Consider the following 136693-nt stretch of genomic DNA (forward strand, 5'->3'; position numbering starts at 1 on the left):
CACGCCCAGCTAATTTTTTGTATGTTTAGTAGAGATGGGGTTTCACCATGTTGGCCAGGCTGGTCTCAAACTCCTGGCCTCAAGTGATCCACCCGCCTCAGCCTCCCAAAGTGCTGGGATTACAGGCATGAGCCACTGCTCCCGGCCCTCCTTCACTATTTCATAGCTAACAGATATGTTCTTACTGTACATCTTAGTAACCTCAGTATATGATTCTTTTCTTTCCTTATTAAGAACTTTCACCTTTTCCTGTAAAGACAGCACTTTATGGCTTCTTTTTGGCATCCAAATTGCCAGCCTCATTGCTCTTCTCCATTGGGACCATTACTGAGTGAAATAAGGGTTATATGAACATGAGCACTGCGCTATGGGCAGTTGTTCTTGTCATCAAGACAGCTAGTAAGCAACTAACAAGCCAGCAGCGCAGGCAGTGTGGAGATGCTGGGCATGTCCAGGATGTGATAGAGAGGGACATTGGAAGGTTTAATCACGCCACTCAGAATGGCACACAGTCTAAAACTTATGAATTGTTCATTTCTAGAATTTTCCATGTAATATTTTTAGACCCCTGTTGATCTCAGGTAACTGAAACCTCAGAAAGTGAAACTGTGGTTAAGGGAGTCTACTATGATAATGACACAATTCTTTAGACTTAACTCTATGTTTTAAAGGTTTGTGTTAACCTCTCCCTTATTTCCTCTGTCCCCAGGCTTTCTCTTCCTTGGGTTAATATTTTTATTTTTTTATTTTTTTTAATTTTTTGAGACAGAGTCTCGCTCTGTTGCCCAGGCTGGAGTGCAGTGGCGTGATCTCGGCTCACTGCAAGCTCCGCCTCCTGGGTTCACGCCATTCTCCTGCCTCAACCTCCCGAGTAGCTGGGACTACAGGCGCCCACCACCACACCCGGCTAATTTTTTGAATTTTTTTTTTTTTTTTAGTTGAGATGGGGTTTCACCGTGTTGGCCGGGATGGTCTCGATCTCCTGACTTCGTGATCCACCCGCCTTGGCCTCCCAAAGTGCTGAGATTACAGGCGTGAGCCACTGCGCCTGGCCAAGATTTTTGTTTTTTTAGAATATACCCTTGAGTAATTCTTTCAGAAAGGAAGATAGCAATAAAATTTCAGAACTATTGCATGTTCGAATGTTTCCTTTCGCTCTCAAACTAGAATGCTGGGTTTGGAACGGCAGATTCCACAACGTTTCCTCTCACAACTTTGCAGGAGAGACCCGTGGTCTCCTGTCACCCGATGCTGCTGCTATGAAGGGTGACATGGGTCTAGTTCCTCTTCCTCCATGGAGACCCTCTCTGCTCGCCCTCATTCTCATTTCTGCTTTGGCCCTCAGGCTCTTGCTCTCTTGCTCTCTCTGGAAGCATCAGAGCTCTCGCTTTGTTTTTGGTTAATAGGAAACAGCCGCACTGTGTCTATTGTGGGCCTGTTTGCATTTGGTCTGTGCAGCACCTGGAAGGTTCGTTGACTCTGAAGACCGACATCCTTCTGAGGCTCTGGGATGTCTAACCACCTTCTTTCTTCCTTCTTGGCAGCTCCATACTTTGGAGATGTCCACTCCCCGGGCTGGGGGACCCGAAGCTCCCCCAGATCTCCTACCTTTCCCCTCTCATTTCCTTCACTTTGCCCTTTAAGTTGAGTTCCTCGAGCAGCGCCTGCCTGATCTTCCTGCTTACTAATTTGCTCCTCAGCTGTCTCTTTCTGCTTTTCAGCCTGTCTATTTTAAATTTCCATGATCTCTAATTAGTTCTTTTATATAAAAGCCCATTCTTGCTTCATGAATAGATAACCTCTCTTATCTCTCTAAGGATAGTAATTATACTTATTTTCAAAAGGCTTCTTCTGTTGACTCAATCTATGCTGCTTCTCTGGGCATCGGAGTTTCTGTTTCTGAGATGATGTCTCTCTTTTGTGAGGTTGTTTCTCCTACACGCTTGGTCCTGCAGGCAGTGTGCCTATGTCTGTCTGCACCTAAGAGTCCCTGTTCATCTGCCACTGCTGTGTCTGCTCCTGTGCCTCTGATGGAAGATGGGGAGGAATATGCAACCAACTGAGCGGCAGGGAGTCACTCTCTTGGGTTGGGAGTTCCTATCTTTCATTGAGGTCAGTAGCTCTCTGGCCACTGCCCTGCTACGGTGACTACTCTGCTCGGCCTAAGGGCTCAGAGGCTCCCTGTTGCCCACCATTTCGGGGAGGAGCAGATGTTCAAGTTGCTGGTCCCAATGCAGCAACTCAACTCATCACCCTGACTGTCGTCCACCCACCCTGGCCATGACTGTGGAGCTGCAGGCTACCTCTGCTGCCATCTTAGAACACCTTCTGGGGTGTGGTTTCCTCCAATGTTGTTTCTTTGCATCTTTCTGTGATTTGTACGTAAGTCTGATCCACTAAAAAGACTTTTAGTTGATCTTCTTTTTTTACAATCAATCTTTTTATAATTTTTTTCTTTTAAAATATTTTTCTGAAACTGTGGGATTTTGATGGGGGTTGGGGATATACTTAGTTTGCCATTTGACTGAAGGCCAAGAATATCATTGAACACACTCTGAAGGGCATGTTCACCTGGATGCCCAAGGGAACCTTCTTCAGGACAGATGAGGCACTGGCAGGTCTTCTGGATGGAGCACCCACCACCAAGAGGTACATTCTTTCATTTGAATGATGCTTTTGGGTTGAGACTAAAACTTGGATCTGCTTGACATTCTGAGACCACACAACAGAAGATAATCAGGATGCTTGATATGGTTTGGCTCTGTGGCCCCACCCAAATCTCATCTCAAATTGTAATCCCCACAATCCCCGTGTGTCAAGGGTGGGACTTGGTAGGAGGTGACTGGATCATGGGGGCAGTTACACCATACTGTTCTTGTGATAGTGAGCGAGTTCTCATAAGATCTTATGGTTTTATAAAGGGCTCTTCCCCCTTCACTTGTTCACTCTCTCACACCTGCCAACATGTAAGACATGCCTTTGCTTTAGTCTCGCCGTCCACCATGATTGTAAGTTTCCTGAGCCCTCTCCAGCCATGTGGAACTGTGAATCAATTAAACCGCTTTCCTTTATAAATTACCCAGTCTCAGATATGTCTTTATAGCAGTATGAGAACAGACTAATACAATGCTTAAGCCACAAACATAATGGAAAACTCCCAGGCCTTTCTCTGAGCTGGGGATATGACATCCTCTCTCTGACTGGAGCCTCCAGTTCACCTGGAGCTCCCCTTTTACCCTCAAGATGCTGGCCTTGTAGCTCCTATCTGTACAAATGTGGGAAAGGCTGGTTGATATTTTGGTTAGGCTGGGCATGGTGGCTCACACCTGTCATCCCAGTGCTTTGGGAGGCTGAGGTGGGAGGATTGCTCGAAGCCTGGAGTTTGAGATCAGCCTGAGCAACATAGTGAGACCCTATCTCTACAAAAAAAAATTTGGAAAATTAGCCAGCCACAGTGGCTCACACCTGTCATCCCAGCTACTTGGGAGGCTGAGGCAGGAGGATTGCTTGAGCCTAGGAGGTCGAGGCTGGAGTGAGCTTTGATCACACCATTGTACTCCAGTCCAGACAATGGAGAAAGACTTTGTTTCAATCCATCAACCAGTCAATAGACTCCCTCCTATTCCATATTGACATACTGTTAATGGCAACAGATGATTTCTGCCAAAGGGGTGACAACATCAACCAGACTAGACAAAGAGATTGGCACTAAGAATTCCACAAGAGGAGGACCTGGAATGGACCAAGAATTCTCAGCAATGACCACACAGTGACTGTATTAGTCTGTTCTCCCACTGATATAAAGAATTACCTGGAACTGGGTAGTTTATAAAGAATAGAGGTTTAATTGACTCACAGTTCCACAGGTTGTACAAGAGGAATGGCTGAGGAGGCCTCAGGAAACTTACAATCATGGTGGAAGGTGAAGGGGAAGCAGGAACATCTTCATGTGAAACAGGAGAGACAGAGTGAAGGAAGTTAGTGCTACACACTTTTAAACAACCAGATCTCATGAGAACTCACTCACTATCACGAGAACAGCAAGGGGGAAATCCACCCCCATGATCCAATCACCTCCCACCAGGTCCCTCCCCTAACAGTGAGGATTATAATTCAACATGAGATTTGGGTGGGGGCACAGAGCCAAACCATATAATTCCACCCCTGGCCCCTCCAAAGTCTCATGTCTTTCTCACATTTCAAAACCAATCATGCCTTCCTAACAGCCCTCCAAAGTCTTAACTCATTCCAGCATTAACTTAAAGTTCAAGTCCAAAGTCTCATCTGAGACAAGTCAAGTCCCTCTGCCTATGAGCCTGTAAAATAAAAAACAAGCTAGCTACTTCCATGATACAATGGGGGTATAGGCATTGGGTAAATGCTCCCATTCCAAAAGGGAGAAATTGACCAAAACAAAGGGGCTATAGGCTCCATGCAAGTCCAAAACCCAGCATGGCAGTCATTAAATCTTAAGACTCCAAAATAATCTCCTTTGACTCCAGGTCTCATATCCATGCAACACTGATGCAAGGGGCGCACTCCCAAGGCTTTGGAATATTTCAATCAATCAATCAGTCAATAGACTCCCTCCTATCCCATATTGATGTACTGTTAATGGCAACTGATGATTTCTGCCAAAGGGGTGACAACATCAACCAGACTAGACAAAGAGATTGGCACTAGGAATTCCACAAGAGGTGACCATTTACAAGAACCTGGAATGGACCTCCATCCCTGTGATTCTGCAGGGCAAAGCCCCCGCAGCTACTTTCACAGGATGGCATTGAGTGCCTGCAGCTTTTCCAGGTGCATGGTGCAGGCTGTCAGTGGATCTACCATTCTGGGGTCTGGAGGATGATGGCCCCCTTCTCACAGCTCCAGTAGGCAGTGCCCCAGTGGTGACTCTGTGTTGGGGCTCCAAACCCACAATTCCCCTCTGCACTGCCCTAGTAGAGGGTCTCCATGAGGGCTCTGCTTTTGCAGCAGACTTCTGCCTGGACATCCAGATATTTCCATACATCCTCTGAAATCTAGGCAAAGATTCCTAAGCCTCAACTCCTGCCTTCTTTGCACCCATAGGCCCAACACCACATGGAAGCCACCAAGGCTTGGGGCTTGCACCCTCTGAAGCAATGGCCAAGTTGTACCTCAGTCCCTTTTAGACACAGCTGGAACTGGAGCAGCAAGGATGCAGGGCACCATGTCCAGAGGCTGCACAGAGCAGCAGGGTCCTGGGCCTGGCCCACTAAATTATGTTTCCCTCCTAGGCTTCCAGGCCTGTGATGGAAGGGGCTGCCTCAAAGGTTTCTGTAATGCCCTGGAGGCATTTTCCCCATAGTCTTGGCTATTAACATTTGCCTCCTCTTTACTTACGCAAATTTCTGCAACTTTGAATTCTTCCCCAGAAAATGGGTTTTTCTTTTCTACCACATGGTTAGGCTGCAAATTTCCCAAACTTTTATGCTGTGCTTCCCTTTTAAATATAAGTTCCAATTTCAGACCATCTCTTTGTGAACACATATGAGTATATGCTGTTAGAAGCAGCCAGGTTATGTCTTGGACGCTTTGCTGCTTAGAGATTTCTTCCACCAGATACACTAAATCATCTCTCTCAAGTTTAAAGTTCAACAGATCTCTAGAGCAGGGGCACAATGCCACCAGTCTCTTTGCTAAAGCATAGTGAGAGTGACCTTTACTCTAGTTCCCAATAAGTTCCTCATCTCCATCTGAGACCTCATCAGCCCGGCCATCTCTGTCCACATCACTATCAGTATTTTGGTCAAAACCATTCAACAAGTCTCTAGGAAGTTCCAAATCTTCCCTCATTTTCCTGCCTTCTTCTGAGCCCTCCAAGCTGTTCCAACCTCTTGCCCATTACCCAGTTCCAAAGTAACTTCCACGTTTTTAGATATCTTTATGGCAATGCCCCACTTCTTTGGTACCAATTTTTTGTATTAATTCATTCTCACACTGCTATAAAGAACTACCTGATACTGGGTAATGTATAAAGAAAAGAGGTTTAATTGACTCATAGTTCTGTAGGCTGTAAAGAAAGCATGGTTGAGAAGGCCTCAGGAAGATTACAATCTTGGCAGAAGGTAAAGGGGAGGCAAGCATATCTTCACACAGCAGCAGGAGAGAGAGAGGAGGGAAGTGCTATATGGTTTTAAACAACCAGATGTTATGAGAACTCACTCATTATCATGAGGACAGTGTATTAGTCTGTTCTCACGCTGCTAATAAAGACATACCTGAGACTGGGTAGTTTATTAAAAAAAAAAAAGAGGTTTAATGGATTCACAGTTCCACTTGGCTGGGGAGGCCTCACAATCATGGCAGAAGGCAAAGGAGAAGCAAAGTCACATCTTACATGGTGGCAGGCAAGACAGCATGTGCAGCGGAATTCCCTTTTATAAAACCGTCAGATCTCGTGAGACCTATTCATCATCATGAGAACAGCATAGGAAAGACCTGCCCCCATGATTCAATTACCTTCCACCAGTCCCTCCTCCAACATTGAGAATTACAATTCAACATAAGATTTGGGCAGGAACACAGAGCCAAACCATTTCAGTGGCCTTGGCCAACCCACCATGCCGAGACACTTCAAACCCAGACCTGTTCTCCTGGGACCAAACAGGCCTTTGGCAACCCCAGCACTTCCAAGACATCCTGTTGCTCCAGATATTGACCAGTGCCACCCAGAAAGATATCCTCATCAGCACTGTAGCTCATGCTACCTCCTCACCTCCTACGTAACACAGACAATCTCTGTCCTGGTCATTTTAATTCGCCCTTTCCCCAGGGCCTTATGGGGCCAAGTCTCTCCATAACTTGATCAGCAGAGGGGAAATTGGATCAGGGTGTGCAGATCGTTGCCCGCTTCTTACTTTGTGAATGTCAGAGGCCCCCGGGCACAGAGACCTGCTCGTTTCCAAAGTCTCATCTTTGAAAAGCAGATGGCAAGGCTTAGGCTTGATTGAATTTGTGTTTATGTATGTGATGCATTTGATTGTAGCTGGAGGGAGGCTGCCTGGTCCAATAGCTAATTTGGCCCATCAACAGGGTTTAAACCTACTTACCTGTTAGAAACTATTTGTTCCATGGAGGCAGTTGTGCCTTTGGTTGGTGGCATAACAGCCAGCGTCTGAGTGTCCTCCTTGACCAAAGCCTTTTGAACCTGTGGGTTGATTTCAATTAGGGAGCCCAAAGTCCTTGGCTCCACAGCTCCTGCTCTAGGGACTGATGCTAAAGAACCGTGGGTACAAGTGCATGAGGGTTGGCAGACAAGAGCAAGAGTTGCACCATTGTCACTCATAGTTTAAGAAACAAACAACCCACATATTTATCAATAGGGAGCTGGCTAAATCAATCGGAGACCATGCATACAGTGGGATACTTGAGAGCTGTCAAAGGGGGAGGCAGCACTGAGCATGTATACTCGGTATATATCCAATGTGCACGTGGAAAACACCAGTGGTAGGATAGTGTGTACAGCAGGCCATTTAACAAACAGTGATGGCTCCTCAAAAATTAAAAGTAGAATTATCACAGGATGCATCAATGCCATTTCTGGGTACACACTCAAAGGAATTCACAAGGATTCAAAGAGGTATTTGCACACCCAGCAGCATGATTCACAACAGCTAAAAGATGGAAGCAACCCAACTGTCCATCTACTGATGATGGATACATCCAGTGTGAGCATTCACACAATGGACTCTTCTCCAGCATTAAAAGGCAAGGAAGCTCTGACACATGTTACAACCTGGATTAACCTTGAGGATAGTATGCTCACTGAAATAGACCAGACATAAAGGATATATCCTGTATGGCTCTATGTCTATGTGGTCTTAGAGTCATCAAAATCATGGAGACAGAAAGTAGAATGGTAGGTGCCCAGGGCTGGGGAAGGGGGAATAGGGAGCTGTTGTTTCATGGGCACAGAACTTCAGTTTTGCAAGATGAAGCGTTCTGAAGACAGATGGTGGTGATTGTTGCACGGTAATAGGAATATGCACCGAAAGCCATTGAACTGCACACTTACAGTGGTTAAGGCGGGACATTTTACATGATGTGACAAATCAATAATAAACAATTTTTAAAATTTCAGAGAATGAAAAGCTGTTCTGACAGACGACATATTGAGCTGTTAATGGTAGTCATATTTGAGGGAGCGATTCTGCCACCGCGTTTTTCAGGCATGTCTGGATGTTTATAATGATAGAGCTCGCCACCATGGAGGGAGCCCTTACTAAGCACAGATGGTCCCGCCTCTGCCTGCACTGACTCGGGGAGCCCCCAGCCTGAGGAAATGGGAGTGTAGTTCTGTCACTGTCCCCATAAGCTGATGAAACAAGGTACAGAGTTTGAGGAACATGCACTTGCCTCTTTCTGCCTTTGTCTTGGTTACTTCTCTGGGATAAGGACCATGTCCCTCCCAGTGAAACTCACCTAAATGTCAAGGGACAGCACTTCTGAGCCTCAGCCTCCACATTGCTTGCCCCCAGGCAGGACCTCAGATGCCCCCTTGGCCCTGGGCACTGAGGCCGATGGAAGCCCTGCTGAGCCTGGGAGGCTCTGCCCTTCAGCACCTCTGGGATCAGGTTTCCAAGAACACCTGGCCCCGAAATGGGCATGGGGGGTGGGATGAGGGCTGACTGACCACTCAGACCTTGGGGCCCAAGTCCCCTGTTCTCAGCAAAAGCCCAGGGAGTCAGGGCAGGTCCGGGGGTCCTGGGCTGGGTGGCGCCGGTCTCAGCCGAATAGGGCCTGTCTGTGTCCCGTGGGGTGTGGCAGCCCCGAGCTCCAGTGCCTGGTGGTGAAGTGGCCCATGAGCCCTGAGTGGGGGTCTGAGGGCTGGTCACTGGCATTGTAGCCTTTGCCAGGCAGCTCACTCGACCCCTGCCCGCCCACTCCGAGGCTGCCATAGCCCCCATCTTGAGAGTCAGCAGAGCCTGCATGGAACTGCCCGGGAGGCCCAGGCCAGCCTTCCTCTCCAGACTCCATGGACGCCAGATGCCATGCTCTTCTAGGCCTACCACTCTGCAGCCACCACCCATGAACACGGAGCCCTGACCAGTGCCACTTGTCTCTAGGCCTCGGCATCCTAAGTTGTGAAATGGTGACAGTCAGGGCCTCCGTGTGACTTGGAAGGGTTGGGTGCCCTCACTCACGAGAACGCCCAGTGCCTGCATCCTTGTCTAGGGAAGAGGCAGGTGGGCTGCAGACATGGCTCCTATGAGCCTGTGAGCTCAGAGGGTATCTCAGGACTCGGGAGCCCAGACCACAGCCTGGTGACAGCTGTCCCACACAGGGCTCCCACTGCACATGGCATGGTTAAAAGGCATCAACCCTCAATCCTCACCACAGCCCCCATCTCCTGGGCCTGCCCAAGGCAACTGGTACCCCACAACTTCCTGCATCTCTGCCCCCCTCCCACCCTGGAGTGGGCTTGGCTGTGGGAAAGGGCTTGGCCCACCAGCTGGCAGCCCCCATGCTGGGCTCCGATACCCCAGGAGCATCCTTCTCCCAGTGAGGGATGGAGGTGGGAAGGTGAGGGCCCCGGCTTCTTCACCCTTGATGTGACAGTTTTGGGGTGCATTCCACAGTCTGTCCAGGGTCCCCTTGGGACTGAGTCCCTACTGCCCATGGCGGAAACTGATTATGAAAGTATGGTTCATGAGTGTTCCCACTCTCCTGTCCACCCGTCTCCACACACTCTGAGCTCCCCTTCCACACAGCCTGCTCACACCCAGACCCTTGCCTCAGCGTCTGCTTTTGGGGGAACCAAACCCATAACATGACAAAAAGAAGGGAACACAGTCTCCGACTGCACTTGGGGGTCCCACCAGAGCGTGACAGTGCCAGCAGACACTGGGAGAGGAGGGCGCTTGTCCTGTGCTTGTATTTCCTGCGGCCACTGTAACAAATGAGCAAAAACTCTGAGGCTTAAAACAACACGATTTTTTTACAGGTCTGGAGGTTAGAAGCTCTCAAATCAAGGTGACTGCAGGGCTGTCTCCTTCTGAGCGCTCTGGGAGGGGAATCTGTTCCCGCCTTTTCCAGCTACCAGAGGCCTCCACATCCCTTGGCTCATGATCCCTGCTCCATCTTGGAAGCAGCCTTCTCTCCTTGGACCCCATCGATGCATCTCCTCCCTCTCGTAGAACCTTTGTGGTGACATGGGGTCCACCCAGCCAATCCAAGAGCACCTCCCACCTCCGGGTCCTTAATCTAATCACACTGAAAGTCCCTTCCCCAGGTAGCCTACCCGACTCGCAGGGATCTGGGCGTGGCCATTGGGGGACATCCCTCTGTCTGTCACACCACATGCCGGAAGCTCAGAGAGATTCCAGGGAGGGAGGCGGATTCTCACATTCTCCTGGAGCCTCCTGGGCCAGAGCCCTGCCTGTTGGACCCTGTGATGTCAGTGGGAGCAGCAGCCCCCGAGATGGATGCGGGTGAGGGCAGCCCGGGGCTGCCTCGCTAGCCCTCACTGCATCGGCCCATTCTGGGTCAACAGTAGGTCAACCTGGTGGATCTCTGAGGTGACCGAGCTTACTGACAGATGAGCCACAGCCTCAGGAGCCAGCGGGGGGCAAGACCAGCAGCCCTGAGTGCTGGTGCAGGCCACGCAGGGCCCAGCCTCTGCAGCCAGAAGTCAGTGCCAGTGACGGTCCTGGGCAAGACGGCCATTTAATAGATGAGGAAAGAAGGCTCAGGGCCGTGGGGGACTCTCCAGGTGGGTCACATGGCCAGCAAGTTTCAGGGCCTCTCTGTCCATCCAGCGCCCACAGCTATGCTGTGGCTTGGGTGTGGTCTGGAGCTACTGCCTCAGGACCCACCACCATCCTGGCAGTGTGGCCCCTTCAGAAAAGCTGAAAATGCAAAAATCAGGCACATGCACCTCCCCCATGAGCTGCTCAAGAGAGAGGAGCAGTCACGCATCCTTATGGAGAAAAGGAGAAGCAGGACCCAGAAAGGGTTTCCCTGCAAGATTCCTCAGGGCCCAGCAGGCCTCAGCCCCAAGATTGAGGCCAACTTATTGGAGGGGTGTGTGTGTGCGCGCGTGTGTGTGTGTGTGTGTGTAAAACTGAGTATGTGAGCATGAGCCCAGAGCTGGGGGTGCAGGCCATGCAGGTGTGAGGGTCCACCTCCCCGTCTCGCTGACCCCTGTGTACAGAGGAGAGATGGAGGTGGGGGAGGCTGTGTCTTGCCCAGGCCAGCTGCCTGCCAGTGACAGTGGAGGACTTGCTCACAGTGGGGCTGCTTGGGGTCACACAGGAGTGGCCTGGCAGGCCTGGCAGCCCCAGCCCTGGAGCCAGCCATGGACTCCTGGGTTCTGCTTCCCTGGGAGCTTCCAGGGGAGTGTCACTGGGGCTCACGATACCGACCCCTTCTGGGATCAGTGGCCTTTGCTTTTGGCACAGGGCTTCAGGGCCAGACGGTGCCTCTGGTCCAGTAGCTGAGGAAAGCTTTTGGTGGTGCTCTGGGCACCTCTGTGACCTGCCCTGGGCCCAGCCCTCATGCTGATCCTACTGTAGCCACCCTACTTGGTGTCCCAGGCCCTGGACACCTCAGGCCATGGGATGTCCCGTGCATTCAAACTCTCACGGCCACCTACACTTATGAGCAGGTGCAGGGGCATGGTGCCACCGCTGCCTCCTCAGGCAGGATATGCTTTTTGTTTGTTTGTTTTGAGGCAGGGTTGTTCTCTGTCATTCAGGCTGGAGTGCAGTGGTGCAGTCATGGCTCACTGCAGCCTCGAACTCCCGGGCTCAAGCGATCCTCCCACCTCAGCCTCCCGAGTAGCTGGGACTACAGTCTTGCACCACCATCCCTGGCTAATTTGTTTTTATTTTTATTTTAGTAGGGACTGGGTCATGCTATGTTTCCCAGGCTGATCTCGAACTCCTGGGTTCAAGCAATCCTCCCGTCTCTGCCTCCTAAAGTCCTGGGATTATAGAGGTATGAGTCACTGTGCCCAGCCCAGAATGTGCCTCTTAACTTTCATACCACAGCCCCTATGCTCAGGACGAGGAGGGATGTAGGCCAGCTGCCCCAAGTTCCCCAAGGGGACTGTGCCACCCTGAAGTGGGCTCCGTGGTGGGCGGAGTCACTGTCTCCCAGCAGCTCCCAATCCATCCCATCACAAGTCGGGTCTAGGCACTGCCATCAGTTTGATAGTTGAATTTTTCCTGCCAAGAGGAGGTCCCTAAAAGCCTGAGGCACAGGCGAAGGACAGTGCTGTCCTGTGGCCAGGCCCCGTTGTCGCTGGGGAGTGGCCTGGCCTGTTCACTCACACAGCTCCGGTCTGCACCACAGTCGCTCCACTCGGGGTTGTCACTGCCCGAGGTTAGGACGTCAGCAGAAGCCAGCCTCATGTGGCAGAGGCGATGGGGAATTACAGCCTGCAAAGGCTGATGGCATCAGAGAGATGCAGGAAAGCAAAGGGCTTATTAAAAAGCTGAAATCGGTTCTAAACGAGGTCAGCCGTCGATGTGCCTTGGTGGGAAGCCAGGCGCTGAGCAGCAGGAATGGGGCTTATTTCCTGACACCGTGGCCGTGACACCCTGCACCTCCCCAGCCTACCCCACCCCCACCCCCACTCCCACCCCCATCCCCATCCCCAACCCCACCCCCACCTCTGGAGGGCAACTTGCACCCAGACACTGGAGCAGAGGCAGCAGGGGTGGGAGCAGGGAGGAAAGCCCCCGGCGGGGCACCACAGGGAGGCATGTGGCCGAGAGAGCACCTGGCAGGCAGGTGTCGCCTCTGAGGAGGGTGAGGGCAGGAGAAGAGCTAACCGCTGCTTCCTTACCCTGGGGTCAGATTGCTCCTTTTTAAAATCCATTAATGCAAGGAAAGGCGCAGCCACGGGGCCATCCGATTGGATCCGCTCTCTCCCGCCCGGCCCCAGTCTCTGCAGATTTTCTCTGTGGTTACATTTTTCATCCGAGCGTCCCTTCCTCCTGACTACAGTGGAATTTTTCTGACCTTGGCTGCCAAGGTGTACAGCCCCCTCCAGCTCAGGGCACCCTCTTTGGGGTGCTTGCCCCAGGCACTGGCCCACCCTGTGAGCTCAGGCGCGTTGTCTCGCCTCTGCGAGGCTGCCTCTCCTGTATCTGAGACAGGGATGATCGCACACCCAGCCACCCAAGGCTGGCCAGGATGGAGCGAGGCAGAGCAGGGGAAGCCCTGGTGCGGCCTGACTTGTGTCTCCTGTCCCTCCCTAGGACTTAGTCATCATTATTTTGGAATCAGCTGAATCATTTCTGTCAAATGAGAGAGGAAAGCCAGTTTTGAGTTGGATAAAGAAAATGTCTTTTGATTCCTGTTAAAAATAAACATGTGTGCATAACACTGCTGAGTACGAGACCGCACCTGCCGTCCCTCCTTAGAGCTCCCAGCAGCTGTGGGTCTTTGGCATATCCAGGAGAGGAGCGAGGCCGGGAGGTGTGTTGAGCCGTCCGAGGGCTGGCAGCAGCAGGGGCTCTTCACTGCCTCTCACTCCACAGAACCACTGGGTTGAAGGAAGCTGGAGGGATCAATTGTCCTTGTCATCCAGCTTCCTCTGTCTGTAGATGGGGAGGAGGCGCTGGGTTGGAAAGTGCTTCTCTGAGGACGCCAGCTGCGCATCAGGAGGGCAGAGCAGGATGTGACCCCAGACCTCTGACCCCGCATTCAGGAGGGCGGAGCAGGATGTGACCCCAGAGCTCTGACCCCACATTCAGGAGGGCGGAGCAGGATGTGACCCCAGAGCTCTGACCCCGGAGGAGCAGGAGGGGTGCCTGGGGCCTCAATACCCCAGAGGGGAAAGAGGTGCCCGCCTTCCCACAACGCAGGCCCCAGCTGGTGCTCGTTTAGCCTGTTGTCTAGCTGGAGCCACCTGGGTGGCCACCAGGCTGCTGGGAGGGCTCGCCCCTGAGCTGGGTGTGCTGTGGAGCCCGTGACCCCCACCTCTGCCTCTGCTGGCTTTTGTTATCCCGTGCTGGGAACACCGGTGCCTGCCCACTCTGGAGGCTCTTCATATCACCGGCTCGCTGTGGCCGCTCCCCAATCCCGAGAGTGAATGTCCAGGATGCAGCAGTCACCTGCTTACGTGGCACAGGTGAGGAGGTTTTGGAAATAATCTGAGGCATGAAGGTGAGGTGCTCTCAGGCAACGGAGGTGGCATGTCCTAATGGGAAAGCCAGGCCTTCGGAGGCTGAGACCTTTCCCAAGGCTCAGCAGAGAACTCCCAAGAGTGTCTTTCCCCTGGCCTGGGAGTCAATTTCACACCAATGCCACACTCTTGCAGAGGTGCTTATGCACTTGGTCCTCACCTGCCTGGGCTGTGGGTGGCGGTGAATGGTGCCCCTCTGGGTGCAGTAAGTGGGGAGGGGCTCATGGCTTGAGCTTGGCTTTGCAGGATGGCCTGGCCACTGTGGGGCAGAGAGCACCGCCTGCCAGGGCCAGGAGAAGGCTGGCACTTTCTCCAAATTTCATGTTCATGCAAAGACACAGTCATTCCTTTCTGCAGCACAGAGCTCAGAGCTGAAGCAGCCTCCAGACCTGCCGTCATGGGTATTTGAGGACTTAAATGTCGCTGTCAGCCTATAACATTAATGTGCCCCTAAGGCTAGATTCTGGGTTTCTCCAGAGAGACGAGAAACAAGAGGAGGAAAGAGGAAGGAAGGGAGGGAGGAGGCTAGGGAGGAGGGATAGCTTCTAGTCCAGCTGGAGAGATCTGTCAACCCAGCCTGGGGGGTGGAGCTGGAGGGATCAAGCAGAATGTCCTGGAGGCAGCTGCCCTCAGTCTACTTGTGGGAGAGGACAGGAGGGAGAGGTGCCGTGGTGAGACTGACCCTTGGGCCCATGGGTGGATGACGGCAAAGGTCCTGTGGCAGGTGTGGGAGAAGCAGGGCTGCGGCCAGCTGCCCTGAGAGGCTTCAAATTCAGGCCAGATCTGCTCTGGGCAAGAGGAAGCTGTGGGTTTGGGAGCTTCAGAGACAGGGGAGCAGGCCTGTCACTCACCCTCTTTTCCTTAAAGGCTGTCACCCCCAGCAGTGCACCCTGCAGCCTGCCTATCCCCTGTGCAGCTCCAGCTCCGTCTGTCCCCAGCAATGCGCCCCACGCCCATGTCCCCCACTCCCTATGATGCTCTCGCGCCTTCTGGAGCAGCAGTGGTACCAGCTGGAGACTGTGGGAAAATTGAGAGGAGACAAAAGTGGGAACAGCAGGCCATGGAGAGAGTGTCTAAACACAGGGACTATTTGGAGATTGTCTTATTTTTGGTTTGAAATGGGCCCACCTGCTAGTATTGTACAAACGGCTCTGCTCGCTGGGCCAGGCCTGCAGTGGCTATGGGCCTATCCTTCACTGGTCAGCCTGGAGCAGCTCCTCGGACCTCAGTCTGCTCATCCGTGGGTGGAGGTGGCGCAGACCCCATCCCACTGGGGACTGGGCCAGACAGCCTGTGAGGCAGTCAGCCGGTGCCTGGCCAGAGGGCGTCTGAAAGGCCTCTTGGCTGCAGGGGGCATCTGCTTTTGGGACAGCTCTTCAGAGCCATCTCAGAAGGGACAGCATCCGCCTGTCTGCTTCAACTCCCACTGATGACGTCCATGTGTCATTAGTGCCAATTAGAGGAGGGCAGCAGGCAGAGTGCTTGGCCTGGGGCGCAAGCTCGTGGGAGGGACAATTGAATTCCCCACCAGACAAATGTGATTACCCGTGCTGCCTGGACCCACCCCATTCAGGACCGGGACATAAATGGCCAGGTGGGACCAGAGAGCTCACCCCAGCCATGCCTGCCCTCAGTCGCTGGGCCAGCCTGCCCGGCCCCAGCGTGCGGGAGGCAGCGTTCATGTACAGCACAGCAGTGGCCGTCTTCCTGGTCATCCTGGTGGCCGCACTGCAGGGTTCGGCTCCCCGTGAGAGCCCCCTCCCGTATCACATCCCCCTGGACCCCGAGGGGTCCCTGGAGCTCTCATGGAATGTCAGCTACACCCAGGAGGCCATCCACTTCCAGCTCCTGGTGCGGAGGCTCAAGGCTGGGGTCCTGTTTGGGATGTCCGACCGTGGCGAGCTTGAGAATGCGGACCTCGTGGTGCTCTGGACCGATGGGGACACTGCCTATTTTGCGGTGAGTCTCTCCTCCCTGCCATCTCTCCAAACCCTTCCCGACCCGGCACCCTATCTGGCCGTCTTTCTACACTCACCCTCCTTAACCCAGAAAGTTTTTCTGTCACCTCTCAGTGTTTAAGTTGACTCTGCTCTGAGCCAAGTCTGCACCCCGAGCTTGGGCATCATGGGAATCTCAGTTTGAGGACAAAATAGGAAAGACATGCTTTCCGTGGTCCTTGACTGCCCACCCCAAATCACGGGACCCAGTAATCCCAAGGAATGGAACTATACACAGAGGACGCACACACCACACAGACTCATGCCGCTCCACACCATACGTGCGTGATCACAGACCCCACGATCCTCGGCCCTGTAAACAATGCCCAGTACCACGTCCCCAGAGCACACATGCCCACTGATGTGGGTCAGGTGGTGGCGCATGGCCAGGCACAGCATGAGGCCTGTGCACCCATGGGATCCAGCCTGACCTACTGTGCTTGTACCCATAGACCGACTGAGCAGGTGTAGACACCCTGCCCCCACCCACAGGTGTCGAACAAGCCCCACAGGGTTCAGCCAAAACTGTTAGGATGGGCTCTTGACTCCTTTCCGTCCAAATTTCCCTCCACTCTTGTTTCACAGGGTGGAGAAAGGGGAAAAGTTTCCCTTCAAACTGGAGAGGACTTTAGGCCCTTCCACAAGCTGCAGGGGGTCCCCGAAGTGGGCGAGCCCACAGCCTACAATGGGTCCTGCTCCCGCCTTCCTTCTAATATGGGACTGGCCACCAGGGCTTCTTTGTGGATGAAACCCAACTCTCTCCACAGAAACACACAAAGGAGTGACAAAAAGTTTTATTTCCAAAGTCAGGAGGTGCCCGCTTTATCTGGGAGTGCAGAGCTGGAGCAGGGGAGCTGTGTCTGTGCGGAGTGGCCGGCTCCAGCTCTGCGCCTTGGTCTCACCATGGGATGGTGGGGCAGACAGTCCCTCTCTGCCTTTTTGGGTGTTGTGAATTCATGAGCGCAGATGGTGGCTGCTGTTTCTGGAGCTGAGCTTGCACCCTCCAATTCCCAAGACTCAGCCAGGAGGCGCTTGCCTGTGTCACTAGTGAGGCTTAGGGCCACCCAGGTAGGATGGGTGGAGCTGCCTGGGAAGGGCCCTGCTCTGACCCATGAGGCTGCACAGATTCCTGTGCACAAAGACACTCTGGCTCAGGTTCCAGCCAAGAAAGACCTGGGACAGCCCTGATTCTGGGCCGTCAGCCGTCTGGAGGAGCAGCTGAACCCCATTGCTGACAGTTTGGAGTTCTTTGCAAGCCTCTGCCATGACGCACCCTGAATGCAGGAGCGTTTGCTCCTCTCTGGGGCGGTGTCCCCCCTGCCTGCATTTCCTGGCTGCTAGGAAAGCCAGAGGAAACCAGGTGACTTTGCCTTTCCATGCACTGGCAAGGTTAATTTGTACAACAAATTCCTACGAAAACAAATGTCAGCCTTGTTATTCCTCCCTAAGCAATATGTTCAACTAATATCTTCTTGATTTCCAGCTGAAATATCACAGGCGAACTTTCTGCCTCTGTTTAAAATGAGTCTCTCGGCAAACCAGCGGTGTCCCCAGCAGGGTTGCATTGCGTGGCTTTTTTCTCTAGGGAAAGTTTTGCAGTATCTTTTGCAGATTTCTTTTTTCTCAAGGAAATGAAGAAAAGATGTTTTACCCGTGAATGTAAGATTAAAAAGAAACACAACCCAAAGTCCTTAAGGCCAAGGGCCCGAGGCTTTCTTGGGGTTTCCATGGGAAAGGCCAGGCAGGGCAGGGAAGCAGCTTCGTTTGGACAATTCTGGTGGGCTCTGGGTGGCTGGGGTGGTCTCTAGTTGCCTGGTTCCTGGCTCTAGGGTGATTTAGGGTTGGGGCAACATTGTCCTGGGGTGTGAGAGTCAGGTGGAGGAGGCGGCTAGGGATATGGGCTTGGGGTGTGTCGGAAGGTTAGGAATATGATTCTCACACACGCGTGAATGTTGGAGGGCAGGACAGGTGTAAACAACTCTGACCATCTGTTTGAGCCTTCAATCAATTAATAGATGTCAAATAGACAAATGTGGAATCCAAGAAGGGCCCTTCTTGAGTACGAAGGGCAGCCTGCTTGTCGGGGAAGGCTCCTCGCTGTCTCTCAGTGGGTCCCCCTGGTGGTCTTCTTCCCTGTGACTTGGCCTGGGGCCACCGTGTCCCTGCCCCTTAGGGCCCAGGGCAAGGGGAGCAGCCAGAGGCGAGGAGGGCAGAGGTCACCGATCCAGATCCCAGGAAGCATCCTGGGAGAATGCAGCAGGTCCAATACCTCCCTGGGCCTCAGTTTACCTTCTCCAAGCAGGGCTGGGACTAAGGTGAGGGGAACAATGCCTAGGCTGCAGGGTTTAAAGTGGTGCTTCAGGCTGGGTGTAGTGGCTCATGCCTGTAATTCCAGCACTTTGGGAGGGCAAGGCAGGAGGATCGCTTGAGGCCAGGAGTTCAGGACCAGCCTAGGCAACATAGCGAGACCCTATCTCAAAAAAAAAAAAAAAAATCCAAAATTACATGTATTTATAGAGTAATAAAGTGGTGCTTGTTCTCAGGGTTGTGCCAGTGCAGAGTGGGCACCTGCTATCAATCACCACCTTAGATGTGGCACCCTGGTTTCTCTCTCCCTTTCTGTTCACGTCCCGCCCTGTTCCCAGCTCTTCCCTTTCTGAGGCTCTGCAACTCTCCTGCCTGCATGAATGTGGGCAGCACTGGTCTGAGGCATTGTTCCCAGTCCTGATGAGGACTTGGGAGCCTCAGGCATCTTCTTAAGAAGCTCAGTGTCCAGCCCCCCAGGCCTGGGAATCCCCATGGCTAACAGAACCTGTGACCTGCTGGCAAGTGAGAGCCCTGGTTCCTGGCTGCAGAGGAGGAACCGACTCCACTGTCGGGGCTCAACTCCACTGCCTCCAGGCAGAAATGGACATAGAAGGTGTGAGTGAAACCCCAACCCCAGGCAGAACCCTCAGATCCACAGGGACTGAGGCCCGGCATCCCCAGCTCAGCCGGCGATGAATGCGGAGCTCTGCCGGGGAATGCCCTCTTCCCTTGTGGATTGGCCCAGCTTGGCTCCTTCATGCCTGGAGCCCAGTGCTTGTCTCTGCAGGACGCCTGGAGTGACCAGAAGGGGCAGATCCACCTGGATTCCCAGCAGGACTACCAGCTGCTGCAGGTGCAGAGGACCCCAGAAGGCCTGACCCTGCTTTTCAAGAGGCCCTTTGGCACCTGTGACCCCAAGGATTACCTCATTGAGGTAAGGGGTGGCCGCGAGCACCCAGGAGGGCGTGGCTGCGTGTACCATGCTGCCATCCTGTGCCAATGTCATGGTACCTTTCCTGTCCCTGATAAGTCTGGGGCCCGGGCCTGGCCAGCTATGACAGAGAGAAAGCCAAGGAGGATGGCCAGAGGCAGTGGTGGGGCCAAGGCACTTAGGATGGTCTAGCTCTGCTATCGCCCCTGAGCTCTCAAAGAAGCAGCTCTTTGCCGACACGTAGCTGACATGGTTTCTAGATTCGGGACTTGTGCTGAAGCCTCTCCCATTGGACTAGACCTTGCTCCTGGATGTCTCTCTCCTCCTGGTCCTATTAACCATCAGGTGGGATTCTGGAACCCAGGTGGCCTGGCTTTCCATCCCGGCCCTGTCGCCAGCTCGCTGTGAGGCTCGGGACAGCTCCCCTCCTCCTCTGAACCTCACTTTGCCCATCTGTAAAATGGGGATGGGAACTAGATGATCTGTACGGCCTGACCAACTCTGTCTGGGAGTTCATGGGAGCCATAAAACATTGCAAAACCCATAGGCTTCTTATGTTGCTCTAAGAGCCCCCCAACCTCTTAGGGAAAGCAACCCACCTTGTCCTTGAAGACAAAACCCTTTTAACTCCAGCACACCTGACACCTTTTGTCTTGGGCAAATAATCCTTTGGTGTGGCAGTGACCTGGGCTGGCAGTTAGTGCCAGGTCTTAATCATGGGCGCAGCTGAGTGACCACACGGGAGGCCAGTGCCATCGAAAGATTGATTGCATTTCTTGAGAGAAGGGGCACCTGTGCCTTGCAGGGCCACCTGCGGAACCCTGGGTTTGGTCAGAAGGCAGATGCAGGAACTAGGGGAGAGCTTTCTTGGGGTTTCCATGGGAAAGGCCAGGCAGGGCAGGGAAGTTGCTTCATTTGGACAATTCTGGTGGGTTCTGGGTGGCTGGGGTGGTCTCTAGTTGCCTGGTTCCTGGCCCTAGGGTGATTTAGGGCTGGGGCAATATTGGCCTGGGATGTGAGAGTCAGGTGGAGGAGATGGCTAGGGATATGGGCTTGGGATGGGTTGGAGGGTTGGGAATATGATTCTCACACACGCGTGAATGTTGGAGGGCAGGGCAGGTGTAAACAACTCTGGCCATCTGTTTGAGCCTGCAATCCATTAATAGATGGCAAATAGACAAATACAGAATCTAAGAAAACAGAACAGCTGGCTGATTGTCAGATGAGGAAACTGAGGCCCAGAGGCAGGGAGTGGATGTACCCAGGGGTTCGGGGTGTGCTGGGGCAGACCTGGTGCCAGAAGAGGTGTTCTTCCAGGAGGTTGTTGAGCCCTTACCCTGCTTCCCAGTGGACAAGGCAAGGGTGAGCAGAGAACCCTCCGGAAGCACCTCACAGGGGAGGCCAATGCCTGTGTGTGCTCAGCCCAGAGACTCCAGGCCAGGTATAGGGGCCTCTGCCTGGAGCTCTGGGCGTCCTCTGCACAGGGCGGCCCACCGGCTTTCCACAAACTCAAAGAGCAAATTAGCCACCCACATGGGTCTGCACTGTGGAGTGCCCAGAAAGCTACGAAAGGCACTTTCCACACCCGATCCCCGTTTCCATTCATGACAGCATGTGAGGAAGCCAGCCCCATATCTTGCCTCCTGAGTCTGCCTGTGGCCTCCAGCACCATGTAGATCCACGGAGCTTTCTGTGGCTGCTTGGTCCTCTCCTGCCAAGCTGGTGGTGACTACATAATATAGCGTGGCTCCACAGCTCAGTGTGACCATCAGCAAGCCCCAGGTGGTTCCTTCCCTTCATAGAGGGTACTGAATCCTCAGGCTGGGCTGCTGAACTGACCAATGATCCCCCACACCCAGTCCCCAGTGACCTTGGGGTTGGTGGAGGGAACAAATGTTCTGGCCACACAGGCTCACGGCGGGCTCAGTAGTCACTGGTTGAATGGATGTTAAGTGAACGTAGGTAGAATGTGTTTAGAAGAGAAAAGTATTTGATGGCTGGTGCAAACAGGGGATCCTGGGGGTCGTCAGCCCAGGATTTGGCCCCAGCCAGGGCCATGCAAGCCTCAAGGGTCCCTTATTCACAGAGATGAGAGTGAGGTGTGTCACCTGGTAGTTGTGGGTGGGCAGGGATGTGGCATCCCCTCAGAAGCCCAACTCTGGGGGCTCTGAGTGGGTGACCAACTGAGCCCCGTCTCGGCTGCAGGACGGCACTGTCCACTTGGTCTACGGGATCCTGGAGGAGCCGTTCCGGTCACTGGAGGCCATCAACGGCTCAGGCCTGCAGACGGGGCTGCAGAGGGTGCAGCTCCTGAAGCCCAATATCCCCGAACCGGAGTTGCCCCCAGACACGTACACCATGGAGGTCCAAGCTCCCAATATCCAGATCCCCAGCCAGGAGACCACATACTGGTGCTACATTAAGGAGCTTCCAAAGGGCTTTTCTCGGCACCACATTATCAAGGTACGTGTGGGTCCAGGGCCGAGGTCCTCGCCCAGCCTTGCCTTCCTCCCGGGCCTGGGATATCACTGACCCTGGAGAGCTGTCCACAGTCCTGGTTGGACCAGGTGTCCTCTTATCACCGGAACCTCAGGCACCTGCCTGAAGTCCCGCAGGAGCAGCGAGTGGTCTTGGCTTCCCCATCACTCTGCTCACTCCCCCACCCTCAAAGGGCCTCTGAGCTCCCACTTCCCCGCCTGGACCAAAGCGACCAACATCTTGACTTCTGCATCTTTCCTTGGGACTGGAACTGCTGTCTGTCTGCCAGGCCACCTCCCCCTTCATGAAAAAGCAGCTCAAGTTAGAACTCACTTGCTCTCGAACACCCGCCCGGGGAAGAGAGAATAGCAAAGGCGATAGCTGTCGAGTGTCCACTATGCGCTGGCCCTGGGGGAGGGGTGAGGTGATCCCTCCTTCATCACAAGAGCCCCTAGTTTCCAGCAGAGGAAGTGTGGCCCAGGGAGGTTGAGTGTCCGGGGTCACACAGCAGGAAGGGGCACGGCCTTGAAGGTGCGCTCTGGGCCCGGGCTCTAACCTCAGGGCTGCCCTGCCTCCCACTGGAGCTGCAGGAGCTGGCCCAGCCATGGCCCCATATGCATGAGGACGGCTGCGTCCCACTGGAGCTGCAGGAGCTGGCCCGGCCATGGCCCCATATGCATGAGGACGGCTGCGTCCTGTCCCTGCCTTGGCAGGAAATGGCCTGTACGAACCTCATTTCCTTCACTCTGGAGCTGTCTACGGGATTTCTTTCTGGGCTGGTGGCTCCAACCTCAAGGCTGTGAACCCCAGAAGTGCCCCTGAAATTGTCTGGATCATCCCTCCCATTTTACAGATGGGCATTCGGAAGCCCACGGAGGAGGGCTGCTGGGGAGGGGAGGGTGGGCGGCCGGTTCCCAGGCTCAGGGGGCTGCCTCCTCACAGTACGAGCCCATCGTCACCGAGGGCAACGAGGCCCTCGTGCACCACATGGAAGTCTTCCAGTGCGCCCCCGAGATGGACAACGTCCCCCACTTCAGCGGGCCCTGCGACTCCAAGATGAAACCCGACCGCCTCAACTACTGCCGCCACGTGCTGGCCGCCTGGGCCCTGGGCGCCAAGGTGCGTGCCCTGCGACCCCAACATGGTGTCTCCTGCCTGGGCCCCGGGCGTCCCCACACCTCTGTTTCCCCAGCTTCACCGTCTCAGAGGCTCCAAGAAGGGGCTCCTAAGGGGGCTCACGAGGCCACCAGAAGGGCCAGGCCTGAGGTGGCCCCCTCGCCTCTGTGATGTCTGAAATGCCACCTTTTTTAAATTTTCCACAGAAACGCAAGTGCCCCAGGACCTTATGCCCTCAGTGGGTCCTGATTCTGTTTCCCAACTGGAGTCAGGGTTTTGTGCACAGAGTGGTCCCAGGGCTGGCTGGTGGTGGGGTCAGTGTTGAGGCCTCCACAGGCTGAGACGATGGGGGTCTCCCCAGCTCTTAAACCCGTCTAGAGAAGGGGTTTTGGGGGAAGGCTCAGCCCTAGGCACCAGCTCCTCTCCCCAGCTCCCTGACCCGAGTCTCACAGGATGTTCCTGGGGCATTTAATGAGCTGCCTGTCAGGAGGAAGCGTCGCTCTAATCCTGCTGTGCCCCTCCACCACCCCTGAAGCTCAGGCCCCAACAGTTGACTGGGTTTGCCCCTGTCCAGACCTGGGACCCTCTCAGGACACACCCATCTGTCTGACACCTTGCCCCACACAGGCATTTTACTACCCAGAGGAAGCCGGCCTTGCCTTCGGGGGCCCTGGGTCCTCCAGATATCTCCGCCTGGAAGTTCACTACCACAACCCGCTGGTGATAGAAGGTAGGGGGCTCTGCTGCCATCCTCCCCTCAGAAGCCCTAGGGCTCAGCTGTGTTGAGCCAGTGAGAAAATCCCACCCTTCGTCTGCCCAGCATGGCGCCCCTGCTGTACAGCTCCTCTTGGCATGAGGCCCTTGCGTCTGCCTCATCCACTGTCCATCTTCCACGGCTGTGGTGGGCTCCCAGGGACAGGACCTCAAGGGGCTCACTGCTCACAGCTTCGCCAGGGCCCGGCAGTGGCCCCACACCTCCCTCCTCGTCCCTTTAATACTGGCTGCCATTGGCGCAGCACTGTGCATCCCAGGGGAAAGGACAAGGAGAATTTTCATAAGGGAAGCTGCCAGATGCCAAGTTCCAAATACAGGGAGGGGTGTGTGCATAAACAGGGAGGTGGTAAAGCAGGGCATATTCCAGGACACAGGAGCTCCGGCCAGGCAGGAGTGCAGGTACGGGAAGGGGAGCTGGGGGCAGCTGCTGTTGGATCACCCATACCTGAGGGTGGAGTGAGCAGGGTCAGCTCTTAGCATGGCAAGGCCAGGTGACGCTGTCTCAGAAGCTGAAAAAAGTACTTCCCTCTCTGTTGCACCAGCATCTTCCACCATATATAGACACACATACGCACACACATGCACACATGGACACACACACGTACACATACGCACGCAGAAGCACACACATGCACACACTTTTTCTCTCTCTCTGAATGGTGCTTCTTATTTTCATTTGTGCAACACGCAGAAGTGGCCTAAGAGATAGGTGCTAGGCTGTGCCTCACCACCTTGGGGACGCTGGGTGGATGACCTCACCCGCTGCCTGTTCTCCCACCTCCCACAGCTATTGTGAAGCTGGGAAAGGCTCACGCACAGAACTTGCTGTGGGCACGGGGCTGTGCTCAGCTAACAGTCGCCTGTGGGTTTTTTTTTCCTGGCTGCATAAGTAATACCTTCCGCCACTGTTGGAGTTATCTCCACACGCACAGAGAAGGGTATAAGTCAGCTTGGGCCTTAGCATGATACAGGATTTATTGCTCATTTAAACCCTGAAAGCAAATGGATTTTTGAAAACTCCTTAAGCATCAGGGAAGTCTGTCTCTTCATGATTATCTGGTTGTATTTATGGATCCTTTGCCAAATATAAGGACGCTCCTGTCACTTCACCCATCTTGAGATGGGCTGCTTTTCTATAAATATCAAAATCCCACAATTATTTCATGATTTAATCCCCATCTGAATTTTAACCAATTGCAACACCCTTTTTATTATTATCCTCTGATGTAATCAGCCTGGAGATACAGGAGCCGTTTGAGTTTGGATGGTGTAGGGGTGTCGAGGGAAGAAGGCAGAGGCAAGAGGAACTGTTTTGGCCTCATCTTAAAGGCAACAAGCTGGGAGATGGTTGGGCCCCCTGAAAGTGTCCTGCACCCCAGTCCACAGCCCTGGGTTTGAACCTCAGCTTGGCCACTTCCCAGCCCTGTGGAGTCTTCAGTTCAGGCTCCATCCTCGGTTTCTTCATCTTTAAAATAGCGCTGATGATTCTCCCCGTGCAAAACTCCCGTGAAAGGGATAGGTCATGCTTAGAGCATTTTTAGCACCCAGGGAAGATGTTAGTATCTGTACCACCCTCTTAGTTTGTTTGATCAGAAAGGGCAATGCATGCACACTGGTGAGAAGATGGAGAACAGAAAAGCATGAAGAAGTTGAAACCACCCCCCAGCTCCCGGCTCCTGGTTTCGAAGTGAGCACTGGTCACCTGGCTGTGTGTCTGTCCTGACTGCTTTTCTGGCCCATTAATTTTTTTCTTGTGACTAGGATTTTATATCTTTTTGTTGTTGTTGTTTGTTTGTTTGTTTGTTTACTTAATCTTCATCAGAAGCCTCTTCCCTGTGAATTAAAACCCCTTGTCAATTTCACACTCCTTGCCGCCTGACATCCCTTTCCTATACATAACCCAGGGGGCAGAGCCTCCTGCTGCACAGCCCCTCCAGACCACCCCGCCATGTCCACCATGCATCCGGGGGCATGGGGCCAGGCCTTTAGATCCTCCCCCAACCATGAGCCCAGCCCGTACTCAGAGCCTGGCTGCTGACTCCTGGAGTTTCAGGAACGGTGGGGCTACCTGGATGATGCCTGGTTGTGAGGATGTTCCAGTGGGTGCTAGCATCCCTGAACCTGTTTTTTTGTTTTTTGTTTTGAGACGAAATCTCACTCTGTCACCCAGGCTGGAGTGCAATGGCGCGATCTCGGCTTACTGCAACCTCCGCCTCCCAGGTTCAAACGATTCTCCTGCCTCAGCCTCCCGAGTAGCTGGGATTATAGGCGCGTGCCGCCACACCTGGCTAATTTTTGTATTTTTAGTAGAGACAGGGTTTCGCCATGTTGGTCAGGCTGGTCTCGAACTCCCAACCTCAGGTGACCACCCACCTCGGCCTCCCAAAGTGCTGGGATTACAGGCGTGAGCCACCGTGCCCGGCCCCCTGGACCTCTGATCATCAGTTTCATGTGACCGCTGGGAGGCTGGCCCAGGGAGCTTCAGGGACTCTCCAATTAGCAAACGGCAAGGAGAACCAACAAGTGTGGCCACACTATAATCAGGAGACACAGTCTCTGTGATTGGAAGAAGCACCATGTTATTCCTTTGGAAGAGGCCCTTGACAGTGGGCTGAGGCTCACAAAGGGACAGCTAGTCATCTGAGAGCACACAGCACGCTGTTGACCAAGCGGGACCTGGGGCTGTGCATGAACAGGGGCTAGACCTGCAACGCTGGCCCTCCTCCTGGGGGTGCCACATTCTCACTCAAATTGTTCCTGAGATGTCAGCTTGGCAGGTGGATTCCTTGGGTCTGCAGGACATAAATCAAAGTAGTAAAAGTGGGGGCTGCTGGGAGGATGTGCTCCTTGAATGCTTCTTGTTAACCTCAACACAGAGATACACTCACACTTACCCAGCGTTGACGCAGGGCCAGGGCTCTTCTGTGCCATCGGCAGATGGGAGTTCCATGCCCTCTTCTTTGCCCAGACCACACCCTGCAGGTTGTCACCGTCCTGGAGGCTGATTTCCAGCTTAGGTTCCTTTGAACGTGGAAGAACATCAAAGCACTTATGAAACAATCTGAGCACAGAACCCAAGTTGTTTATGAGTTTCTGTCTATCAGCAGCATCTCACTCGCACCTGATTCCATGGAGGCTTTAAGTGGCTCACCTTGATCACATCTTTCCATAGCATTCAACTAGTTTTCATAGAAACAGCAGCTCTTTCTTCCCAGTGAGTGTAGCCTGTTTGCGTTAATTGATCTTGCGAGCTGCCTGGCATCCACAGGTGTGGAAACAAAGACAGCCAGCTCTTGGTCTGCCTAGCAGGTGGGAGCAGATGGGGGGTAACCAGCCCTGCCTCCTGGCTGAAGGTGGCTGGGGTCATAGGGATAATCTGTCGGCAGGGGGAAGTGAGAGGGCCTCCACTCACCGCTCACCTCCATCCATCCCACCTTCTCCCAGGACGAAAAGACTCCTCAGGCATCCGCTTGTACTACACAGCCAAGCTGCGGCGCTTCAACGCGGGGATCATGGAGCTGGGACTGGTGTACACACCAGTGATGGCCATTCCACCACGGGAGACCGCCTTTGACCTCACTGGCTACTGCACGGACAAGTGCACCCAGCTGGTGAGTGGGGCTGGGCCCGACACTGCACCCTCCCTCCTCCCACGTCCCCCAGTGGAGGCCTGGCAGGTGGTGGCCCACGAAGGGTAGCAGGCACAGCTTTGGTTTCCCCTGACCCTGAATCCCCCTGCGGTCCTCCCTCTTTTCTGTATGCAAGGGAGCCCTGCTGCCGAGAGGCCATTTGTGTGTGTATGCACCTCCCTCTCCAGCAATAACCATGGCTCCCAGTAGTCCACACCCACGTGCCAGGCTTCCACACGCTGCATTTTAAAATATGCTTTCATTATGTAAGCAACACACACATGCACTTGCCACTGAAAAGCGCAGGCACTGCAGCTAAAGAGAATGCTCCCCTCATCCGCTGCCGCCTCCCCTGAGATGTCCACTTGTTGGCTCTTTGTGTCCTTCCAGACCTTTTTCCTGTGTGTTTCAGGAAGCCCTTGCAGGTGTTAGAAACCTTTTGTGTTTTTTAAAAAGTCGTATTGAATAGTTTACAAATTTTTCAACAAATGGGACGCATTTTTCTGGTGATTTGCCTTTTTATTGCTGCATAGTATTCCACAGGATGGGGTTTTCACCATGCACCTGACCAGGGCAGGACTAGGTGAGGAAATGAAGTGCCGGGTACAGGATCTCAGGGAGCACCCGTCCTCAGGGCTGTGCACGCTGGGTGGAGGCACAGGTTGGCACTTAGACTGGAGCCAACAGCAGGTCCTGTCCTTGGCTTCTGGTGAGTTCAGGGAGTGACTACTAAAATCTCCTCCTTTGCTTCTCCTATCTTGGTCCAAGCCTGTGCTGAACTGTCTCCCTATCAATCAGTGTCTAGGCTGTTCTCAACTTTTCACCAATAGAAAGAAGCTTCCGGAAAATCCTTGTCTATGTAGGAAACCGTTTTCTCATGTAGATTTCTAGGCGTGAAATTGCTGCTCAGAGATGTGAGCATTCCCTTGAGTAAATCTTGCAAAATGCCCCTCAGAAAGCCCATCTGCTGCTTCCTCCCACACACAGGACGAGAGGGTGCCCGGTTTTACTGACCCATTGGATTATTAATATTGTAAATATTTTCTGTCATTTGGGAGGAAGACATGTCAGTGTTGTTTAACTTGAATTTTCTATTTGTGGACTTGAGGATCTTTTCCTCTGCCTCTTGGCCATTTGTTCCTGTTTTCTGTTCATTCCTGTGCTCGATTTTGCCAGTAGGTGGTTTGTTTTTCTTACTGTTGGTTTCTAGGAGTTCTTCTTATATGATGGATGTTATTTCATAGTTTGTGTATATGTTACAAACATTTCCTCCTATGCGGTAGCTTTACTTCTCACAATGACCTGCAAAGTAAGTGTTGACGTACCCATTTCACAGATGGGGAGACTGAGGCTTGCTGGGATCACACTGCCAGCAGTCATACAGAGTGAAGATTCAAATACCAGTCTGTCTGACTTTGAAAGCTGTGGCCGTGACAGCAGATTTCATTGTAATGAGGTTTATAGTGGATTTTCCTTCCTAGTAAACGGGTCGATTGGGATTTGTTCTTCATGTGGGTGAGCCCCCAGAGCGTCCCAGTCTTCCAAGCAAAGGTTCCTCAAGGATGAAGGGAGACAGAGCTCTCGGCCGGCACGGCACCCATTGTCTCCGGCAGGAAATCAGCTCCTTTTGTCCCAGACGGGGGTGGACACTCTCTCCCACTTCCCTAGAGCTCCCACTGGTGAAGCGTGGGCCCATGTAAAAGGCACCTTGGCCAGGGCTCATGGGGAGGAGCGGCTTCCGGCCAGGCAGCACTCACTGCCCCTTGCAGGGCCTTGGGGCCTTTGATCCCACTGACTGCTGACCATGAGAATGCCTCTCTCCAGCCTCAGGAATGCAGACCCGCCTCCCCTTGCAAGAGTCCTCCACTACCTTAAGTAACAGAATGAGAATGTTCAGTCTTGTCTCTCCTTTAGCAGATAAAAGAGGGGCACAAATTCTGCAGCCAAAATCCGGCCTAGTCTAGCTATCTCAGTGAAATAGACAGGCCAAGACAAGAGTGCTGCTATGGACCAGAGTGCCCAGAAGAGTGTAGTCCTCCCTCCACCTGGCCAACACCCGGCATCTCTGGGCCAGGGTCGGCCTCTGGGGGCCAAAGGGTCATTGGGACCCTTTGGGCTCCCAGGCCTGGCCCACGATGGCCCCTCAAGCCATTGCAAGGGACACAAAGCTATAGGCGACGGCAAGGTCAAGGGTGGCTGCTGCTTGGGAGCGAAAGGGAAGGAGCGAAAGTGAGTCCTAAAAAGCTCAGCCATCTGGGACCTTCAGGGATGGGGCTGTTGGGACCTCGAGCTCTGGGACCTGCTGACCACATGAACAAACTGGGCAGAGCCTGGCAGCGGGTGGGCAAAAGAACAACTGACTCACAAAGAAAATGCTCGATTTCAGGAAACACGTGTTCTTTTCTTTTCTTTTTTTTCTTTCTTTCTTTCATTCCTTCCTTTTTCTTTCTTTCTTTCTCTCTCTCTTTTTTCTTTCTTTCCTTTGTTTCCTTCCTTCCTTCTCTTTTCTATCTTTCTTCCTTCCTTCCTTTCTTTTTTTTTTTTTGACGGAGTTTCCCTCCTGTTGCCCAGGCTGGAGTGCAATGGCACAATCTTGGCTCACTGCAACCTCTGCCTTCCGGGTTCAAGTGATTCTCCTGTCTCAGCCTCCTGAGTAGCTGGGATTACAGGCACATGCCACCATGCCCGGCCAATTTTTGTATTTTTAGTAGAGGTGGCGTTTTACCATGTTGGCCAGACTATTCTCAAACTCCTTAACTCAAATAATCCATGTGCCTCAGCCTCCCAAAGTGCTGGGATTACAAGCATGAGCCACCATGCCCAGCCATGGAAATGCATTTTCTATCTAAGAAAACTTAGCATTAGGTTAGAGAAAACTTTCGTTTTCTGGAAGATTCTCTCATGCCCCAGTGATGGCATAAGACCTCTTGATGTGAGGGCTGCCATCTTTCCTGCGAGGCCAGCCTGCAGCCTCAGAGTATCCAGCTGAAGCACCCCACGGTCACAGCCATCTTGGTCCTGGATGACCACCTTCCAATTGTAGCTACAGCTCCCAGCTGTAGCATGGGGTAATGCTGAGCACAGGGAAAACGCAGCCTTGGCTGCTTTGAAGCTGAAAGGAAGCCACACTGCAGGGCAGCTGAAGGGCCTGCTCGGCGCAGCACGTAGGGCACCTGCCAAGTACCACCTTCTGCCACTTGCTTTTCCCTGGACGGCAAGCCCTTGAGCACAGAGACCACGCGCTGCTCAGCTTGGTGGCTTTGCCACACCCTGTCCACGGGGGGCTCGCCTTAAAGGCCTGTTGACTGAGTGAAGATGAACCTGTCAGGCTTCAGGGGCTCAGGAGAGGATGAAGGACTCGGAAAGAAAGTCGCTCCTGAGCGGGACTGGGGGCTGCTTCTTTGGGAGCCGGGGGCTGTTGCGGCCACCTTGCTCTTCCCCGTGAGGTTTCTGATGTTGGCTCTAACCTGGCCGGGGAGAAAGACCTGGAAAATGCAAGTGTTCCAGGGAAGCAAACTGCCCAGGGTGGCTGCTCCTTACCGGGTCCTGGCCATGGACGGAAGGGTCCCCTCGGGGGTCAAGCCCTGACACTGCAGCCCCCCGATCCCACAGGCACTGCCTCCCTCCGGGATTCACATCTTCGCCTCTCAGCTCCACACACACCTGACCGGGAGAAAGGTGGTCACAGTGCTAGTCCGGGACGGCCGGGAGTGGGAGATCGTGAACCAGGACAATCACTACAGCCCTCACTTCCAGGTAGGAACCTGTGCCCCACCCCTGCCCCGCCCCCACACCCGGCCACCACACGACCTGCTGGGCCTACTGTCTCCTGACACCATAGGGATGGCTCCAGGCTGGCTTCTTTCTCCTGGGCCAGCCCCACCCGCCCCCACGATGTGGCCTGTGCTCCCCGCTTGGGTGTCTGGTGTCTGATCGTAGGGAGGGCCTCTGGCACGTGGCAGATGGTGGTGGGATTCGGGAGACCCAGGCAGCCCTCTGGTCACGTCAATCTTGGTCTTGGATAACCACCTTCTGGTTTGAATCTACGCTGGCCAGAAGCCACACTTAGCCGGCCCTGGCTTCCACTGTAGAGGCTGCGGCAAAATGGACACCCCCAGAGGTCAGGGAGGCCTGAGGGAGGACACCGTGGCCGGGGGTCCGGTCTGCAGCTCTCTGAGGTCTCCTCTCCCCCCACCCCTTGGCTCTGCCTGCCCCAGGAGATCCGCATGTTGAAGAAGGTCGTGTCAGTCCATCCGGTGAGTGCCCAGCAGGGAGGCTGTCCCGTTCACTGCCACCAGCAGGAAGGCTGTCCCACTCACTGCCACCAGCAGGGAGGCTGTCCCGCTCACTGCCACCAGCAGGGAGGCTCTCCCGCTCACTGCCACCAGCAGGGAGGCTGTCCCGCTCACTGCCACCAGCAGGGAGGCTGTCCCGCTCAATGCCACCAGCAGGGAGGCTGTCCCGCTCACTGCCACCAGCAGGGAGGCTGTCCCGCTCACTGCCACCAGCAGGGAGGCTGTCCCGCTCACTGCCACCAGCAGGGAGGCTGTCCCGCTCACTGCCACCAGCAGGGAGGCTGTCCCGCTCACTGCCACCAGCAGGGAGGCTGTCCCGCTCACTGCCACCAGCAGGGAGGCTGTCCCGCTCACTGCCACCAGCAGGGAGGCTGTCCCGTTCACTGCCACCAGCAGGGAGGCTGTCCCGCTCACTGCCACCAGCTGGGGTGGCTGAGAGGGTTGGGGGGTGCCACCAGAAGGAGAGGGACACCCAAAGTGATGGGGGGAGGGAGAGTCATCCAGGGCAGGGGGAGGGTGCCTGTGGGTGGCTCTGGGCTGGGCTGCCTCATGGAGAGACTCATTTGGGAGTTCATGGAGAGACGTCGGAAAGGGGGGAGCAGACAGGACACTCCCAGGCAACACGTGTCCTCAGCCTGATGGGCCGACCACAAACCCGAGAGTGTTTGGGGGAGATGAGGGCACTAAGGCAAGCAGTAGAGCCCTGATCCCACAGAAGGCCAAGCCCAGGCCTCGGTGGGGACTTGCCCAAGTCCCTTGAGATGTGTCATGACCCACCAGCCTGCACCCCCACTGGCCCGGGCCCTGGCCCTGTTGTGACCCACTGGGTCACAGGAGCTGATGGTTTACAGCTTCCCCGGGGACACTCAGCCTGTGACCTTCGCACATGAATCTGCTGGGCTCCTTGTAGTGGACGACAGGGACTGTACCCCAGAGGTGCCGTGGCATGCACAGTGGCGTGGTCCCATGGGGGCGGGGCCTTGAGCACCTGCCAACGCCAGGCAGCAGGTGCTGATGGTCACGTTGGCTTTTCCTCAGGGAGATGTGCTCATCACGTCCTGCACGTACAACACGGAAGACCGGGAGCTGGCCACAGTGGTAAGTCACCCCCACTTCCCCCTGCACCTGCCCAGGGCGAGTGTTCAGCCTGAGCCATCTGAGGAAGGAGGACAGGTCTTGACTCCTCACTTAGGGCACGGGCTCATCCCCGCAATAAGCCAGTCATTCTCAGCTCCCCGAACCCGCAGTGGCAGCATCACCAGGGATCTTGGGATAAATGCAACCTCCTGGGTGCCACCCCAGGCCCACTGAGTCAGAGACATGGGCGGTGGCATCGGGCAATCCATGTTTTAACAAGCTCCCAGCGGATGTTGACCCCTGCTCAAGGTTGAGAAGCACTCACACCTGGAAGCTTCTCAGCACCCGGGGCTGGTGTGGGGAGAAGCTGTAGGACAAGAGGTTGACCTTTGTCCCGTGGAGCTCAAGATGCACCAGGGAGACAGGCCTGGAGCACCTGCTGCTAACAACACACAAAATTACAAAATAAAAATTTAAAAACCAGGTTGAGGAGCCAGAGGTACAGGGACCTGGGAGGGCCTCGTCAGAAATGTGGCCGTCACATGGAGCCCAGGGGAGAGGGCGGAGGTGAAGGCAGGCTCTGCGCAGGAGCTGCGCGCGGGAAGGCCCAGAGGACCAAGAACATTCTCAGGATGGAAAGGAGAGGAGGAGAGGGTGGAGACATGGGTGGGGGTCAGGCAGGGTGAGCGTCAGCCGAGGATGCGTTCTGGCTGCACTGCAGAGTTCAAGGAGCATCTGCACTGGAGAGATCCATCTTCAAGGCTGGGTATGCAGGCAGCACCAGGACACGGGCAGCCACGTGATTCATCACGCAGCAGGGCTGCTTCCGGGAGCCAAAGGGGATGCTGTTCACAATTACCTGGGTCCCAGGCACAAGCCAGGGCTGTCCTGGCAAATGGGCCACCTTGCCAGTGCATCTGTGCCAGCTGCTTCGGTAACCATGGTGGTCTCCAATAACTATCCTGTGAATTGTGTGGCTCAAGGGGAGCAGACCTGGGTTACAGCTACCCCGACACCCCTCAGCGCCAGGAACTCAGTTCCATGTTACAGCCCTATTCTTTGTGTTTTAATCCAGTGTGGATTCACCTGATGTTTACTGAGCCCAGACTGCCATTGTTTTTTTTTTTTTTTTTTTGTCGAGACGGAGTCTCGCTCTGTCACCCAGGTTGGAGTGCAGTGGCGCGATCTCAGCTTGCTGCAACCTCCACCTCCCTGCAACCTTCATCTCCCGAGTTCAAGCGATTCTCCTGCCTCAGCCTCTTGAATAGCTGGGACTACAGGCACCCGCCACCACGCCTGGCTAATTTTTGTATTTTTAGTAGAGATGGATTTTCATCATGTTGGCCAGCTGGTCTCGAACTCCTCATGTAATCCCTCATGCTGGGATTACAGGCATGAGCCATAGCACCCAGACAGTGTTTGTATTTTCACAGGTGAGCCATAAAGGCTCAGAGAGGGCAGGCATTTGACCAAAGTCACACAACTGATAGACGGCTGAGCTGGGATTTGACCCAGGGCCTTGTGCCTCAAAGCTCTTACCACACCCTTCCTGTCCCCCTTGGATTTCAGGTGACAAGTGTCCTAGGTCCCTGATCACACACTCAGGGTGGGGGGCAGGACAGCTTTGTCAGTCCTCTATTCTCTCTAGAGGAGGTGCTCAGTATATCACAGCAGTGGCTGATGTCGGGTGCTTGCCACAGCTCAGCACTGCTCTAATAAACTCATCCTAACCATACCAAGCCTTGCTGAGACCTCTCAGCAGATCCCACCAGAAGACACAGTGAGGTCCAGCCACTCAGGCCACACAGCGAACAGGAGGCAGGGCTGGTATGGGTGAAGGTGCCAACCCCGACTTTGCCGCCTCTCGGCTAAGCACCTGTGCAGTGACTGAGTGAGCTCACACACACAGGGCTCTGCAGGTGGAACACCCCAGGCAGGGCCCCAGCATCGGCCCCATTCTGCAGGCGCAGCCCCGGGGCCAGGGATGGGAGGGTCTTGCCGGGCATCCAGCGAGGAGACTGCATATTCCCTGCCCAACCTGGCTTCACGGCGGCGGAACTGACGCCACGTCCCAGGGCGTTCAGGGCTGCCAGGCCTGGTAAGCACCACTGACAGCTCAGATGCCCATTCTTCAGGTTGAGGCCCTCAGTGCCAGTGTCCCGGCAGGCAGTTCTGCGGCTTCCCCGGCCCATGCCCTCCTCTTGGCAGTGGCTACATCACAGCACCAGGTGGGATCAAAGGGGAGGACAGCTCCCCAGGTGGACCTGAGCTTCTCACGCTCTGACAAGCCCTTGCCTGCTGATCCAAGACACAGCGGCCTTTGAAATTCGATTTCCTTCCCCAGGTGAAAGAGGAGAACAGATCCTACACAGGGTCAGACTCAGTTCCCTTTTGATGTCTGTGGCGGCGGAGGGTGGGGAGGGACAGGAACTCACACAGGAGGGCTATCGTCCCGATCTGATGCAGGCGGGATGGATGAGAAAAGCTGGGAAAGGAGGAATCTGGCCCAGAGAACAATGCTGGCAAAAACCCGTCCTGGCCAACAGGTGCCAGGCTTGGTCTCAGGGCAGAACTGCCCCATGCTCTTTGTCTGCACGGAAGGAGGGGCGGCAGCTGGTGTAAGTGCCACACTGAGCTTTGCCCAGTCCCTTTGTTCTGCCATAAAGATCGCCTTTCTTCCCCACCAGCCAGATGAAATCCCCAGGCCCACAGCAGCTTCACAAACAGCGGGGAGCCTGGAGGGGCAAGGGTGGCCAGGGCGTCATGTCCCAGCCCCTGACCTGCTGGGGTCTGAGCTGCTGCCGGGGGAGCTTTGCTCTCTCCAGCCCCAGCTCCTCCAAGCTGCTGCTGTTCTTCCTCCTGTGGCTGAGGCTCCACGGTCACCAGCTCCAAGAGCAGCAACCCAGCGAGGGGCTTAAAGCTGGCAGTGGGGACTCAGAGGGCGCCTGCCCTGCCCCGCTCATGCGATGGCAGGCCGTAGGGTTGCCGTGAGAGGCTGGAGGTTGTCGCGGCCTCTAGTCATGGTCCTGTGTTCTAGAGTCCCTGCTCCCGTCAAAGCCACGTTCGAGAAATGACTGGTGGGCGCGGCGGGGCTGCAGTGGAAAGGGCCTCCCTTTCAGTCCTTGGCTCTAGGCTCTCACTGGAGGTCACAGGGACAGCTTCCAGACAATGGCTGGGAGGCTGGGTCCACTCAGGCTGTGCTACCAATGCTGTGGCCACCACGGGGCATCCCCTTGCCCGCTCTGAGACTCAGTTTCTGAATCCATAAAATGGGCACAATAACACCCCATCCGCTTCTCCCGTTTCATTTTTCTTCACAGCATCATCAGTACCTGATAGGAATTTCCTGGTTGACTCACTCACTGCCTGTCTTTCCTGCCAACGGTGGCAATTCCGTCAGGGCAGGGACTTAGTTGCCCAGAGCATGCCTGGCACGGTGCAGTGAACAGACGAGTGGACGCAGTGAACACGTGGGTGCGGCGAAAGCTGCTGGACGGCAGCATCTGCATGGCACGGCCCAGGGCTGATGGCTCTTCTCCAACTTGCAGGGGGGCTTTGGGATCCTGGAGGAGATGTGTGTCAACTACGTGCACTACTACCCCCAGACGCAGCTGGAGCTCTGCAAGAGCGCTGTGGACGCCGGCTTCCTGCAGAGGTACTTCCACCTCATCAACAGGTGAGGACTCCCTGCACAAGCTCCCTGCCCCCAGGGAACCCCGACACAGAACCTCGGGCCTGTTAGGCGGCTGGGCAGATTGGAGGAGTCCAGGCTAAGTTCTAGGCGCAGAGACCTGTGGCGGCGTCACTCACCCCTCCCCTCACTCATTTCCTGCTGAGTCTGGATTTGGCTTGAGAGCCTCCTCAACCCAGCCCAGAGCAGCCATTACCCACCCGCCAAGGTGACAGGAGAGGTGAAGCCGTTGCTGGTGAAGGCAGCATCTGGGGTGGCCTGGCGGAGGCAGCGGGGCTGGGGAGGAGGTGGCAGGAGGGTCGCCCCAGGGACAGGACTTGAGCTGCAGGGAGGTGTTGCTGGTGCCCACTGAGCTCCCTGCCCATCGGCTGCTCCCCAGCCTGGCTGTTCCTTGTCCCCACCAGGTTCAACAATGAGGACGTCTGCACCTGCCCTCAGGCGTCCGTGTCTCAGCAGTTCACCTCCGTTCCCTGGAACTCCTTCAACCGCGACGTACTGAAGGCCCTGTACAGCTTCGCGCCCATCTCCATGCACTGCAACAAGTCCTCAGCCGTCCGTTTCCAGGTACGCTGCCATGGGCCTGCGCGGGGCATGCAGTTGGGCAGGCCTCATGGGGGGCCCCAGTGCGGGGTGACGGGCCTGCACTCCAAACTGCCGGCAAAAGCACTCACACAAGACAATTAGAGCAAGTGCCAGGTGGTGACACACGGGCCTAGACAGACAGACAGCCAGCAGAGAGAGGAGAGAAAGAGAGAGAGAGAAAGAGAAAGAGAGAGAGCACCAATAACGAGGCAAGGAAGGGAGGGCAGGCACCCTCTCCGGGTGACACCTCCACACTGTACCGAATGCCAAATGCCGGTGGTGTCAGCAGGGCGCACTAACCTGCCCCTTGCACCTAAAAATAAAGCGCCGGGGGAGGGGAAGGTGAGAAATGAACCAGTCTGAAGCTGTGAGCTGGTTTTTTCCTCCTTATCTGAGACCCACTGGTATTCAAAGGCATCTAATTTATCCTGAGCCCAGAGGGTTGCGGTCAGGAGCCCAGGGCCTATGCAGAGTTAGTCGCATAAGGTGCCGCAGCCTGGAGATCCAGGAAGATCCTTCCCAGAAGCATTTGGGAGCCGGATTAACTGCTAAGTCAAACATCCTCAGCACCAAGGGAAGGAAGGGCTAATACTGGCTTGCTGAGAATAGTGTGGGGTGGACGTCTGATGGGGTTGAAAACTTGGCATTTGGTGTAGCCTTGAGGGGAAGAGATAGCTAAAAAATATCAGAGCCTGCAGCCAGGGGCTCTGGTTGCTACATTAGGGTGAATGATTAAATTGAGTGGGGACAGAGGCAGGGAGAGGCCTGGATGACTCCCAGGTTCCTGACTAGGTGAATGGGAAGCCAGAGGAGGGGGCATTTACTGAGGTGAGGACCCCCAAAAAGCAACTTGGGGGAGAAGAGTGAGTTCAGTTTGAGACAAACTGAGTTTGAGGGCAAGAACCCAAGAAGTGGCTGGGAAGTGGCTGGGGAAGCAGCCACCCATCTTGCCCCTCCAGCCTCAGTTTACCTCCTGCTCCCTTCCTTGCAGGGTGAATGGAACCTGCAGCCCCTGCCCAAGGTCATCTCCACACTGGAAGAGCCCACTCCACAGTGCCCCACCAGCCAGGGCCAAAGCCCTGCCGGCCCCACCATTGTCAGCATTGGTGGGGGCAAAGGCTGAGGGGGGACCTACCCCTCCCCCTCCTCCATGCTGTCCCTGTGGGCTCACACCGGCACTGTGCACTCTACTCTGTGACGATCCCCATGGAACAGCCCTGCACGCCCAGGATGAAGGGGCCAGACCACGTCCCTGCCTGAGACCACGGTCCAGTCCAGCTTTCTTCCCCCAGGCTCCCCTGCATGGCTGAGAGGGTGTGGGTGCCCTGTTGACCTACCCTGGACCGAGTGGACCACGACCTCGTCCATTTAAACCCGGCTGACTCAGCGCAGGGACAGCCTGCACAGTGGTCCAGGGTCCAGCCCTCCGCCAGCCCTGTTCCGCCTCACTGGGTGTGGCCAGGCTCCTGGGACAGGCGCCATGCTGGGCCGGGGCGTGGAATCACCGGGAACGCCCCCGCCCCTGCCCCGCTGCTCCCGGTGTGCGGCGGGTGCAGGTGCCGCTTAAACATTTCCCTGCTGAGTGGCTCGTGTTTCACAGTGGGCGGCTTCCCTGCGACGGAGGCAGGACCAGGCATTTAGCTAGTTAGAGACTCGCCTCGGAAATTGCTCCATTCCTGAGTAAACAGATATTTTCGCCCACCTAAAGGGAAGCCCTGACAACAACTATCACCAAAAGACGAGGCGGCAAAGATCCAGCGGGGCTTCTGGGCGCCGGTTCCACGGGGGGTGGAATTATTAGCACCAGCTTGCTTCTCTGGCGGTGGGGCCAGCGCAGAACAGGCCGGGGTGGAGTCAGGGCTGTGCTTTCCGCGTGGTTCTGTCACTCAGTGGAGTGTGCCTTGGGCGGGCCATTTCACATCCCTGACCCTCACTTTTCTCATCTGTGAAAACGGGGCTGATGCCGTGCGGGCTAATGAGCCAATAAAGCTCACACTTGGGCTGGCACCCACTGGAGGTAGGTATGTTTGCACTCCGGGCCGTCGCTCCAGGAGAGAGAAGCTTGCTCCGAGCCTCCTCCCTGTGCCAGGCGTGGTATCAAGTGCTTCCCCCTGAGCGTCCTGAAGCTGCCTCAGCTGGCCTGGGTGGGTCTCCCCTTCCTGCCCTCTGAGCTGCCTCTCAGGGACAAGTTCAGGTCTTTGATGGTTTCTGGAGAGAGTAACAGATGCGCCTGTGTTCAGCCAGTTCAGCAAAACGCTGCCCAGCCTCCTGGGGAGAGAGGGAGATGGATGGGCCTCGGAGTCCCCCTGCATCAGCTAAGCGGCTGCTTCTTCTGCAAGGCACTTCATCACAGAAGGGAACTCACGAGCCCAGGAGCTCTGCCTCACGTTGTATAAATCACAGCTTCTTGTGGCCCATAAGTCACAGGGCGCTAGCACTGTGAAATGCCAGGCCCCAGCCTGGAGAGCCGCTCCGGCCCTCTGTCATCTTTACAGCCTGGGTGACAGTAGACATGGAGCAGCCCCAAGAAGCCTCTTCCCACGATCATACCCAATTGCCAGCCCAGAGAAGGGTCCCAGGGTCCTGCTCAAACACCTGGGGGGCACTTGTAGCTGCCGATCTCGAGCAGGGAAACTGAGACTCCCAGATAAGTACCTCACCTGGGGCCCAAGAGCAGCAGTGATTGGGAATCCCAGCCAGCGCTGGAACCTGCCACAGCGACAACCCCACCCCCACCTCACCCCCCACTCACTCTCTTGCTCTCAGGCTGGTTATTCTCTTCCTCTTGCAGAGACAGCAGCCGTGTCCCCCCGACCCCGCTGCAGCAGCACCCGCACCTGCCACACCCAGATAAGCGTAACCCCGTGGTCACTGAGAGCTGCCACTTGCCCCACACTGAGGCTATGCACAGCCGTAGCAATCTTGTGAAGCCATGTAGTTTCTGTTTTCATTGATGGAGGAGGAAACTGAGGCTCAGAGACTTAAAGTTAGGTGCCAAGGTCACCCAGAGTAAGCCGGGGAGCTCAAAGTGTCCCCAGGTCTGACTCCAGTGTCTGAACGCTCAACCTCTGTTTGCTTACTTAAGAATTTCCCCAGGACCCTTGTGGGGGATTTTATCTAAAATAAGTTCCTTATTTGGAGGCTTAGGGGAAGTGCTTTATTACCTGAAAATGACCTACGTGCCCCAAGCCAAAGGGACTCTGGGCTCGCCCACCTTCTGAATGATTGAGGTGTGAGTCCAGCAGCCCAGGTTGCTATTCCTGCCCTTGCTGTGTGACCCTGAGTTAGTTACTTTCCCTCCCTGGGCTTGGGTCTCCCTATCTGCCCACTGAGGAGAGGGTTCCCCAGCCTCCCAGGGGGCAGGGACTGCTAGGGTGGCACAACCCACCATCTGTGAGGTGCTAAGAGCCCTAGGGTAAGGAATGCTCATGCCCATCGGTGTTGAGAGAGGTGGGGCGGCCCCAGACCCCAGGCTCCAGCCAGCATAGGGGTGCCTGCCCGAGTGGGTCCCAGAGCACGCCAGGGCTGTGCTGTCTGGTGGCCACTAGCCTCATGTGGCTACTTATGATTAATTAATTTTAAATTAATTAAAATGATACAAGGTTGGGTGCTGTGGCTCACGCCTGTAATCCCAGCACTTTGGGAGGCTGAGATGGGAGGATCACTTGAGCCTGGGAGTTCAAGACCAGCCTGGGCAACATAGTGAAACCCTGTCTCTACAAAAAATACAATAATTAGGGCTGGGCGCTGTGGCTCACGCCTGTAATCCCAGCATTTTGGGAGACTGAGGCGGGCAGATCACCTGAGGTCAGTAGTTCGAGACCAGCCTGGCCAATATGGTGAAACCCCGTCTCTACTAAAAATACAAAAATTAGCCAGGCTGTGGTGTTGCGCGTTTGTAATCCTAGCTATTTGGGTGGCTGAGGTAGGAGAATCGCTTGAACCTGGGAGGTGGAGGTTGTAGTGAGCTGAGATCACACCACTGCACTCCAGCCTAGGCAACAGAGTAAAACCCTGTCTCAAAAAAAAAAAAAATACAAAATGGAACCTTCTGTGTCCCATTCACAACCCCAACTTTTCATATGGCCCAAGGCTGTTTCACTGCACAGTGCTGTATAGAGCTCTGCCGGTGACAATGTAGGCACTTTCTTTTTTTTTTTTTTTGAGACAGAGTTTCCCTCTTGTTGCCCAGGCTGGAGTGCAATGGCATAATCTCGGCTCACCACAACCTCCGCCTCCTGGGTTCAAGCGATTACTCCCACCTCACCCTCCCAAGTGTCTGGGATTACAGGCGTGTGCCACCACGCCCAGCTAAGTTTGTGTTTTTAGTAGAGACGAGGTTTCATCACATTGGTCAGGCTGGTCTCAAACTCCCAACCTCAGGTGATCCGCCCCCCTCGGCCTCCCAAAGTGCTGGGATCACAGGCGTGAGCCACTGCGCCCAGGCAATGTAGGGACTTTCAAAACAGTTTGCTCGGAATTCCTGAGAGGAAGTACTCAGCCACAGTGAGCGTCATGGTATCAATATTTCCAGAAAAAAATTAAAAATGGCTATGAAACGGTGTTTTTAGAGTCGAGGTCTGGAAGACCTGGCTCAGGGTCCGGGGAGGTGGGTCTTGTGATGTGGTCCCTCGGCGGCGCGCTTGGGAGCCATGGCGGGGCCGGGACCTCTTGCAGCCCAGGGATAGAGCCCGCAGGTGGTGAGCTCAGGAGGTGAGTTGTGGAGGCTGCGCTCACATCAATGCCCAGTGCCCTCCCCGAGGGGCCGGTTTCTCTCTCTGCAGGGGCAGGGGAAGCACACAGGGGACAGGGAGGGGGGCCGGGTTCTCTCCTTGGGACAGGGAGCGCGGCCAGGTTCTCTCTCCTCGGGACAGGGTGGTGCCGTTGCGTGCGTTCCCCAGCTGCAGCCACGAGAAACAATTTGGAGCGGAACCCGGGCTCTGACCTCCCCTCATCCTCAGCCTTCCCCCAAGGATGGGCCGTGAGATGAATGTGGTCACCGGCCCAATCCAGGGGTCTGTGGCCAAACCGCAGACCCGGAGGAAGCAGGCCAGGCCATCTGGGGAGCCAGCTCCCCTCCTCTCCTCCTCTGGCTCCCACAAAGCTGTCTCATCCAGGAGCCAGGCCCGCCTGTGACCAAGGGGAGGCTGCAGGTGTTCCTTCAGCCTGAAGCGTGTGAAAGCCAAAGGCCCCCACCCTGCTCTCCAGCCGCAGGCCCCTCCCCAGACTCAGGGGGCCAAACCCGCTTTTCACAGCCATCTGTAACCCAAACGTCTGCCCATAGCTTTGTTCGAGCTCAGTCCACAGTGGGCCGTGTGGCCTGGGAGCATCCAATGGCAGCTGGGGCCTGCCAGGACTGTTGCCCCCAGATTGGCGTTTGCTGTGTGTGTGGCTCTGTGGGGCCCCGGCTCCACGATACCCCCAAGCATCTGCCACCCGCTCTTCCCAGATTGCAGGGCATGCCTGGCAAGACTCTGCAGTGCCACTCTGACGGGCCTGATCTGAACCTGGGCTCGGGGGGACAAGGGAGGGGACTGAGCACGTGGGATGGACAGAGAGAGACACCTCTCCCAGGCAGGAGAGGCAGAGCTGCTTCAGACACACAGGCAGTTATCGGGGGGAAGAGAAGGCAGGCAGAGGAGCCACCCCATCTCAAGGCAGCGTGCAGGGCAGAGCCTAAGACAGGGTCCTCCTGCAAGGGCCAGACAAGGAGGAGGACATGGGCAGGAACTGCATCCAAATCAACAGCAAAGACAAAGGTCACCTAGAAAGGGTACTCCACCAGACTCTTACCCAGCAGCACGCCCCTCCTGCCTGGGCCTTGAGCCCTTGAGGGGCTCAAGGGAAAACTGAGGCAGGAGCTGGCATTTCTGTGTGGGTTAGGAGGGCACCAATCTGAGGCCCTGCCCGCTCCCTGCTTCGGCTCCTCTGTTCCCGGGCTGCCGACTCTCAGGAGGCTTTGCCACCTGAAGAACAGGGAGGTCGAGCAAGGTAAGAAGAGCTTTCCAGCTCCCGTGCCAACCTGAGATCCGAGAGGCACCATCCTGAAGAATGGCCTTGGTCCCAGGCCTCCATGTGTGTTGTGGCAGACAGTGCCAGTCGATCGCTGATGGCAGACAGTGCCAGTCGATCACCGCTCTTTCCTGACCCAGACACAGCCTCATGCTCTTCAGCCAAGTGCCCCAGGGAAGCCCACCACCGATCAGTCAAGCTTGGAGTAAAAGATGAAACCTATTTACTTCCCTGTTTTCACGTGGGGCTTATCAAGTATTTACTAAGCACCTTCTAGAAGCTTAGAGAGGGCTACAAGCCATGGTCCCTGAGCCCAAGACACTTACAGGCTTGCTTTCTGGGAGGACTGGGGTGGAATAGAGACTGCCTTCTGGTCAGTGACCACAGGATGGGCCATCTTGGTCTCTGTCCGTATCTGGTTTGGGGGTTTTCGCAGGACTAGGCCTAGACTAAGGACAGGGAGGGCACAAGTTCTGGCTGGGTCCAGGGTCCTGGGACCCAGGGCCATTTGGGACCTGTGAGAATGGATGGACAGCACAGGATGGGGCATGGGGTCTGAGCCCTCAGTAGATTCCCTTCACCCTCTTGTTGTTGGGGTCGAAGGGTGACTTCAGGTGAGCCCGGGCACCGTAGGTCACCCCCATTCTCTCCAGGGCATAGTCCCCGCTCTTCACAAAGTCCAGCGAGACCTAGGAGCAGAGGTGGGGATGAGGATCACTCTTTGTTGGTAGGTACAGGGCTCACGCCTGCCTGCTTCTCTGGAGGAAGGGGTCTTGGTCTTGCTGCCTGCCCTGTGGGCAAACTCATCCCTGTGCCAGGGACTCCTTTCTGAACCCAGGCATTGCCCCAGAGCAGGTGCAGTTCGTGTCCATGTGACCTTGAGTTGGACACGGGCATCTGGGGTCCGGCAAAGCCAAGATCTGGCAGCCAATACGACTTCCACAGGACAACACACCTCCCACCCCAGCGATTCCAGATGCCTAGGAAACAGCAGAAACACGGCGGCTTCCCCGGACCCAGGCAAGCACAGCGGCCGGAGCAGCACCGAGGCTGGCGGCCAATCCGGCTCGAATCCCTCGGGGCAGGGGCGGCTGGAACAGCCTTCTAGACAGCTTAGCCTCTGTGTGCTCCCCATCCCACATCCTGGCTCGGCCTCCCCAGCAAGCCGCCGGGAGCCAGTCAGCTCCAGGTGCAGGTGCTCTTAGGCAGGAGGAGGGCGTCACCTCCAGCCTGGCACAGCTGGTGATGCCGGGCACTTTTGCCGCAGCTGCTATGAGGAGGGCAGGCTGGGCCACTCAGGGAAGCTGTTCTTCCTTTACAGCAATTAAACCCAAGGCCAGGGCCACAGGAGGGAGCCTCGGGCTCTGCTCTGGGAGTCAGAGGGCTCCTTCTTGTTCCTAGCAGCTCAGGACTGGATAAAAAAAATAAAAAACAAACCAAGCTTTTTCTGTGACAGGAGCTTTAGAAGTGGTGCTCCTGAGCCATGTGTGTACCTGCAGGGCTGAGAGCTCTGAGCTGCCCCCCGCAGGCAGGCAGCATGGAGAGTTGGTGGCCTTCAGATGTCCACAGGCAGGCACAACTCAAAGCGGGCATCTGGCCTTGCTAACAAATACCTACGAGGCAGAAACTCCTTCCCCATCTCGGAGCCTTTCCCATCAATGAGCAGGTTTCCCTATCTTAGGAAGAAACCTCCGTTACCCCACTTGGGTGCTAGAAAATGTTTAACAACCAGCTCTAGGGTGAGGCGGGTGTGACTGTAGCATTTGCCCATTTCCATGGTGTAAATGCTCTGGACGGCCCCGATGGAGGGGGCAGGAGACGTGCACTGGCAGCTCTGGGTGCATCGACTGGTTCCCCGGCTGCCTGTCTGGATGCCGTTTAACCTCGGCTTCCCTGGTCACGTTGGTTATGGACCCATTCCTGACTCCGGAGAAAGGCGAGCATTACTGTTGTTTGAAGAAATGGCAATGGAGCCTCCACTCCCCAGCTCACCCTGGCATGGAGCCCATAAACTCCGGTTTAGCTGGGCCCCAGGGCTGTGGCCCCCAGAACCGTGGCCCCAGGGCCGTGTCAGGAGGCCCTGCCCACCGTGGGAGCCATGCCATCACAATCCCTGCGTATGAACACCCCACTCTGGGCAGTGGCCTATACGACGGCCCTGCATGGTGGGTGAGTGTCCACATTTTATAAATGAGGAAACCGAGGCTCCAAGAGAGGATCCTTATCCAAGGTCACAAAGCAAGTAAAAGGCAGATCCCAAAGGCTAGTGGCATCAAGTGTGTCCTGAGCCTCCCAGCTCCACCGCTGGACTCAGCCCCATGGGCTGCCACTTCCCCACAGCTCCATAGGACCATGGCCTTGCCCGAGGCCTGGCAGTGTCCCCTCCCCCTTGGGCCTGCGAGCCAGGCCTGCGCATGTTCTGCAGCTCTTGCTAAGGCTGCTCCGTCTCCAGCCTACCCCTCCTCGTGGCTTCTCCCAAGTGCTCCCTCCCTCCCCGATTCCCTCTACGTGTCCATCAGGGGCTCAGGCTGGAAAGCTCTGGAGCCAGGCCAGCACCTCCTGGCCTCACTTAGGGCTTGGGCCAAATATCAGATCGGCTCCCATGGAGAGACGTGACCCTCCTCACTGGCACCTCTACTTGCGGCGCCAGAAAGATGGGAAAAGGAGGTGGAGGTAGAGACCACCCCTTCCCCTTCTGGGGAGGCTGCCCACCCCCTGCCCCCCCACCCCTGGCCACCCAGAGCTGTCCTGGGACTTGCTCCTGGGGGCAGTGCCTGCTCTTTCCAGCCTGCTCCTGCCTCCTGCAGCCAGGGGTCAGGATCACCTGGAGGCTGTGGGGTTGCCTGGGGTCAGGGGTGTCAGGGGTGAGGAAAGAGAGGAAGATAGGAACATAGATCTCTGAGTCTGAGTCTCTGGTCGGTCACCCTGGGGGCCACCCCTGTACCCCAGGTAAAGGGTGGGCTGTGGGTGGCTTGAGGTTTGAGTCTCTGGTGTCAGGAGCTGGAAGGTATCAGCCTGGCTGGCTGGCACTTCCTTCTAACCAAAAAAAGTCTGGAACCACCAAAGTCAGATTCTTCCAGAAAGAAAACAGAGAGCAGCTTTGGCTCTGTCCAGGCACAGCTGGGGAGTCCTCTACCTGCTGAAGGCTCTTCCTCCCCCTTCTCCTTCCCCCTCCTCCCTCCTCCCTCTCCCTCCTCCTTCTCCTCTCCCCTTTTTCCTTCCCCCTTCTCCTCCTCCTTCCTTCCTCCCCCTCTTCCCTCCTCCCTCTTTCTTCCTCCCCTCCCTCTTCCCTCCTTTCTCTTCCCTCCTCCTCCTCTGGACTCCACCTGTGCCTCCTCCCTATGCCCGGCACACTCAGGGTGCAGTGCAGGGTGCTAGTTTGGAGCTGGGGATGGATCGGCATTTGCCTTAGCAGGGCCAGAGAAGGAGACTCACCGGCCCACCGCTGGGGTCATGGATGTAACCGTAGGCGATGGTCTTGTCGATGGCGAACCCAAAGTCGGCCCTTCGGACATGGCCCACCACTTGGCCGTTCCTCCAGATGGCCTCCAGGCCAAACATGGGTACTTTGCTAGAAGAAGCAGTAGAGAAAGCTGGGGCCCCAGAAACCACAGGGTGGGGATGCGTCCACAGTGGCCTGGAGGAGAATGGGGGGCTGCATGGTGCCCACCCAACCGTGGCTGCACACAGAGAGAGCTGGCCTACTAGGACTTCGCTGGTCCCCAGAGCCAGCCCAGCACCTGGCCTGGACACCAGGGCTCAGGCTTCGAGTGAGTAAAAGGGATGAACAGAAAACATCAAAACCAGGAGTGGACTTTGCTGTTTCCAGAAGCGAGCCTCGTATATTTGGGAGAGCCCCTGCTTCTGATTTCCTTCCATTGTTGTTCAACTCTGGTTCTTATTTTTTTGGTGCAGTGGCTCAATCTAGACTCACTGCAACCTCCACCTCCCAGATTCGAATGATTCTCCTGCCTCAGCCTCCGGAGTAGCTGGGATTACAGGCACCCACCACCATGCCTGGCTAATTTTTGTATTTTTAATAGAGACAGGGTTTCATCATGTTGGCCAGGCTGGTCTCGAACTCCTGACCTCAAGTGTTCTGCCCACCTCAGCCTCCCAAAGTGCTGGGATTACAGACTTGAGCCATCGTGCCCGGCCAGGTTCATTTTTTTTATAGCACAATACATACTTTATTCAAAGGACTTTACTACATGTAACACATGGATGCTCACTGTAAACGTTTTAAAAATTAAAAGCAGGAAGACAAAGAAAAAAAGTAAGCTAAAATCAAAGAAAGGCCAGCACCCAGGGCTAACTGGTAACACTTTGTTGCCAGTCTGCAGACTTCTCCCTGTGCGATGGGTTATCCTGGCTGCAGCTGTGCAAAGGGGTCCCTGAATGGAAGGGCTGGGGTGATGTTGACGGCGCCTCCTGCATCCTCAGCCTGGAGTCACTGTTTGGGTCCCACCTATCAATCAGATTAGGATGATGCTGGAAGGAGGTTTTGTAAACATCTTTGGTTTCGCCCTAATTTTCATTCTGCACATGAGGACACTGAGGCCCCAACTGCCCGGAGTCCCAGAGCAGTGTGGCAGGGCCGTTCTCTGTGACTCCACTGCCAGCATCTTCTCTGCATCTGTCCTGGAACTGCAACAGTCCAGAGCCGCGGCGCAGGGCAGCTACTATGCAGCCTCACAGAAAACCCCTGAGCAGAGCACACTGGGTCACAGGGGCCGTCCGAGGCCCTCCTAAACCCAGACATCAGGCTGCAGGTACTTCATGGAGGGCCAGAAGGTCAGGGTCAGGCAAGCAGGAAGCACCCATGGATGCTGACCTGTCTGCAAGGGCCCCCTCTCCAGGAGCTGAGCTGATCTCGGGAGCTGGACAGGCTGCCACACGAGAGGCAGAGCCTGACAGGCACCCAGGGAGAAGCCACAGGATGACGACAACATGGCTCCGCTCACCGTCCCTCACCCTCCCTCTCCCTCCCTCTCCCTCACCCTCCCTCTCCCTCCCTCTCCCTCACCCTCCCTCTCCCCTCACCCTCCCTCTCCCTCCCTCTCCCTCTCCCTCCCTCTCCCTTCACTCTCCCTCTCCCTCTCCCTCACCCTCCCTCTCCCTCACCCTCCCTCTCCCCCCCCCTCACCCTCCCTCTCCCTCACCCTCCCTCTCCCCTCACCCTCCCTCTCCCTCCCTCTCCCCTCACCCTCCCTCTCCCTCCCTCTCCCCTCACCCTCCCTCTCCCCTTACCTTCCCTCTCCCTCCCTCTCCCTCCCCCTCCCTCTCCCCTCACCCTCCCTCTCCCCTCACCTTCCCTCTCCCTCCCTCTCCCTCACCCTCCCTCTCCCCTCACCCTCCCTCTCCCCTCACCCTCCCTCTCCCCTTACCTTCCCTCTCCCTCCCTCTCCCTCACCCTCCCTCTCCCTCACCCTCCCTCTCCCTCTCCCTCCCTCTCCCCCACCCTCCCTCTCCCTCCCTCTTCCTCACCCTCCCTCTCCCTCTCCCTCCTTCTCCCTTACCCTCATCCTCCCTCACCCTCCCTCTCCCTCTCCCTCCCTCTCCCTCACCCTCCCTCTCCCTCACCCTCCCTCTCCCTCCCTCTTCCTCACCCTCCCTCTCCCTCACCCTCCCTCTCCCTCACCCTCCCTCTCCCTCCCTCTTCCTCACCCTCCCTCTCCCTCCCTCTCCCTCACCCTCCCTCTCCCTCACCCTCCCTCTCCCTCTCCCTCCCTCTCCCCCACCCTCCCTCTCCCTCCCTCTTCCTCACCCTCCCTCTCCCTCTCCCTCCTTCTCCCTTACCCTCATCCTCCCTCACCCTCCCTCTCCCTCTCCCTCCCTCTCCCTCACCCTCCCTCTCCCTCACCCTCCCTCTCCCTCCCTCTTCCTCACCCTCCCTCTCCCTCACCCTCCCTCTCCCTCCCTCTTCCTCACCCTCCCTCTCCCTCACCCTCCCTCTCCCTCTCCCTCCCTCTCCCTCTCCCTCCCTCTCCCTCTCCCTCCCTCTCCCTCTCCCTCCTTCTCCCTCACCCTCATCCTCCCTCACCCTCCCTCTCCCTCTCCCTCCCTCTCCCTCTCCCTCCCTCTCCCTCTCCCTCCTTCTCCCTCACCCTCATCCTCCCTCACCCTCCCTCTCCCCTCACCCTCCCTCACCCTCCCTCTCCCTCCCTCTTCCTCACCCTCCCTCTCCCTCCTTCTCCCTTACCCTCATCCTCCCTCACCCTCCCTCTCCCTCACCCTCCCTCTCCCTCACACTCCCTCTCCCTCTCCCTCCCTCTCCCTCACCCTCCCTCTCCCTCCCTCTCCCTCACCCTCCCTCTCCCTCCCTCTTCCTCACCCTCCCTCTCCCTCACCCTCCCTCTCCCTCTCCCTCCCTCTCCCTCCCTCTCCCTCTCCCTCCCTCTCCCTCACCCTCATCCTCCCTCACCCTCCCTCTCCCTCACCCTCCCTCTCCCTCACCCTCCCTCTCCCTCCCTCTCCCTCACCCTCCCTCTCCCTCACCCTCCCTCTCCCTCCCTCTTCCTCACCCTCCCTCTTCCTCACCCTCCCTCTCCCTCTCCCTCCCTCTTCCTCACCCTCCCTCTCCCTCACCCTCCTTCTCCCTTACCCTCATCCTCCCTCACCCTCCCTCTCTCCTCATCCTCTCTCTCCCTCATCCTCTCTCTCCCTCATCCTCTCTCTCCCTCATCCTCTCTCTCCCTCATCCTCCCTCTCCCTCATCCTCCCTCACCCTCCCTCTCTCCCTCATCCTCTCTCTCCCTCATCCTCCCTCTCCCTCATCCTCCCTCACCCTCCCTCTCTCCCTCACCCTCCCTCTCTCCTCATCCTCTCTCTCCCTCATCCTCTCTCTCCCTCACCCTCCCTCTCTCCCTCACCCTCCCTCTCTCCTCATCCTCTCTCTCCCTCATCCTCTCTCTCCCTCATCCTCTCTCTCCCTCATCCTCCCTCTCCCTCACCCTCCCTCTCCCTCACCCTCCCTCACCCTCCCTCTCCCTCATCCTCCCTCTCCCTCCCCTCCTCACTCTGACACTCCTTTTGAAGGCTCCAGAGATCTGGGAGAAGTGGCAGTGTTTGCAGCTGGCTGTCAGCTCCATGTCCACAGAGCCCAAAGCCGCCCACTTCCCCGGATACCTGTGCTTCGGACCCCCGTAAGTGGGTATGATGGCCCCAGCCGAGCCCCTCTCCCGCTATCACAGGGCTGCGGGGAGACTGAACCAGAACAGGATGGGCGGTCGTGTTGCAGTGACTGGGAGGTCAGGCTCCCTGGGTTCACGCTCCCAAGGCCCTCGGCCTAGACCCGCCGCAGAGGGGTGGCCTGGGCTTGGCTGCACCTTTCTCTTTTGAGACCTGCATTGGAAGAGCGTGGAGCTTTCCCTACCTCCCCACGGGCCCTGCTGGCCTGGGAGGGGCCCCAGGTGCGCAACCTTACACTGGCCTGGTTTGAATCCCAGCACGTTGGGATCCTCACGCCTGTAATCCCAGCACTTTGGGAGGCCGAGGCAGGCAGATCACGAGGTCAGGAGAGTTCAAGACCAGCCTGGCCAACATGGTGAAACCCCATCTCTACTAAAAGCACAAAAATTAGCTGGGTGTGGTGGTGCACCCCTGTAATCCCAGCTACTTGGGAGGCTGAGGCAGGAGAATCACTTGAACCTGGGAGGTGGAGGTTGCAGTGAGCCAAGATCACACCACCGCACTCCAGCCTGGGCAACAGTGTGAGACTCTGTCTCAAAAAAAAAAAAAAAAAAAAAAAAAGAGCAAACTCTCTGCCTTTCTGCCTTTAACAGCATGTGACCTGGCCAGATGGCCTCTCTCTTTGGCCTGAATTTCCTTATCTGCAGTGGGCTGTTGGGTGCGTTCTGGAAGAGCATGGCTGGCACATGGGAAGTGCTGGTACCAGGGGCTTTGACTGGGGGACCGAGAAGGGCCTGCCTGCCCTGGCTGTAGGCAGTTGCTTCCGGGTGGGCGTGGGACAGCGGGATACTCACTCCTCCACAGTGAAGCACACCAGGCGCCGGCGGAGGCCTGCGGCCCGCTGCTGCTCCAGGGCCTCCCTCCCTAGGAAGGGCACCGGCGACTTGAGCTTGCAGGTGAAGGCCAGGCCTGCCTCCAGGGGGCTGTCATCTGGACGCAGGTCTGCATGCCAGTGCCGGTAGCCTGAAGGGAAACCACGGGGTCGGTGCCACCCTGAGGGGGATAAGCCCTTCAGGAGATGCATGAGGATGCTGCCTAAACCCACCCCCTCCAGCCCCTAGCCACACTCTCAGAGCTGCTTAGTCACCTGGGCAGGAGGCAGGGGCATCCCCAACTCCAGAAGGTTCCCTCGGGCGACCCCCCCGCCTCAGCAGACTGCCCATCAGCACTGCAGCCCTCTGCACCCTCAGGTGGGGGCATCAAGGAGGGGCTCGTGAAGGGGGAGCTTCCCAATGCCCAAGCTGGGTGCCCGACACCCAGGGGAGCTGCCCGACACCCAAGCTGGGTGCCCAACACCCTGGGGAACCGCCCAAAGCCCGCTCTGAGCCTCCATCCTTGCCCTGGACAGGGTCTGGGCTTCTTACAGAGGCCGTAGCACCTGCTCCCCGGCTCCATTCTTCATAGCTCTCAGAGAAACCAAGGCCCTCAATTCCAACCCAGCCTGGGCCTGCCCCCCAGGTGTCAGGCAGCACCTCAGCTCTCTGAGTTCGGGTGTGTGTAGGTGTCGCAGATCCCAACACTGTCCCTGGGGCCCTGCACGAAGACCCTGGGCAGCAAGAGGGTTTGGGGAAATGGTGGATGTCAGGCGCTGGGGTATGGGGGAGGAAATCATGGTGTAGAAAGAAGGAAGCCGGATGACAACACAGGGAAGGTAAACAGCTTCTCGGCCTCCAGGTGTCTCGAGCGTCACTCCCCCCGACTCCGCCTGCCCCTGCCCCGTGCTGTCCAGACCCTGCACTCACCTTTCTCAATGCTTAGGGAGTCGATGGCGCGGTACCCTGCGTTGACAAGGCCGTGCTTGGCACCCGCGGCCATCACAGCCCGGTACACAGGCACGCAGGACGCCTTTGGAACGTGTAGCTCCCAGCCCAGCTCCCCCACGAAGGACAGCCGCATGGCCCGGACCTGGGGGACAAGGTCATGGCTTAGATGTGGCCATGTAAGATGGCTGAGGTCCAGGCCCAGGCCACCACTTCCTGGTGGACAGCTCCTACCGTCACCAGGATTATCAGCTGGCCCTGGGTCCCAGCCAGACTGTCACCAAGAAATGGGATCCTCCAAGGAGAGCTGCTCCCTCCAGCTGCTCTGGAAATCTTTGAGGAGAAGTAGGGGGTCACCTTTGGGAAGGGGAGATGGCAGGTTTGCTGTCTGCAGACCTCAGATCTTCTACAGGACTGGGTTAGTTTCCCATCTGTCATAACAAATGACCACAACTGGTGGCTTAAAACAATAGCAGTAAACTCTCTCTCAGTTCTGGAGGCTCAAAATCCAAAATCACCGTGTGGGTGAGCCGAGCTCCCTCTGCAGGCTCCGGAGACGACGTGTCCACTCTCGAGGGAGCCTCCTCCCGAGCACCTCCAGGCGCCCCTTGGCTTGTGGCTGCATCACTGTGATTTCTGCCTCAGCCCTCACAGCCTCCCCTCTGTGTCTCTGTCTTCTAAGGACACTTGTCACTGGATTTAGGACCTTCCCTAGCCCTAGATAATAACATCTGGAGATCCTGACCTTAATTACACCTGCAAAGATCCTATTTCCAAACAAGGCCCCATTCACAGGTTCTGGTGAGTTAGGATGTAGACATATGTTTTGGGGGTCACGATTCAGTCCACAGCAGTGACGTGGGGCAAGCTTCTCACCCTTCCCTGTCTGTAAGATGGGGTTGGGAGCCCAGCTTTATCTGTTTCAGAAGCTCTGAGACACGTCTGCGAGGAGCAGGGGGAAGGCAGCAGCCCGGCTCAGGGGACACCACCCTGGCTGCACCCGGTGGGGATAGAGGCATCGGGGAAGGGGACAGCCAGGTGTCAAGCCTGTTGTCCGAGGAGCCCATCACCCACCATTCTGGTCAGCCCCGGCCCGGCGCCGGGCTCTGAAGACAGCCATAGCCTCTGCCCTTCAGGACTCAGCTCGGCCGTGAGCACAACCACGTTCTGGGTGAGGAAGGGGCCGGAAAGCAAAGCCCCTGCCTGGGACGCCAGACCAGGCTGGCAGGCAGAGCAGGAGATTGCCATCGCAGACGGGCCTTCCAGGTGAGGGTGCAAAGGCCCAGCGGATGTGGTGGGAGGCAGGAGAGAAAGGCCTGTGGGGCTGTGGATACCTGACTGTGAAAGACACGGTGGCCCCAAGCCCTGCAGAAGTGACAGTACCGATTATGAGGTGTTCGTGAGCTAAGCTTCATCTCGTCCCTCCACGGCCCTTGCAATGGTGGGAACACTGTCAATAATGTCTGCAGGCTGAGGCGGACACAGAGGCTCCCAGAGGCACTGAGTCTAGGCACACCCAGCTCCACTGAGGACAGCTGGTGTCTTTGGGAGGGTGTGTCCCGCACACCTGCACATCAGGCTAGCACTCGGCTGCGTGGAGGCCACAGGCAGCGTCGGGGGCTCCTTGCGCAGGAGGCGTGATTTTCCTCACACACGTGGTTCGGGTGCGTGGCACGTCCACATCCAGTAACTGTAGTCTGCATCCTCACCTTCAGGCAAACCCTTGAACCCACTGACTCCCATGGGAAGGCCTGAGTGCTCAGCCCTGGGACCACAGAGCTCACAAAAGGAATGGGGAGAGCTAGGCTGATTGCAGGATCTCAGACAGCGGAGGAGCTGATTCCACCGCTGCTCTGAACGGAAAGGCCCTCCCTGTACAGCTCCCGCTGGGATACGCCTGTGGGAGGGAGGGCAGAGGCCGCTCTCCCAACCACAGGAGCAGCTCCTTATAAACCTGACACTTTAATCACATGGCTGCCGAGGGGCTGGATTCTAAAAGCTTTGGAAATAGCGCAAATTTGCTCTAAGTTGCCATTTGCCCAGGCCCCCTAAAAAACTCAAAATTGACACAGAAAATATACTGTTGACATTTCCCTGCTTCCCTGGTGCGAGCCGTAGGCCCCTGACAAAGATTGCCTTGTCAACGGGGTTCTAATTTTAGGTAGCCTATGGAGGAGCTCGGGGCTCAAAGCCAATCTCATTTTGAAACAGGAAAAATAATTTTTAAAGTGCACCTATCCACGGCCCTCCAATTGTGGATCCCTGTTCAGACAAAGACCCATCACCCAGCTCAGTGAGAGGGTTGGAGTTCACGGGTGGAAGGGAGGGAGCGGTCCCATCCTTCCTGGCTCCAGCAGCTCAGCGAGGATGGGGTCAGCTGGGTCTGGGTCTCCATTGTACCCTGTGCACAGCCTGGCCCAAGAAACAGTCCCTGAATGAAGGAGCAAAACGGGGGCCACATCTGCTTCCCGCCAAAGGGAGGGAGTCTGGGGAAATCCAGGGGCCTCTCTAAGTTCACCAAATCACTGGTTGTTGAGGCATCTTGCATTTTTCTCTACCAAAGCAGTGGAGTGGGATCAGTCCCCAGTTCTTCCAAGTGGCGACCCACAAGAAAAGGGACAGGCCGAGTGAGGACATCCAGAACAAACACGGGCTCCCAGTCAGCCGGGCTTGGGTGGGAACAGCATCTCCCAGCGCCCATGGGGGTCGGCCCACTCAGCCTCAGTGCCCTCCTCTGACCCATTGGCCAGGGATGGGTGCGTGTGCACCAAGCACGTGGTCCCGGCATGAGGTCCTTGGCCACCCTGGCTCAGGTGGGCTCTGAAAGCCCCAGATTGCAAGACGGGACTCCTGGCTGTGGATGGGTTCACAGAATTGTGGAAGATCAGCAGGAAGGGCCTTATGTCAGGTTTTGTTTAAACCCTTTCCATGTCCTGAAAATTCCACGCCAAAAAAAACTGCTGAAACTATTAAATGAAGTCAGCAAAGTTGCAGGAAGCGAAGTCAAATGAACCGTCATGTATGTGTTCACATGATCTCGACAAGGGTGCTGAGGCCACTCACGGGGAAAGAGTCTCCAACAAGTGGTGCTGGGAGGATCTGATAGCCACATGCAGAAGCGAGAAGCTGGTCGCGTACCTTACATCTTGTCCAAAAATTAACTAGACATGGAACAAAGACACAAGGGTAAGATCTGTAGCTGTACGACCTCTGGAAGAAAGCATGGGGAGTTGGAAATGGCAAGGGTTTCCTGGAGAGGACACCAAAAGCACAGGTCACAAAAGCAAAAGTCAGATGGAAGGACATTCATCACAAGCACATTTGTGCATGGAAGGACGCTAATTAAGAGTGAAAAGGCAACCCACGGGAGGGGAGAGAACATTTGCAAGTCTTACATATGATAAGGGCCTCCTACCCAGACAGAATAAAGAACTCCTACAACTTAACAATAAAAAGTCAAATACCACCATTAAAAACGGGCAAAGGGGCCGGGTGTGGTGGCTTATGCCTGTAATCCCAGCACTTTGGGAGACCAAGGTGGGAGGACCGTCTGAGGTCAGGAGTTCGAGACCATCCTGGCCAACATAGTGAAACCCTGTTTCCATTAAAAATATTTTTTAAAAAAATCAGTTGGGCATGGTGGTGCATGCCTGTAGTCCCAGCTACTTGGGAGGCTGAGGTGGGAGAATCACTTGAATCCAGGAGGTGGAGGCTGCAGTGAGCTGGGAATGTGCCACTGCACTCCAGCCTGGGCAACAGAGTGAGACTCCATCTAAAAAAAAAAAAAAGAAAAAAAAAATGGGCAAAGGACTTGAATCGACAATTCTCAAAAGCAAATGCAAATGGCCAATAGGCCCAGGAAAAGATGCTCCACATCACTACCCATCAGAGGCACGCAAACCCAAGTCACAGTGAGTTATCACTTTGTGCCCATGAGGATGACAATTATAAAAATAAGAAAAAGAAAGTAACGAGTGTTGGTGAGGATGTGGAGAAACTGGAACCCTTGTGTATTGTTGGTGGAAATGGAAAATGATGCAAGCACTGTGGAAAACAGGGTGGCAGTTCTTTAAAACATTAAAAATACAACTTCCATGTGATCCAGCAACCCCACTTCTGGGTATACACCCAAAGGAATTGAAAGGAGGGATTCGAAGAGGTATTTGCACACTCATATTCACAGGGTTATTCACAATCGCCAAGAGGTAGACGCAACCCAAGTGTCCATCGGCAGAGGATGAACAAGCGGGGCATAGTGGCTCACACCTGTAATCCCAGTACTTGGGGAGGCCAAGGCAGGAGGACTGCTTGAGCCCAGGAGTCTGAGACCAGCCTGGGCAACATAGGGAGGCCTTGTCTCTACAAAAAAATTTTAGAGTTAGCTGGGCTTGGTGGCATGTGCCTGTAATCCCAGCTACTTGGAAGGCTGAAGGGGGAGGATCACTTGAGCCCAGGAGGTTGAGGCAGTGAGCTGAGATCGCACCGCTGCACTCCAGCCTGGGTGACAGAGTAAGACTCTGTCTGAAATAAAATAAAATAAAATTTTAAAAAACCACACCAAAAACAGATGATGAACAGACAAAAAGTGTTCTATCCACACGAAGGAATGTTATTCAGCCTTAAAAAGGAAGGAACTTCGGATGCATAACACAACACAGACCAACACATTATAAACACATCACACTAAGTGAAGGCAGCCAGTCACAGAAGGACAAGTCCTGTCTGATTCCACTCATATGAGATCCCTGGAGTCACCAAATTCGTAGATATCAAGAGCAGAATGGAAGGCACAGGGGCTGGGGAGAGGGGAAGGGAGTTGCCTCAATGGGGACAGAGCTTCAGTTTCACAAAATGACATTCTGGAGGTTTGTTTCCCAACAATGTGAACGTACTTAACACTACCGAACTGTACACTTAAACTAACACACCAGCCAACAAACCAACTCCCTTTCTTCATGGGAAACTGAGGCTAGGAACTAAGTGACCGGCACTTTCTCGACATCCTGGGCCACAGGGACACAGGAGCCAGGGGAGATGGGAATTCGGGGAATGTGAGGGAATGGCCCCGGGCCGGACAGGAAGCTGCAGCCTGTGTCCAACAGAAGGTCAAGGAAACAGCAGAGAGACTGGGGGAAAGGCGGTACTTAAAAAGAGAACAGCAGAGAATGTTCCAGAAGTGAAGATGGTCGTTCATGAGCTGTCAGACTGCAGAAAGCACAGTGGGTACCAAACAGGATAAATACCAGTGAATCCCTGCATGGTGGAAATCACAGAAAGAGGCCGGGCGCGGTGGCTCACGCCTGCAATCCCAGCACTTTGAGAGGCCGAGTCGGGCGGATCACTTGAGGCCAGGAGTTTGAGACCAGCCTGGCCAACACGGCGAAACCCCATCTCTACTAAAAATACAAAAATTAGCTGGCTGTGGTGATGGGCACCTGTAGTCCCAGCTACTTGGGAGGCTGAGGCAGAAGAACTGGTTGAACCTGAGAGGCGGAGGCTGTAGTGAGCCAAGGTCGCCCCGCTGCACTCCAGCCTGGGCAACAGAGTGAGACTCCATCTCAAATAAATAAGACAGAGAGAGAGGCCTGAAACCCTGAAACCACCCCTTGGCGTGGCTCTAGTAGATGCTAATCTACTGTAGAAGAATATCTTCGAAGCACAGAGCTTCGAACATAACTGTCAGCCTGGAAACCCACATCCTGCAGGGGTGGGAGGAGTGAGGTGAATCGACAATGTTCTCAGACCCAGACAGAGCTTATTAAGCACGATTCTTGTTGAAAGAATCTGTAGGGGATGCACCTTCAAGCCTGGGCCTCTGACCTCACCTGGGTGCAGCTTGAGGGTCGGACCAGAGCAGATACCTGGCCAGGTGGGGGGTTGAGCTGGGAGGGAGGAAGACCAACGTGAGGGGAACTCTGCCTCCTTTTTAGGAAAAGATGCTTTGAAATCAAACCCATGAAGGGTGGGGCTACAGGGGACCTCTCCACCCATGGAACTAATCAGTCCCCTGGAGTGACATGTCTGTTATTATCAGATGTAGCTCTGCAAATAAAGGGTTGGGGCAGGGGTCCTTTGTGACAGCGTGGACCCTGCTGGGAGCTAAGTCCCCTTCCTGCTTGGCCCTGGCTGGGGGCAAGGGCTCAGGACCCACAGGGCTGTCTGTTGCCCATCTTCCCAGTGGCCAGGCGCTGTTCCCAGCCAGTCGGCCTGGACAGGAGGGGAATGATTCCTGAAGCCAGCAGAGCCACCTGCCATTGGTGGCCTTTGCTGGGGCTCAGACTCCTGGACTGTAGGTTGTGATGAGAGAGGATCCCTCTGTGGAGACAGATCATGTGGGGTGGGGCTGAGGCCCGCCGAGTCCCCCACACTTAGGCAAGCGTCACTACTATGACCATGGCTATCTCCCTCCAAATTGGCCTGAGGACCCTCTCTTTTTGGAAGGTTCTGGAGGTCAGACCCTTCCAGGCCCTGGAGGGAGTTCTGTGGGATGCCATTGGGATGTCCCCAAGGATGAGAGGACCCCCGCCCTGCCTGTCCCATTCCATTCAGGCCACTTGGGTGGCAAGTGTCGGTCAGTGGGCAGGTGCAGGAAGCCGCCCTCCCTGGGCCACACAGCACTGGTACCCATTCCCACCAGCCTCCACCACAGTGGCCAGCAGGCTCGAGGCTCATCTGCTGCAAGGGTTCTAGGATTCAGACCATGATCCCCCAAGCAGGGCACCTGGCATGAGGACTCGGGACTAAAGGAGACCAGAAGGCCTCTGGTGCAGCCCAAGTCTGTCTGACCTCCTCCTCCCCTCCTGTCTCCTGCCCTCTTTCTCCCCCGCAGCAAGTCACAGAAGCCAGAATTCCTCTTTCCCCAGGTGGGTCATGGACAGCAGAGGCCCTCTCCCCCAAAGCCAGCCATGAGACCTAGAAATACAATTCAAGCCTTCCCCACTTTTCTGGGGAGGAGCTGGTCATAAAGATGTTCTCCGCCCACCTTGTCTGACTGTGGGTCATAAGACCCTTGCTCCAGGGGTCCTGCCCCATGCCTGGGAGTGAGAAGCACTGCATGGAGAGGCCAAGGGGGAGCTGCACAGCTGGCCTTGCCGGCCTCCCTGCAGTCCATCCCCACAGGCATCCCCTGCCGTCTGACACATGCCCAAACAGCTCCCCATTCTTCACCGACCTTAAGCATAGGAACCGTCTTCCCTGGGTCTCTGGGTCCCCCTTTCTGATGGCTCCCATGTCACATGAAGCTTTGATTAAATATATCTGGTGTGCTTTTCTCTTGTGAACCTGTCTTTTGTTACAGGGCTGTCTCCCGTGCCCCTGATAATGGGTGAGGGGAGGGGTCACACCTTTTCTTTCCTTACAAGCGCAAGATGAGAACCTGGAACCAATTGCCCCTGAAGTCTCCAAGGCCCCCAGCTCAAGGCCCTCTGCACCCAGTTCTGCATGAGGTCACTTGCCCCAGACAGAAGCAGCAAACCCAGGGCAGATCGAAGCTTCCCACCACCCACTCCACAAACACCCTCGCTCCAACTTCCCCTTGGGGCCCAGGCACTTCACACTATCACGGCAGCAGCTTGACCCGTGACAGGGAACACGGTGCCCCAGCCTGCAGCCACCAGTCTCTCTGCGCTGCCTCAGGGAACCTGCCCGAGATATCGGGTATCTGTCTCAGGCCTCAGCAAATCTGCACGGGTTCTGTAAAGCGAGTGTTCAGGCAGTGGCTGGAACTCAGTTGGTCTCTGACTGGCATGTCATGGTTATCTAACGTGTGTGGGTGCAGGACTGCTCCATCCTGAACTAATCAAATCCTAACAGTGCCGCGACTAGGACTTCTTGCTGTCAGGAAAAGACATTCAATTTCCTTTTGAGCTGAAATTAATTTTCAGAGAAAATCACTTTATCGCCGTGCCCCCACGGAGTGCTCCCAGCCCAGCATACTGCTTCGCAGCAGGGCCTGTCCTCGGCAGGGGCTCTCGGAACACCGTGTCTGGCCGAGCGGAGCTCTGGGAGACACGCCGGGAGAGCACTGACCCACGGGGAATCTTGCTGGCCTCGAGGCAGATATTTGGGGAGCAAGAACAGCTGGTCTGCTGGCTGCTGAACGGACAATAACTTCTCCCCACCCTGCTTCCTCCTCTAGCAGTGCAGGGATCATGGCAGCCAGGGTCAGATCCCAGCCTCTCAGAGAAGAATCACTGTACAACAGCAGCAGTGCTCAGCTGGGAACCGTGCCCAATTCGTCCGGTGGTGAGGAGGGTCTTTGGGCAGCGGGCAGCGCCCGCTCTCACACCCGGGGCCCGGGTCTGCAGCTCTGGCCCTTGTCCTCATCGGCCCTTGCATCTGCTTTCAACCCAGAGGTTCCGCTGAGTGCGCAGGCATGCGCATTCGTCTCCTCCATCTGCTTGGCTGGAACCCAACTGATCGCCTATAAATACCTGGCTCAGGCCCACACTCCAGCCCAGCGTTTCTTCACATTGACGGATATGTCATCAACACATTTTTAAGCCAGCACAAGATATTATTTAGGAGAATATGAAATTCTCCCTGGATTCAGAGAATCCAGAGTGTCTGGACAGACTTATGGAAAGGCCCGGAAAGAATTTTAGACATTGTGCTAGACTTCGTGCTACAGGTGCGGACACTGAGGCCCAGAGAGGCGTCCCGCAGAAGGACGGGGCAGGATGGGAAGCCAGGCTTCTGGCCTGAGCTCCAATGAGCCTTGGGTAACATGGACGCTTTGGTCCCGAACCCCCCAGTGTCTGTGGCTGACTCAACTCCCATCTCCCACCTGCCTGTGAGGCCCCCCTACAGGGGGAGCTGGCCGTGGCCAGTGGCTGTATCCCCACCTGTCTTGCTGGCCAAGAAATGGGGAGGGCACTGTGTCCCAGGCTGGGCCCACCTGGGAGCGTGTGGCCCTGGCCACTTTGAGGGACAGCCTCCCAGGTCAGCAAAAACTGTAACATTGACACTAAGGGCCCAGAACCTCTGCTCTCCTGGCCCACACCTCCCCAGGGCCCTCAAGAGAAGGCAGAGGTCACTGAGGACAGGATCCCTGGCCGCTCTGTCCTCCACACACTCCTCAAGTCCCCGGCTTCATCTCATGGGATCTGGACCCACCGGCCACCCAGCAACTTCAAGCCCCTGAGGGCCACAGTCGTCCTCCAGACACACGCCGACCTGGCCGCCAGGCCCACACTGGCCGCTCCAGACACACGCCGACCTGGCCGCCAGGCCCACACTGGCCGCTCCAGACACACGCAGACCTGGCCGCCAGGCCCACACTGGCCACTCCAGAGAGTCTCTGGGAGGACAAGGAGGGAGAGGGATCAGAAGCCAGTGGAGCTGCACTCAGTGCTGGGCATCGGGGTCTCTAGGTGAAGATGGTTAGCCCCAGCTCACCCCCAGCCTGTCCCCGATGGACCCCATGGACTCCAAGAACATGAGCATGGGAATGACCCCACAGAGCCGGCCACTCAGCCCAGGTGACAGTAAATCTGTGTGCGCTAAGGTCGTCTGTCTTCCTAAGGAGTGTAGCCCTGGGGCACTGGCTGTCGGCAGGGACGAGCTCCTGGCTGGGGCTGTGGGGGGATGGAAGCCTGCCCTCAGCACCGGGGACATCTGCCGCCCTGGTCCTGCCATGGGGGCTGGGAGGTGTCGGGATGGGGCCCACAGGGATGGGGAGAATGCTGGTGAGTAGTGGGCGGAGCAGGGGCAGCTGATGTGGGCTCCCGGCTCGTCCACAGGCCCCTGGGGTCAGTCCCAGGGCAGAGCCCCCCAACATGGGCCACACTTTGTTCCCAGCCGAGAAGTCGAGACACTCGGGGCCTTGCCCCACCCTGTCTGTTTCTTGCCAACATTCAGTTCTCTGTGGCCATCTTTGTGGGACTCTCGGTTCCATGAGAACCCGTTGGCCTGGGGTCACCACTCACCCTGCCTAGGACCTCTCTCCAGTACAGGCTGGGCTGTGGCTGCAGCTCCCTTCCTGGGCCCCAACCTCACTCGGGGTCTGAGCCCATTGAGGGCAGGAGGCACATCTTCCATCCTGGGACCCCAGTCCAGCACCCAGCAGGCTCCCAGGCAGCACGTCCAGAGTTCACTCCAGAGTCTCTCGAGCGCTGGTGAGGGAGAGGACGAGAAGCACAGTACTGGGAACGGATCCTTAAGTTTAGTAAAACACTAGTGCTTGACTGAGAGTCCCAAGTGGCCCAACGCGAGCTGACGGTGCTGGGAGGTACGCCATGGATAACTGCCACGGCCGGTGCGCAGCGTGTTTCCCAGCAGCTGGGCCTCCTTATGTGTGCAGCACCTCCCCACCGCCTGTTTCCTGTGTCCCCACGATCGCTCACGCCAGCTGACGCTCATGTCCCACCTCCCCTGTGTTTCCCCTCCCTCCCATCCCACAGGCAGGGACCCCAGCCTAGAAAGCACTGTGCTTCTCTCCCACTCCACCTGAGACCTAGGATAGCACTGGGTAAGCGAGGGGTGCAGCAATACCGAGGACAGAGAAGAACACACCACAGAGTGACCCGGGACCATGAACCGCACACACCTCCGACCTGGTGGGCCCAGCTCTACCCTCTCTCAGACCAATAGTCAGCATCTATTGGGAGGATGGTGTTCAAGGGAAGTTCCTCCTGGGGCCACTTCCAAAGCAAAGAGGTGGACCCGGTGTGAAATGCATGCCCAGGGCACTGGAGATGCAGCTGAGGGCGTTCCAAGTGGTTCTCGGGGATCGTTCAAAGGAACAGGAGAATAGTCACAACATTCGGAGAATAAAGCAGTGTGTACAGACTGCATGGGATACCCTGATTACGTTTTAAAATCCACAGATAGTCACAGATGACGGAAAGAAGATGGCGGGCAACACACTCAACTGTCAACCTTGGTTTCTCTGGGGATGGGATTAGAGGGGTTTTCGCTAACTCGTTGGCAGGCTATGAATGTCCCCAACAGTCCTCTGAGATGCCGCTGACCACCATGTCCCAGCCAGACGAGCTTCGTGCCGCAGCTCATGAGACCTGCGCACAGACCCAGCATCCTTGTTCTGAGGGGGCAAGGGTCGTGCCCAAAGTGGGCTTGCTAGAAGCGAGGTCTGCACTCAGCCCCTGTGCTGAAACCCATGTGCAGTGATGGCTGGAAACCGAGCAATGAGCAGTATTTTATGCAGCCGTGATGTGCTTTTTATAACACCAGTGATTTTACACCAATGAGCAGGAGACTGTGGGGAGAGGTGGCCCCTGCACCCCCTGCACGCCCCCCCCCCCCACGCTGTGTTTGGCCTGGCCTGTTCCTCTGCGGGACGTCATCCCGGAAGCAGAGCCTTTGGGTCAGCTCAGCAAGCACCTGGCCTGGCCTGGCTCCTAGGCCACACAGGTGGAGGCTGACCCAGGCAGCCACTGCCTAGGCTTGGGGAGGCCGCCAGGGCCAGGAAAGGGCTAGCCCCAGGGGAGGGGAGGCAGCTGGAGCCGCCTGTCTGAGAACAAGTCCCAGCGGCTTGCTGGAGTGGCCGTGCGGGTGGGGGCGAGGCTGCTGGGCCTCAAATGGGAGGGGACATGTTCCCACCTGGTCGTCTCCCCCTCCTGTAGCCAAACCAGACAGAGGCAGCACCTATGCCAAGCCTCAGCAAGGTGGGAGAACCCGCAGCCCCCCTCCCCTTCTGCAAACCAGAACCCAGCTGCAGACAAAGCTGGATGCTGCTTGGACCCCGGCCTGCTGGAGCTGGAGTCGGGCCATCTGAAGGCCGTGTGGCCTGGATCCAGCTGTGCTGCTCTCTCTGAGTGCCCACCCTCTCTGGTCCCAGCAGGCAGCTTTGCACCAGAGGCAGGAAGCAAGCTAGACACAGCCGGCCCTGCTTCCTGCCCCTGCGCAGCCTCTGGAGAGGGGAGGTGAGAGTAGAGCCGCCGGGATCTCCCTAGTTTCTGGCCGCCTCCTCCCTGACAGTCATCGCCACGTTGTTTATCTGCTAACAGAACCCAGATTTGTCCCCCAGGACCTCCAGTCCCTCTGCAGGCCAGGACCTCGCTCCTCCCCAACCTTCCTTAGCATTTTCCCCACCCAAACCCCAGACGAACATACAGGAAGGAGAGACAGGGAGCTGCCTCCAAATGCGGCCGTGCACCCGCCCACCCGCTCCTGAAGGCCACATCCGTGTCACTGACACATATCGGGGGCTTTCTGGGTTTCTTTAGCCGGGTGGCCCTGAGCAGCCTGGCCCATCCAGCCTCTCTGAGCTCCATCTGGGTAACATCTGTCACGCAGGGCGACATCTCCTCCAGCATGAGCGCTGGAGGGCTCTGGAGGCCCGGCGCCCGCTGCCACTACATGGCTTACAGCCCTGCAAACAAGCAGGGTGGTCATGCACCGAGGTTCTCAATGGGCGATCCTGCCCCCAGCCGACCCTTGGCCATGTCTGAACACACTTGTGGCTGTCACAACGGTGGGTGCCGCTGGCACGTAGTGGGTGGCAGCCAGGGAGGCGGCCACACACCTGTGTCACACAGGAGGGCCCTCACAGCAGAGAGGATCTGCTCCAAAACGTCAGTAGTGCTGAGGTTGGGAGACCCTGTAACAGAGCCGCCCGCGCTGCGGTGAGGATTACATGGGGAAGTGTGCTGTGATGTTCTCGGAACAGTGTCTGGCACACAGGAAGCCCTCGGCAAACAGGGGCTGCTGTGTTTACCATCCTCATCTCAGCCTCGAGAAGCCAAAGCAGATGCCAAGATGCCTGTTTTCCAACAAGGAAATAAAGCCCAGAAGAGGGACGTGCTGGCCCAGAACTAGAACCTGGGCCCTGATTCTGGTCTCCGAGGGAGCCTCCTGCCTGGGGCCGGCTCCCATGGAGTGCTGGCTCCGGACACCACCACCATCTTAGAAGGGACGGGCCCTGGCCCCCAGGATAGAGGCTTTCTAGAGCTGGCAGGGGACGTGTGGGGTGCTGTTTGGGGACTGGCTGTGCTCCCACCCCAGCAGCCCCTCCTCCCACACCCACAATGGCAGCTGGGAGGCTGCCACACGGAGCTCTCCGGAGCCGGCTACTGCTCAGCAGAGCTCGGCCCTCCCGTTTCCAGGAGGTCACTCGGCCTCGGGAGGGCTGCCCTGCACCTTTCAGGAGGGGATACAATAGGTGGCGATGCAGGCGGTGAGGCCAAGGCCACCTTCCCTGGGACTGAGTCCCTGGCATGCACCAGGCACCGGGGAGGGATGGAAGACGCCGTGACTTTGATCCACATGACCTCCCCAAGCTCCCAATAGCCTGTAGGAGGGCCGCCTGGTCCCACTGTCCCCCCTTCACAGTTGGGGACCGAGGCCCAGGGAGGCAAAGGAACCTGCCCAAGAGCCCCAAGCCCCCAGATCCCCTGGCGCGCCCCTCACACCATGTTGCCAACCACGACCCAGAGGACGTGGCCAGCTGGAACCTACCAGGTGCCCTGCAGCTCTCAGTAGCTTGTGGGTGGAGAACGGGAAGGCCTCGTTGCTCAGGTCTGCGTCCAGCACCTCCTGCAGAATGGCTCGGCTGCAGGCAAGAGCAAAGTCGCTCAGTCAGCAAGTGCTCACGGGCGGGGCCCGGGTAGGAAAGGCCCCGGGGACCTGCCATGAGTGGGACAAGTCCCTGTCCTCATGAGACAGACGACAATAAACATGGATTAATAAAAATACACCAAGACAGATGTACGTTCCAAATATACATAAGACAGCCACCTTCCAGCGGGGTAACGCTAGGGCTAGCAGGACCCCTGGGGGAGGCCAGACTTGGAGATAGCTCTAACGGGACTCACGATTCTTAGATGGGGAACTGAGGCCAGAGTGGTTATCTAACCATAGAACGCCTTTGAAGCCCACAGGCCAGGAGGAACAGAGCATCTGGGCCAGGTCCAAAATCCACATCCCCAGGCCCCTCCAGGTTTCCAACTCTTCAGAGGCCAGAGGGGCCTCAGCTGCTGCTTCGGTATCCACGGCCCGAGAGAGGAGCTGGCTATGGTGGCCTCAGTACTGTACAGAAGAGTAGAGTAACTTGCCCAAGGCAGAGCTGGATTGAAGCAGATTCCGGCCTTCTCCCAGCCCCCTGCAGAAAGTGCTCTTCCCAGACACCACCCCGCTCTGTTCCCTGACCTAACCCTCCAACCAGGCACCTCAGCCCCAAAGTCCTCTGCCTGACATGGGTGTGAGACACTGAGGCTTCAGACTTGGAGGAGGTAGAGAGCTGGGCTTAGCACCCAGCAGGTGCTAAGAGCCATTTCAACCTCCTAGGGGACTGTCACCTACCGAGGGCAGGGCCGAGTGCCACAGTGCTACGAGGGCCCGGGAATGTTCCTGAGCAGTGGACACTCAGTCCATACTCAACAGTTTGCACAGACTTGCTGGGTCCACCCCTGGTTTATAAGCTCTGCGAGGGCAGGGGTTCACTCCCCACTTTCCCCGCTCCGTGGTACCCAGCACCACATCTACTCTCACACTTGCGCAAGTACCGGAGACCTCACTGGAGCCAACACCCATGGTCTCCAAGGAAGCCCTCACCTCCTGGGCACCGTGCCCACCTCCAGGTCTAGCCCTCTTGTGCCCCTCCACATTCTCACCCCTTCCCCTGTCACCACTTAACCCTTTGTCATCCTTCAGCTCTTGGCTCAGCTGTCACCTCCTCCAGGAAGCCCTCCCTGACTCCCTAGGTCTTGGGCAGGTACTCATTGTCCAAGATCCCACAGTCTCCTGCCAGGGTGTCTCTCACATTGGTTGTACCCACCCCCAATGCATCCACCCCCCAGGAGCTCCGTGCCAACAGCATCCCCCCATCCCAATGTGCCTGGCAAAGAGCAGGCTCTCCGTAAATAGGACTGACTGTGAACACCCTGGCTTGGCACAGCAGGGTGAGGCCCCCATTGCTAGGAGACGCCCCCCCACTTCTGTCCCTCTGGGGTCCCAGCAGGTGTTGAGGCTGCAGGGTGGGCTGCCCAGAAGTACTGCTGACCCTAATTCCAATCGTCGCAGTGCTGGGAGCCACCACCCACGTCAGCCTGAGGTGCTCAGCTGTGGTACAGTTGGCCAAGACCCTTATGTAACCACCCAGCACCCACGTGGTGCCAAGTCCTGGAGAGTGATACCAGCGCCTCAGACCTGACAAGCACATGCTCTCTGCAGCCTTGAGTGGCAGCCACACGGAAGGGACCCTGGGCAGAAGCCTGGAGCTGCCACCTGGTCCAAGGCTTTGAAGGGCTCTGGCCCAGGCTGTGGGCTCAGCAACCTCAGGGGAAGCCCAGTTCCAGGGGTCCACGAGCTTCCCAGTCGGAGGCCCCAGTTCTAGTCCCAGGCCCTGTACTTACCCATCAACCCTACCAAGCCCCAGTCCCTCATCTGTGATGCCGTGGGCCATTGTGAGGAACCAGCAAGAAAGCACACGCAAAGCCCCTGGTGTTAACCACGACCACAGTGATGGCCACTTTGGGGCTGCACGAACCGTCTCTCCCAGCCACGCAAGGATATTGGTTTTGGTTTGTTTCGTTTCATTTTGGCTTGAGACAAGGTCACCCTGTCACCCAGGCTGGTTTGCAGTGGCACAATCACAGCTCACTGCAGCCTTGACCTCCTGGGCTCAAGCGATCCTCCGGCCTTGGGCTCCCAAGTAGCTGCGACTACAGGTGTGCACCACCATGCTGAGCTAATTGAAAAAAAATTTTTTGTTTTTTTAGAGATAGGATCTCGCTATGTTGCTCAGGCTGGTCTCAAACTCCTGGACTCAAGTGATCTTACCACCTCGGCCTCCCAAAGTGCTGGGGTTGCAGGCATGAGCCACCAAGCCCAGCCTCTACCAGCACGAGGCTATTTGAGTTTACATCCACTAGTATTAAAAATGCAGTCGCACTAGCCACATTTCAAAGGCTCAGTAGCCACACAGGGCTTAGTGGCTGCGTGTTGGACCACTAGGCTTGGGACTAGTTATGGAACATTTTCAGAAAGTTCCATGGGGCAGCAGCTCACACAGCCCCTGCTCCATGGTCCAGTGGGTGTGCTGAGCACGTCCTGAATAACAATTCCAAAGGTGCAGTCTTCATCAGCAGCACCAGTATTATTATTCATCTAAGAAACTTTGGGTTATTTTTGAAAGATAGAGGACATTTTGGAGGAGAAAGTTAAGAAATTACCAGGAGGCAGCGAGCTCCTCTTCCCGCCCTGGCTGCCTCCCCCGCCGCCGCCTGGAGCAGCTTATAATGAGGCTGGGCACACCAGCCGCCCCCGGGCCGCACCTTGATCTGTCCGTCTGCCACCTTCTCCCTCCACAGCCCACCTGCCTCCCCCACACTAAAAATATCCCCACTCCCGGTCCAAGGTTGGCGTGGCAATGAAGCCAGAGGATTCCAAAGACCAGGCCTTGACACCCCTCCCTCTACCCCAGAGATGCGGAGGTTGGGGTCACCCAGGTGAGAAATGAAAAGCACATAGCATCGCGGCTGCCTGTGGGCCAGGCTAGGGCCTGCATGATTCCACCGCATCCCAGTCCCTTTCCCTGCCACTGCGGCCAGCACCCTCCACTCTTCGTCATGCACGCGGAAGCTGTCTCTGTCCGCTCCCCTCCCCCTGACCCTCTCAGCACACCCCATCCACTGTCGGGTGCTATGAGCCTCGCCCAGTCCACGGGAACCACCACAACGCCAAACCCTCGGCCATGAGCCGTGTGGACTCAGCTCATCACTCCCTCCTGGACGCCCCTGCCTCGCCTGGCCCGAGGCCCCTCACAGGCCTGCTGGCCCCCTGCCCGCTGGCCCAACAGCAGAGACCCCCCCCCACCCAACCAAAGCCCAAGCCCGACCATGTTCCTCCTCTGCTCAGCACCCCTCCCTCAGAGGAGCAGCCGCTGGGCCTCCAGTATCTCACCCTGCTGCCCTCTGAGCCCGGCTGCTGGCCTGCTCCATCCCAGCCTCAATGCATGCCTCAGACATATGCACTTGCCTGCCACGGGGCCTTTGCACCTGCTGTGGCCGCTGCCGGGAGCAGTTCCCCCAGAGTACCAAGGCTGGGTCACTCGTTTCCTGCAGGGTTCTGCCCAAATGTTTCCTTAAGGCACGCTGGTTTCTATGAGCAGCCTCAAGTCAAACACTTGGCAGACGCCAGTTAATGTTAAAGCACTCGACCCTCTCCGATTCTATCCCTTCATCAGCAAGCACGCGTCTACCGTGTGCCTCTGAGCACCACAGTGCGTATGCTTGGACAGACAGCAACAACTCAGTCCCTTGTAGCCCAAGAGGGGAGCGACTGGCCCAGGACTCAGCGTGGGGTGCCAGGGAAAACGGACCCCACGGCAGGGTCTGAGCACTCCAGCCAGAGGTCTCAGCAGAATCCCAGGCTGACAGGATATCACCCAGACACAGCCCTGCTACGTCAAGTGCTCACCTCGGCGACCTTCAGGCTGGAGACGCATCTCCCCCCACCCCTCCCCACCTCTCCTCCTCTCCTTTCCCGTCCTCTCCCCGAAGCTGCCCCCATCATTTTCCAGAGATAGATCACCCCTTTGATACCCTCCATGTCCCCAGAAGCAGTGCCCTCATCTCTTGCCTCTTCCTCCTGCGCAGTCCAGCAGAGCCACCCTGTCCAGCCCCAAGGCAGATGTGGTGCAGGAAGCACACTGAGATGAGTGTCCTGGCCCCTTAGCATGGGGGGGGAGGGTCACCAATGGAAGGCCTAGACTAGGCCGTTTTCTCACAAAGGGTTTTTAACTCTTGAAAAAGGGTGGCAGTGAGCGTGTGCAGGCTTCTGAGCACAAGGAGGGTGCATCTCCATCAGCCCTGGCACTGACCAGCTGTGTGACCTTGGGCAAATGTCTCTACCTCTCTGTTTCTCAGTTTCTGCATCAGTAAAAATAAGAACAATTATGACCACCTCAAAGGGCTACTATGGGGATGGGAGATGTTGGCTCAGGCTTGGCAAGTAACAGGTCCTCCACTGGTGGCTGCTAACATGATGCCTTTCCTCTCTGTCTCCCACCCCCAGTCCCTTCTCCCAGCCTCCGAAGCACAGTCAGAGGGGTCTTTCCAAGGTGCACACCTGCTCAGCCGTCCTTTTGCCCAAGACTTCTGTGGCTGTGTGTATGAGCCAGCAGCCGAGGGTGTTCCCCGGTCCTGGTTTCTCATGGGTGGGGAACACAGCCCGGCAGGTGTTTATAGAAGGAATGCACGCATGGATAAGCCATGCAGAGACCTTGTCATGGGGGGTGTTTCCGGAGGAGCCAGGGACCCCTCGGTACAGGATATTATTCTGCGTGTGTGGTCAAGGTGGCGTACAGAGATTACCAGGTAGCAGGGCGAACCCTGGCCTGGTTCTGCCCACTTTGGGATGGTGGACGGTAATTCCTAGACTGCACTGCTGATGCAGAGACTGCCATCCCCTCTGGGATCCTGGGGTCCTCAGTGACTGAACATCGTAAATTTCAGTCTGACTCGTGTTACCAGCTTATCTGCATTCCAGTGCTTTGAAGATATTTATTCAGAATGGCATCTCTGGTTTACCAGAGTGCTTAACTATTCAGAATGGCCCATTCTGGACAAGCTGTTCTGCCCAAGGGCCTGTTGGAGGACCTGGGTCTAGGCAGCAGGTGCACCCAGGGGTGGGCTCCCAGTCCTCTCTCACCTGGCTGGGCCCTGGATGCTGATCATGCCCAGGTCCTCGGAGCTGTCGATGAGCTGGCACTGGAACTTCTGGTCCTGCAGCACGGTGGTGATGTGGGACCAGTTGTGCTGGGCCACGGCCCCGCCCACGGCCAGGTAGTAACCATCCCCTGGAAGAGAAGCACCTGGACTTAGAGCAGGATTTCAGGGCCTGGGAGGTAGGGACAGAGAGGGTGACCCACGGGTCTCCCGGCTGAGAAAACAAATGCCCTCTCAGGGGCCTGTGCCTTCACAGTGCCCAGGGACCGTATCTGTCCCTCCCTCGGTCCCCCAGGGCCACGCCTTGTAGAGTATCCTCTGAGCCATGGGGGTTAGGAGAAGGACCTGCTTCTCAACCCCTACCACCCACCCCTCTGCAGACACCTCAAAGGGATGCCCCTACCCTGGGAGGACGGTGTCTTGGGAACACACAGGCCTAGGCCAGCCTGGCCCAGATGCAGTTCTGCGGCTCACCGGCCTTGCTTCTCACCTCTCTGAGCCCCCATTTTCTCATCTGTAAAAGGGGTAGACCCACAACATCTGGTCCCACAGGGCTATTGGAAGCACCCCTTGGACGGGAGACCTCTCAGGGCCCCGGCAGGCCCCAGCCAGGCTGCTCCCTCCCTCCCTCCTCTTCACACCATAAGCACAACAGAGGATGAAGGCAAAGAGACAAGCCAGTCCTCAAGGGGTTCCCCGACACCTGGACTGGGGCTCTTTCTGGACGGCATCCTCAGCTCTATGCCAGACAGACACCCCACCTCACCTCCCCCAACACACACACACACACACACACATACACAGCCACTCTCAGGCCCCTGGCTCCTGGGTGGCCCCACCAGTCTGCAGCCATCCCAGGCCCCTCCCAGGAGGTCTTGGGAGCTACTGAGGCCAGTTGGTGCCCAGGGAGATGGCAGCTGATGGGCCTGGCCTCCTGTGGCCCTGACCATCCATGATCAACTTCCCTGAAAACAAGATGCCAGTCCTGAGGCCAGAGGTCAGTCAGCCCAGGTCCAGGCCTGGCCTGCAAAGCTGACATGGCAGGGAGCAGTGAGAAGGCAAGGTGGCCGGGGACGCGCCATCGGCACTGGGTGTGGGGGGAGCTGTGGGCTGTGCAGCTGACTTTGTGCTTTTCAGTATCATTGGAATGGTTCCCAGGAGCATGTATCCTTCTGTAATCTTACAAAAAGATCAATAAAGATCATTTAAAATTACTTTTAAGATTGACAGCTGCTTTGTACGCCACCTTGATCTCATTGTGTAAATCATCACATTCTCTCGGCTTCGTGGTGATCTGATGCAGCATGGGTAGGTAGCACACGTATTCAATACATGCATATTTAATGCCCATGCATATTCATAACTCAAACAGTAAAGTTTTGAAGCCTGAAAGTAAAGCAAAGCCCACATGGTGGTTTTCTCCTGTTGAGTGGTGTCCCCAGGACCCGCAGAGCCCTGGGGGATGTGACTCACTGTGCTAACTCCACACCCACCAAGTGCAAACCTTCCCAGCAACCAGCACCGCCGATCCCCAGCCCTCAGCTCTAGGAATCCACCAGAATCCTCTAGAAAGCTAATTGTGCACCACTGGGAGATGGCTCAGCGTTGAAAGCTGAGCCTGACAGCTTTCCCTTATGAGGGAGGACGAGCAAGGTCCTCATTCCCCAGCCAGGGAAACTGAGGCTCAGGGAGGCTGCTCCCCAGCCCTCCCAGCACCCCCAGACTCTGACGCAATTCTCCATCGCAGCTCCAGGAGGTGCGTCTTCCTCACTCCATTTCACAGATGGGGGAAACTGAGGCTCAGGGAGGCAGGTCGCTGAGCCAGGCAGTGGCAGGGCCTGGCCAGGATTTTGATGACCTGTGTCCTCATTTTGGCCCCTCTACTGTCTCCCTAGCTAGACTCACTAAGTCTGCGGCTATGGGCTGTGCCTGGGCCGCCCCTCTACTGGGGGCTGATGCCCAGCTCCTTACAGGCATCACTCCTCTCAGCTCAGAGATGCCATTTCAGCTGAATGACCCAGAGAGGACCAGCGATGGGCAGGTCACACTGGTTCTCACCTCTATACCCTTGTAGCCAGCAGCTCCTACCCATCCTTCCAAGCTCAGGCCGGCCATCTCCTCCAGGAAACCTTGCTCACCCCGGCTCAGCGGCTTCACATGGCTTTCCCTAACACCTCGCTCTTTCCCATCCCCTTACATGTCCCCCTCCAGGTGTTACGGGGCCCTTCCTGCCCCCGTCCGGACATACAGTCCACTGTGGGGTCCCTGAAGCTCCACCGGCCTCCTTCAGCTCCTCCCGACTCTGGCTGCCCTGGCGCTGCCGCACAGTACAGGCTCCACAATGACTGTTGAGGGAACGAGTGAAGGAACGAGCTCACGGATCCATGAAGCACAGGCGCTCTGGCTCAGCCCATGGCTCTCTCAGCCTCCACGTCAGCAACGGCAGGAGGGAAGAGGTGGGCAAGCTCTGTGCACCCCATAGGACCCCTCACTCATGCTCGCAGCCTCATCTCCGCCACCAGCCTCGAGACTGCAGAGCTCACCTCACTACTCCCTGCTTTCGGCAGAACCGCAGAGGCCCAGGAGCCCCTGCCAGCCCCCAGCCTCGAAGACCCCCTGGGCAGTGAGGAATGCTGTCTCCCACCCTGGCCCCCAATATCCCACCCCCTCCGGTCTTCATTTCTCCTCTTGACCCATCTAACCTCCTACACCTTCCACTTATTTTATTTTTTTAATCCTGTTTCCTCCCACCAGAGATACAAACTCTACATGGGCCAGAACCTTCTGTGTTTGGCTCACTGTTGGGTCCTCTGTGCCTCAGACTGAGCCTGACACACAGTCGGTGCTCAATGACTGGTGCCGAAGGTGCGGGTTATGAGCTGATCATGAATGAGCCCCTTTTCGCCCCTTGCCTCTCTCCCCCAGTGCCCAAGCTGGGACTCGACACTGACCGAGTCCCAGTGAGGAAACAACTACATTTACCAGCAGCACAGTCAGGTCAAGAACCAGGAGATGCCAGGTTTTCTGAATGGGCTGAGCCCTCCCCGTTGACTGTACCCCTGCCCCGAGGACAGCACAGAGAGCTGCACAGTCAGCACCTTCCCCTGTGCAGGTCCCGTCCCAGAGGCAGCAATGCCCCTTCCTGGAGAAAGAGAATGTTTCCCTCTCTGCTTCTCCATCCCTGGTGGGGATAGGTTACAGGACGAGAGATCAGATGGCTCCTGTGTGAACCCAGGGACAGGATCCGGAAGCCGAAGGGACAGGAGGCAGGTCCTGGCTCTGTGTAACAGTCGGGGCAGAGCAAACAAGGGATGAGGGTACTGAGCTACCCGTCCCTGAGGGTATGCAAGCAGACATGGAGGGACTGCAGCAGGCAATCAGGCATCAGCGTGGGCCCTGAGCTGAACATCTTCTAAGGGCTTATCCAAGCCCCAGACTAGGGGGTCACACGGGCCTGAGAAGTCAACCCAGCAAGGATGTCAGTGGCAGAAAGGAGCCGACTGCTGTGAGTGGGAGGCACAGCCTAGCGTTGGCACGCTCTGTTCCGGGCAACCGAGCTGAGCACGCCCACGCTGCAGCCACTCTGAACCGCACAGTGTGGACAGGTTCAGGGATGCAATCACTGAGTACGGGGAGCTCCAGCAGTGCCGCCTGAACAAAGCCCCCATTTAGCCTGAAACGAGACCTCTAATCTCCCAGCTCTGACCACAGCAGGCACAACAGCTAATGACAGAGCTGCCATCAGCAGCCCATCCCGTCCATCCTGCCCTGTCCACAACCACCAGTCCACAGAGCAGGCCGCAGTCACAGCGCCGTGCGCACAGAGGCATCCCATACCTTCAAAGGCGGGGGCCAGCGGGGAGGCCTGGTGGCTGGGTGCCAGGCGGCTGACAGTCAGGTCGCTCTCGGTGCCCCCACGGTGGTTGAGCATGCAAGTATACACGGTGGAGCCTGCGAGAGGGAGAAGGAAGCCGGGTCTGTGCTGAGGCCCCAGTTGGGTCTGTGCTGCCTCAGTTTCCCCAGGGCCGCTCACAGGGGCAGCTCCTTGTCACAGAGGCTGGATAACCCCCAGACAGGATGCCCTACTGGGAGGTGACCTGGAGAGCCCCTCAGCCCAGGGATGCCATTTCAGCTGAATGACCCAGAGAGGACTGGCCATGGGCAGGTCATCCCATCACCATCACCCTTGTGGGAAGGAAGCTTCTTTCTTCTTGAAATGCCTTGGCACTGGCCCCTCCTACCCATCCACCACCATGCTGAGAAGTTTCTAGGGACAGGATTCATGCCCTCCATTCATTCTGGGGCTCCTAGCTCTGTGCCTGGTACCGGAGAAGACTCCATAAATGTCTGTGGCATAAATTACTTTGTGGATGGAGGATGGATGGACAGATGGGAAGGTGGGCAGATGGATAGGAGGATGGGAGTGGGTGAGTAGAAGGGGGAACAGATGTATGGAGAAACAGGGATGTGTGGGCTGGCGGATGGGTGGATGCAAGACTGAGTGGGTGGCTGGATTAACGGGAGGTGAGCAGCAGGTGCCTGGGAGTCTGGGGAGTGGGTTTGTTGGTTGGCTGTGGCTGGAGAGATGATGTTAGGGGTTGAATTGTGTCCCCCGCAAAAGATATGTGAAAGTCCTCACTAGGACTGGGAATGTGATCTTACTTGGAAATGGGGTCTTAGCAGATGTGATCAGGTTAAAGTGAGGTCATTAGTGTGGGCCCTCATCTAATCTGACTGCTGTCCTTCTAAGAGGAGAACACGGCTGGGCACGGTGGCTCACGCCTGTAATCCCAGCACTTTGGGAGGCCGAGGCGGGAGGATCACCTGAGGTCAGGAGTTTCAGACCAGCCTGGCCAACATGGCGAAACCCCGTCTCTACTAAAAATAGAAAAAATAGCTGGGCATGGTGGTGTGCGCCTGTAATCCCAGCTACTCAGGAGGCTGACGCATGAGAATCACTTGGACCCAGGAGGCGGAGGTTGCAGTGAGCTGAGATCACGCCATTGCACTCCAGCCTGAGCGACAGAGCGAGACTCCGTCTCAAAAAAAACAAACAAACAAAAAAAGAGAACACCTGGAGAAGGCCTTTTGACACAGGCAGAGACTGCAGTGACGCAGCTGCATGCCAAGGAAGGCCAACATTCCCGGCCACCACCAGCAGCTGGAAGAACAAGGAAGGGTCCTCTGCAGAGTGTCAGCTACTGACACCCTCATTTTGACCTCCAGCTTCCAGAACCGTGACAATAAATTGCTGTTGCTTTAAGCCACCAGGTTTGTGATCCTCTGTTCTGGCAGCCCAGGACACTCGTGAAGATGGGGACGCATGAGCTGTTGGGTGGGTGGGTGGGTGGGTGACGAAAAGGCAGATGAAGATCCCAAGTATGTCCCAAATATGGCTTGGGACATACTTACATTAAAAATGAGTCATTATGTATTCAAAATTCAAATGTAGCTTAGCATCCTGTGTTTCTATTTAATTCTGGTGATCCCACCTGTGAGAGCATGGCGGGGACTGGGCCCCACAGTCCCAGGAGAGAGGTGGCTGAGGGCCAGCTGCCACACATCCTTTCTGGAAGAGTAGAGAGGAAGGCAGAGGTGGGGAGGAGAAGGAAGGCAGGAGGGAGAGGTGGAGAAAAGCAATGAGGGCCTGGGGCCTGGGATGGGGCAAAGGGGGCCGGACAGCGGGGCTCAAAGCCAGGTGAGGGCAAGGAGCAGTGTGCTCAGGGTGCCCGAGGGGACAGGGTGGCTTGCCAGCTCATCTCAGTGCCTGAGGCTGTGCCCATGGAGTGACAGGAACATGCCCCCCAACCTCAGGCTCCATACCTGGGGGTCGGCTGACATCTGCGGAGAAGAGCCAGTCGGCAGCCTTCCTTGCATCCAGCCCCACCAGGTAGAACTTCCCGAAGTAGGACATGTCAAACACAGCGGCGGCCCCTCTGCAGGCCAGGCACTCCTTCTTGATCTGAAAAGTTCCAGGCAGGTGGGAATGCTACGGGGGCCTTTGGGGTGTGCTTCTTCCTCAAGAACGTGGAGAATGGGGGCTCTTTCCAACACACGTGTACTGAGCCTCCCCTCCCTCTCTTCCAGCCCGCGCCAAGCCCTTCTCAGCTCAGGTGCTGTGCTGTGACACATGCTTCTCAAGCATAGGACATGCTCCCCAGGATAGATTATATGCTAAGCCACAAAACAAGGCTCAATAAATTCAAAAAGGTTGAAGTCATACAGAGGATGTCCTTTGACCACGATGTAATTAAATTAGAAATCAATAGCAGAAGAAAAATTGGAAAATTCACAAATAAGTGGAAATTACACAACACACTGCTAAAGAACCAATGGATCAAAGAAAAGAATCACAAAGGGAATTAGAAGCTACCGAATTAAATGAAAATGAAAGCACAACACACAACCACTTATGAGATGCAGCTAAAGCGATGCTCACAGGGAAATTTCTGCTTGTATGTGCTTGTATTATAAAAGAAGATCTCAAATCAATAGCCCAATCTTCCACTTTGAGATACCAGAAAAAGAGCATAATTAAACCCAAAGTAAGCAGAAGGAATGAAATGTTAGAACAGAATAAATAAGAATCGAAAAATAGGAAAAAACAGCAAAACAAAAAGTTGATGTTTTGAAAAGATCAACAAAATTGACAAACTTCTAGCTAGAGTGACAGAGAAAATGAAAGGACTCAAAGTGCTAAAATCAGGAATGAAAGACAGGATATCATGCCTACCCTACAGAAATAAAAGGGATTCTGAGGGAACTCTGAACACGTGTATGCCAACAGACTAGACATGAAATGGACAAATTCCTAGAAACACACAAATTACTGAAACAGAATGAAGACATGACAAATCTTAATAGAACTAAAACAAAAAAGAGATGGAATTCGTAATTGAAAAATTGTCCACAATCCCAGGTCCAGATGGCTTCCCTGATGAATTTTACCAAACAGTCAAAGAAGAACTAATACCCATTTTTCCCAAACTCTTCCAAAAAATATGAACAGGAAATACTTGCCAATTCACTCTAGGAGGCCAGCATTACCCTGATGCCAAAAGCAGAAAAAGATATTATAGGAAAACTACAGACCAATATTTCTTACAAATATAGATACAAAAAAATCCTCAACAAAATACTAGCAAATCAAATCCAACAACATAGGAAAGAGATTACACACCATGATCAATGGGATTTATTCCAGGAATATGAGGTTGGTTTAACATTCAAAAATCAACTGATGTAATGCAACATATTAAGAGAACAAAGGACAAAAACCATCTGATCCTCCAACAGATACAGAAAAGTATTTGACAAAATTCACCCGTTCATGATAAAAACACACAACAAACTAGGACTATAAGGGAGCTTCCCTCAGCTGATGAAAGACACCTATAAAAATCACGTCGCAAACATTATACTTCATGATGAAGGATCAAGAACAAGACGGGGGGTCCATTCTTGCCACTCTATTCAACATTGTACTGGAGGCTCTAGCCAGGGCACTTAGGCAGGAAAAGAAGAATAAAAGGCATCCAGATCAGAAAAGAAGAAATAAAAACGTCTCTATTTGCCAATAACAGTATCTTGTATATAGGAAATCCTAAGGAATCCACTAAAAAAAAACACAAAAAACAAAAAAAAACCTGTTAGAACTAATAAAATAGTTCAACAAGATTGCAGGATACAAGGTCAATATATAAAAACACAAAAAAAACTATTGTATTTCTATATTAGCAGTGAACAATCTCAAAAGGAAGTTTTAAAAAATATTCATAATATCATCAAGATAATAAAATGCTTAGGAATAAATGTAATTAAAAAGTCCAAAACTTACATTCTAAAATCTAGATTTTTTTGAAAGAAATGAGAGAAGACCTAAATAAGTGGAAAGACAGCCCATGTTCATGAAACAAAAGACTCACTATTGTTGAAATGACAATATACCCCAAATTGATCTACAGACCTAACACAGTTCCTATCAAAATTCTCAGCTGGTTTCTTTGCAGAAATTGACTAGCCAATCCTAAAATTCATATGGAGATTCAAAGGGGCCAAGAATACTCAAAACAATATTGAAAAGGAAAAACAAAGTTGCAGAATTCACATTTCTTGATTCCAAACTTGCTATTAAAATACAAAGCTACATAATTAAGACAGTGAGGTACTAAATAAGAATAGACCTATAGATCAATGGAATGGAATTGAGAGTCCAGAAATAAGCCCTCATCTTTACAGTCAATTGATTTTCAACAAGGGTGCCAAGACAATTCCAAGGGTAGAGCAATCTTTTCAACAACTGCTGCTGGGCCAACTGGGTAGCCACGTGCCAAAGAACATGGCTGGACCCGATCTCACGTCATGCACAAAAATTAATTTTCATGGATCCTAGACCTAAGTGTAAAAGCGAAGATTATAAAACTCTTACGAGAAAACATAAATGTTTTTTACCTTCGGTTAGGTTCTTAGACATAACACCAAAAACACAAGCGACAAAAGAAAAACATAGAGATGAATTGGACAGCATCAACATTTTAAAAGCTGCAAACAATGCCATCAAGGAAGACAGATGACAACCACATGATGGGGAGAGTGTGTGCACGTTACAGATCTGATAAGGGACTTGTGTCGAAACTATATTAAAACATTTGCAACTCAATAATAAAAAGACAGTCGGGTGCAGTGGCTCACACCTGTAATCGCAGCACTCTGGGAGGCTGAGGCAGTTGGATCACCTGAGGTCAGGAGTTTGAGACCAGCCTGATCAACATGCAGAAACCCCACCACTACTAAAAATACAAAGTTAGCTGGGCGTGGTGGCGCATGCCTGTAACCCTAGCTACTCGGGAGGCTGAGGCAGGAGCATTGCTTGAACTCGGGAGGCGGAGGTTGCAGTGAGCCGAGATCATGTCATTGCACTCCAGCCTGGGCAACAAGAGCGAAACCCCGTCTCAAATAATAATAATAATAAGACAAATAACCCAATTTTAAAAGGGACAAAGGATCTGAACAGACATCTCTCCACAGAATATATGCAAGTGGACAACAGGCCCGTGAAAATGTGCTCAACATCATTAGTTGTTCCAGAAATGCAAATCAAAACCACACTGAAATGCCATTTCACACCCACCAGGATGGCTAGAATCAAAAAGTCAGATAATAACAAGTGTTGACAAGGATGTGGAGACATTGGAACCCTCTTGCACTGTGGCAGGGAATGTAATGTGGTACAGTTACTTTGGAGAACAGTTGGCATTCCCCCAAAATGTTAAACAGAGATACCACTTGACCCAGGCCTAGTTACACACCCATGAGAAATGATAACATACATGCATACAACACCTAGTACATGGATGTTCACAGCAGCACTGCTCATAAGAGCTCAAAAGTGAAAACAACTCCAATGTCCACCAACGGATCAATGGATGAGTAAAATATGATGGGTCCATACAGTGGAATATGATTGGGATAAAAAGGAGTGAAGTGGCCGGGCATGGTGGCTCATGCCTGTAATGCCAGTACTTTGGGAGGCCAAGGCAGGTGGATCACCTGAGGTCAGGAGTTCAAGACCAGCCTGGCCAACATGGTGAAATCCCGTCTCTATTAAAAATACAAAAAACTAGTTGGTCGTGTTGGCCTGTGCCTGTAATCCCAGCTACTTGGGAGGCTGAGGCAGAAGAATCGCTTGAACCTGAGAGGCAGAGGTTGCAGTGAGCCGAGATCGCACCCCTGCACTCCAGGCTGGGGCAACAGAGCAAGACTCCATCTCAAAAAATAAATAAATAAATAAAAATAAAAAAATTTTTTTAAAAAAGGAATGAAGTGCTGACACACACACTACAACATGGATGCGCCTTGAGAATATCACGCTAAGTGGAAGAAGTTGATCACAAAAGAACATATTTTATGATTCTACTTATGTGAAACATCCAAACTAGATATATCTACAGAGAGAGAAAGTAGAGTAAGGTTGCCCCGGGCTGGGGATAGGGTGAGGTATGAGGTATCTTTTGCTGGGACATGAAAACATTCTAAAACTAGATCATGGTAATGGTTGCACAATCCCGTGAACTCACTAAAAAACATTGAGTTGTACCCTTTAAATGAATAAATCATATAATATGTGAATTAGATCTCAATAAAGCTGTTTTTAAAACACAAACACACACACACACACACACAACATCACTCCCTATTTCCTTCCCCAGGTTTACAAATGCCTGGGTGAGGTTTTCAGAATCTTCTATTCTTCACTGTATTTTCTACTTGGTCTTCCCCTTCAGGGCTCAACATGACCCCCACTGCTGAGCAGATGTGCCCACCTCATTGTTATTATGGGAAAAAAATAATCATGACAGCAACAACCACAGCTTCCTGAACAGTTGCCGTGTGTCGGGAAGCTGTTTCATCTCCTCCCAAACTCCCTTTCAGTTTCCACAAGGGAACTCATATTACACCTCACGTACTCAGGGAGGCCAGGGATGGTGGCACAGTCAGGCAGTGGCAGAGTTATGGTCCAGCCAGGCTGTGCAGGGGTGCACTGACCCCGACAGCTGGTCATGCAGATGCCTGCCCAGCTCCACATTCAGTGATGCCTCATTGGTGGACTGGATTGAAATCAGCCATGGAGAAAGTATTTACATCAGGGAAACTGGCCAGTGCTACAGAGCCAGCATCCTCCCCTCTGCCCCACAGAGCTGGTTGTTAAGCTGTTACCAGCACACCACTGGGACCGTCTGCCTCCTGAGCTGTCCGCGGCTTCTCCAGCCCCGCCAGGCATCACTGTCCTTCAGGACAGGGCTCCCCTTTGTCGGTTTCTGCTGTACCTTTGCTGACGCCACGGGGGCTGCCAACCAAAACCCTCAGCAGCCTCCCGCGCTGGGCTCCTCTAGTGGGCCGGGGAAGCTGCCAGCGCCAAGAACAAGCACGTGTTTCGTGCTTTAGGACGGCTTCAGGCGCGTTTGCGGAGGCCGGATGAAGCCACAAAGCCAAGTTGGCATCTCCCCCGAGCACCCACATCCTCGAGGGCCAGAGTCCCACAGGCTTTAGAAGCTGTGGGTGCGGAGGTGCCAGACGGAGCCCCGAGCGCTCCCTGGGAGGCAGCGACAAGGGACTCGGGCACTGAGCCGGCCCTGCTGCTCAGGCGCTTCATGACACACACGCCTCCTCCTTCCTGCAGGAGCCCCCTCTTCCCACGCCTTGAACAGATGTTCTGCCACTAGAGCAAGCTTTGGGGGAGATGGTGGAAATGAACGGTTTCTTCCCTCCAGGACTGGCTACAGAACCCAGTGCGGGACCCAGTGGGGAACTTGTTCAAAGACCATGAACAGTTTCAAAGCACTGACAGCAGAGCATGAACCCAAGCTGGGCCCTTCAAGGCAACGGGCGACCGCAGGGTCAGACCCTACCGAAGCTGGGCTTGCGACGGTCCCAGAGGCCCCAGGAAGGAACCCCCTCGTGGATGCCTCCTAAGCTGTCCCTGGGCTCTGAGACTCTGGGCTCAGGCCTTGGCTCTGCTCCTATGTCAGATTCGCAGTGAGATGTCACGCGTCTCCCTGGGGTGGCACGGGGACAACAGCTGTGCTCCACCTGTGAGCACTTTACAACACGACTGGGCAGTCCAGGACAGACGCTGGCCTCGCTCCTTCCCGGACAGCTGCGGGGGAGAACGCCCCTGGGTGGTGCAGGCTGCTGCAGGGAGAAGACCCCCAAGACTCCTCACCTCCACCCCCTGCACGTGGGAGCCAGGTCCCCAGGCAGGGGCGACGGGCTGCCAGCTGCCCCGTGTGACCAGCCTCGCCTGCCCACTTTGGAGCCAGAGGAACAGCAAGCAGGCTCCAGGCCACGGCCCTCCCGGCTCTGGTTCCCTCTGCTTGTCCCTTGGAGGGGCCCAAACAGGGCCTGATGCCCAGGAGCCCGCGGCCACCTTGTCCTGGATCTACTCTGCGCTGGCTTCCAAGAAGGAGGAACCCCTTCCCCCACCACGTCTCGTGCCAGGCTCGGCGCAGCTCCGGAGAGCGGGAGGGGGAGGCTCAGAGCGGTGCAGCCCCGCCGGGCCCCAGCCCGTCGCCTCAGCCCCCACCTCACCCCATCCCCAGCAGCACCACTTCCGCTCAGGCCTGGCTGCTGGCAAAATCTCGGCACAGAGGGAGGAGGGGGAGAGGAAAACGCATGATTCCTCCTCAAAATGGAGTCAGCCGAAAAAAGCGTGAATGCAGAGCCTGAAGAGACTCCTGGGGGAGGGGAGCCCCTGCAGGGCCAGCCGAGGGCCGGCGCAATGGGAGGCTCATCTGAGGGACAGGGAGAGGGACGGACCCCCACGGTGGACCCCAGCGACGCACCGTGTCGTGGTGGGGCGGGAAGGCGAAGGTGTACTCGTCCGCCAGCAGCCTGCGGTAGGCGTAGTCCTCGTGCACGCGGCTCCCGTAAGCCCCGTAGTAGTCGTACTCGAGGACCTGGGAAGAAAAGACGTGGTCCTCAGCCTCCCTCTTTGGTCCCTCCCCGCTTCTCTCCCCAGAGCGGGGTCCCGCTGAGGCTGTGATGGAGTCAGGCCTGGCCCTGCCCTCGGAGAGCCCTGCACTGAGTGCCAGTGTGTTGTGGACACGGGCAGGGGGCTCCCATGAGGTCCAGGCAAAACAGCCGCACAAAGGAGGCAGCAGGGTTGCCTGGTGGGTCTGAGAGCCCAGCCAGGGCCCAGGAGGCTGGAGGAGAAACTGGATGCACCCAAGGAGGGGAACGACAGGGAGAGGTGGTTACCCAGGACCTCAGCCAGGGCTGCTCCCTGGAGCCACGGCAATCCCAGGCCCAGCTCCTGCTCTGGGCCCCGCCCTGCGGGAAGTGCCTTACACTCCTACCAGGTGTGCCCCTTTCTACAGATGAGGAAAGTGAGGCGCAGAGAAGTTATATCTCGCCCAAGGGCACAGACAAGTCCCGGACCAGGCAGTGGCACGAAGCCAGGCAGGTGCGTGGGCTCCAGAGTCCAGCTTTTCTGCCACTGCCTTGGCCTCCCTGGGATCTGCCCCCATCAGACACCCCACAGCCCCATGCCCCTCCCTGACTGCTGCTCCTGCAGACAACCACCTCCCGCCCCCCCCCACCACCACCTGCCCTCCTAACTGCCGGCAGGGCACAGCTGTGAATGCAGGTGCGGGCAATACTTACCTCCCAGGGCCACCAGCCCTGCCCGCCCGTCCAAGCCTCACCTCCTCTTCACACACAGGTGGGAGCCAGTGTGAGGTTGTAAGGGAGTCACGCTTTGCTGGCATCTCTGCATGGAGTCCCCCCCTCCCCAGCAGGGACATCCCACCAGCTGCAGCCCTGCCAAGGTGTCCTGGACACCCAGGCTGGCTCCCGGGTGGGGGTGCAAAATCTGCCCATCTTGGGACCTGGGGTGTGTTCCTGACTCTCCTCGCCCAGGGACAGGGGAGAGGGGCTTCCAGGGCCAGATCTGACTGGAACACAGTGGGCTGCGCTTCAAGACAGGGTCTGCCCAGACCCCTCCTCCCCACAGGGTTCATGAGGACGGCATGTCCCTAGGGGCCAGCAGGAGAAGAGTTGATGACTGGCAAGGCTCTGACCCCAGAGCCAAGGCCCCGTTAGCCAGCTCTGTCTCCCATCTCCCCTCCCGATGCCCTGGAGCTCTGGAGCCTGTCTTGGGCTGTGGGTTGCCATGGGGATGGAAGGTGGGTGCACCAGAAGGGACTGATGAGACGCAGCCCCAGGAAGGGGATTTCGATTTCTGTAAATCTGCATCAAATGCTACCCCTCAGCTGGCCGTAAGGCCTTGCGTCGCCTGCTCCCGAGGGTCTGGGTCCCAGGTTTCACAGCAGGACTGCCTTTGTTCCTCTCTCTGAGGACCCAGGTCCCTGGGAGGCCCCAGAGGACGCCCAGAGTCCAGGCCACTGTGAAACCTCCATTGGGAAACTGAGCACCCTGGGTGCATCAACCCGCCCAGTGCCTGCCCTCCTACGGACATAAACCAACAGTCGGAGTGGCCAAAAATAGATGCATAGAATTAGGAGACGCTCCATTCCTCCTGCAACCTGGGGGAGTCTTCTTGCTGTCTCCCCACCACAGGACACCCCTTCTGCTCTGCCTACAGCCCTTCCCACTTAGGCCATGGAAGGCCTGGCCACAGCGGACAGGGAGTGGGGACGACGTGAACGGCACAAAGAATGCACTGAGCCCTGGGGGCAGGTCGGCAGGGCTTGGCTTCCCGCGTGCAGAATAAATGATCATGACAGTGGAACCACCTGGGGAGGCGGGGCACACGGAGGGGCAAGGACGGGGTACACGGAGGGGCAAGGACAGGGTACACGGAGGGGCAAGGGGGTTGACAGGGCAGGGCCTCCCAGCGGCACAGCCCAGCAGGCGCTACTCACCGGAGCTGGGCCTCGGGGATGAAACCATCCCGGTCGCTCCCAGCCGTGCCGCTCCTGGAACACGCAGCCTTGTCCAAGGAGTTCCTGAGCAGGAGTGGGGAACAGGCACCCATCACACACAGCCCGATACCCCTGCGCAGGGCAGAGCACCACATCCGCCACCTTATACCCAAGGGTGCGGAGAGCAAGGAGGCCCTGACTCTTGCAACCAGGCCCCCAGCCCAGTGTTTGCAGCTACCCTCACTGTCTCACCCTGAGAACCCCTATGCATAAAATTACCACCTGCCTCATCTGCCCTTGCCCTGAGAACACTATCTAGAGAATTACTACCTGCCCCGATCTGCCCTTGCCCCAAAAACCCCATCTATAGAATTACCACCTGCCCTGATCTGCCCTTGCCCCAGGAATCGCATCTATAGACTTACCGCCTGCCCCATCTGCCCTCACCCTGAGAACCCCCATCTGCAGAATTATCACTTTCCCCTATCTGCCCTCATCCTGAGAACCCCCAGCTATAGAATAGCACCTGCCCCATCTGCCCTGGCCCCGATAACCCTCATCTGTAGAATTACCACCTGCCCTGATCTGCCTTTGCCCTGAGAACCCCCATCTGTAGAATTACCATCTGCTATGGACGGAATCACATCCCCACATAAATTCATATGTCAAAGCCCTGACCCCAGCGTGACTCTATTTGGAGATGGGATCTTTAGGTTAAGTGAGGTCATCAGGGTGGGTCCTAATCCCATACGGCTGGAGCCCTTATAGGAGGAGGAAGAGACGCCAGGGCCCTCTCCCCGCTGCATGAGGACAGTGAGAAGGTGGCTGACTACAAGCCAGGAGAGCCCTCTCCAGGAACCCATCGTCCGACACCTTGATCTTGGACCTCCCAGTCTCCACAAATGTGAGAAAAAAAAGGTCTGTTGAAACCTCCCCACCTGTGGCCTTTTGCTGTGGCTGCCCTAGCAGAAAGATGCATCATACCACCCAGCAATTCCATTCCCAAGTATGCACAAGAGAACCAAGAGCAGAGTTGCAAACAAATTCTGTTCATGCATGTTCACTGAGCTCTATGCACAACCGCCAAACAGGGGAGAGAATCCATGTGGCCCTCAGCTGATGAGTGGATCAACAAAGCGTGGTCTGCATACACCATGGAATATTATTCAGCCATGAAAAGCAACGAAATTTGGACACATTTTATGACATGGATGAACCTTGAAAACATGCTACAGGAATGAAGCCAGACACAAAAGGTCATGTATTGGATGATTCCCGGCATATGAAGTGACCTGAACAGGCAAATCCATAGAGACCAAAACAGCTTGGTGGTTGCCAGGGCTGGCAGGAGGAGATGAGGAAGGGCTGTTTACTGGGGATGGTGTTTCCCCGTGGGGTGATGAGAATGTTCTGGAACTGGGTAATGGGAACGGTTGCATAGCACTGCAAATGCACTTAATGCCTCTGAATTGTACACTTTAGAGCAGTTAAAATGGCTCATTTTAAGATCTGCCTACTTAATCACAACAACGAATGTAATGAACACACTAGAGAAACAGAGTGGGAGATTTCTTTAAAAATAAATTTGCTTTGGGAGAAAAAGAAAACCCACTCTCAGGTTTGGAAGGGCCTACCCAGGGGCCACCCCCTCTGACTGGAACGAGGCCCCGAGCCCAGGGCTGAGAGGGCCTCAGGGGCCGCATCTGGTTCCGGATGGCCTGCTGAGGGTCTGTCCCAACAGCACCTGCCCTGCACTCCACCCCAGAGGCCCCAAGAAGGAGGAGGCACGCCCAAGGCCACAGCATTCATCAATGACATGGACATGTCCTCCCTGCCTGCCTGGGATTCTGAGGGGGTGGCAATCGAGGGCACAAAATCCACCCACCCCTCAGTGAACCATGGGGACATCCCATGGGCCACCTTTCCAAGGAGGGAAACTGTTCATCTCAAGAGCCCATTAAAAGAGGGCACGCTGCCCTCTTTATAAAAGATAGAAAGAAAGAGAACAAACTTAAGCGGCTGTCAAGTGTCACAAGAAGGCTGCTAACTAGGAAGGGAAGTCGAGGCGTGGGTGAACCAAGATTTCCCTGGGGGGCAGGGGCGTGCTGCAGCCCTTGCCAAGTTTCTTCGGTAGAGCTGCTCAGTTCTGAGGAATTCGTCTGAGCTGACTGCGAGAGGAGCAAACCCTGCATTCACCCAGGGAGGCTTCTGAACTGTCAGGACTGGCAAGGGTGTGATTACTGATTACAGGCCTGGGGGCATGCTAGGGAGACCCCAGGGCCATGTGTGGCCTGAGATCATAGCTGGTCCACCAAGCCAGGCCAAAGGGCCAGGGCAGTCTGGGAGCCAGCCCTCTGACCACTCTGGGCCTCTCCCCAGGAGGTGCAGCTAATACCAGGATCTCTCTTGAGGCCAGACACTGGAGTCTCAGGTGAGGGAGGCCCCTTCTCCAGTTTAAACACCACCTGCTCCCTGAGCCTGCCCTCTTGCCTCCCCCCACCATACATCTGTTCAACAAACATCCCCTGAGCACCTCAATGCCCAGGAACCAGAGTGCCTAGGACATAGCCCCTGTTCCCCAGAAAGCAAAGCGTCCAGCACGAGATGGCCAGGGAGAGGGGAAAGGAATGGAGACAGGGCTGGGAGCGCAGGGAAGGAGCTCCTGGGTCTTTGGGGGCCCAGGGGAGGGCACAGGGGCAGACCTGAGAAAGGGGCACCTGACAGTGGGTTTCACTGAATGGGTAAGTTGAAGCTCACCAGGGCAGAAGAGCCTCCGCAGCAGGCTCTACAAGCAGGAGCCCCTCTCCAGCGTACGCCGTGTTCTGGCTGCTCCCCTGACACGTGGCTGCATACACCCACCAAGACCCCGCCCCCAGGACCCCTGCATTGTTGGCGCTGCTGCCAGCAGTTGGTGGGGGGCGGTTCCTGGGTGCGTGTTCCTGCTCCTCCACCAGAACGGAAGCCCCCCGGGTGGGAAGGAGCCATTTCCACTTTATTCCCTAGTGTCCTTGGCCCTGAGCACCGCGCCCAACACATGAGGGTGCCGGGTTACTACCTGGGGAATGACTGACACCTCGTCACCGCGCCTGACCTGCGGTTGGGGTACGCCTTGCATTTCTGTCACTCTGCTGCCCTGAGGACGTCCCAGACCCTCACCGCCAGTCCCCAGCAGTAGCTGTAGGGGCGTTACCTCGTGCAGCGGGTCTCTCCTCATGTTGCGCCCGGCCAGCGGCTCATCGTGGGGGAAGACGACGGAGTAGTTCTTGGCATAGGACTCATGGCTTCGCTCTCGGATCCAGCGGGGGTGGTCTGTGAGCGAGTGATGGAAGCGCCTGCCGCAGACAGGGGGACGGGTCACTGCTTTGGGGACAGCCCGTCAGGGAAGGGCTAGCCTAGGACGCAGGGCAAGCCTGGACCCCGGTCCCCTGCACCAGAGTCCCCTTTGTGGCTCGGCATTGAGCGGGGCCCCTGACTCTCCATTCGCCCCACACTTGGGTGAACTCAGCTTTCTCCCCCAGAGCCACCCCACCCCGGTGGCCCTCAGTGAGTGGGCACTGCGGACAGAGGGCCCAGCTGAGGCTCTCATCCCCCACAGGGACATGGGGCTCCGGCCTCGCTCTCCACACATTGCTGTCTGCTGCCTAGGTTCCAGTGCTGGGGAGTCCTGGCTCCCCCCCACACAACTGGGGAGGGAGCGGCCCCTGGGAGGGATGGGTTCAGATCCCCAGAATGCTCTGGGGAGGGTCCATGTGAAGGGTCTTTGAAGTTTAGCCTGGCGATGCGTCAGAACACCAGTGTCCCTCTCCTCAGCAAGAGACCCCCCCTTTCCACCTGCCGCAGGGGAGTGGGGGCAAGGGTGGCCGCCTGTCCCATTGGGCCCCCCGTCCCATCGGGCCCCCCCAAGTCTGTGATTCCAAAGCTGGGCCTCGTCTGTGGGTCAGACCAGGGACCCAAGAGGTACAGAGTCTCTGGGGGAAATCCCAGCTGTGTCTGGGGAGCAGCTGCAGAATCCAGCCCCTGGGACCAGAGATGATGTGGCTGCGATAGTTTTGGGTTTGTTCCTTCGAGGCTGGGGACAGTGTGCAGCCACTGCAGCCCCCGGTGGTGTCCAGCATGAGCCCGGCGGGCCCCATGCTATTTCTCATGGAGCTATGGAGCTCTGTGGCTGCACCTGTGGCTTAGGCCTCTGCTGCCCCTGAGTGGGCAGAGCAGCCAGTGCCCCGCAGCTTGTTCCTTGGTCTCCTCAGACCAGCCGCCCGTCCCAAATCAGACGGTGCGGAACTGCTGGCTGGAGTGAGACCTGGGCCCAGCTGCATCAGGGCCCTGCAGCCGCCTCCCACGCACAAACCTCCCTGTCAGCCCCCAGCTTTCCCAGCACTCCGCCTCCCCCTCACACTCCACCTGCTAGAACCTCACTCATCACTCAAGGCTGCCTCAGCAGCCACATCAGAGACGTTTCTATCCTCAGTGACACCTGTCAGGGCTGATTCTTAGCCTGCACGTAATTCCAGCAAGCAGGATTTTCTGATCTGGACGGGTGGGGAGTAGAGGTGCAGACGTGAGGATTATTATTAATGATATCATTAACAGCTGCTGTCGCTCATGGCACCCAGCTCCAGTGCAGGCCCAGAGCTGAGTGCTGCCGTGGGAGGAAATCCCTCTCTCTTTGTCCCCAGAGCTGCCTTCTGCATGGGACCCAAGATTAACTCTTTCACGTGAGAGGGAAACTGAGGCTCAGAAGGGTCTCACAAGTGTTCACGGTCACACGACAAGGCCACGGCAAAGGCAACCCACACCTGCACCAGGCTACGCTGACCAGGAGCTGAAGGAGGGGGTGATGGAGCCGGTGAAGGTCTGGGAGCATTCTTGGGGGCAGCAGTGAGGTGCACGTCGGGTGGCAGGAGCAGTGAGTGACCTACAGAGTCCCAGCTGCCAATTTGGCCTGTGAGCAAGTGGGCAGAAGGACCAGGCCGGCCCAGACCACCCTCTTCACTTAAATAAAGAGCAACTCTTCCCTGGCTCACCTGGTCCCCAAGGAATTTCCCTGAAAAAACAGCCCAGCCCACACTCTGGCTCTGCCTCTACTGGGTACTGGGCCAAGCGTCCACACGCATGAGCCTCAAGTGTGCTCCAAGAGGGTGGTATATTGTTCCCATTTTCCAGATGGCGAAACTGAGGCTCAGAGAACAGGAGCGACTGACCAAGGGCCATGCAGCTGACAGATGTGGGGCTGGAGTGGCTGCCTCTTATCTGATTTCAAAAGGAACTCACGCGCAGGGCGGCTGCCATGGCCTGGAAGCTGCCTGGTGCCCGGCCAGCCCTGGGGCCCTCACGCACAGCCTGGAGCCCAGACAGGCCCTGCACCCAGGGACAGCTCTGGCTGCCTGGTCTCCCGGGATGCCCCCTCGCTGTGCGTGTCTCCCATGTGTATGATGAAGGACGACCCAGGCGTGTTCTGGCTCTGGCCTGAGGGGAGCAACCCGGAGTCTCTGGGCAGGGGAAAGCTCCGTTCTGGCGCCGACGCTCTCTGTTCACTTTCTTTTCTGGGTCTTTCAACGACTTTCCCAGGTACCTCCTTCCTCTCCTCGCTCTGTCTCTCTCCTGCAGGGTCTGTGTCTTGTCTCTGTCCCCGGGCACAGGCCCGAGGTGGCAGAACATTGCATTAGTGCTACAGGCCCTGGGGGCCGGTGGCTGGTCCGGCTGGTCCTTCTGGTGGTGGCCGTCCACTCTGGCACACTGAAGGGGTTTGGAAGCCCCACGTCAGTGACGGCTGGGCTGAGGACGGCATTAGCCTGTGTGTCCTGGGTGCCACCAGCCAGGCTGCTTGGCAGGGGTCTGGGACCAACAGGGTGGGTGATCCTCCTGCTGCTGTACTCCAGCTCTAGGGATTCCCCACCTGTGCCCTTGGCTCCAAGCCCCAGAGCAGCCCATGGCACACTCCCGCCAAAGTCCCAGTGATGGAAGGAAGACAGCTGACCCAGGGAGGCCCAGGCCTGTCCCCAACTTGCCAGGGGTCGCCTCAGGGCCTCTGCCAGCCCATGAGCAAACATCCCGCCTGCTGTGTGCGGGACTAGGCCCCGGTCAGGAGCTGGGCAGGCTGGGCAGCTCCATTTTGCAGCCGAGGACACAGAGGCACAGAGAGGCCACACAGAACCCAGGTTGGTGGGTTCCAGAGCTGGAGTCCCCAAGGGAGCCCAGGGCATGAAGACTGTCCCGCCTGGGGAGGGAGCTGGGTCCCTACCTGGCTCTGGTTCAAAAGCCGGGTGACTTCAGGCAAGTCACCTCCATTTTGCTGTTTGTAGCAGGAGGAGCCTGAACTGGCCCTTCCTTGAAGTCCTTTACAGCTTTATCATTTCTGGAATATTCCTCTCTTGGGAGAGTGCAGGGGCGCAGGCCCAGATGGGCTCTGAGTCAGCCAGAGGAGGCTTCACTGTGTCAGGCGCCATGGAGGGGTGGCAGCTGGGGGACCTCAGTGTCACTGTCTGTCTCCGTGGGGTCGGACATTCTCCCCGACAGTGGGCGTAATGACCTCATCAGGCCAGGAAAGGACTAGGTCAGCAGAGGCTAGGGGCGCACTGAGCTGAGCCAGGCCTTCTCCCTCCGGAGCCCACCCCACCTACTGCCTCCCCAGGGAGGCTGTCCACCAGCAGCAGCAGCCGGGAGTAGAGTGGGCTGGAGAGACCCGGAGGCCAGCCTCCCTTCAAGCCGCCCTACCTCGGCAGCCACCCCACAACGCACGGGGTGTGGCCCGGGCCACAGGCCCTGCTGTGTGGGTCGGAGAGGCCACCGCCATGGGGACGAGACACAGGAGGGGCCTCCCTCCTTGCCGGGGAGCGCCTGCACCACTGTCCTGTGTTCTGCAAGAGATGGCCCTGACTGGCAGAAGGCCATTGGGGTAGGCTGCCATCACCGGCTCTGGCCACCAGCACCCCAGTCCATGCCTCGGCTGGGGATGACTTAGCGTTTCCATGTGCAGACCCCATGCTGGGCACCTCACCAGAACAAATGCCCTTCCTGCTCCCAAAACCTCTGCAGCCCCTCCCCATCACCCTGCATTAGAGACGAGGAAGTGGCTTGCACTGGGTCTCATTCCTGGCTGCTTTGTCAGTGTACGATTGAATGGGACAGCCGGGGCTGCCTGGCTGCAAGCTGTGGCACACACACTCAGCACAATTTTCCCAGCTCAGCCCTGCTCTCTGCTGCCCCCAGGCCTCAGTCTCCCCATCTGTGAGGTGGGGTGATGCCATCCCACTGATGACTCCAGAGCTGTCCAGGGGCTCAGGCAGGACCCTGGGACAAGAGATCTTGGAAGCTGTAAAGGGGCGTGGACCTGTCCCCCAGCCACCCCCTCAGCACTGCCCGCCTTCTGCTGGTGGCCTTCCTCCCTCACTGCTGCCCCTTCCAGGAAGCCACCTGGATTTCAGGCAAGGCTCCTTTCTAAGTAGCCCTCACTGTTTACCCCACCCCACCTCTCCTGAGTGGTGGGCCCTGCTCTTAGGTCCCAATGGGCACTTACCTGATGTCATAGCCATGCATGTCCTTCTCCGGGCGCCCACGGATGATCCAGTGGGCCAGCTCCTGTCCACAGCCACCACCCAGCATCATTCCTGGCAGGAAGAGAAGCGCAGGGCTGTGGTCTGTCCCCCAGGGTCCCCCACCCATGTCCAATCCCGTGCCCCCATCTCCACGGACAGCACAGACACTCCAAGCCCTGCTCTCACACCTGGGGTGCTGCGTGCCTCCCGACTGGACTGCTGCTGGCCTGGACCCTGGCACAGGTGCACTCTCTGGGAAGCAGGAGGGGCTGGACTCCCCAGCCTCTCCTGTCCCCACCACTGTCAGGGGCCACGGTGCTCCTGCGCCCGCCTCCCCCAGAGCTCTGGGAATGGCAGGACCTCCTTCTTGGGGGCCAGGAGGGCTGCTGCCCGGACTCACCTGAGCTGTTGAAGCCGCAGCCCAGGAAGAACCCTCGGAGCTCAGGTGCCTCCCCCATCAGGGGCTTGTGGTCAGGCGTGAAGGATTCTGAAAGGGAGAGAGAGGCCTGGAGTCCCTTTTGCAGTGCACACACTCTTAGGGTGGGGTCTTCCAAGAGAGCAGTGATCAGGCAGGGGTCTGCAGGTGCCCCTCCACCCAAACCCTCTCCCTCCTCTAGGTCCTGCTCAGCACCACTTCCTCATGGGGGCCTCCCTGCTGGCTCCTGCCCATGCTCTCCGAGCGCCTCCACGTGTGCTGCCAGAACCAGCCGACGGCGACCAGGCTGGATTCTGCCTGGTGGGGTCCAGCTCTGTCTTGTGGCCATTGTCCTGCTGACAAGGAGCCCTTCTCTGACCCTGGAGACCACGCCGCGGCTCCCCCACTGCACCAGCGTCCTGCTGTGTCCCTGCCAGAGACTTGTCACTCCTGCCCACTGGACCTTGAGAGGGCAGGGACCAGTTTTCTCACTCCACGTCCCCTCGCCTAGCACAGGGTGAGAGCCCAGCAAGTGTGGGTGCTTGATAAATGTTTGTTGAGCCAACAAAGGCTCCCAACTTCTGCGGGGGAGGAGACCAATGTCCCACTCCGGCAGCCACCGCTGAGCCTCAGACAGAGGCCAGGACATGGTGGAAGGGGAACCCCGGCTCTCTGCAGCCACAGTCCTGGATTCAAACCCTGCTTCACCCCTTCCTAGCTGTGTGGCGTTGGGCGAGTCACTTCGCCTCTCTGAGCAAAGCTTAGCATCCTAGTCTATAAAACTGGGATAGCAGAACCTCCCCAGGGCTGTGTCCTCGCTAGCCTACAGACATTCATGTCCTGGGCTTGGCCCTGGGAGGCAGCGCTGAGCAGGACATGTCCCAGCCCTCAAGAAGCTGACGGAGGGAGGGAGCAAATACTTAAATAAGCAAAAAACAGACGGTCTGGTAAAGAAAATACGATGAACTGAGGGCCACGCGTCACTGAGGTGCCGGCTGCTACCGTTGGCGCCCCAGCACCACACCGTGTTAGACTCTAGATGAGGAAGCGGCCGGCCCTGGTCTGAGGGACCCCAGGGCACTTCGTTCGTGAACGATGATACGGGGATGGCTCCGAGTCTGGGGGGTCATCCTCTGCCTGCAGACCAGGAGCAAGTGCCGTCCCGCTCCCCAGAGAGCGATCAGGGCCCCACACTAGGAGCTGAGGGAGCAGAGAGCCATGGGGAGCCTGGGCTGAGAGCCTGGCCAGGAGAGGCAGGGCTCCTTGAGGGGCAGAAGGTGGCAGGGCCACTGCAGGGGAGGGTGGAGGAGGCAGGCTAGAGGGGCAGGGCCCTACGTGGAGGGCCTGGGTTATCAGAGCAGAGGGCAGAGGCTGGAGCAGCCATCTGGGTGAGAGACAAGGAAGGCTCCAGAGAAGGTGATGATGGGGCAGAAAGAGTAAGCTGAGGCTGGGTGCAGTGGCTCACGCCTGTAATCCCAGTACTTTGGGAGGCCAAGGCAGGCGGATGTCTGGAGCCCAGGAGTTCAGGACCAGCCTGAGCAACATAGTGAGACGGCATCTCTACAAAAAAATTTAAAAATTAGCCGGATGTGGTGGAGCGAGCCTGTAGTTCTAGCTACTCAGGAGGCGGAGAAGGGAGGATGGCTTGAGCCCAGGAGGTGGAGGCTGCAGGGAGTCAAAATCGCACCACTGCTCTCCAGCCTGGGTAACACAGCAAGACCTTTAAAGAAAGGTGGTGGGGGAGGTAACCTGGGCTGGGTTTGGGGATGGCCCAGGGAGCAGCTTGGGAGGGCTGGAACTATTTCCAGGCCCAGGGAGGACAGGAAAGAAGCTCTGAACAACCTCACAGGGAATCTGTGGGGAGCGTTAAGAAGAGCTAGTGGAGGGGCAGCTGCAGGGAACAAGGGTCTCTTGGATGTTTCACAAATGACTCAGGCAGGTTGAGCAACCCGAGGACACATGGGACCTCCAGGCAGCATGGCCAAGGGCCAGGCCATGGTGAGCTCCACCATGCTGGAATGAGAGCTCTGCCTGCCCTCTGAGGCACTCCCTAAGTCACGGGGGCCTGGGACTTCCCTGCTCTTTCCTGGAGGTCAAAGGCCATTGGCCGTGCCTGGCAAGGAGAAATGCTGATTCCCCACGAGTCTCCCATCCAGCTGACAGACCAGATCCAAGATGTCCTTGCCTGCACATCTTCCCCAAAATAGGGCTTCGTGGGGAGTACCAGCTCCCCAGGCTAATTAAAACGAGAGAGAGGAAGAGAAAGATAGAGAGAGACAGAGAGACGCCTGGGGTTATCTGTGCCCCTGGGATTCTTCCGGGCCTGTGTTTCTCGCTGCCAGACCCACGCAAGCTGGGGGGCGGGGGGGTGGGGCGTCTCAGGGGTGTGCTCCCACCCTATCGCTGCCCCTGCCCCTGGGGCTCCATCTGCTTCTCCCCAGGGCTGCACTTCACACCAAAGGCTCCCACAGGAGTCGAATCCATTAAAGTAGCCCCTGCCAACAGCTGAACAGATGCTGAGCGTGCCAGGACAGAGGGGGCTGGACTCCCCGGTGGGCCACAGCCCTTCTGTGTTGGCACTCTTCCCTGTCTTTAGGGCCCTCGTCCGCTCCCTGCATGGCCCGTGGAAGTCCCTGGGCTCCCTGCTTCGTGCCGCCCACCTCTACTCAAATGCTCTCTACAGCTGCTGGGCCTGGCCCGTGCCTGCACCGCCCCTGTGGCTTCTAGTCCCTAGGCTACCCTGTCTAGTCGGTGCTCCGTCACCATCTCACAGATGCACCCACTCCAGTGCCCTTCACTAAAGGCGCGGAGGGACTCACCGGGCTTCTGACACAAAGTTTCCCTGGGGGCAACACTGTGTCTTCCTGAACCTCTCTCCCAGCCCTGAAGCGGGGCCAGAGCTCCCCCTACCAGGAAGCAGTGGGGAACACCGTGTGATTCTGCCGGAACCCCGATGTGGGGGATTCTCTGTGCCCACCTGGTGCTCCCCCGCCCAGATCGCGTATCCGCGGCAGGCCCAGCGCCGACTCGCCCTCCAGGGCCTGGGCTAGGCTGCCCCTCCTCCCGGCCGCCCATCTGTGTCCTCAGGCTGTGGCCACCCAGTCACCCCATGCCTCCTGTCAGAGCACCCACCCACGGGCTGTGATCAGTGACTTGCATTGGGTCTCCCCTGCCAGAAGGAGGGCGCTGGCCCTGAGCGTGCCTGCCTCCGGCACAGATGAAGTGCCACCTGATGTAGAATAAATGCCCTCATGAAGGAATGCTGGTGCTCTGGGGTCACCGGTAGCTCCTGGGCTGCCCCACACTCAACTCAGGGACGTCTGGCTCAAAGTCCCATGGTTATAAACACCGGGGTGCCAAGGTCAGCTGCAGCCTCTCCTGCTTCCCAGAGAGTGCACCTTTGCCAGGGCCCAGGCCAGCAGCCTCAGCCCCACACCCGCCCCCCGGGGCAGAGCCTTCCGGGCTCCCCAGGCCAGCAGGGTGGGGTGGGGCTGAGCTGCACTGCGGATGACCCACGTGGGGCATCTGGGAGCTGAGCCCACCTTTTTGCTCCAGCCTCCTCCAGCTAAGTTCTCCTGGGGCTAGCAAGGAGGGCCGGAGTTAGGGGAATCTTGGCACAAGAGCCATCCCCCGCTGAGCTGGCCTCCAGGTGCAAGCCGCCAAGAACAGTGGGGAGGCCAGCAGCATGGGGTCCTGGCCAGGGCAGTGCTCTCTGGGAGTGGTGGGGGCTGGGGCTGGAGGCAGAACTGGGACTCACAGCTGTATAAGCCTCTCATCAGGGAAGGTCTCAGCCTTTCCATTCCTCCCTCAGCCTCACAGGGTGCTGGGATGTGGCCCGCTCTTCCCATTTTACAGATGAAGACACAGAATTCCAGGGACAAATCGAGTCTAGGGATGAAGAAGCCCAGGTGGGGAAGCCAGGACAAGCCACCCTTGAGGCAGGAGGAGGCCCTGGCCTCGTGCTTGGGGCAGATGACAGCCCTCGTGAAGCCCAGGCCTCTCACCCGTAGAGAGGAATAAAGGCCACACCTAGCACCCAGGGCTGCTGGAGCCGTGCAGCGAGAGGGCCTGGTGACAGCCCTGGGTCCCCTGCGTGACACAGGTTGGCCTCACGGGGCATCACTACTAACGGTTGTCAGACCAAAGGACCCACGGACGCCCACCCCAGCTCTGAGGCTCTCACTCACCAGGGCCGCAGACCGTGGACTTGATTCCTGTCTTCTCCAGCACGGGGACCCTGTTGATGGCGCCTTCAATGTGCTGGGTGAACACCTCCCAGTCCAGGTCAAAGAGGCCGAAGGCAAACTTGTCTGACACCTGCCAAGGCAGGGCAGGGGGACATCTCCTTTGTCCCCAAGAAGGCCACGCATCCCCATGCCAAACCTGCCTTGTAACGGCTGCCAGGCCAGCCTCTGCTGAATCAGATGCGTTAGAGGGCTGGTGGCCACCCACACGTCCCGGCCCTTTGTCTCCCCGACCCACCAACCTATCGGCAAGGTCTGTCTGCTCCCCCTCCCCACCCCAGCCCAGGCCTCCACCCACTCCCCTAGATCCCGCCATGCCCTTTCCCTACTCACAAGCCTCCTCTGGCCCCCTGCGGCTCACGATGGCCCCAAAGCCCTGTATGCCATGTGCCAGCCTGCCTACCTCTACCACTAGGCCCGCCACCCTGACCTTCTTGCAGCTCTTTGGGAAGAGCAAGCTTGTGTGAGCTCAAGGCCTTCACCCCTCACTGGGGCAGTTCTTCGCCCAGACCTGGCATGCTAGCTTGTTGCCTCAGTACAGGGCTCTGCTTGGATGTCCCCTCCCTGAAAAACCCTGCCCTGACCACCCATCTAAAAGATATCCTTCTGCTCCAGTCTCTCTAGGCTGATCCTTAACCTGCTAATTTTATTCAGTGCACAAACATCTTCCAGAATTTCATTCCTTGTTTGTTTGTTTGTCTGTTTGTTTGTTTGAAACAGAGTCTCACTCTGTCGCCCAGACTGGAGTAAAGTGGTGCGATCTTGGCTCACTGCAACCTCCATCTCCCGGGTTCAAGTGATTCTCCCGCCTCAGCCTCCCAAGTAGCTGGGATTACAGGTGCCTGCCACCATGCCTGGCTAATTTTTGTATTTTTAGTAGAGACGGAATTTCACCATGTTGGCCAGGCTGGCCTCAAACTCCTGATCTCAGGTGATCCACCCACCTCAGCCTCCCAAAGTGCTGGGATTACAGGTGTGAGCCTTGTAATCTTGCCCAGCCATTTGTTTGTTTATTGTATGTCTCCCCACCAAAATATAGGCACCCAGAGTCAGGGACTTTTATCTTAGTTTCCCTCTTTCTCCAGAAATTAAAACAGTTTTTAGCCCAAAGTAGCCGCCCAGTCATTCCATGTGTAGACTAAATGCATATACACATAGAACAGGGCTGCAGGGCTGCCCTAACCCCAGAAGCTGCCCGGGGAACAGCTCAGGCCAGGGGAAATGCCGCTGTAGCAGCTGGCCGAGAGGGCAGTGTCATTTGCTGAAGGACATGGGACTTGTGTGCTCTCATGCCCTTCTGAGGTCACCACTCCACACTGCACAGCCCTTCACTGTTGATGTTTTGAGCTCCAGCTGCCCTGGTTCTGTATTTCACTGCCTGCCAGGACTGTCAGGGTAAGAGCAAGATGGCTTTGAGCTTGGTGGGGCCAGGGGACTGGCCACTTCTCGGGTGTGCCTCTGAGGAGCTTCAGGAGGGTGGACTTCCTGAAAGAGGCCTTCTCCATGCTGAGATGCAGCCCCAACTCCCTCCCATTATCCCAGGGCCCTGGCATCTTACCTTCTCCCAAAAGATGGGGTTGGCCTCATAGCCACCCACAGACAAGGCATCCCCTTGGAGGCGGAGGTAGACAGAGGCATCGTGATCACGGACGTTGGGCATGTTCTGGAAGGCAGAGAGAGAGGCCTTGGCATCAGCCAGAACCGGGTGGGGACTTGGTTCCCCATGCCCCGTGGTGGGCCAGCACCTCCACCCAGGGTCACAGGCTCGAGATGGTCCTTCTCATTGTAGGACCCTGAGGACAGAGTGGACATGGGGCCTCAAGTTACACACGGTGAACAGGTCACTGCCATTCAAGCCTCTCCTTCCCCAAATCCCATAAAATAACAGCAAAAGGGGAAGAAGGAAGAAGGAATGGATCGAGGAAGAGAGCGAGGGAGGGAGGGAAGCAAAACATATAACCCACAAAGATGAGAGAACAGGCAGAGGCGACAGCAGAGGATGGGAGATTCCAACCAACCCTGGAGGATGCAGAGTGGATGGAGGAGGGGTGAGCCTTAGCTGGGCCTGGAGGAGAGGGAGACTGAGCAAGGCAAGCCAGTGTGCCCCTCCTGCCTCCTCTTGAATCTTCAGAGCCACCCCAGGTCCCTCTGCAGGGGGTGATGCGCTTGCTCATGTATGGAAGGATCTTCCTCTGGAGAGGTGGGTCCTGAGAGGCTCCAGACGTGGGGAGAGTGGGCTGCCATCCCCTCACCCCCCCACCCCAGAAGCAGATTGGAGACTCTTCTGTGAGACACTGAGAGGCCCAGGGAAGGCTTGAGATGCTGACACCAGGGTCCCTCTAAAAGCAAAGGGCTTGCTGCCCAACCTTCCTGAGAGGCTTTCCAGTCCTCCCCTCCAAGCCTCCAATCAGACTGCTGCTCACTCTCTCATAAAAATAAAACCACAGGGCCAGGCACGGTGGCTCACACCTGTAATCCCAGCACTTTGAGAGGCTGAGGCGGGCAGATCACGAGTTCAGGAAATCAAGACCATCCTGGCTAATACAGTGAAACCTCGTCTCTACTAAAAATACAAAAAATTAGCCAGGTGTGGTGGCGGATGCCTGTAGTCCCAGCTATTCGGGAGGCTGAGGCAGGAGAATGGCGTGAACCCAGCAGGAGGAGCTTGCAGTGAGCCGAGATCGTGTCACTGCACTCCAGCCTGGGTGACAGAGCGAGACTCTGTCTCAAAATAAATAAATAAATAAATAAATAAATAAATAAAACCACAGACCAGGCACAGTGGCTCACGCCTGTAATCCCAGCACTTTGGGAGGCCAAGGCGGGTGGATCACCTGAGGTCAGGAGTTCGAAATCAGCCTGGCCAACATGGTGAAACCCCATCTCTACTGAAAATACAAAAAAATAACTGGCCATGGTGGCGCGTGGCTGTAATCCCAGCTACTCAGGAGGCTGAGACACGAGAATGGCTTGAACCTGGGAGGTGAAGGTTGCAGTGAGCCAAGATTGCGCCATTGCACTCCAGCCTGGGCAACAACAGTGAAACTCCGTCTCATAAATAAATAACCACAAACCACAACAAGAACATCGGGAACACAAGAAGATGGTGTATTAGTGTGTTCTCACACTGCTAATAAAGACATACCCAAGACTGGGTAATTTATACAGGAAAGAGGTTTAATGGACTCACAGTTCCACATGGCTGAGGAGGCCTCATAATCATGGTGGAAGGCAAATGAGGAGCAAAGGCATGTCTTACATGGCAGCAGGAAAGAGAGAGAGCATGTGCAGGGGAACTCCCTTTATAAAACCATCAGATCTCCTGAGACTTATTCCCTACCATGAGAACAGTATGGGGGAAACCACCCCATGATTCAATTATCTCCACCTGGCCCCACCCTTGACACATGGGGATCATTACGATTCAAGGTGAGCTTTGGGTGGGACACAGCCAAACTGTATCAGAGTGAAAGACAGTGCTATGAAAAAGGAATCTAAGACGAAGAAAGAGGTCTTTAAACGAGATATGATAGTCAAAATTTAAAATTCAACGGAAGGGCCAGATAAGGCTGGGACCATCATCCAGCAACTAGGCTAAAAGAAAAAGACAACAAAACAGAAATCAGGAGTGGAAAAAAATACGAAAATCAGAAGGTCCATCTTGAAAGTTCAACGTCCATTTTACAGGGGTTCCAGAAAGAGAAGACAGAGAAAAATGGAGTCGAGAAAAATGTCCAAGCAACAATCCAAGAAGAGTCCTCCGATTGAAAATCACGCATTCATATGGAAGGGCCCAAGAGTGCCCACCAAGCCCTGGGTCTGGACAGAGGCCTGCCCCAAGGCCACGCCGTGGGAAACATCACAACACCGGGTGGCCAGGAGGGCCATCAACAGGGGACCGCATCACTGGAGGCTGGAAGACATGGAGCAAACTCTTCAAACGTCTAATGGATGATTTTCAGCACAGAATTCTAGATCCCGTCAAGCCATCAACCAAGTGTAAGAAAAGAATAAAGGCTTTTTCAGACATTCGTGGACACAAAACACGTACTTCTCACATACTCCTTTGCAGTAAACAGCCAGAGAACACGCTGTGACAAAAGGAGGAAAATAAGCCCAGAAGGAGTGAAAGCCATGGCTCCAGTGGGGAGGCGTGAAGAAGGCCCTGGAGTGACAGCTTAGACCACGCAGCGGTCAGTCTGAAAGGGAGCGGAAGATCTGAAGGCAGCAGGAAGTCCTCCAGGGGAGGGAGATGGGACTTAGAGGCGTTAGGTGGTTTATTTGATGTCTGTGCGTATTCAGAAAATAGTATCAATAGTATCAATATGTTTGACAGATCCCTTGACACAACTGGAGAAAAACAGTGACAGTTATGTATACACATGCAAATATCCTCAACAAAACAATAGCAAACTGAATCCAGCAATATATAAAAGGGATGATACACCATGGCCAGACTGGACGTGGTGGCTCATGCCTGTAATCCCAGCATTTTGGGAAGCCGAGGCAGGAGGGTCACTTGAGGTCAGGAGTTCAAGACCAGCCTTGGCAACATGGTGAAACCCCATCTCTACTAAAAATACAAAAATCAGCTGGGTGTCGTGGCACATGCCTGTAATCCCAGCTACTCAGAAGGGTGAGGCAGGAGAATTTGCTTGAACCCAGGAAGCAAAAGTTGCAGTAAGCCAAGATCACACCACTGCACTCCAGCCTAGGCAACAGAGTTTCACTCTATCTCAAAAACACAAAACAAAACAAAACACCATGGCCAACTGGAATTTATCCTAAGAATGCAAGTTTGGTATAATGTATGAAAACCAATCAATAGAATACACCACATCAACAAAGTACAGGACAAAAACCACATAATCATCCCAGTAGATGCGTAAGAAGCATTTGACAGAATCCAACATCTTTAATGATCTTTTTTTAAAAAAGCCTCAACAAACACTTAACAAACTTGGAAGAAGGGAATTTCCTCAAAGTGCTGAAAGATATCTACAAAAACCCACAGCGAATGTCATACTTCAAGGAAGCAGGATGGCTGATTTCTCCCCAAGATCAGGAATAAGAGAAGGATATCCATTCTTACCCCTTCTACCCAACATTACATTGGAGGTTTTAGCCAGGGCAGCAATTAGGCAGCAAAAGTAATAAAAGGCACCCAGATTGAAAAAGAAGAAGTAAAAATATTCCTATTTGCAGATAACAAGGTCTTGTATATATAAAATCCTAAGGAAACCACTAAAAAACTACTAGCTCTCTCTCTCTCTCTCTCTTTCTCTCTTTCTTTCTGACAGAGTCTTGCTCTATTGCCCAGGCTAGAGTGCAGTGGTGCCATCTCAACTCACTGCAACCTCCACCTCCTGGGTTCAAGTGATTCTCCTGCCTCAGCCTACCAGTAGCTGGGATTACAGGCATGTGCCACCACGCCTGACTAATTTTTATATTTTTAGTAAAGACAGGGTTTCACCATGTTGGCCAGGCTGGTCTCGAACTCCTGACCTCAAGCAGTCCACCCACCTCAGCTTCCCAAAGTGCTGGGATTATAGTCGTGAGCCACTGGGCTCAGCCAAAAAACTAATGTATTTCTACACACTAGCATTGAATAATCTGAAAAGGAAGTTAAGAAATAATTTCATTTACAGTATCATAAAAAATAATAAATATGCTTAGGAACAAATTTGACAAAAGAATTGCAAAACTTGTACTCTAAAAACTAGAAAATACTTTTGAAAGAAATTAAAGAAGACCTAAATAAATAGAAAGACATCTCATGTTCATGAAATGAAAGACTTATTTTTGTTAAGGTGATGACACACCCCAAATTGATCTATAGCTTCAACACAATGCCTGTCAGAATCTCAGCTAGTTTCTTTGAAGAAATTAAATAGCTGACCCTAAAGTTCATACAGAGATGCAAGGGACCAAGAATACTCAAAAGAATTTTGAAAAGGAAAAACAAAGTTGGAGGATTCACACTTCTTGATTCCAAACTTACTGCAAAGCTACATAATCAAGACAGTGAGATACTAAATAAGGATAGACCTACAGATCAATGGATTAGAATTGAGAGTCAAGAAATAAACCTTCTTCTTCAGAGTCAATTGATTTTCAACAAGGGCACTAAGACAATTCCTTGGGGGAAAGCAGACTTTGCAAAAAATGTTGCTGGGCCAACTGGATAGCCACATGCAAAAGAATACAGTTGGATCCCTACCTCACACCATGCACAAAATTTAACTCGAGATGGATTACAGACATAAGTATAAGAGCTAAAACTATAAAAGCCTTAGAAGAAAATATTAGAAGTAAATCTTTATAGTCTTGGGTTGGGAAATGTCTTTTTAAATATGACACCAAGAGCACAAATGACAAAAGGGGAAAAAAAGAGATGAATTGGACATTATTAAAATTTAAAACTTGTGCTACAAACTGTACCATAAGAAAGTGATTTGTAATGACTTCTGGATTCTGGGGGGAAAAAAGAAAGCGAAAAGACAACCACTGAATAGAAGTTTCAACTACTAAATGGAAGAAATTGTTCATAAATCATATATGTAATAAAGGACCTGTATCCAGAATATTTAAGGAACTCCTACAACTCAATAAAAAGATAAGTAACCCTATTTTTAAATGGGCAAAGTGTCTGAGTAAACATTTCTCCAAAGAAGATATACAAATAGTCAGTAAGCACATGAAATGATGCTCCACATCATTAGTCATTAGGGAAATGCAAATCAAACCCACGGTGAGACACCACCTCACACCTTCTAGGATGACTGGCATAAAAAAAGACAAAAAATAACAAGAGTTGGTGAGGATGGAAGGGAACTGGAACCCCTCTGTGTACCTCAATGGTGGGAGTGTAAAATGGTGCAGCTTCTTTGGAAAATAGTCTGATAGTTCGTTGAAATGTTAAATAGAGTTACCATATGACTCAGTAATTCCACTCCAATGTATAGATTGAGTATTCCTTATCTGAAATGCTTGGGACCAGCAGTGTTTCACATGTTTAATTTTTTTGGATTTTGGATATTTGCATTATACTTAACTGTTGAGCATCCCCAAACCAAAAATCAAAATCCAAAATACTCCAGTGAGCATTTCCTTTGAGCATCATGTTAGTGCTCAAAAAGTGTTGGATTTGGGAGCATTTTGGATTTTCGGATTTGGGGTGCTCAACTTGTATAAACTCAAGAGAAATAACAACATAGGTCCCCACAAAAACGTGCATATGGATGTTCACTGCAGCACTATTCAAAATAACCAGAAACGAGAAACACCAAATGTCCACCAGTGGGTGAATGGATGAAGTGCATTGTATCCATACAATGGAGTATTATTCAGCTGCAAAAAAGAATGAAATACTGATACATATACTACACGGACAAACCGTGAAAACACAACACTGGAAAGAAGCCAGACATCGCGTGATTCCATTTATACTAAACGTCCAGAATAGGAAACTCCATCGAGGCAGAAATCAGATTTGGGATTGCCTAAGTCTGGGGATAGGGTGGGAAATGGGGAGTGATTGAAAACAGGTATGGGTTTTGGGGCGTGAAGATAATGTTACACACACACGTAACAGTTACAGAAGAAACTGAGCAGCTGGGACAAAAACTATTAATAACTCCAAGAAACACAAAAAGTTGGACACTACTTGCTCAGGTATTAACAATGTTTACATAATCAGCTGGGCATGTTGGCTCACGCCTGTAATCCTAGCACTTTGGAAGGCCGAGATGGGCGGATTGCCTGAGCTCAGGATTTCGAGACCAGCCTTGGCAACATGGTGAAACTCCGTCTCTACTAAAATACAAAAAAAAAAAAATCAGCCGGGCGTGGTGACGGGCACCTTTAATCCCAGCTACATGGGAGGCTGAGGCACGAGAATTGCTTGAACCCGGGAGGCAGAGGTTGCAGTGAGCCGAGACTGTGCCACTGTACTCCAGCCTGGGCAACAAAGTGAAACTCTGTCTTAAAAAAAAGAAAAAGCAATGTTTACATAATCATAATATTGCAGACAGGAACTACTGATTTAACCAATAAACAAACCAAACCAAACAACACTGTTTAGAAAGCAAGCAGGCATGGCGTCCACCTCCACTGTGGCTCCTCTGCACGCAAGGAACAGCCTTCTCTCAATCCCTCTGTCACCTGCCCCCAAACTCGAGATGAGCACAGGGAGATATGACCGCTGTCCCGTCTCTGAGAGCAGGAAAGGGGATGTGCAGAGACCAGAAGGGACATTCTGGCAGATGCTCCCTCCCTCTCCGCCAGGATCCCAGAAGTCCTGTTCATTGGAATGAGAATATCTGCACCAGGGTATCATTGTCAGGCGGCACATAGAAGTTCCCAGTAACTGAGCACTGTTTAAAAATAATAGCCAGGTGAGGTGGCTCACACCTGTAATCCCAGGACTTTAGGAGGCTGAGGCAGGAGGATCACTTGAGCAGTTTGAGACAAGTCTGGGCAGCATAGCAAAACCCCACCTCTATAAAAAATACAAAAATTAGCCAGGAGTGGTGGCACATGCCTGTAGTCCCAGCTACTCGGGAGGCAGAGGTGGGAGGACTGCTTGAGCCCAGGAGGTCGAGGCTGCAGTGAGCTATGATCATGCCACTGCACTCCAGCCTGGGAAACAGAGTGAGACCCTGTCTCAAATAATAACAATAATAATAATAATGATGATAGTTATATCCTTACCTCTACTAGCACTACTACTCTAAAAACAAAGCCAGCCCCAGAGTTCCATAGAGCAGGACAGTGGGGACACCTGGTGGCCAGGGAAGCCCCTGACGTTTGTCCCAGCAGGATCCATGTCTGGACTTTCCTGCCCCTTGCACAGATCCTGCTGCCTCTGAGCACCCAGTGGAGTGCCCAGTTCAGCATCAGCGTCCAGTGGAGCCCTGGCCTTTCTCTCCAGGCAGCAGCCTTCTGCTCTGGCTGTCCCCAGTCTGGCCCTGGTGCCACTGACTACCTGCCTCCTGACCTCAGCCCATGCCTTCCACCTGCCTCTTTCTTCCATCTGATCCCTGCCTGATTGCTCCTGCCCTCCGTGTTCTCTTCCTCCGAAGCGCCAGCTGGCAACGACTCCACACCCCTCTGTCCTTGTCCTTGTCATCACACAGCTACCACCTCACGAGCACCTGCTGTATGCCAGGCACCACGCCCAGCTGCATCACTCTGTCCTTCCTGCAGCACAGCCTGAGGCAGTAGGGATGGTTATGACCCATTTTGCAGAAAAGGGAACCAAGGCTCAGAGCAGTGACAGACTTGCCCAGCCTGGGTAATGGAGGAGTCAGTGTTTAAACCCAGCACCCAGGCTGTTACCCACAGCTCTGCCCACGGATGGAACAGCCGATCCTTGCCACCGCAAAAGTACGCCGGAGCACAATTGTGAAACCACCTAACAGCGCCCGAGCCACCTGCTTTAATGATAGCTCAGAGAGGGAAGAGATGAGCCCTAGCCACAAAGGAAGCTGTGGGCAGAGCTCTCTAGGACCCGGGCCTGAGACAGATCCTCAGAAAAGGGAGGTCCTTGGGGCCACACAGCCCTCCGGCCACCCAAGAAGAAAGATGAACCACACGTGAGACCTGAGCCCTCACCTGCCAGCTGGAGCCCCCAGGCCCCGATATGTGTGGCTGTGTCTGATTAGGGTGGACAGTGTCCTGCTGCATGAGGCTGCCATGCCCGGGGAGCTTCCTGAGCAGACAGAAATGGGCTGCACAGCTGCCATGCACACAGGAGAGGGCCCCCTGGCTTGTTCTGTGGCCCATCCAAGGGTCAGACCACAGCAGGTGGGCAGGTCAGGGCCAGCGGCCTGGCTCCTTCCTCAGATTCACACCAACTGCCTAGCTGCAGTCTCTGGAAGGGACAACTTCCAGACACCTGCAAATGGCCAGGTGTTAGAGGTGTTAGAGGGGCTTTGTGCGAAGCCCCAGATCTCCACTTTTCTCCTACCAGGTCTCAGAGCTGCTGGGGCTGATGGCCCTTTTCCTGTGCTCTGGTACCAGAGGCATGCTGGGATCTGGACTGGCTTTGTAAGTAACACCCCCTAGCTTCGCTTGAATTTTGACATATACAGGAGGGGGCAGCTGCAGGGACCTAGGCCAACTCTGCCTTGCTTCTTCCCTGGAACGGCACCTCAAAGGCAGGCCTTGGGAGGAATTAGGGATGGAGGATGGAGCCACAGTCCTGGGCTTGGTGGACACTCTGTGGCCACCCTCCCTGAAGCCCCAGGACACAGTTCTGCCCGCCCTCCCAGAGTCCACTGCGACCTGAGCATGACCCCTGGTGACCACCTAGGGGAGGAGGCTCTCCCCAGGGACCTGGAGCCAGGGAGGAGGCGTCAGCACTCAGCTCCGACACCCACCGTGTGACTACTTAGTCCCTAACCCGGCACATGGCACCAGCCACCTGCAGTGAGCGGCTCATTCTATAGACTCATTCTATGAACGAGGGGTCTTGTGTCCAGTGGGGCGTGGCTTGTCCAGTGCACAGGAGTCACAGGCAGGAGCACATTGGGACCCAGGTTCCGGCCCCATTTCACCACCCTCTTCACCACCCTGGTCTATGAAGCAGCCAAGCCTGGTACCTCCCCGGTGACCGTAGGGAAGCCAGGCTGGCACAGGGTGGTGATGGGCAGCTCCCAGGGATAAGGCTCCCAGCTCAGGGTCCCAGGCTTCCCTCTCACTGGCCCTGACTCTAAACAAGGGCCGTCTGTTCTCACACTGACCCCGCCCCACAGCCTCTGGCCCTGGCTCTCTGAATGGCCATGCTCTGTGCACGCTCCTTGTCCACCACGCCACCCTCAAGAGCCTCACCTAGATGCAGCCGCCTCCTCCAGGGAGCCTCCCCTGGTCCACTAGGGCTGGGAATTCCTATAGCCCCTGAGACCCCATCAGAGCCCTTATCAGCATGTTCTGGAATTGCACATGTACTTGTCTGTACCTCCCCTCAGCTCTGCCCAGCAAGAACTAGGTCTCTGTCTGTGTTATGGCCACAGCTTCTAGAACAGGGCCTGAAACACCAAGCTCACCCCATCAATGTCTGATGCAGGGAGGGTTCTATAGAATGTGAATGGTTGGATTAATATGTGGGTGGATGCTGGAGGAAGGGCAGAGGGAGAGATGAGTGGCTAGAGGGAGGGAGGGAGGGATTGATGGGTAGAAGTTTAGGTGGGTGGGTGGACGGAAGGATATATGAAAGAAGGGATGGACAGATGAACATGTGGATAAATAGATGAATAGATAGATGGAGAGATGGAGGAGGCAAGAATGGATGGAGAGATGGCAAGATGAATAGAGGGAGGGAATGAAGGGAGGAATGGATGAAGGGAAGGGAGATGGGTAGAGGGATGAGGGAATAAATGGGAGAAGGCATGGATAGATACAGGAGTAGATGGATGGAGAGACGGATGGAGAGACAGAGGGCTGGACAGAGAGAGGAATGAGTAAGGGAGGGTTGCATGATGAATGGATGGAAAGAGGACAGTCAGTAACAAGGTGGCAGGAAGCTCCCAGCCACCATCCCTGGAGGGAGGAGTTGAGGACAGGAGAGAAGAGAGGGCAGGAGGCACCTAGCCCCAGGTGCCAGCAGGTGCACCCAGGCCCCCAACCTCCCTTGGCAGAAGGCTCTCAGAGAGGTTCTTCATGCCAGGAACCAGCACCCTCTGAGACAAGCACCCCAGGCACACTGAGAGCATGCAAACATTCGGGGCTTCCCTGAAACTCCTGGGCACAGAACATGGCAAAAAGCTAGGCTGCCTGCACCATGCAGGACAGGCTGGACTGTGTTCTGGGCATCAAAGAGAGGCCAGGTCCTGAGGAACAAGGGGGTCAGCCCCGACAGGGATACACCTGTGCTACCTAGTTTAATCCTCACACCACCCGGAAACACTCCGTGTTACAATCCCCATTTCACTGATGAGGTGACTGAGGCTTGGGGCAGTGAGGGAACCCATGAGGGTCGCACCACCTGGGTTCAAGCTGGGATTCAGAGCCAGGTCTCTGTGCCCCTCACAGACTGACACAGAACCCGGGGCTGCCCACCTACCTGAATCCCCTCGATGCGCTCGGTGACGACATAGGCATGGTGCATGGCTACCAGCGGGACCTTGACTCCAGCCATCCGGCCCACAGCACTTGCCCACACTCCTGCGGGCAGAGCACAGACAGCTCAGCTCTGCTGACACCTGGTGGGAGCTGCCTCTCAGGTGAGCACAGGCTGCCTCTGCAGACCTGTCTGCCCTAGCAGGGGCTCCCCACCCCAGAAAGAAGCCCTGCAGAGGTGGGAGCAGGTTTAGGGAGCAGCCAGCACGGGCACACAGGAGTCAGGAGAAATGCCACTCCCACCTGCACAGTTGACCACGCAGGGTGTCTGGATGGAACCATGCTGAGTCTCCACACCCGCGACCCGCCGCACCCCAAAATCATCCGTCCACACACGAATGCCGGTCACTGGGCAGTTCTCAATGACCTGGGATTGAGAGGAACTGCTTCTAAAATCCCACGGGACTCCCTGGGGGTGCTTACCACCCCGCTCCAACCAACCCCTCCTCCCAGACGGGAGCTGGGGACAGTATTTCTGCTAGCAGCAGGCCCCCTGCAACACTGTCAGGGAAACAGGATGACCACAGCGCCAGAAAACTAGACCCACCCATACCCATGCCTTGACTTGGAGAACTTGAAAGTTGGGCAAGTTCTTTCACTTGACTTGTGGGGGGAGCCCTCTTTTCATAACGTGAAAAATTAGCTGACTTTTTTTTTTTTTTAAAAAGGCAAGATATTTGATTAATGGAAAGATGTTTGCAGTCTACTGCTTGGTAAAAAAACAAAGTCACAAAACAACAACCGCTTGGTTCTATTTTGCATACATATAAATTTCCATAGAAAAATATTTGGAGTAAAACATACTAAAATGTCAATACTAGTTACTGCTGGGTGATTTTGACTTCTTTTGTGCTGATGTGTCTTCTTAAAATTGTTCTACAGGCCAGGGGCGGTGGCTCACGCCTACAGTCCCAGCACTTTTGGAGGCCGAGGCGGGTGGATCACGAGGTCAGGAGATCGAGACCATCCTGGCTAACACAGTGAAACCCCGTCTCTACTAAAAATACAAAAAATTAGCAGGGCGTGGTGGTGAGTGCCTGTAGTCTCAGCTACTCGGGAGGCTGAGGCAGGAGAATGGCATGAACCTGGGAGGCGGAGCTTGCAGTGAGCAGAGACCGCGCCACTGTACTCCAGCCTGGGCGACAGAGCGAAATTCCGTCTCAAAAAATTAAAAAAAAAAATTGTTCTACAATGATGTGCGGAGTTGAGATAAACGCAGATACAAATTACAAGGAAGGGCTTTTGAGACGATTTGCTTGTGCAGCAGAGGAATGGGTGCACCCACGGCACGACCTGATGTCTGTGAACAGACGGAAGGCATAGCCTCCCCTTGGCAGGAGTGGACCAGAAGGCTCAGAGAGGTCCCCACTGGCCCAAAGTCACACAGCAGTCAGAGAATGGCTCCTGTTCTCTTGCCTTCTGCTCTCGGGGTTCTAAGGCAGGAGGAGTGGGCTGGGAACAGGGGACCCAGAGCTGGGCGGCCATCAGTACCTGTGCTCCTCGGGCAGAAGCTGCCCTGGCGAGGGTGGTACAGGTACCAGCGGGGTCCATGGTACCGTCGTGCGGCACATACAGGGTCCCGTAGAGGTCGTCCACATTCATCAGCGGGTACAGAGTCTTGGTCTCTGCCGGGCTCAGCACATGGGATTCCACGCCATACGCCTTGCCCAGCTAGGGGGACCCAGGGGAGGGTAACTGACTCCATGGGGAGCAGACCCCTGGGCCACTCCCCTCCCCAACTGGGCATCCACCACGAACCCCAGCCTCACTTTCTCCCAGAAGCCTTAGCCGGTCCCCACGCCCCCGGAGCCTGTCCCTTGAATCCGCTTCAGCATAAGAGTTAAGGAGCAGCGGATACTGCATTGAGGCAGGCTCCGGGGCCAGGCTGCCTGTGCCAATCCGACCCTCACCAGCTGTGTGACCAACCTGGGGCAAAGTCGCTTCAGGCTCACTCAGGTGAAGTGGGGGTGAGAATAGTGTATGTCATTGACAAAGAACTTAGACCAGTGCCTGGCACAAAGTGTCTATTATATAAAATAAATAACCCAACAGGTCTAATACTTTGGGCCTGAGAGGTTTCCCAGTCAGACCAGCTGTCAAGAGAGGCCAAGATCCTCAGTTTCAGACTGACAGATAGACCACGCCCCCACATTTGATTGGCCCAAGAACAGCCAATCAGTGTCCTCAGGCGTGGACCACTGGGACAGGCAAAAGCTGAGCCAATCAGATTCTCTGTCTGGGAATTCTGAATGAAGCCTGGCAAAGTCGCTTTCTCCAGGTGGCACAGCCAGCAAGGGGCAGCGCTAGGGCTGGAACCCAGATCTGTCTCCTGCCGGGGCTCCTTCCCTGTGGTGTGTCCTCTTCTCTCGCGGCAGAAGGGTGCCCACCGACACGAGCCCCACCCCCGACCCCGCAGGAGGCAGACTCATCCGCACGAGCCCCCCCACCCCCAGCCTCCCGCAGGGGATGCGCACACGGACATGAACCCCCCGCGTACCTCCACCCTCACAGGGAGCCCACCCTACCCCCTACAGGGGGTGCACCCACCAATATGGCCCCCCAGGGAGTGGACCCACCCACCCAAGCCCCCCTCCTTGCCCCCCGCAGTGAAGGACACACCGACATGAGCCTCTTGTACTCGTCCAGGCGCTGCCGGTTGGACGCGATGAAGAGGCCCCCGTTCTGGATCCAGCCCGTGTGTAGTCCCGTCTCCTCCTCCAGCTCCCCGCTCACCACCCGCCGAGTGTGGGCCAGAAGCTCCACCTCCACGTCACTGGGCCGCAGCTGCCACAGCAGGCCTGTCCGGGAGGGTGGGTGCCATCACTCCCCAGGGAGTGGACTACACCTCCTTCCCCCCAGACGAATATCAGGGGATACCCTGATATTCAACCATGGGTGTCTTTCTCTGCAAGGTGTTTCTCTGCAGGACCTGGGGGGCCTGGAGAGGTTGTTGAGCAGGAAATAACCGGATCAAGATGAATGTGAGGGAGGTCCCACCCTTGGGCATCTCAGAGAGTGACATGGCAAAGGCCCCCATTTTGGGAGCACCTACTGTGTGCCAAGCCCTGTGCTAAGCCTGTCATGCCCTATGAGGAGGGCGTGATTCTCTTATAGATCAAGTTCAAGTGGCACCAACAGTTCTGTGGCCGAGGTCACAGGGCAGGTGAGTGAAGAGGGGACAGAGACACCAACCCACTACTGAATGAAGCCTAAATCTGCACTCTCCCCGACAAAGGCTGTCCTCCAGCAGCTGAATCTGAGAGGTGGCAGGCCAGGGGTGTGGCTGGTGAAACATCAGGGAAGAGGCTATGACAGCCCAGCTAGAGGGCCAGTGAGAAGGCAAGAGCAAGAGTTGGAGCAGTGGTGTGTGGGAGCCGGCTCGTATCAGCTCTCAGAAGCCCGGGGATAAACCTCTTCCCAACTCCACAGTCAGTGACCTCATACTGGTGGCTCGCTATTGGCTAAGGCGGGAGTGTTTATACCACAGGAACTGGCCAACACTGCAGGTCAGGAGATCCAGTTTGCCAGGACACCCATGGTTGAAAGGGTGAAGGCAGAAGGTTGGCTGTCCTGGGACATGCACACCATAGGTACTTAATATATGCCCACTGGTTAGTTAGGAGAATGAGAACTGTAGACGCCTCTAGTGCTCATGGAGGACACAGGTCTGCTTCACCCTCAATGGTCCCCGTCCGTCCTCCTCCACTCCCTGGAATGCCCTCAATCCTGGTGGCTCCATCCAGGAAAGGGGCTTCTGCCCTCTGGACAGCTGCCTGGACTTTCCAGCCCTGGCCCCAGCTTCACTCTCCAGGCCACACAAGCAGCATCTGCTCCCTCCTCCCACCGCAGCTCTTCAGAGATTCATGGTGCCCCCAGCTCCGCCTGCCTGCCAATTGGCCACGCACCCTTCCCCAGGGTCTCTTCCCCAGGCCGGTGGTTGTGAACCAAGAACTGTCCCAGTTAGCAAGGGGCTGTGGCCCCTCGCTATGTCCTATCCTTCCCTGCCCCTGCCTGGACCCCAGTCCCTACCTGCCGTGTGCCAGGTGGTCCCGGAGGTCAGCCGCTCCCTCTCCAGCAGCACCGCCCCACTCATGCCCAGCTTGGCCAGGTGGTACAGGGTCTGGCAGCCCAAGCTGCCTCCACCAATGACCACCACGTTGGCTGTGCTGGGCAGGGGCCGGGTTGGGCCTTGGGCCACCACCGAGGTGCCTTGTCCCTCCTTCAGGGTCCGCTGATACGGCACACTCTTCTTGGCTGTGGGGCCAGCTGCGCTGGACAGGTTGCGTGGCCCCAGGCCCCAGGTAGGGCTTTGGTGAGGGTGGGCAGCAGCCACACGTAGGGCTCGGCTCAGTGAGGCCATGGGGGCTCCGGGCCTCAGCACGGCAGGGAACTGGGGAGAGAATCAGAGCTGGGTGGGGTGCAGATGGGACACGGTGGGGGCTGTGCTGAGTACCCAGGGGAATAAGGGCCCTATAGTGTTACCTCCCAGGGTAACACTGCCGCTTCCCCATGGCATTCATTCATTCACTCATTCATTCATTCACTCATTCATTCATTCATTCATTCACTCATTCATTCACTCATTCATTCATTCACTCATTCATTCACTCACTCATTCATTCATTCATTCATTCACTTATTCATTCATTCATTCTGTGGTATGTATTAAGGGCCTGGTATGCAGCGGGCTCTGTCAGTGCCCAGGGGCAACCTTGGTAAGGATAGGTCTCTGCCAGCCCACGGAAAGACAGGCAGTGCCAAGCTCTGGGTAGAAGTGGGGGTCGGGGCCACAAGGGGGGGGCAGAGAAGAGTGGTTGATGTGGCTGGCAGAGATCCAAAGTGAGACCTGAGGAAAGTGGGCTGCCCCATGAGGCCGGGCAGGGAGGATGGGGAGGGGACTGAGGGCAGAGGACCAATAGCTGGAAAGGAGGGGCTCCGGTCTCAGGGACACTCACCCCCAGATCACAGACAGTGAGAGGCTGGGGCTGGGAGGGGGCCGTCCCACCAGCCTCGAGAGCCCTTTCAGAGCTCAAGATGCTCCTGAGGGGCCAAGCAGCCCTGGGGCCCCGCAGGTCTGTGCTGGGGCAGACCCCAGGTCCTGCGGTGTGGGGATGGGACCTGGGAGGCAGGAGTGCCCAGAGAAGGCGGTGGTGGTGGCACAGCAGGGCAGGGAGGGGGTTGTGTTGAGGGATGGAGTCACTTGCACTCCCAGACAGAAAGCCAGGAGGAGGGAGAGGCACCGTGGATGCTACAGCAGTGGCCGCAGGGTATCGGCAGGCAGCCTCGAGATGGGGCACCCAACCCCCAAGCCTGGAGCCAGCACCTCCTCCTGGGCAGACCCCTCCCAAACCCAGACAAGAGGTATTGCCCCCTCATCAGCCCCAAAGCTCGGTGGGACTAAGGCGGAAGCTGATGAAGGATGTGCTGTCCCGGCTCTGCTCCCTTGGGGCCACCTGGGATTGCAGAGTAGGGGCTCAGAAGCTGGGTTAACAGGCCTTCCTCCCCTCTGCTCCTTCCCAGCTGATCTACCCCAATTCTCTCCTCTTTCAGGAAGCTCTCCCAGATCTCTCCAGTCAGAAAAATCCAATAACAATGAGAATGCAAGAGGGAGCCCTCCTTCTCAGGAGAGAAGGCGCTGATGAAGACGGATGTCTCCTTGGGTGCGGGCGAGGCAGGACAGGCAGTCAAAGGAGTCACCATGTCCAGGGGAACGCAGCAACCGTGCTGACTGCAATCAACACAATCAGCCTCCACGTTTGCGTTGTAACTGAGCTCGTTCAAGCAAAGCTGTCTGCAGTAGGGCCTTTCCCCTGGAGAGGGCATGCGCACATTGATTTTACCTGTCCTCAAACTGACCCTTTGCTCATTCTAATAGTAAAAAAGCACACCCCCGGGGTGGAGATTTTAAGATGCTAATGAGGCCGGGCTCCATGGCTCATGCCTGTAATCCCAGCACTTTGGGGGGCCAAGGCGGGCGGATCACCTAAGGTCAGCAGTTCAAGACCAGCCTGACCAACATGGAGAAACCCCATCTCTACTAAAAATACAACATTAGCCAGGTGTGGTGGTGCATGCCTTTAATTCCAGCTACTCGGGAGGCTGAGACAGGAGACTTGCTTAAACCCAAGAGGCGGAGGTTGCAGTGAGCTGAGATTGTGCCATTGCACTCCAGCCTGGGCAACAAGAGTGAAACTCCGTCTCAAAAAAAAAAAAAAAAAAAGATGTGAATGAGACATGTGACGTATAAACAAGCATGTACAGCTACCGCATGTGCACCCAGAGGACCCACCATCACATGCTGCCTAGTAACCTCTCTTCCTCTCTTTCCATCCGCTTATGAATAATTGTGGAAGACTCCCTGAAAGGGGGTTTCTCCAGCAATCGTCAACGCTGCCTCACCCTTAGGAGCAGCGCCCTGCCGGAATCCTCTCTCTCCCAGGGTGCATCCGCACCTAACTTTCAAAATGTTCTTTTTCCTTTGCAATAAATTGCTCTATGCTGCAGCTCTTTTGCTGTGGGTCTCATGTTTAAATTCTTTTTTTCTTTTTTTCTTTTTTTTTTTTGAGAAAGAGTCTTACTCTGTCATCCAGGCTGCAGTGCAGTGGCATGATCTCGGCTCACTGCAACCTCTGTCTCCTGGGTTCAAGCGATTCTCCCATCTCAGCCTCCCGAGTAGCTGGGATTATAGGTGCATGCCACCATGCCTGGCTAATTTTTGTATCTTTAGTAGAGACAGGGTTTCACCATGTTGGCCAGGCTGGTCTCGAACTCCTGACCTCAGGTGATCTGCATGCCTCAGCCTCCCAAAGTGCTGGGATTGCAGGCATGAGCCACTGTGCCTGGCCTAAATTCTTTAAGAAGTTAAGAACTGAGGTCTCACAACAGCCCTCAATGCAGGGGTGGGATGGTGTCCTGCCCGATGTGGACCTCCACTGCCCTTTTCTGGGATCTGCAGGAAAAGTGAAAGGGATGTGGCTGTGATCCAAGGTGTGAAGTGCTGTGCCACCTACGTCAGTACGAATGACTGATGTAATTAGCTAAGAAAGTCAGCCTCCTTTTCAAGAGTGGACCATAGCTATGCACGTTCGTTCACTCTCATTGAGCAGCTATAGACACATGATAACGTCTCTACATCACAGCGGGGGAGTCTGACACACGGAGAGGCTCACTGAGGTGACCAGGGTCACAGGGCCTCCATGTGGCCGTGCCGGGGACTCTCTCCTGCCCACTCTTCTGACCATCCCAGGGGGACTCAGGACCCCCTGCCACACCCTGTCCCACCTGAACTGTGGGCACTGCCCAAGCCCTGACGAGGTGCAGAACACTGTCCTAGGCACAGTGGGGATGTGCGGGGGATCCCAGCTCTCAGGCTGGTCAGGGCTGCCTCCCATCTCCTGCCCCAGGGCCCCATCCAAAGGGAGGGAGCAGGGAGTCTGATTGCAGCGGCGTAGGGGAGGGAGGAGGTGTTGGAGATTGTCCTCAGCCTCTCAGCCCTCAGTGTGTCAGCCCGCCTGCCTCCTGCCTGCAGAGGTGGCCCCAGACAAGGAGGCATGCCTCCTGCACATATCTGTACATACCTTCAGTCCTTGAAGGTCCACAGTCTTCCAGGAGCCCCCAGAAGCGGTGCCCTACCAGAGGAAAGCCAGCTTGAGTGGCACTGAGGAAGGCTCTCCAAGGCTGAACACCCCCACCCCACCCCCCACCACCCACCACAGTGCCGCATGGCACAGCACACCTGGTCAGCTCTGGGCAGAAGCCTCCCTCCTCCTTCCGACTGGGCCCAATGTGACAGCTGCTGGCGCCAGAGGCTACCACGTGCCCCTTCACCACCTGCCTGGTCAGTCAGGGCTCTCCTGACTGCCAGACTGGGGGCTGGGGGCTGGCAGCGGCCCCAGTGGGGACAGCCCGGAGCCCCTCCTGCCTGCCACCTCCCTGGAAACAGCTGCCTCCACATTAACCCGCTCTCTTGCCCCCTCCAACTCTGTCCCATACCTGAGTCAGCTTCCCAGGAGTGAGGGCTGAGGACAGCCCTGGGCTTGGGATCAGACAGACGGGTGGGGGTTTTGTCACAGGACTGGGACTTTGAGCAACAACTTAACCTCACTGCAAAGCAGAGGACCCAGGAACGCCCCCTCTTCCCAGGCTCAGGGGGTGGCGGGGGTCAAGTGAGGAGAGCGCCTGGCACCTTCGCCTGGTGGGGGAAGGCAGACTGTTGTGGGGAGGAGCGGCGGGGGGCGGGGAGGCAGCTGCCCATATGGTGAACCCTGGTCCTGCTCAGGCAGCTGGATGGTGCCTGCAGCCAGAGGCACAGGGAGATCCCAGCCAGCTCCGACCAGGCCCAGCCCCGCCCACATAGGGGAGGCCCCAGCCTTGTCCCTCCCTGGGGGTGTACCTCCAAGTACTTGTCAGCTGCAGCGCCCCTCGGCCCTAAGAGTGCTTGGCCCAGCAGAGGTGCCTTCACCTTCTTGCTTCCCAAGCAGTGGCCTGGCCGGAACTCCAGGCCTCCCCCGCCCCCTACCCTCGCTGCCAGCCCCATGTCGCCGCCCAGGATCTGGGCGGAGCGTACCACCCACCACCGCGGCTTCTTGGCCAGCTTAGTCGGGGCTTCTAGGCCAGCCCTGTGGGCAGCTCCCTCTGAGGGCGGCAGAGCAGGGTTGTGAACCCCATGCCCCATTACCCGTAGGCGACCTGGAAGTCAACCTCCCGCTCCAACCCTCATTTCCTCGTCTCTGAAACAGGGGCCTCAGGGTTGCTGCAGTGAACCCAGGCACCCCTGCCTGCTGGAGCCTGCCCGAGCTCCCCACACCCAAAACGAGCTATGCACAGGCAGGGTGGGCAGCAAAGGTGGGGTCAGCAGCAGCTTGGGCCGGGGGCCCGTCCATTGCAGGGAGGCTCCTTTGGTGAGGTCATCTCAGCACATGCCCCAGTTTGCTCACCCCCAGGGATGGGATGCTCACTGCTTTCAGAGGCGAGTGAGAAGGCCTGGGTGGGTTTCCCAGGGACAGGGTCTCCTGGTCTGCGTCTTGCTTTCCCAAGCTCCCAGACCCCTCTGGTGTTTGGGGAGACGCCCCGAGCCACTGGTTCTTCTACTGCACAGCACATAGGCCCCAGGGCAGGGCTTGCAGCCTCCATTGACTGTTGGGGACAGCAGTGCCCAGGGAGGGGGCCACACAGCAAGCTGGTGGAGGAGGCAGACCGGACGCTGCAGCCTGACTCTGGGCTGGGGCAAGTTACCCATTCCCAGACAGAAGTAGACACCCAGAGGAGGGGTGTGGAGGAAACCCAGAAAGAATACACCTCTGGATGCCCAAAGAATCAGAACAGGTGCTGATGTAAAGATCTCCTCCTCATGCTGGATCAAAGACGGGGCATTTCAATGGCAGTCTGTTAATATTGTAGTGATGCCAGCTGCCAATACCGGAAGTGATCATATAGTAAACTGCTGTAATTAATACCAATCGAATCATTGCGTTCTTATTCACACCGAGGATGTCCGACTGTCTTGTTGCCAGCTTGTCTATCCTCTACATTTACTGAACGCCTCATGTATACAAAGCACTGCTGGGAAACCTATAGTGACATCTAACACCTAGCCCCTGCCCTCAAGGGGCTCAGGGTCCACAAAGCAGACAGATCCAGGGAGAGGCATGACACCATGAGGCTGGCTTCCTTCCAGCAGGGAATCCAGGAGGACCTCTTAGAGGAGGGGGCCTGGGCTCTGGGCCTGACCACGTGCTGACACTATTCTCAGTCCCTGCCTCAAAGGCAAAGGGCTCACTGGCCTAGGCCCCTGGCTGCCTAGTGGAAAGCTGGCCCCACCAGTTTGAGGCTTACCTGGGGTGGTGTAGGGGTCCCGGGGCAGAGGACCTCCTCTTTGGATGGTGTGGCTTCCCCAGCGGCCTGAGCTAGGGCTGTGCCCACCCAACAGGGTGATGAATGAGCTCAAGAGGGCAAGGAAGGAGTGTGGCCCAAGTTCTCCCAGGAGCCCTGGACGTGCAGGTGCATGGGAGAGAAACGCAGCAGTCACCACAGCCCCAGGGCAGTGGCTGGGTAGCCCACACCTCTCCTGTCCCTGCACTCAAAGACAAGTGGCAACTGTTGCAAAACTGTTACAAGCCAAGAGGGCAGCACAATGACCCTGCACTTTGGACAAGGGGTGGTGGCTGGGGGCCGGTCCTGGCCTGTTAGCTGTCTGTTAGCATCGTAGGATTTTCATCCAGCAGGGCCTGTTAGCACCCAGCTCAGGTCTGGGAGAGGTAGAAAGGCTGTCTCCCCCTGGGAACTAGTAGTCACAGCTCTGGAGGGGCCAGGCTCCGGACAAGGAGGCCAAGACAGGGTCCTGTATGATCTCAGGCTGGTCTTATCACCTCTCCCTTTGCTGAGACTTAGTTTTCCCATCTTGGAACAGGAGGCTGAAAGCCCTGCCATGTCAGTTTCACAGAAGCCTTATAAATTTCCCTGAGTAAATTTCCTTCAGTCCTGCTCTAGATCACACCAATAGAGGGGCTGCCACCTCAAAGAAGTCACCTCCACTTGATCACGGTACATGATCTTTTTAATGTGCTGTTGAATTTGGTTTGCTGATTTTTTTTTTTTTAGACAGAGTCTTGCTCTGTCACCCAGGCTGGAGTGCGGTGGCACAATCTCAGCTCACTGCAACCTCCGCCTTCCCGGTTCAAGCAATTCTCCTGCCTCAGCCTCCCAAGTAGCTGGGATTACAGGCGCGCACCACCATGCCCAGCTAATTTTTTGTATTTTTAGTAGAGATGGGGTTTCACCATGAATGGCCAAGCTGGTTTTGAACTCCTGACCTCAATCCCCCTGACTCCTGACTCCTGATCCCCCCACCTCGGCCTCCCAAAGTGTTAGGATTACAGGTGTGAGCCACTGCGCCCGGCTGGTTTGCTAATATTTTGATGAGGATTTTTGCATCTATGTTCATCAAGGATATTGGTCTATAATTTTCTTTCTTGTAATGTTATCTGGCTTTAGTATTAGGGTAATGCTGGCCTCGTAAAATGAGTATGACTCTATGTTTAGTGCACTCTGAAGAAAACTGTGGTGCAAATCAAAGTCACAGCTGACTCAACATTCAGGAGTGAGGGGCTGCCTCCAGCTCCACTGCCCTCCCCAGCCTCCCCGCCACCGCTCCAGTGGGGATTGTGGTGGACTTGTTCCTCTACCCTCATGGCCTGGACATACCTGGGCCAACCCCAAGACTCTTCTTCTGGCTCAGGCTGGCCCTCTCTGCAGGCCCCCACCAGCCCTTGACCCCCACTTGCTGGACAGGTTTCCAGGACAGAGGGAGGTGCCTGCAAGGCTGCCCTCTGATGGGGCAGAAGTCCAGGGAGGAAGAAGCGGAGGCGCTGGGGGAGGAGGCTCCTCCACTGAGCTCTGCGTGCAGCCCTATGAAAGAGGACATGAGCAACAGCACCCCAACCCAAACTATAATAGCCAACATCACCAATGACCAGGAGGAAGGCAGTGCCCCAGTCACCTCTGAGGGCCTCCTGGGAGTCAGGCGGCGTGCTAAAGGCTTTGCATGTGTCATGTCAAATGAGACAGCAACAACTGCTACCCATTGTGGAGATGGGAAAACTGAGGGAGAACACAGCCAACAGGTGCCAGACCCGGGTGATTCATGGGCCAGGGAAATTTCCAGAACAATTTTCAAGGGCTGAATTTACACTGCCAAGATTTTATTTTTTCAATAAGAACCTCAAAAAGAAAACTACCACTGAATATCCCCATGATTTCATAAGACAGAATGTCTTCTATCCTCTGTCAAAGTAGAAGAGATGCCCTCCCAGGGTAAGGGTGGTCCTTCCTGAGAAGCAGGTGGCTGCCCCCATCTGCCTGACACTGATGCACAGGGGCAGGTGGAAATGGCTCCAGGCCTGAAGCCATCTGGGCACAGGCATTCCCAGGAATGAGCTGCTGAAGTGACCCCCACCTGGCAGTTGTGGCCTGGGGCAGTTGTGGGCTGGGGCTCCTGAGGGCCGGAATGCAGACCCTCATTCCCCGGAGCACCCTCTCCACTCCATGGCCTAACACTGTTTGTGAGTGAAAGAAACATGGTGGATGGAATCCGCGGTGGAATCCATGGAAACATGGTGGATCCCCGCAGCTGAGCCTGTGCCAGGCAGGTACCAGGAGTGCTTCAAAATCATCTCGCGGCCAGGCGCAGTGGCTCACGCCTGTAATCCCAGCACTATGGGAGGCCGAGGCAGGCGGATCATGAGGTCAGGAGATTAAGACCATCCTGGCTAACACGGTGAAACCCTGTCTCTACTAAAATTAAAAAAAAATATTAGCCAGGCGTGGTGGTGCGCACCTGTAGTCCCAGCTACTTGGGAGGCTGAGGCAGGAGAATGGCACGAACCCAGAAGGCAGAGGTTGCAGTGAGCTGAGATTGCGACACTGCACTCTAGCCTGAGAATAGAGCTAGACTCGGTCTCAAAAAAAAAAGAAAAGAAATCATCTCGGGGCACTGTGTCCATGGCCGCAGGCACTGACACCGTCTGATGGGGACACAGGACATGGAGCTTCAGAAGGACTTCCTGCCCACAGTGGGGAGCTGACCTCAGCCCTGGCGTAGGGCCCCAGTCTGCACTGGGGATTTGGAGAGAAAGATAGAGAAGCAAGAGGGAGGGCAGAAGCTGGAAGCCTGGGCTCACCAGGGTCTGAGACCCACAAGTACCACCTAGACCCCTCAGCCGGTCAGCCAAATCTTCCAGGGCTCTTATGTGCCTGCCCAGGGGCAGGGGACCCCTGGCATGACCAATACTGTGCTTGTGTCTTTGTATGTGTTGCCCTGGAAACTTCCTGTAAAAATCCAGATTTCCAAGCTTCAATCTTGAAAAGCTGGCCATATGGGGCCCAAAACCCATTGGACACTCTTAGGTGGGTCACTCTTAGTCCAGCTGGCCACAGTTCTTACCCTGCATTTTGCCCTTTTGCATTTCCCGCTGGCGTCTGGGAGCTTTGCCCTTCTAGCACTGACCAGGACTCCCAGCACTGACCAGGACTCTCCATCCAGCTGCAGGAGCAAGAGTAACCTTCAAAGAAGATGCTGGTGCTGGCTGGGCAGCCAGGGAACTGTGCGTCTTGCACAGAACGGAGGGTGGGAGGACTGTGCAGTGCTCTCTTTGGGCCCCAGAATCTGAATGCCCTTACAGATACTCAGGTGAGGGCAGCAGCCCACCACGGATGAAAGTCACTGGTCACCTTCAGGCTGTCTGCCCTGGAAGAGTAGCCTTGGCAGGAAACACCGCCCCTGGTGGCCACACGGGAGTATTACAACCTGGGGGAGCTGGACCCAGGCTCAGAAGGGGACTAGCAGGCAGACGGGGGCTGATCTTACACTGGCTGGGACTGACAGCCTAGGCTCAGCCTGGCTCCTATCTTCTCTTCCAGACCACACCAACAGAGGGGCTGTTACCTCAAAGAAGTCACCTCCGCCAAGGATAAAATCCACTTGATCACGATGCATGATCTTTGTAATGTGCTGCTGAATTTGGTTTGCTAATATTTTGGTAAGGATTTTTGCATCTCTGTTCATCAAGGATATTGGCCCATAATTTTCTTTTCTTGTAATGTCCTTGTCTGGCTTTGGTATCAGGGTAATTCTGGCCTCATAAAATGAGTTTGGAAGTGTTCCTTCCTCTTGAATTTTTTGGAAGAGTTTGAGAAGAATCAGCATTAATTCTTTCTTAAATGTTTGGCAGAATTCACCAGCGAAGGCATCAGATATCCTGGGCTATTTTTTATTGGGAGGTGTTTGATCACTGATTCAATCTCCTTACTCATTATTGGTCTGTTCAGATTTTCTAGTTTTTTGTTTGTTTTGTTTTTGTGTGTTTGTTTGTTTGAGGTGGAGTCTTGCTCCCGTCATGCAGGCCGGAGTGCAGTGGCACGATCTCAGCTCACTGCAACCTCCACCTCCCGAATTCAAGTGATTCTCCTTCCTCAGCCTCCTGAGTAGCTGGGATTACAGGCTGCACCACCATGCCCGGCTAATTTTTGTATTTTTGTAGAGACGGGGTTTCACCATGTTGGCCAGGCTGGTCTCCTGACCTCAGGTGATCCACCCGCCTTGGCCTCCCAAAGTGCTAGGATTACAGACGTGAGCCACCACGCCCTGGCCGATTTTCTAGTTTTTTTTTGGGATTCAGTCTTGGTTGGCTCTCTGCTTCTAGCAATTTATTCATTTCTAGCTTATCCAATTTGTTGGCATAGTTGTCTATTATTTCTTTGGTATCAGTTGTAATCTTTCCTCTTTCATTTATAATTTTATTATTTATTTGAGCCTTTTTTTATTTTAGTCTAGCCTAAGGTTTGTGGGTTTTGTTAACCTTTTCAAAAAAACTCAACTCTTAAGTTTTGTCAATCCTGTCTATTGTTTCTTAAGTCTGTATTTCATTTATTTCTGCTCTGATCTTTCTTTCCTTCTACCAACTTTGGGCTTAATTTGTTCATTTTATAGTTCCTTGAGGTGTGAAGTTAGGTTGTTTATTTGAGATCATTCTTAATGTAGGCATTTATCACTAAAAACTTCCCACCTACAATCACTTTTGCTGCATCCTATGAGGTTTGGTATGTTGCATTTCCATTTTCATTTGCCTCAAGATGTTATTTTATTTCCCTTTTGATATCTTATTCCACTCATTGGTTGTTCAGGAGTGTGTTGTTAAATTTCCACACATGTGTAAAATTTCCACTTTTCCTCCTGTTATTGATTTCTAGTTTTATACCATTGTGGTTGGAAACGATACTTGATATGATTTCAATCTTCTTAAATGTGTTAAGACTTGTTTTGTGAGCTAACATATGATCTGTCCTGGAGAATGTTCCATGTGCACTTGACAAGAATGTGTGTTCTGCTGCCATTGGATGGAATGTTCTGAATCTATCTGTTAGGGCCATTTGGTCTGTAGTGTTGCTCAAGTCTCCTGTTTTCTTATTGATTTTCCAGCTGGATAATCTGTCCACTGTTTGAAGTGTTGAAGTCCTCTACTATTATTGTAATTTATTTTCCCTTCAGTTATGTTAATATTTGCTTTACAGAGTTAGGTGCTCCCATGTTGGGTGTGTATATATATATGTATATATATAGAGAGAGAGAGAGAGAAAGAGAGAGAGACAGAGTCTTGCTCTGTTGCCCAGGCTGGAGTGCCGTGGCATGATCTCGGCTCACTGCAACCTCCGCCTCCCAGGTTCAAGCAATTCTTCTGTCTCAGCCTCCTGAGTAGCTGGGACTACGGGCACGCACCACCATGCCTGGCTAATTTTTGTATTCTTTTAGTAGAGACAGGGTTTCACCATATTGGTCAGTCTGGTCTCGAACTCCTGACCTTGTGATCTGCCCGCCTTGACCTCCCAAAGTGCTGGGAGTGCTGGGATTACAGGCGTGAGCCACCGCACCCGGCCTAGTATATGTATTTTTTGAATTGTTATATCCTCTTGATGAATTGATCCATTTATCATTATATAACAACCATCTTTGTCTCTTGGGATAGTTTTGATTTAAAGTCTATTTTGTCTGATATAAGTGTAGCCACTTATGTTCTCTTTTGCTTCTCATTTGGATAGAATAACATTTTTCAGCTTATCTGTGTCCTTAAAGCTAAACCAAGTCTCCTGTAAGCAGCATATAGTTGGATTTTGTTTTGTTTTGGTTTTGAATCCATTCAGCTGCTTAGTGGCTTCTGAGTAGACAATTTAATCAATTTAAATTTAAAGTAATTATTAATAGGTAAGGACTTACTACTGCCATTTTGTTAATTGTTTTCTGATTGTTTTGTAGTCATATTGTTCCTATCTTCCTCTCTCGCTGTCTTTGTGAGTTTTTTTTTTTTTTTTTTTTTTTTGTAGTGGTATGCTTTGACTCCCTTTTATCTTTTGTGGGTCTACTACAGTTATTTTTCTTTGTGGTTACCAGGAGGTTTATGTACAACATTTTATAGTTATAACAGTTTAAGCTGATAACAACTAAACTTTAGCCACATACAAAAACTCTACACTTTATCCTCTCCCACATTTTATGTTATTGGGGTCATACTTTACATCTTTTATATACTGTGTATCCATTAACAAATTATTGCTATAATTATTCTTTAAATTTTATACTAGAGTTAAAAATAATTTATGTGTCACCATTACAATATGCTATGCTTTGGATGTTTTTGTCTTCTATAAAATTCATATTAAAATTTAGTCCCCAGTGCAACAGTATTGGGAAGTGTGTCCTTTGGGGTGTTTAGATCACGATGGCTCTGCCATTATAAAAGGGCTTGATGGAAGAAGTTTGTCCCCTTTTGCTCTTCTACCCTCTGCCTCTGCCGTGTGAGAATGTAGCAAGAAGACCCTCACCAGACACCAGATACTGATGCCTTGATCTTGGACTCCCCAGCTTCCAAAACTGTGAGAAATACATTTTTGTTCCTTATAAATTACCCAGTCCGTGTCATCCTGTTACGGCAGTGCAAAATGGACTAAGACACAGTGGCAGAGTACTCCCAATTTGACTATATTTTTATCTTTACAGAGTTTTTATACTTTTGTGTCTTCATGTTGTTACTGTCCTTTCATTTCAACTCGAGAAACTCCCTTTAGCATTTCTTGTAAGGCAGTGCTAATGAACTCCCACAGCTTTTGTTTGTTTGGGAAAGCCTTTATCTCTCCTTCATTTCTGGACATCTTTTCCAAGGTTGACGGTTTTATCCTTTCAGCCCTGCGAATATATGATCCCAGTCTCTCCTGGCCTGTGAGATTTCTTCTGAGAAATTCACTGATAATCTTCTAGGGGTTTCCTTGTATGTGATGAATTGCATTTCTCTCACTGCTTTCAAATGTATCTCTTTGTCTTTGACTTTTGAGAATTTCTCTTTTTTGAAGATTTCTTTTAATTTTTGTGGGTACACAGTAAGTGTATATATTTATGGGGTACATGAGATGCTTCGATACAGTTATGCAATATGAAATAGGCACATCATGGAGAATGGGGTATAAATCCCCTCAAGTATTTATCCTTTGAGTTACCAAAAATCCAATTACACTAAGTTATTTTAAAGTGTACAATTAAGTTAATTTCACTTCTACCTTTCCATTGTGGATGCCCTTTACATCCTTCTCTTGTCTGATTGTTCTAGGTATGACGTCTAGTACTATGTTGAATAACAGTGATGACAGTGGCATCTTTGTCATGTTCCAGATTTTAGAGGAAAGGGTTTCAGTTTTTCCCCATTCAGTATAATCCTAGCTGTGGGTCTTTTGTATATGGCTTTTATTATGTTGAGGTATGTTCCTTCTATCCCCAGTTTTTTTGTTTTTGTTTTTGTTTTTGTTTGAGAAGAAGTCTCGCTTTGTTGCCCAGGCTGGAGTGCAGTGGCGTGATCTCAGCTTACTGCAAACTCCGCCTCCCAGGTTCACGCCATTCTCCTGCCTCAGCCTCTTGAATAGCTGGGACTACAGGCGCCCACCACTACACCCGGCTAATTTTTTGTATTCTTAGTAGAGATGGGGTTTCACCAAGTTAGCCAGGATGGTCTCAATCTCCTGACCTCATGATCTGCCCACCTCAGCCTCCCAAAGTGCTGGGATTACAGGCATGAGCCACTGTGCCCGGCCCTTCTATCCCCAGTTTTAAAATTTTTTTTTAATTAGGAAGGGATGTTGAATTTTATTAAATGCTTTTTCAGCAGCAATTGAAATGATCATATGGTTTATATTCTTCATTCTGTTGATATGTATCACATTGATTGATTTGCATATGTTGAACTATTTGCATATGATGTATCCCACTTGGTTGTGATGAATGATCTTTCTAATGTATTGTTGAATTTGGTTTGTTAGTATTTTACTGAGGACTGTTACATCAATATTCATCAGAGATATTGGCCTGTAGTTTTCTTTTTATGATGTGTCTTTGTCTGATTTCAGTATCAGGGTGATACTGGCCTCATAGAATGACTTTGAAAGTATGCTCTTACTGAATTGACCCCTTTATCATTATATAGCGACCTTGTCTCGTATTATAGTTTTTGTCTCGAAATCTATTTTGTCTGATGTAAGCACAGCAACTCCTGCTCTTTGGTTTCCATGGAATATCTTTTTCCATCCGTTTATTTTAAATCTATGTGTGTTTTTATAGGTGAAGTATGTTTCTTGTAGGCAACAGGTCAATGGTCTTGTTTGTTCATCCATTTAGCCAGTCCATGTCTTTCGACTGGAGCGTTTAGTCCATTTACATTCAATGTTATTATTGATAAGTAAGGGCTTATTCCTACCATTTTGATTTGTTTTCTGGTTGTTTTGTGGTCTTCTCCTTCTTCTATCTTTCTCCCTGTCTTCCTCTAGTGAAGGTGATTTTCTCTGGTGTTATGATTTACTTTCTTGCTTTTTCTATTTTGTGTACCCATTGTATGTTTTTTGGTTTGAGGTTACCATGAGACTTGCAAATACTATTTTATAACCCATGATTTTAACCTGATAACAACTTAACACTATCTGCATAAACGAATAAGCAAAAAGAAAACTAATAGAGACTCTATGCCTTAACTTCGTCCCTGTTTTTTAACTTTTTGATGTTTCTATTTATATTTTATTATACTGAGTATGTCCTGAAAAGTTGTTGTAGTTATTCTTTTTGATTGGTTCATTGTTTCATCTTTCTACTTAGGATAACAGTAGTTTACACACCACAGTTACAGTGTTACAATATTCTGTGTTCTTCTGTGTACTTCCTATTACCAGTGAGTTTTGTACCTTCAGGTGATCATTTATTGCTCATTAATGTTCTTTTCCTTCTGATCAAATTACTCCCTTTAGCATTTCTTGTAGGACAGGTCTGGTGTTGGTGAAATCCCTAAGCTTTTGTTTGTCTGGGAAAGTCTATTTCTCCTTCATTTTTGAAGGATATTTTCACTGGATATATTATTCTAGGGTAAATTTTTTTTTTTTTTTTTTTCTTTCACTGCTTTATGTCATGCCTCTGTCTCCTGGCCTGTAAGGTTTCTGCTGCCGGACGTGTTGGAGCTCCATTGTGTGCTATTTGTTTCCTTTCTCTTGCAGCTTTTAGGATCTTTTCTTTATCCTTGACCTTTGGGAGTGTGATTATTAAATGCCTTGAGGTAGTTTTCTTTGGGTTAAATCTGCTTGGTGTTCTATAACCTTCTTGTACTTGGATATCGATCTCTTTCTTTGGTTTGGGAAGTTCTCTATTATCCCTTTGAATAACTTTCTACCCCTATATGTTTCTCTACCTCCTCTTTAAGGCTAATAACTCTTAGGTTTGCCCTCTTTGAAGCTATTTTCTAGATCCTGTAGGGGTGCTTCATTGCTTTTATTCTTTTTTGTCTCCTCTGACTGTGTATTTTCAAATAGCCTATATTCGAGCTCACTAATGCTTTCTTCTGCTTGATCAATTCTGATGTTAAAGGATCCTGGTGCAATCTTCAGTATACCAATTGCATTTTTCAGCTTCAGAATTTCTGCTTGATTCTTTTAAATTATTTCAGCATCTTTGTTAAATTTATCTGATATAATTCTGAATTCCTTCTCTGTGTTTATCTTGAATTTCTTTAAGTCTCCTCAACACAGCTATTTTGAATTCTCTGTGTGAAAGGTCACATATCTCTGTTTTTCCAGAATTGGTTCCTGGTGCCTTATACTTAGTTCATTTGGTGAGGTCATGTTTTCCTGGATGGGGTTGATGCTAGTAGATGTTTTTCGGCATCTGGGCATTGAAGAGTTAGGTATTTATTATAGTCTTCTCTGTCTGGGCTTATTTGTAGCCATCCTTCTTGGGAAGGCTTTCCGGATTTTGAAAAGACTTGGATGTCGTGATCTAAGCTGTATCTGCTTTAGGGGGCACCCCAAGCTTAGTAACTCTGTGGTTCTTGCAGACTCGTAGAGGTACTGCCTTGATGGTCTTGGAAAAGATCCAGGAGAATTCTCTGGATTATCAGGCAGAGACTCTTGTTCTCTTCCCTTTTTTTCTCCCAAACAAACGAGTCTCTCTCTCTCTGTTCTGAGTCACCTAAAGCTGGGGATGGAGTGACAAAAGCACCCCTGTGACCACCACCACTATGACTGCACTGGGTCAGACCTGAAGCCAGTACAGCACTGGGTCTTGCCCCAGGCCTGCTATAAACTCCATGGCTATTGCCTATGTTCACTCAAGGCCCTGGGGCTCTACAATCAGAAGGTGGCAAAGCCAGCTAGGCCTGTGTCTTTCCCTTCAGGGCAGCAAGGTCCCCTAGGCCTCAGGTGGATCCAGAGGTGCCATCTGGGAGTCAGAGACTAGCGTGAAAAAGTTTAGAAGTCTACCTGGTGTTCTACTGTATTGTGGCTGAGCTGGCACTCAAACCACAAGCAGCAGTCCTTCCCACTCTTCCCTCTCCTTTCCAAAGGCAGAGGAGCCTCACCCCATAGCCACCACCACCCCAGGCCGTGAGGAATACTGCCAGACTACCAGCCAATGTTCCCTTAAGACCCAAGGTCTCTTAAATCAGCTCGTGGTGAATGCTGCCTGGCCTGGGACTCACTGTTCAGGGCAATGGGCTCTCCTCTGGCCCACAGCGCATCCAGAAATGCTGTCAAGAGTCAAGTCCTGGAATCGAGGACCTCAAGAGCCCACTTGGTGCTCTATCCCACTGTGGCCGTGCTGGTACTTGAAGCCAGCAAGTCTCAGAGGCTCACCCAAGGCCCTCAACTTATAGTACCTGGGTATCGCTGCTGGTTATTCAGGGCCCAAGGGCTCTTCAGTTAACAGGTGATTGAGAATGCTTCCAGGACTGGGTCCTTCCCTTCAAAGTAGCAGGTTCCCTTCTGACCCAGGGTGTGTCTACAAATGTCATCTGGGAGCTTGGCCTGGAATAGGGGCCTGATGACTCTGACCAGTGCCCGATCCTGCTGTGGCTGAGCTGGTGTCCAAGATGCAAAACAAAGTCCTCCCCACTCTTCCTTGTCCTCTCCTCAAGCGGAAGAAAGGGGTCTCTTTTAGACCCACAAGCTGTGCAGCCTAGGGTTAAGGGAGGGCTGATGCCAGAACCCTCTCGGCTGTCCCAGCTGGTGTCTCAGTATGTTGCATGTTCCCCTACCCCCTGCCCCACAAGTCCACTGTCTCTGGGCCTAGTTCAGCACTGCGACTCACCTAAGAGTTGCAGTCTGTATGTTGAAGACCTAGATTACCTCTCAAGTTTACTTGCAGACACAAACCCAGTGTCTCTTCAAATATTGCTTCTTATCCATTCTACTTCCTCATCCATTTTACTTTCTTCTTCTGGAATTTGTCTAAATTATATGTACGTTAGAAATTCTCCTTCCGTCTCCGTCTTCATTAGTTTCATCTGTGCATCGTCAAGGATGTCATTAGAACTATTTTCCAGTTCACCAATTCTTTCTTGTCTAATCCAAGGTTAAACCCATACATTGTGATGTAAATATCTGTGGTACAAAAGGGCTGCTTGACCCTGAGAGCTCACTGTGATAAACGGCGAAACACCAAGGGCCATTTTCCTTCTCTCAGAGAGGCTGCTCCAAAATCCACCTTCCCCCAGGACCAAGAACTTCCTTCTGTTAGCAAATGAAGCTACAAGTTCCCCTGCACTCCAAGGTCCTGGGGGGCTGGGCAGCAGGTGTTTTCTGAAAACTCCCGGAAGCCACTGGAACCCAAGTCGTTTCCATGTTTCCTCCACCTGACAAGCCATTTTCTCATGCTTGCACTATAAGAAGGTAGTCATGGGGTGGAGGCGACAGTGTCTTTCTCTGGAATGCAAACCCACTGTGTGTCTAACAGTGGCATTGGCCTTCCTGCAACGCCTTGTAAATGTCCCCCCAACTGCACCTCTTCCTTGGCCACACCATGCGATGTGGTGTCCGTTCCAAATCCAATTTCCTGCCAGTTCCAACCCAGATTTTGCAGCACTAGAAGTTCTGCTTGATCTTTTCCCAACTGACGTGGTTATTTTCAGTTTCTTGCTCTTTACACGTATTTCCAATCCTTTCTATTCTACATTACACACAACTATTTTGTATTCTGCTTCTGTGAATCTGATTCTGCACCCCGTGGTTTTTGCTGCCTCTGTGCGATGCATCTTGTTTCCTTGTATGATCTATGCTTTTTGACAGTTAATGTGTATTTCTTAGAACATTACCTCTGGGGATTATTTGAGGCTGAAAGTGGATTTGCATTTCCTTTTTCCAGGCACCCAGGAGAGCCAAAAATCCCCGTTTTCTACTTTAAACTCTCAGCTCCAGGTTTTTCAGAACCAAAGGAAGTGTAATTTCAGGCTGGAACCTTCTTAGGTGTCAAATCAGAGTTGCACATCAAACTACTGGTGCAGTACAAAGTACCACACACTCCATGGCTGGAACAACAATTTGTTGTCTCATAGTTCTGGAGGCCCAAAGTCCAAGATATCAGTGTCAGCAGGGTTAGTTCCTTCTGGAGGTTCTAGGGGCGAATCTGTTCCATGCCTCTCCCCTAGTGCCTGGTGGTTGCTGGCAATCTTTGATGTTCCTTAGCTTGTAGATATGTCATCCCAATCTCTGTCTCCATCGTCACACAGTGTTCTCTCTGTGTGCAGGTCTCTCTCTGTGTCCAAGTTCCCCCTTTCTACAAGGACCCCGGTAAGACTGGATTAGGGTCCACCCTAATGACCTCATCTTAAACTGATTACATCTGTAAAGACCCTATTTCCAAATACGATCACATTTACAGGTATTTAGAGTTAAGAGTTTCAAGATGGGGGGTGGGGCACAATGCAATCTGTAACACGTGCTCTCAGGTTAGTTCTCTTTCCACCCACTGTCAATAAGGAAGGAGACCACTACTACTTCTGCTGCCCTCCTCCCCCTACCTTGCCTAGTTCACAAGACAAGAAGAAAGAGAGAAAGCAAAAAGTTAGAAATAAACAGAAGTAAGATAAATAGCCAGACAACCTTGGCACCACCACCAGGCCCTAGGAGTTAAAAAAAAGTAATAATAATAATATCAACCCCTAACCTAAACTACTTGTGTTATCTGTAAATTCCAGACATTGTATGAAAAAAGCATTGCAAAACTTTGTTCTGTTAGCTGATGCATGCAGCCCCCCGTCACGTTCCCCATGCTTGTTCGATTTATCACGACCTTTTCACGTGGACCCCTTAGAGCTATAAGCCTTTAAAAAGGCCAAGAATTTCTTTTTCAGGGAGCTCGGCTCTTAAGACGCAAGTCTGCTGATGCTTCTGGCTGAATAAACCTCTTCCTTCTTTAATTCGGTGTCTGAAGAGTTTTGTCTGCAGCTCGTCCTGCTACATCAAGGTACAAGAAAGAGAATTTCCTTTGCAGTCCCTTGGTGGTGGTGGCGGCAGCAGTGTGTGTATGGAGGTGGGTATTTCTACTCTTCTTGATGTTGGGGGTGAGGCCTGTTGGGGTCCTGGCTTTAAAGAAGGGCTTGCCTTGGGCGGGCCCTGGGTTTTGTCTCGCTCGCACGCCCAGCCAGGTGATAAAGATTGACCCTTAAGCTCACCCAGCTGGGCAAACATCCATAAGGAGGAAGCCAGCCCACCTGTCTGGATTCCTGCCTTTACTTTGGCATGTGTTTTTGTTTCTTTATCACCAGCTCATTGATGGAATTACAAATATGTTCCCAGTGGTTTTGTTGTCTTATCAGAAGGGTTGATCAGGATATGTAACCTACTGCAGAAGACAGAATAATGGCCCCCCCCCAAGGATATCCATGCTCCAGACTATGTCACAGTCTGGAACCTGTCAATATGTTACCTTTCACTGCAAAAGAGACTTTGCAGATGTGACCCAGGGAGATTGTCCCGGATCATCTGGGTGGGTGAATCTAATCATGTGAGTCCTGAAAAGTGGAGACCGCTTCCCAGCTGTAACCAGAGGGAGACAGATGTGACTTTGGAAGAGGGGCCGTGAGAGAGATGCCACTGTGCTGGCTTTGAAAATGGAGCAGGGGGGGCCATGATTCAACAGATGCAGCAGCTTCTAGAAGCTGGAAAAGGGAAGGAAATGGTTTCCTCCTGGGGCCTCCAGGAAGGAACGTAACCCTGCAGACACCCCCATTTCAGCCCAGCGAGACCTAGGCTGGGCTTCTATGACCTACAGAACGATGAGATAAGAAATGTGTTGTGTTAAGCCCCCACGTGTGTAACTGGTGACACAGCGATAGAAAAACGAATGCACACACTGCTGGAGGCAGAAGGCAAGCCTCTGGAGACAACACGCATTGCTCCTTCCCTGGCCGGAAACTGTATTACTATTTTTTTATCTTCCTCACCATTCCTTTCTCTCGTCTTCATCCAACTTTAATTCATTATCTTTCTTGGTGTTTGTATTTGTGCCGTGAAGTCTACTTATGCCTCCATCACTTGATTTTCCAGGTAAAAGTCAAGAAATATCATCGAAGCCCAACAAACTGAGGAAACCAGTGCCTCTGTCCTCCCCAACCCGCTCCTCTTTCCCTTCCCCGCTGTCTGTCTTTATCTTTTTGTCTTGTTTTCCTCTAATTTAGTCTTGAGGCCTCTCTCTGGAGAGGTCATATCCATGTCATCCACCTTCCAGGAGAAGCTGGACCCAGAGGAGAGTGAGGCTGGGGCATGTGGCTCAGGTGGACACAGAGGAGGCAGCGGCACAGGACACATGGAATCAAAGCAGCGCACTCCTTCCAGATCCAGAGAGAAAGGGCTGTGCCTCTTGGGGCTGATAAGGGGGGATGGTCCAGGACACGCATGCTCAACCACCGGTGGGGAGAGGGAGACGGAGAAAGAGGGAGGGTGGGGGAGAGAGGCAGAGAACGGGAGAGAGGGATACAGGGAGAAAAAGGGGGGGGGGAGAGGGAGAGAGGAAGAGAGGGAAAGAGGGAGAGGGGGAGGGGGAGGGGGAGGGTGGGAGAGAGGGAGAGAGGGAGAGGGGGAGAGGGAGGGAGAGAGGGGGAGAGGGAGAGGGGGAGAGGGAGGGAGAGAGGGGGAGAGGGAGAGAGAGAGAGGGAGGGAGAGGGAGAGAGAAGGAGAGAGGGGAAGAGAGACAGAGAGAGAGGGAGAGGGGGAGAGAGAGAGGGAGAGGGAGAGAGAAGGAGAGAGGGGAAGAGAGACAGAGAGAGAGGGAGAGGGGGAGAGAGAGGGAGAGAGGGAGAGAGAGAGAGGGAGAGGGAGAGAGAGAGGAGGAGAGACAGAGCGAGGGAGAGAGAGGGAGGGGGGAGAGAGAGGGAGAGGGAGAGGTGGGGAGAGAGGGAGGGGGGAGGGAGAGAGGGAGGGGGAGACGGGGGAGAGAGGGAGAGGGGGGAGGGAGAGAGGGAGACAGAGGGGGAGAGGGAGGCGGGAGAGGGGGAGAGAGGGAGGGAAAGAGGGAGACAGGGAGAGAGGGACGGGAGGAGAGAGGGAGAGAGGGAGAGAGAGGAGGAGAGGGGGAGAGAGGGAGAGAGTGGGAGAGAGGGGGAGAGGGAGAGACAGAGAGGGAGAGGGGGAGAGACAGAGAGAGGGAGAGAGAGGGAGAGGGGGAGACAGAGGGAGAGAGGGGGAGAGAGGGAGAGGGGGAGAGAGAGGGAGAGGGGGGAGAGAGGGAGAGAGAGGGAGAGGGAGGGGGGGAGAGAGGGAGAGAGGAGGAGAGAGAGACAGAGGGAGAGGGAGAGGGGGAGAGAGAGAGAGAATGAGAGGGAGAGGGAGAGAGAGAGAGAGACCTATGGGCCAAAGCCTTTATTGAGGTCCAGGGTGTTACCCAAGCAGTTTTCCCACAAGGGTTCTAACTGGTGGGGTTAGGACAGGCAGCCTCAAGGTCTGTGGTTGCCGACTGACTGAGAGGCCATCACTGTGGCCTGCTTGCACGGCCACACGGGGTGGGTCGGTCCGGCAGGCTGTTCCAGCTGTTCCACAGCGAGGTGGTCACCAGGAGCCAGTGGCACAAGACAGATGTCTGGATCGACCACACTGAGGAACTGGGGAAGAGCTGCAGGTGCAGAACTATAAACTGTTCGGTCGCGGCGGCTCACACCTGTAACCCTGACACTTTGGGAGGCCAAGGTGGGTGGATCACCTGAGGTCAGGAGTTCAAGACCAGCCTGGCCAACATGGTGAAACCCCATCTCTACTAAAAATACAAAAATTAGCTGGGCGTGGTGGCGGACGCCTGTAATCCCAGCCACTTGGGAGGCTGAGGCAGGAAAATCACTTGAACCCAGGAGGCGGAGGCTGCAGTGAGCTGAGATTGTGCCTCCGCACTCCAGCCTGGCAACAGAGTGAGACTCCGTCTCAAAAACAGAAACAAAAACAACAATAAAAAAACTGTAAACTGTGTCAAGGGTGACCGAGCCCTGCTTCTGGTGTGAGAGAGCTAAACTTATATTCAAAATGGACATCAAAGCAACAGGTATAAGAACTCACTATACTTCTTTACATTCGTGATTGCCTTCTGCAGGGCTTACCACAGCTGCCTAGCAGCACCACCTCTTCCACCGCGCTGAAGACTTGTTTCTGTGCTTTCTCCAATTTCTTTCTTTCAAATCTGGTATTGAAGACATGGAATGCTCAGATACACAGAGGAGGCTGCACAGGCCCGTTCAGGAACCATGAGCGTCCAGAAATAATTCACATGCTGTAAACCGGCTTTTCTTTTCTTCCTTTTTTTTTTTCTCCTTTTCTATTTGAAGTGTTTGCAGGGTAGCCGTAATCTAAATACCTATGTGTACGGAAAACATCATCTTTTTTTAAAAAATAAATATTCTGCACAATTTATTAAAGGCTAATTTCTGAAATTTAAAAATCTTCAGTTTATACTTCTTAAGCTATTCCAAGCTGTCTGTTTTCGAGGTTTTGGAGTACTACTATGATGTTTTGGAGTACTTTCGACATTTTGGAGTACTACTAGAAGTTTGGAAAACTACTATGATGGCCGGGGGAGGTGGTTCACTATCAGCACTTTTGGAGGCCGAGGCGGGCGGATCACGAGGTTAGGAGTTCAAGACCAGCCTGGCCAAGATGGTGAAACCCCGTCTCTACTAAAAATACAAAAATTAGCCAGGCCTGGTGGCAGGCGCCTGTAATCCCAGCTACTCGGGAGGCTGAGGGAGGAGAATCACTTGAACCCGGGAGGCGGAGGCTGCAGTGAACTGAGGTCGCGCCTCTGCACTCTGGCCTGGGCAACACAGCGAGACTCCGTCTCAAAGAAAAAAAAGGAAACTATTACGACATGCACTTTTCTAATCATTGTACATTTCCCAGAGTAGACAAAAATGTTTGACAAAGCCCTCACTTTTAAGGAATGCAAAAAACTTAGAAATCTCTTTTGATTAAAAAAAAAAAGACTTGTTTCCAGAGATTCCGGTTCCACACTCTGCCCCAGTCCTTGGGGCAGCTTCCCAGTC

The 136693-nt window shown here is 54.6% G+C and overlaps 2 protein-coding genes across 9 annotated transcripts; one reads left to right on the top strand and one right to left on the bottom strand.

Annotated features, from left to right (window-relative positions):
* The first annotated feature begins 13776 nt into the window (after window positions 1-13776).
* DBH (dopamine beta-hydroxylase) lies at window positions 13777-39060 on the top strand. 3 transcript variants are annotated; one of them, XM_054520859.2, is made up of 13 exons: window positions 13777-14113; window positions 15035-16126; window positions 19259-19405; window positions 21608-21865; window positions 22823-22999; window positions 23624-23726; window positions 27215-27381; window positions 31012-31155; window positions 31617-31655; window positions 32733-32792; window positions 36320-36447; window positions 36867-37026; window positions 38036-39060. In XM_054520859.2, exons 2-13 carry the CDS (start codon window positions 15788-15790, stop codon window positions 38165-38167), a joined length of 1854 nt encoding a protein of 617 aa, XP_054376834.2. In that variant the 5' UTR covers window positions 13777-14113; window positions 15035-15787; the 3' UTR covers window positions 38168-39060. The 3 variants fall into 3 exon arrangements, with proteins under 3 accessions (XP_054376834.2, XP_054376835.2, XP_024108152.3); XM_054520860.2 differs by having other exon boundaries at window positions 13778-14113; window positions 16013-16126; XM_024252384.3 differs by lacking the exon at window positions 13777-14113 and having other exon boundaries at window positions 14132-16126.
* Window positions 39061-43256: 4196 nt separating this feature from the next.
* On the bottom strand, window positions 43257-119446 carry SARDH (sarcosine dehydrogenase). Of its 6 annotated transcripts, none has more exon segments than NM_001131712.1 (22): window positions 43257-43745; window positions 46492-46627; window positions 51042-51210; window positions 51990-52152; window positions 65424-65517; window positions 70617-70764; window positions 74471-74584; window positions 76457-76595; window positions 82975-83088; window positions 85015-85098; window positions 88205-88346; window positions 92531-92621; window positions 92950-93036; window positions 97152-97281; window positions 98767-98871; window positions 109273-109373; window positions 109572-109695; window positions 110820-110999; window positions 111948-112126; window positions 113358-113718; window positions 116906-116956; window positions 119163-119446. In NM_001131712.1, coding segments are annotated over 20 exon segments (2757 nt in total). In that variant the 5' UTR covers window positions 113689-113718; window positions 116906-116956; window positions 119163-119446; the 3' UTR covers window positions 43257-43619.
* Window positions 119447-136693: the final 17247 nt, after the last annotated feature.

This window comes from Pongo abelii, chromosome 13 (assembly GCF_028885655.2).
Source record: "Pongo abelii isolate AG06213 chromosome 13, NHGRI_mPonAbe1-v2.0_pri, whole genome shotgun sequence".
Classification (NCBI taxonomy): domain Eukaryota; kingdom Metazoa; phylum Chordata; class Mammalia; order Primates; family Hominidae; genus Pongo; species Pongo abelii.

Bases quoted from the DNA above. Each gene is read 5' to 3' on its own strand.
- DBH (XM_054520859.2), top strand. From the start codon at position 15,788: ATGCCTGCCCTCAGTCGCTGGGCCAGCCTGCCCGGCCCCAGCGTGCGG. The intron at 23,000-23,623 runs GTGCGTGCCCTG...TGCCCCACACAG, and splicing joins CCTGGGCCCTGGGCGCCAAG to GCATTTTACTACCCAGAGGA. The intron at 32,793-36,319 runs GTAAGTCACCCC...TCCAACTTGCAG, and splicing joins ACCGGGAGCTGGCCACAGTG to GGGGGCTTTGGGATCCTGGA.
- SARDH (XM_054519371.2), bottom strand. From the start codon at position 113,688: ATGGCCTCACTGAGCCGAGCCCTACGTGTGGCTGCTGCCCACCCTCAC. The intron at 70,765-74,470 runs GTATGGGATGCC...CTTCTCTTCCAG, and splicing joins GCTGGCCCCCGCCTTTGAAG to GGGATGGTTACTACCTGGCC. The intron at 65,518-70,616 runs GTGAGAGAGGAC...TCTTGCCTGCAG, and splicing joins AGCATCCAGGGCCCAGCCAG to CCGAGCCATTCTGCAGGAGG.